Below are 138253 nucleotides of genomic sequence, written 5' to 3' on the forward strand. Positions count from 1 at the left end.
ACCCCTTGGAGGCTTGTAGGATATTGGTGATTTCCTTCTGAAAAGAGTTTATCTGAGGTGTTTTGGGGCTGGGTGTTACTGGGCTGTGTCTCATGAAAATACTCACATACTGACTGTGCCTATGGGATATTCTCATTTCATGGCAACAGACTGGTGGCATTCCCCCTCTTATTTCCCTACCAGAAACTGATTTTTTACTTTTTAAACAGTCTCTGAATCAATCCTCAGCTTTGACCACTGAGGGCATAAAACTCTGCTTTCATCCTTGACAGGACCTATGGAGCTCTGGCTATGAGCCAGGAAATTCTGCAGGTCCACATCCAAACCCATACAGTTTTGCTTGTACTTTAATTATCTGCTGCTGCAGGTTGTGCCTGCAGACATCTGGAGTTCAGATTCAGTCATTTGTGGGAAGATGCCTTAAAGGATATCTTAGAAGAGCAGAGTTGAGTTGGTGCCCTGTGGGACTTCTGTGTAAAGCAGAAAAACATCATGGATAGCTTTGGGAGGAGGAGCTAGATTGGTTTAACTTGGAAACACTTTACAAGTGAAAACTTCACTGCTCAATGCAAGAAAAAATATGCTGAAAGTATGCTGTTGAGGAGCAAAATAGATTTTAGCTATTGTGCTGAAAGTCCTTCTGTCTCAACATGGTGGGGGGGAGAAGTATGCTGGTGTTATCTTCCCAAGGCAGAGAAACTGGAGGTTCTACCCCTGCTAGACTCTGCAGAACTTCTTGGTAGAGAAAAGCATGAGCAGGAAGGTTCTACATCCCAGCCAGCAGCAAAATGGAGAGAAACTGCTGTTTAATAGTGTGCTAGAGAAAATGCCTCAGGTGCTCCCAGAGCACCACTAAACTGGAACAGAGCTTGGTTAGCAGCCTCTGGGGGGGAGAAGTTATTCAGCCTTGTCATCTGGTACAGCAATGGGTGTTCTGTTGTGAACAAAATGCCTCAAAGCACTGCAGAGCTCTCCAACACCAGCTCTTAGGGGATAGGAGTTGTCCTTGTGCCACACCCACACTTTACATGCTGGTGCTTCTATAGGGTTCTGCAGACCCTCATCTTTAACATGTAAAATGCTTGTAGCTCCTCCTCTGAGTGTTTGGCAAATTTATCGGGGGTCATGTCTTGTGTTGGGAACAAATGCAGATACCCTTATTTTGCTCTCAAAGGGTATATGTGTTTCATGCAACAGTGCACAGCAAACCCCTCCACACACACTTAGCAGCTGCTGCCATTGCCTGTGCTGAGTGTGGGGCAGTCTGGTGCAGCAGGACCATTGCCCTGGGCTCCAGAGCAGTGGAGCTGTGAGGAGGGCTGTAGGCAGCACTCTGCCTGCCCTGGCCATTGCCCTGGCCACTGCCCCATGAGGGAGCTGCTTCGGTGGTGAAGCTCCCCTGACTGTGCTCCTGCACTGTCTCACAGCACTGGGGCACCAGCAGAGCACAGAGGGACTTCTGAGGCTGCCAAGAGCAGCTGCACCTGTAGCACCTTTAACCTCAAAAGTAGCACTGGACAAGGATTTACACTGTGTCTAAAAAGTCCTTTACTCTCAATTAACCTATTTCCCACTGCTCTTCCAACAGTAATTGGTGATTTTGTACTAAAACTCTCTTGTTACTATTGTGTGGATAAACTGTGGTATTAAAATTGTGGCACTCATCAGAGTGATCATAAACTAATATTCTTGCCCAAGTTGTCCCCTGGGTAAGATGGAATAGAATTTTTCCCTGTCAAAGTCTGAATCACTGCAAGACCAACCTCAGTATTTCCTCATGCAGTAAAAGCCAGTCTTGTTTGTCTTCAGGTCAAGTTGAAGGTAATTTTCATGGTAATGACATGAAGTGATCCAAACCCAATTCAATGCAGTCAGCAGCTCAGGGACAACCTTTAGTCTAAAGCTGAGCGAGATGTCATGTCAGGCTTTAGGAAATTCACAGAATATGATCTGCAGGGTACTCTTATCAGGTTTTGATTATCTTTTTTCTTTAAGATAAATTAGTAACACATGTTTACATTCATGATAAAGTTTCTTTTCCTTCTCCATGCTTTTCTTGTTTATTTCTTAAATATAACAGACATGGTGCTGCAATTTCTCTCCTATTTCAAATAATTTCTCATTTTCTTTCACTCTCATTTAAAATTCTGATGATAAGTTTCTAGTTTTCCAACTTTTCATAATTCCAATCCTCCCAACTTAAGCTCATTTTTCCTCTTGTACCTCTATTGCTTGTATTTTAGGTTCTGCTGCTGCACATGTGGCAGTTTCAATTTGATTGCTTTTCATTTTCTCATCTGCCTAGAGCAAATTTCATATAGCAGCTATTCACCACTTTTTTGATCCTTTCTCTGCTGCAATATAATCTTAACATTACCTTCTCTCCACCCCTGCCTCTCAAACCTAAATTCAAGTCACACAATATCAAGTAGTGTGAGTCTGTAAATAAAGAATTATGTGCTTTTTCTCTTCTTCCAGCCCTCAGATCTTAAATACCCAGTAAGATGGAGTCTTATTAGTTGTCTTGATTTCACTCTGTTTTGTTGTTGAGATCTCCCTAGGACATTTCCCTTTGGCTTTCTCCTACCATCATTTCTAAGCTGGAGCCCAAAAGCTCCTTGGCCAACCTCAGGACCTCCCCCTGCAGGGAGGTGCAGGGTCCCTCGGGAAGTAGAGCTGTACACTCTGGCTCCAAAGTCCTTTAGGGTCTCTGGAAGTAGAACTGATAAAGGGTTTTGGGTTTTTTGACATACGGTATTTCCAAACAAAAAGATTGATTCACTAAAACAGACTCATCTCATCTTTTAATGGAGACTTGTTCTTTCTTAAGTTCTTGTCACTATAAAAATGCAAAAGCAGAGCAGCAAATAGATGATTAGGAGGTTTCCCCTGGAGAAAAGAGAAACAGGTGCAAAACTCTTGTCAGAACAGGACATGGTAAGGTTGTGAACTCAGCTATGTGGTGTCTCAGATAAGTTCTTGAGTCACTGAATTATTCCAGGACAGAGTTTTTATGGCTGTTCACCAAGCAGTTTCCTCTGCTTCTTCACTCTTCAGGGATTTATGTAATAAAACAGTGGAATAATGTTTCTATAAAATTCTAACCTTATGCTGAGTTTCTATTTTTGAATTGTATATTTGATTTGTCGTGTGTGGAGCTTTGCTTAGGGAGCTCTTGGTTGACGCTTGTTAAATCTGTTTGCAGATTACTAAATCCTATTGCATAAGAGCACATTCATATAGCCAGGGGCCACACAAATACCTAGATAAGTGCTCATGGGGCTAAATTGCTTCTAACAGCTTTTTTTTATGTGCACATAACAGTTGTTTTCCTGCCAAGGAAAAGTATTACAATAAACATAAAATACAAAACATGAATAATTGGAAGAACATCTATCAATTGAAAATATTTCTAAAGAGATAAGAAATGTAGAGCATTTAATAATATTTACATGTGCTGTTTGGCACTCATTCTTTAAGTGTCGATACAAGATCCCAGCTAGAACAGATAACTGTGAGGAAGGCAGTTTATTCCACTGATGCATGCTTGGCTGTCTGCTGAGGTAGTGTGCTCCAAAGTGATCCATTCTTAGCAAAGTAAGATGTTCCCAGCTGAGTATATTCTTTCCATAAACTAAATCTAAATCTATTTTTCTGTTGGTTTTACCCCATCCATCATACTGAATGAACCCTGCATAAATGAGCAGAAAAATAATGAGCGATAAGCAGATGTTCCACTTAGCATATGGTAAAAACTTGTGGAGATGAGCAAGCACAAATGAAAATGATCACAGTGGAAAGTGAGAATAAAATGGACAACTAAAAATTAGGTTTGACATAGTCCTGAAAATGAAATATTTTTCTGTATCTTCTCCTGCTGTGACTGTACCATATAACTACCTCATACTGTTTCATGCAGAAGAGTGTAAACTAAAGCAATCTAAAATGCAAGTTTTTTCAAAGTAATGAAACCTCTTTTCAGTGCTGTGATGACTCCATGTCATAGAGGGGCCGAAAGGCCCCTGCCTTTTGCTCCCTGTAAACACCTTTTTCCTGTGTGCTCTGGCAGTCAGCTGCTGTAGCAGTCCATCAGTGAATCTGACCCACACAGTCCAGGCTGCTGAATTCTCTCACCTGAGCCTGCTGCACACAACAGCCTGCACAGAGGAAAAGCACTCAGCTGGCACTGGGTGAGTCCCTCACATAAGGACTCAGCCACTGCAATGTGAATTCTTGGCTGAAGCTCTCAGCTACAAAAGTAATGTGAATAAGTAACTGCACATTATTCTAGTGATCTGTGCTTTGTTTTAGAAGTCAGCCTTTTCAGTTAGGCAACAAGGGAAGAATAAGTTCTAGATTTAAGCTTGTTCTAATGTATTTGTGCTGATGATCTCTGCTTACTGTTCTTATGTAGTTGTTTGGCCATTGCAAAAAGATGAAAGGAAAGGGCTTGTCCTTCAGTAAGGGGAGTGATTGACTTCCAGTGCACAAAGAACAGTTGCTGCAACAGTCTCAAAATAATGATCATGCAGCTACCCATAGGCAACACAGCCCTTCAAGCAAGAGACTGGATTGTGTTATCATTACACACCCTGAATTCTAGAAATCAGAGTTTACTCTGCCTTCCACCTGTGATGGTTGAATTGTAAAGGATTCCAGAAGCAAACTGCAGATTTGTGCCAGGCCCTCCATGGTGGCATGATGAAGTGCAGCAGTGCTGGCGTGTCATGGAGGGTCAGTGGCTTTGCCTGGCTCCATCTGCACTGGCTGCTCTGGCAGTGTGAGTACTCACATTGCAGGGCCATGGCCCATGCTGACAGTACGGATTCAGAGTTTCTGAGAGATAAAACTTCCCATGTGGCATCTGTAGCTATGTGAAGGAAAACAGTGCTAGAAAAAACACAGTCGCTGCTTCTCCAGTGGTGTCTTTAAAAAAAAAATTGGTGTCCTCCAATGGCACTTTTGTGCTTCATTGTGCTTTTTCATTCCAAAACTCTTCTGACTGCATCTGTTGTGACAGGTATGCAAAGTTCTTATTGAATACTTCAGAATAAATAGGTAGACCTTAAATTCATAAGCAAGTTCCAGGGTATAAAACAGAGAACAGGGGATGGGGGTGCAAGTGGGACAGCAAGGCAGAGAACTGGACCTGAAGCTCATAGCAGCTTCTTCCCTTAAATAAAGCAACCAGGACTGGCTGAAGTGGAGAATTCATTTAATACCCAACTGTAATTCTCTAAAAATATCATGGCTGTAAAATTATTCTCAAGTTCATCACAGCATTGCAGGCTTGTGCTGACACCCTGTGAAAATGAAGCAAGAAGGAAGATGCATTACAGACTTTTGTGACAGCTCATTTCATTTCTAAAACTTCCTGTTGCAAAAATTCAGGTCTACATTCTACATTGTTGCTGTTTTCATGTGGCTGTCCTTGCATCTAGGCTTTATGCCAGGAATGGTCACCAACAGAGTGACTATTTAATAAGTATTTTAGAATCTGGTTAGAAAACAAATATTAAAGCTGAAATAATGAGGTCTTTGGAAAAGATGATGCCAAGTGTTATTTGTTTGTGATAGTTGATAGTTCATCTGTTGGTAACATCTAGTACAGAATATAGCTTGTGTTGTTATATCTTCTACTTTTCAACATCATTTTTGAACCTGAGGCAAAAATAGTGAAAGGGGGTGAGAGGAGGCAATACTTCAGGCAACTTTGTAGATCAATTTACAGCAGCTCAAATGATGTCCACTTCCTCCTCTTCATCCCCCAAAGATATTGGCTGCAGAGGGAAGGGCAGTGTGCTCAAGTCCTGCTAATTTCAGAAGTTATCAGGAATGCTGCCACCTCAAAATAACAGGTTTGCTCTCCCAAGCACCAGCTGATACAGCCAAGAGTAGAAGAGCTACAGGGCATAAGCCTGTGAGCTACAGGGCATAAGCCTGAGTGAATTTCTCTGTTAGGAGAGGGAAGGTTTAAACAGGAAACTTCAGTAATGGTCACTCAAGTTTTCTTTTAGATCTGAGCTTTGCCAGCATTTTTTTTTTCCAAATCCAATTTTTTTTTCATTCTTCCACACAACCACACACTAGATGCACAAGTAAAAGTATTTTGTAAGAAGTAGAAATAGAAGCATTGGTTTATCCATTTCCAGTGTTGGTTTTCATTTGTTTAAGAATTATCATATAGTTACTGCATTTAGTTACTATTCAACCATCTACAAATATCATTGTCAGTAGAGGAATATCCAGTCTTCTGAAGACCCCTGGGGCTGAAATAAGTTCTACAGCTAGAATCACAAGATATTTCAAATTTACATCTGTAAATGGTGCATGGATGTGTGGTTTTCCTCTAATTGATGCAGTTTCTCCTATGATTGTGTCTATGAAGCATTTCCATTGAGCATCAGCACAAACCTCCTCAAAGCTGGGCTTCTAGAAACAAGCTGAGGAGTGGCTTGCAATCAGAGCTGCCTGAACTAGGAGGGGCTTTTTGATCAGAGGTTAAGCTGAAATGTTCAAGAAAAACTTAGGGTTGAAACTAAATTAAATTGGCTTGGATTTGTCTTCTCAGGAAAATAAAATATCTCCTCACCTGTCACTGTTTCACTTGACCCCAGAGCAGTGTTTGTGCTGTGGCACAGCAGTGTTTGGTGTTTTATGGAAGGGCACAGCCTTAGTCCCAGCTTGCACATCTGTGCAACCCTTAAAGCAGGGCCAGCTCACTTGCTTTGTGCTTCCTACAGGACTCTGCTTTAGAACAACAGAGATGTTTGTGTAAGCCTTGTGTAGTTCTTAGTGATGAGAGAGGTTGTTTGCTTTAATTAGTGCTAGCTTTTATTTAACAGTAAGGCTTTATAGATTTACTGGTGGCTGCCAAATTTGTAAACTGAGTGATTCAATAATAGTGCTTGTATTCTAATGATTATTGTAAGACAAGATGATATGAAAAAAAATACAGAGTTCTTTCAATGTTGGATTGTAGATGCAGAATATTTGATTTCATTCAAATACTCAATTTTTAGGCTTGCCCATTCATGAGGAAGGTTAAAATCACAACTTGGGCTGTCACAGAATTTTAGTCAAGAATAATATGAATTATATCATCACATCAGAGTATTTCAGTACTTATTAAAAAATTGCTGAAGCAGAAAAAGGTTTTTAATAGATTTTTAATAGATTTTCTGTTCTACAAAGCCCAAAAGGAAGAGCTTTGCATGCAGGTGTCCTGTTTGTTTAAATTTATCCTTTAAAGTTCTAAATGCACTCAATATTATATGAAAGGCTGCTCAGCAGTGTCTTACCATTGATGCTAAAGGGAAGGTGAATGTTAAGCTGCCATATGAGACTGTTGCAAATCAGCATGGATAGAATCAAAGGAAATAACTTCACTGCCTTGGGTAACTTAAACTGACTACATCACCAGCTGTGTCCTTAGGTCAGCTGCTCCCAGCCCTCCCAGGTGCAGGCTAAGCTGTGATCTGAAGTGTCTGGGAGTCTGTCCTGCTCCCCCAGTTTTCGTCATGCACCAAACCCAAAATACAGCTTCTTCCTTCAGTTTTGACCCCCCTCTCCTTGGCTTATTTAGGTGGAAAGCAACCAAAATGCAAGTTTGGCCAAGCACTTTGGACCCTGCTGAACTTCATCAGGTCTTTAAAAACTGGGAACTCTGAGCACGAAGCTTTAAAGCCCATAGCTTAGATTCCTAAACCCCTAGTGAAAATATTACCCCTTGCTAGACCAGCCCTTACATTCACTGCTCCCTAATTCTATGAAATAATAGTCCCTGGGCTCCCCTTGTTCAGGAGTTGTGATATAAATAATTGCCAACCAATCTATTTTCCTTTCTAATTAGCAATAGTAAAGAGCATTGAAGTTGCTTTGCCCCTTGAGTGACACAAGGGAGTTCCAAGCCTGAGGGTGACACAGGATGCATTCTCTGCTGTAGGCTACAGAAAAAAGTGCCTTTTTAGATGAAGAAGTTTTATGACCTCAAAGGAAAATAGTAGGTGCCCTGAAATTCTTAAATGTAAGGACAAGGGAAGGGTGGGTTTTTTTCAACTGTGTATTTAAGAGAAGAAAACCTGGCTACCCATTACCATAATGAACTACTTACTTTAGCAAAAGCTGTAAGAACTATAGTCCAGGTTCAGTGAGATATTATCCACTTCTCATTGTGACCACAGGGCTATCTGGTGGTATACATTTCTTCCCATGCAGGAAAATAATTATGATTATTATCATCATCAAGATCAGCCTGATAACATGACCTCAGTTTTCCCCTAGGGAGCTACAGAAGAAAGGCATGTTGAGGACAAGTTTGTAACAACATCCCATAAGAAGGTCTCCTGGACACTTGCTACCCTGCTCAGTAGGCACTTGATTCCATTGCTCTGTGAAAGAGGAGGTAGAAATTGTAAAGAAACATGCAAAATGTGTTCCCCAAACTTAACCATTAACATGCTTATGTTAAATGGAAATACCATATTATGATTGCCAGCTGACTGCATCAGGTTTTACTTAATTTGTGACCTAACCTGGTAACACAACAATAATTAAGACACATTATCCTCAGTAGAAGAAAGGAAAGGTTTGTTGCACAAAAGACTAATTAGATAACTTACACTCTCAATTTTAAGAGCTTTTGAAATCAAACCAATAGCTGTGTATAATTCCTGAGATGAGTTTGTCTTTCATGTAATGCAGGAAACCACTACTAAATGAATTGTGATTTACCTTTGAGGAGCCTGCAGCTTGTCTGCTATGGATTAAAGGAATATATTAGGCCTCAAGAATTAAAAAAAAAAAAAAAACAAAAAAAACCAAAAAAACAGTGAGACAGAAAGCCTAAATTCCCTGTGATCCTATTTGTCCTCCACAAAGTGGAAGGGCCTTTATTTTTCAGCCCTACTGATGATATGTTTGCAACTGCTCACACATTCCTGCTGTCTTCCTTTCCTCTTGGAAACCCCTGGTGATGGATGTCCTGTGTGGTGTCTACAAAACCCTCTGCAGAGATTTACTAAAAGGACGATTTCTGCCCCCTTGGGCTGTAGGCTGCCTGTTTGTCTGGAGTGTTTTGACATTCATAAATCCTTTTCCATCTAGCATGCTCCTGGCACAGTGATCAGACATAGCCTTGATGATGTTACCAGCACTCTGCAAACAGCCCACACAGTATGGGTCTACTTAGCTGGAAACCCAAACAGCAGAACCATGTAGTTGAGGTATATATTAAGAAAAACACCCAAGCCATTACCTTAGACTGTTTTCTGTTGAGACTGCAGAAGGTTTTCCTCTGGATTTTAATTGTGTGATTATAAAATTTGACTCAGCTTTTGAATTGTACAATCTGCTAAAAAATGCTCAATCTGACAAAGATAACAGAAGTACAGAGCTCATACCATGAGTTTTCAGTGATCACAAAGAAGTTAACCACTTGGAGAATATTTTCAGGCATGTAACTCTGTATCAGTTTTTGCCTCCTGGGAGTGAAATGAAGGAGTCCTAGTGATGCCAAGAGTAAGAACATTTTCTGATGACTTGAAGAAGCTCTGGGCTATATCTAATGCAGCTACAGTACTTAAAAGCAATTGATTTCTGTCAGTCTGTGTCAGTAGAGGACTTAACCCTCTGTGTTCAGATGACACCACGTTGGAAAAGCACTTCTAAGAACGTTCTAAAAGCACAAGAACGAAATGGCAATGTTAGCTGGCTTTATCCCACAACACAGCCCTGCCTCAGAATTCAAGGTGCATAATGCTGCCTCCAAACTAATCCTGTGATGCACAGGTCTTGTACTTGCCCACTCCTTAGCCTGGCTAGAGAATGTGTTCCTGTTGAAATGCTCCTGCCCTTCTGGACAGCGTTGTAACAAATGGCAATGGGGATAGGGCTGCAGCAGGGAGCTGAAAGTTTGGGAACTCTTTAACATTTCACAGCCTTGTTTTTGTCTACAAGGTAATCTCTGCAGATAGGTGCAATATGTTGTACAGCTTCCCAACTCTTTCTGAACAACCAGGCAGGCACTGGGTCTGTTGTGCAGGGAGACCAAGACTACACAGCCTGGAGGGAACTGCTAGAGTGTCCCCAGGGCCAGAGAAAGAACACTCTAGGGCACTGAGGTACATCAGTATGTTTGCCATTGCAATGGAGAAAAGATGCATCTGGGAGCTGTTAAAGACAGAATTGGCTTTATTGTTGCCTAAAACTCTTAAGGAGGAAAAAAAGTCTCCCTCTTGATTTCCTCAGTGCATGCATGTCCTAGTTATGTAGGCTGTGTGCTAGGGGGTCAGGATTTGAGCCAGTGTTTGGTGACTCCAGAAATCAAAGACTTAGCACTTCAACTCATTTGCAAGTACCGTATAATGAGCTTTGAGAATTCTTCTTTAGTCTGAGTTTGCTCTCAGAAGAAGTTCTGCAGCCTATGTATATTAGGGCAGCATAAATGACAGATGAGTCAAAGCCTTTTTCAGTCTCTTCTCTTTTGAACCTGTAGAAGAATTATCAGACTTGACTGTATGTGCTCTCCTGAAATTAATTAGAGCTTTACTACTTTTAGTCTCAGTGAAAGTTTTGTTTCCAACTTATCATGATGACAGTGAAGAGCTTCTTAATATTTATCAGCAAGTTCAGCACTTTCAAGTTCCCCAAAAAGTTAAAAGGTGAGAGCTTAGATTTTTCCCCCTGATTTCAGATTCTAAGAAGGTAACTAAAATCTTGATGCTAGGAGAAAATTCTGTACAGACTTTGGACTCAGCCTCATTGCATGAAAAGGAGACATATCCTTTAAGCTAAAAACCCCAAAACAAAGCCAGGTCATAACTGAAGTATGCTTCAAGGCTCCCTGTGAGCCTTCCAGTTTCATCAGATAGAGACACTCCTATGGGGGTTTTTTTTCATTTGCCTTAGTTTGAAAACTTTATTTTTAATTTTGAGGTGCATTTTAGACATTAGTCCTGAAAAAGATCTGTATTGGCCCAACTTCTGTTGAAGTCAGAAGAAGCTTCCACTCATGAAGTCACCATGAAGCAAGCTCATCAGAGTGACCAATTGTGATGAAAAAGAAAGGAGAATGGTCCTACCAGGGAATAAGGTGACTCCCTGGGACTTAGAAGCTATGGTAGCAGACCGTTAGTGTGATCTCAACCTGTCACTTTTCCAGTGCTACAGTTACCCTTGCTCCATAGAGAGGACAGTTCCTTACCCAGCAGGAAATGATCTGAGATACCTGGCAAATAAATGATTTATGAATAGCAAGCCTTTCAGCTGACTGAAGGCTGAGCTTCTCTCTAGTGCAACTGTGACTGCAGGTCTCTGGGGTGGTAACATTTTCTGTCCTTACCTTGAAATCAGGGCCACAACTGCCACCCTTCAAATTTTAGTAAGAAGCAACAAAGTGACTGAGAGGTTCTGGCTCTGTAGCTGAGTCATTTTGATACTCCTGCAGAGGGCAGTGGAACATATTCTGGATATGGGACATGTCCAAAAGTTATGCTGTTCCCTTTCTGGAAAATGGTGTAGTGACAGGTCTTGCTGGTGGTAAGAAATGTTTTCTTGCATTTGTGCTCTAGAGCTTGCATGGATCAGATGCCGGCCTGCCCAACATCAGCCAAATGAATCCCTTCCTTATGTCTCCTTCAAAAGAAAAAGCAGGAGCTCTGATATGGGTGAGCCTGTCTGAAAGGTGAGGAGGAGTGAGAACCAAACCTGAGCAAGATGGCTGGGCCAGTAAAATCCATTCTGTTTCTCCCTCTGTTGTTATTCAGGGTTATCTAACCCTTGGTAGTGAGGGAAGTCAAGCAAATAAGAGCTTCTTTATGTCCAATTTCTTAAACAATTGACAAAGTACAGACAAATGCAGGCTGCCCAAAGTTGTGCTTTCATAATGCTAAATGCCAGCTGTTCTCTTGTAGTATTTTTGGTCAGGACAGCTAAACAAGAGCAGAGGGGAGTGCAAGGCTGTTTTAACTATCTTTTTACATGTATATGTTTGTATATATATCTATTTTAATCATTATGTATATAATTGTGTATGTGCTGCTTTTGGGGCTACATTTGGACTTTAAATTGGACATGCCTTTTTTTAGATTTGACTTTATTCCCTGGATGGATCTTTCCAAAGTGAGCCAACACTATAGTCAAGGAGCCCACCAGTCCTGCCTGACAATCTCAGCTTTTGGCAAAAGCAGCAAGAAGTACTATTGACATCTTACCTGCTCTGTCTCTGGTTTAAAATACAATAAACAACTGACTGGAACATTGATTTATTACAACTATAAGTTAGGCTCTGGTGTCTAAAATACAGTTGCATACTGGACCACTTTTTGTGATGTACCCCTCCTAGTAATCACATTAGAATGAAATAGACAATCCAAAGCTAAAATGCTTATTGTAAGATCTATTCATGCAGAAATCTTCCTTGGCCTTTTTATTTCTCTCTTGCCAAACATCCTCTTAGGTCCACTACAAGACCTAAGGTACACTACACTACAGGTCCACTACTACTTCTTCCATGTTTCTTAAAGTGTCTCTTGTTGAAGCCAGAATCAAAAAGAGCACTTGATGCAGATTATATTTTAAACCCTGCTGCTGTACAGAGGTGAAAAACACATTGGTAAAGGAAGGATTTGAATCCTGCCTTCATATGGCTGAATGGAAACAGAAAACTGGGGGGAAACTTTCCAGAGTGGGTTTTTGAGCTAGAAATAAGTCCTCTGTACAGGAAGTATTAAAATGATAAATTATAATGGAAGAAGCCTTTTTTTTATTACTTTTGGAAGGTTATGGATTTGCATCCTGCCATCTCAAAGGAGACCCAAGTGCCAAATCTGAATGTTGTATTGTAGAATAATGGTAGACAATTATTGGTATGTGTGATAAAGCCACTAGGGAGGTAGGAAATGCAGCATGTCTCTCTGAAGTGTGTTGTCCTCTAGCAAGAAAACAAGATGAATTCTGAGCAGTTATATTTAATATCTCAAGCAAAAGAGGAGCAGGTGACCTCCAATTAGGGCATATCTGATTCCCCACAGCTACACATGATGAAGAAGTTTGCTTCATTTAGATATCAACAAAATCTCACCAGCAAAAATGTGATTCTGATCATAAGCCTCTATTAAATTGAGTTTATGCTACCATATTTGTAATTTTACAAACTGATGCTTGGTGCAAAAATAGAAATATTAATGTGTACTGATCCTTGTACTGAATCTAGCACACAAAGGAGAAGTTCGGGAGGTAGAGGCCACTGGCAAACTGCCATTTAGAGATGGGAAAACAATTCAAAAGTGATAAGAAATTTGCAAATGCTATGCTCTCACGAGCATTAAAGTTCTTGTCTGCATTCATTCCTTGTTATTTCTGGGTTACTCCAAGTCCAGAGTGTGTGTATTTTGAAAAACATACATGTTCAGTTGAATGAAAAAGCTTCACTTTTAAGCCATAGTGTAATTGCCAGAGGTAGATTAAGCTCCTTGGTGGTGGGGAGGGACTGAAACAATTTCAGCTGCTCGGGTTTCAGAATTGTTTAGATACTTTTGGGGCGCTGTGTAACTGATGCAAAACACAGATAATGGGCTGGGGCAAGGAAAGCAAAGGCTCTTAGTAGATCAGTCCTGAATGTGCATTTATTTCTGCTCTCAGAAATTGTAGCAGTCACTGCTCCTTGCTGGGGATTTTGTTGCCCTGGGAGAGGAGGCCATCAGAAAAACAACCACGTGGCAAATGGTACAGCTTGTCTGCCAAAAAGACAAAGCATGATTGTCATGGGAAAGGCTACCTCCATAACGAGCACTTAGGCTGCTCTTGGAACTTGGCACTTTGCTAGCTTGTCTCTGTACACAAACTTCCCAACCAGCTATTTTAGTGTACCTGAATAATTAGTAAGAAAAATTCTGCTGTTACTCCACATCAGGAGGAAACAAGACTGAGTATGTTTGTTAGATGATGTCTGTATTTCTTGTGCAAGAGTGCTCTATTAAACACACGGAACACTAAAGTCTTGAATTTTACCAGCATATATTGCTAGGAGCAAATTTGAGAATTAAAAATTCGTATAGAGACTGCAGCTAATTCAGAAGCAAGGAAACAATGTAATTTGCTCCTTTGAGTGATAATAGGTTTCAAAAATGGTATCAAATGTCATCTACCTACCAATCTAAGTATTCGCAAAGACATCCTCTTGGTTAAGTACTAGAGCTTAGCATCGCCTCCCTGAACTGAGCCCCTGGAGCAGTGCTGCATCCATGAGTGATGCTCCTGCACTGATGTCAGTAGCTGCAGTGAAAAATGGTGAAAGTTGTCATGGATGTGTTGCCCAGGTGAGGGTTTGTTCAGAGTGGCAGCAGAGGCTGTGTCCTGCTCTGTGCGGGCACACACGGTGTGCTACCCCCGGCACGGCCGAAGCAGCTCCTGCAGCCTCTGCTGCGGGAGAGGAGGAGGAGGAGAAAAGCAGGGGGAAGGAACTGAGCAAAGGTTATAGCTGGGAGGACAGGCAAAACAGAGGGTGGGAGGTGTGTGTAAAGCTAGGAGAGGGCTACAAGTGCTGCTGTCATTCCATCAATTATACATCCATCAGATTTCAATTTAGGGCAGAGGTGCCTTCCTTGTGCCATGCAGACCTGTCCCCTATCACCTGTGCACATGTTTCTAGGACAAAATAAACTTGTCCTCTCTTGTGGAAGGGAGGCCCATTTTGACTATTTGTCAGAAATAATTCCTTGTAAAATATGATCAAATTGTGGATTCAAAGTAAGTTGCATTAGTTTGCCCAGGGTGCTAAAATTTCTGTGTCATTCATATGATAAAGCTATTAGGAGAGAACCTCATCCATGACTTGTTTCTGCTTCATTGCAAAGCTAACACCCTCCAGCTCTGGTAACTTGTTATGACTAACAACTTGGTGGAAACACTGAAAATAGCTCATGGGGAGGGAAAAGGAAACAAAGGAGACAATTTTCCAGAGCAAACACCAAGGAGGTGTGTTCTGAAAGTTTGCTTTGATCCTGTTTATAGTGAAAAGTACTGTGTAAAACAAAAACTGTATGGCTTACAGGATAAAAACCAAAAACTTTAAAGGGATTAAATCCTCATTCACCTACTTATCTGAACAGACTTGTACCTGACTTCTTGTCTATGGAAAAAAACCTAAGAAATTAATTATATTGATGGTTTTTTGCTTCTACAGTAAGAAATGCCATTCACTGGGTAACAATTCTTTGATGCACTATATTGCTTTATTGGTACTAGGATGATGAAGCATGCATTCTCTGGTAGTTAGCTCAGTGAGGTTCAGTTGTGTTTACTGTAAGAAAAAGTAAAACTAATGTGGTAAATGAGTAAAACTAATGTGCCATTAAGATGTTTTTAATCTGTGAACAATATTTGCCTCAAGAAGTTTCTTTTATGTGTGTACATTTGCTGTGGACAGGAATAGGGAGTGCTTTTTAGGTGTTGTCAATATATTGCTTATATTGCTCTTTTCCTTCTTTGTGATTTCCTTTCTGTGGGTCTTGGAATTCCTCTTCTGGTTTTCTAAGGAAATGGGCTTATGCAATCATGTGATTTGGATGTGGTTTGCATCTGTCTGTCCTGCTGTGGCAGCTTTTTAACCCACTAGTAAATTAACCAAATTGGAGAGCAGCAGCAGTCTCCAAACAATTTACATTCTTATATATTTATGAAAATTAGGACCCCGTTACCAAGGGGAGAGAGAGGCTTTAAGAGTGCCCCTAACAAGGGAGAGTCTCTACTAAGGATTCAGCCCGTACACGACACAAGATTCCACATGAAGAACTATGTCATGAGTATCTTAAATCCAGATAAAACTTCACTTAAAATGTACACACAGTTTGCTCCCAGTGAACTAAGCTCCCAGACAAAATCTACAGCAAATCAGGCTCTGTGAGCTCTCCTCACAGAGCCCTTCATTTTGTGTGTGTGACCTTGGCCGAGGGTAAGCTAGATCCACATTCTGCCTGTACATTACTATCCTTGTTTATTTGGACAGATCTGGATTAGGCATGAAGAAAGAATCATAAAAATGCTGCATTTTATGATTAATTAAGCTTTTAGTTTGCACTTTATGACATAATAAATAGAAGTGCACGAAAAGCATTTCTAAGGCCCTTTATTAATTGCTCTATTTCTGGGAAATCTGCTTGGAAAGGGGCCTGTTAGTGCTGTCTCCTTCCCTCTCCTGCAACAGCATGCAGTTCTTTCACCTCTAATGAAGTTTAATCACCACAGAAAAAGTGGTAGGCGTTCCAGGTCACAGGCATTGTGGTGACTCAAACACTGAGTGCTTTTGACAGACCAGAAAGTACTTTGCAAACCTTCCATTGTTCTTCCTGTAAGAACAAAGGTAAAAATACAGACTCCTTGCTGCATTCTCTTTTGTCTTGATGGAGGTGATTTGTCACTCCATTTTTGCATATATGAAATAGTGAATGAAATCATCCTTTTGGCACATTACTGCTGTTTGAGTTCTCATTCTGTTGTTTGGTACTTCAACAGTTCTCAGGAAAATCAACCCTAGTCATCCACCAGTTTTGTGCAGAGCAACTGAGTTTTATTATTCTGAGATGTTAAATGTATTTTCATTACATATATCATCTTTTCTTATAAAAAGATGGTGTTTCTTCCTAAGCATTTTTAATGTCATAGGGTATTACAGAGCTGATAATTGTGAAGTTTTCCTATTATTTTCTATACTCAAAAGTTAGTGTTTCTACTATTATTTTCTTGTTGAGGAAAAAAGGGAAAACTGAGAACAGGCTCAGTTTTAGTTTCAATATTTTATACCTGAAACAAAAGTGCTGGTTTCACCTACTGCTGTAAGAAAGCTCAAACACAGAAAATGTTTCCCTTTCATGTTGTTCACCTCCCAGTTCCAGTACTGATGGGAAGGTAAGTACATTCAGCTAGGAGTCACTTGGATTTTTCTGGTTTTCTTTAGCAGGTGGTAACTCTTTAAAGATCTGTCACCTTTTTCTTTCCTAACTAAAATCCAGGCAGGGATGACAGGTGAGCTGAGACTGCTTTTTGTTCCGTGTAGTTACTTCATGTTCACAAAGGCCTGGTGGTGGTGCAGCTTGCATCCCTCTAACAATACTGCTGGTGTGCTGGGGTAAATGGAGGCAAACCAGTGAAGTGGCATGCTTTTCAGAGGTGCACTGTTAGCTTTGTTACCAGCTGCAAACAATCAGGATTTGTGGCAAGTGACAATCTGGAAGCTCCTTGACTATGTTACAATAGAATTATTTCATCAGTGTTGTACTATTTCCAGCCCCCTCCATGAGGACAGCTTTCTATTTTTTGCTGTTGGGGAAACCATACTGCCTGGAAAGATATCTATATTAAGATGACATATTATATTGTGTTGGGAAATAGATTTGCATTTGATTGGCTTATTCTTAGAAGATTAGTCTTAGATACTAACCACACACAAAAGTATTTCTTCAAATGTCATTTCTTATGTTCAATGTACAGCTTGAAAAGGAAGGCTCTGCTAAGAGCACAGATGTTTAAAAACATTCACAGGGATTGAATGCAGGCAGGGAAAAATGCTTGACCACCAAATGCTTTTAAAAAATCTAGTATTATGTGTAAAAGGATGCTCTTGGCTTCAGCAGCTACTTCCCTTCTGTTCTTTTGCAATAATATCTCCTGGCTTGGCTCAGAAGAGCTGGCTGGCAATGGGAAGCCTGTGCAACAGGAAGGAGAACAACTGGAAAGATCCAGTAAGTTCTCCTGCAACCCCAGAGGTGCTCTTTAAGCAGTGAAAGGAGCCTCCATTGTTTTGCCTTCAACAGAGTTTGCTGGGAAAGCAGTTATCCTGTGATAGACAAAATAAGTACAGCCTTCTAAGAGGAAAGGATACAAACAGGTTTGCACTGCCATCTTCAGCCCTCAGAAAAAATGGAGTCTTTTATGTAGTAGGCAGAACACATGGCTGAAGAGGGATTACAGCAGCTGGGGCAGGAACCCAGGGATGCCAGGGATCCTCATAGGAAAGGTGCTTCTGCTCCTCTTCATAGCTCACTGAGCCCACTTGCCAGTGACACAGGAAGAGATGGAGAGATTTCCTCCATGCAGCCACAGGTAGCAGGTGCTGCAAAGGGAACGTGTGTAACCCCCCCAAGGTATGGCAGAGGGATAGAGATATAAGGAGAAAGGAATTGACAGTGAGGCATGACCTGTGTTGGGGAGAGAGAAATCTGAAAAAAATGGGGCTGCTTAGAGTTCTAAAGGGGAAAATTAACCAAGAGCAGAGGGAGAGGCTGGGAAGAAAAAAGGAGATTTGGGACAACGTATCTCCAAGTCTGTATTTCAAGTTTGGAAAATTGGTTGCTGTTTTCCTCTCTCATACAAACTCCTCTCCCCTTAAGCAAAACAGCTTCACTAGTGGTCAGAAGATGTATGGTCTGGTAAGGAAGTGCTTAAACAGCACTTAAGACTTTTCCATTAGGTAGAAACACATATTCAGCAGAGAAACATATCATTATTGATTGAATTTGCTGTGATGTTTTTGGTATCTTCAAAAATTTCTTACTGATTTCTTGGAGAACATGGAACATGAAGTACTCTGCTGAGGTTAGTGGGATATTTGCATTACTGACCCCTCCTCTCAGAATATCTGGAACATGTGTTCATAGTAGTTTACAAAGGATTCTACTCAAAATCCAAAAGTGTCTTAAAAATACATCAGTACTACTTTACATAAAGCCACACATCTCTGGAAATCTAGCTGCAGAGTGAACCATCACAAAGCCAAATAGCTTTAAATACAAAATGCTGAATTTCCAAAAGCTGCTCGCAGTAGCCTCTCTGTTTTATGCACTATTAAACTGGTGTGCAACAGGCTGTCACTGAACATTTGTTCCACATTCTGCTGAATGAAGAATGAATGCAGGGCAGCTGAGGTACTTTCCCTGCAGAGAGCAAAGATGAACAAATCGGAAGCTGCTGCAGGGGTGGGAAAGGAGAGGTGTGGGCTACCAGCAGTGATTCCTATTCAGAGATTGTGAGAGAAGGAAGATGCTGCAGCTTACAGAAATTGCTGGAGCTATTATATAAGCCATTAAAACAAAAAAGGAAAAAAAAAACCTCAACCAAAAAAAAAGCCCTGAAAAACACAACCCAAAAAAAACCCCAAACCACCAACCCTCAAAAAAGAACTCTAAGCTGTTAGCTATATGGCATTTTACAGCTAAATGAAAAAAAAAGTCCTTATTTGGTACCTCACAACTGGAAAATATTTGGCAGTGGATGGATGTTCTCAGAAGACAAATAATTGCTAACAACTGCTAGGAGTTACTACTGGCCTCAAGTCTGGCTAAGCATTAGGAACACGTGAACTGCGTTACCTAATCCTGAAGCTGAGTAATTTAACTTTAATAATTTAACCTTTAATCTAGGGCTTGCATAAAATCTATTGGGTAAAGGAATGTGACCTCTTGCTAACAATTCCTCACCCTTCACACCCTTAGGAACCCTGTAGTAAAAGCTGTTGGGAAAAGATGGGTGAAATTTTCTGAAAAGAAAGATGGCATTAAAGTAGGCATGCTGTCAGCAGGATTAAACTTGGGCTGATGAAATGTGCCTAGAATCTGTTCTGAAGACAGAAGTTTTCTATCTATCAGGCAGGTTTAGCAGAGCTAATGCCAGTGTAAGTGGCTCCTGTCCCACCAGCGTGCTTCTTCCTCCAGCTCAGTGAGTGAGGCACATCTGACAATGCACAGGGACACCCCAGCTCCACTTGTCCCTCTTCAGTGGCTTTGCTGTCCAGCCAACCTCCTGAGTCCAAGTGATGATAAACAGAAGATCAGCACTTGTTTTTATAAGGGAGAAGGTGTATTTTGCATCCAAAGTCTCCCAGGTTCTCCCAGCCCCTCTTGTGGTGTGGCTGGGGTCACACTGGAGGTGTCTGTGCATCACCGAGGGGCTCGTCCATGCTGAGGGAAGAGGGACTCCATCTGATGGTTTAGGAACTCTTGTTCCAAATGAAATAAGTAACAGGGGCCTTGGGGTAGCCTTACTCAGGTTTCTGAGGCTTAAGGGACATTGAAACACTGAAGATTATCACTGCCAGGGTGTGCTCTCATTTAGACAGATAATATTTTGCTATTTGTTTCACTGTCTCACAAATACTGTGACTCATTTTTGAGCCTGGTACTTGACAACTGAAAGAATTAATCTCCAACAGAAACTAAAATTTACCTGCATCACACAGGATTTTCATTTAGAATGCCCAGCTAGTTCTATCTGGTCTTTTAAGACCCAAAGTTCAAAGTCCTGCAGTCACAGCAAAATTAAATATGCTCAGTTCTATCTGTCAAAGCAAGTCTTAAAATATTTGTAAAACTATTTGAAAGTGAAAATAGTTCACTATTTAATAGAAACACTCAAATAGCCACATTTTGACATTTACTTTTTAAAAGGTGAGGGGTTTTAATTGTTTTTGTTTTTGTATTTGCTTAGATGGAGTTGATAAAGCTTTTCTAGTGTGTCAGTTACTAAACCAGGTCTGACCAGCTCATTTTGTGTGGTGGAACAGGATTATTAAAATTATTTCATTCCAAATAGGAAATAAATTCAGTCAGGAACCAGACCTTTGCTATCTTAGACCTAATGTGTGAGGGCTTTTTAAATAAGTTTCAAGGGTATTTACTAACTTCTCTTTGATTTCAGGAAAATACCTAGATGTAACATAGTGTTTTAAAGAAGGAATGTCTTTTGTGAATGATGAGTTATACTTGACTGGTGCCACTGGTGCCCTTCCTTCTTGCCTTTCCTAAATGCATCCTTGAATCACAGCATGACAATAGAGATATGAGATTGTAAATGAGGACATCATCCCAGGTAGACAAAATCTATCCATATCTGTGTGATTCACCTGCTGGTTGTGCACCTATGTTTTTATTTGCTCTTCCACTATAATATCTATATCTAAGCAATTGTAGAATCTTCTCTTCCCCTTTGGTTGGCCTGCACAAGCCTCTAATGCATTTACTTAGTATATTTAAAATTAGTGACTTCTATCAGTAATTAAAGATATGTGGGGCTGAGCAGGTTGTAGCTGAGAAAATATAAGCTGAACACTGAGGGAGGAAGAACAAAACTGCAGTGGTTACAGTCATCCAGCCTGGTAAGCCATTAACATCATTGGCATATTTCATTCATGTTCTCTTGTGGGCAATGAGATGGGAAAAAAGTGGCATTGCTTCTTTACTTCCCCTGCAGATTTTGTGAATGAAAACCCCAGTGGGGGTGCAAAAGCCTGACACTGCCATGGTACCTGCAGTTAACCCTCTGGTGGGCAGAGCAGCTTACACACACCTGAGTGAACCCTCTTTCTATGCCTTTTATTTTTCCAGTCTGTTTCCTCATGTTCTGCTGTTCTTCCTCATTTCATCTCTTCAACTAGAAATCAGTCTTTATCAAATATTCTATACACCAGTAAAGAAGTAACACCTTAAATTCAAAATTCAAATTAACTCTATAGCAGTGCATATGGATCCTGAATTTGGCAGGAATTTAGATGAGATATTGAAAGTTTCATTACATAAAATTTGGGGGCGTAATTTTTTTTTTTAGTATCACCAATTCATCTTGTAGATTCTTCCTATTTACAGCTTTAGCTGTGTGAAAACAGATTAAATGTTAAGCTTAGATGTCCACCTGCTTCTACTTATTTGTCACTAAGGATGTCTGTAAATTTGGTTGCTTAAAACTCTTTCTCAAAACCTTGACTTTCAATTATATCCACCACTATGTTTACCATCAGCTTACAGAAAACATAGTTTGGACTTTTAACCAGTGTTATACGAAACTGTTTGGTTAGAATTAAGTTTCTGAAGTCCAGATCTAACTGGAGTTCAGCTGGGTTTTTGAAGGAAGTATGATCCATAGTCCTACAGTTTATCCATCTTCTGGCTTCCTTCCCTAATGATGGTCACCTTACTGACAAGTTCCAGCTGTATTTTGGGAGAGATACTTGGAGGAAATGAAGCTCCTGGAAAAGTACAGTGTAATTTACAGTGAGGGATTCAACCTGCCTGTTCTCTCTGTGGGTGCTGGGTATTTTTAATCAGGATCAGGGGTGGGAGATGTTTCAAACCAAATCCTCACATGTGCACCTTCCACATGGGGTGTTTTTAGGGGCTGTGTTGGGCCCTCTAAATACACGTTTATGTCCCCACATTCAGTACAAAGCCATATGTCACAAGCTTCCATTTGTACCGTAGAAGGTGAGTTGTTTGTGTTTTGGTCTTTGTTTGCTACCAGACCTGCTGGGATATAAGCAAGTGGATTTCTGCTTTCTGTTTCATCCTTCTTTGTGTTCAGCACAAGGGTTTGTCCCACTAGAGTTCTACTGCCTGACGAATTGGAACATCACGCAGGATCATTGTGTTATCATCTGTTATTCTCCCTGGCCTTAGTCATGGCTGCACATACCTAAAATAAAATCCAGAGTCAATGTGTTTTCCTCTGAGATTTGGACACCATAAAAATTGAGAAGAGAGGGGATTTTCAGTGATTTGCTTATTAAAAAACGGGCAATCTGAAGAGAGGGAGGAGCCAGAAAGGAGCCCTGTGACCAGAGCCAGCAAGAGCACAGTTGGCACATGGCCAGACACAGGAAGGGGTCACAGGCAGTCATACTCATGCATAAAATTAGCAGTATGAAACATCAAATTATAAAAGCACTATATTTCTTCTGCATGGATTTGCAGCTATAGACTTTTGATGTTTTATTAAAAAATTCTCATATTGTGGGAGAATTTTCATGCATTGGATAAACAAAAATATCTTGGTAACTGTTCTGATTAGAAGTATAAAGAACAGTCTGTCAAATTCTCCTTTCTTATCCCTTGGTTCAAAATCTTTTCTATGTTTGCCAAGAAAATATACTACTACACAAACACCTGATAAGTAAATCATTCAGGGACTCACTTTCAAAATAAATAAGTATGTATATGTATTGCCTGATGATAATTTAAGGTCTCAATAGCTGTTCAGACTGCTCACGTGTGCTTTTACAGTAGTTTTACAAATAATCCAGGATTAAAAACTGCTAGATCACTGCTGTCAGCAAGGCAGTTTATAAGGAAGATTACTGTGTTCTCAGGGATGGTACCATCAGGTACATGCAGAGGGGATAAAAAATGTATAAAATATGTTAATGCTATGGGGCAGGAAAAAACCCTGAATTTATACTGTGCTTTTTATTATGTGCTAAAAATAGAATTTTTGTAAATACATGTATGCTGTGTCATCCTAAGTATTTGAGAGTGGACAGGTTGATCTTTGAAGATCCCTATTACATAAAAACTCTTCAATCCATCAGGGCTCTATTGTGTCTTGTCTGCTTCTTTTTAAAGAAATTCAAGGAAGATCTCTGAACTGTGGAATGGATTTGTCACACAAATCTTTCTCTTCCCTCTTCTCCATGTACTGTTGCATCCCATTGTAAAGAAAAATCTCCAGTATCCATAGCTCTAGTTGTCTACATCCAGACCTCAACCACACTGCCCCAAATACATAAACCCCTTAAAAATTGTTTGTTTTCAACAACCAGAGACTAGACTGAAAAAAACCACTGTGTAAGAGGAACTTTTTTTCCCTCTCTACCTTTTGAAAATATTTGCTCGTACATTCTAGTTGACGTGCAAATAAAAACATTAAAAAAAAAAACTTTAAAACTTAAAACACCTTTAAGTACAAAGGTGTTCAGATGTCCCAGCAAGGACTGTGACAAAGTACCAGATGAAACACTTGTCACCTAAAGGACTCTGAATTCTAATTTAGAAATTGGTGTAATGCAAGAACTCAACTGAGTTATAATTTATTCTATTTGTTCAAGTTGCCAGCAAGAACTACTGCAGGTGTTTTAGTTGAAACACTAGAAACTTGGAAAAACCCTGATTTCTAGGGATCTTTAAAAAAAGAAATGTCATCCTACTTTCTTTCATTTCAACAGTGGCTCAAGTCAACATTAACAAAAGGAAATAGATTCAATTCAGGAAATATTTTCCTTTAGGATGGTCTAAAAATGCTTATATGGTAGGGTATACATAGAATCTAAATTTCGATATCTAGGTTCACCTCTTCCTCATGAGCAGCTACTTCTCTCAATTGCCTAGTGAGCTGTTTTGCACACACAGGCAGGGGTAGTGCAGAAGACTAGTCATGTCCTCATCTATAAACAAAGAGCAAAAGTCTCCCTGGAGACTTTGCTATTCCATCCTGCTTTCCTGCATTCATTCCATTTGGCAGTGTAAAAGTGATTGTCTAGTGTGTTCTCTGGGCTGTGAAAAGACACCATTCAGTAATTATGCTCTCAATTCCTTGGTAAGGGATTGTTTCCTCACTGGCAGGAGGGAGACTTTTCTGAGAAAGAGCTGCTGTGATTGCTGAGCACAGGTATCAGCCTTGTCCTGCCGTCCCTCTCAAACTGTGTTAGTGCTTAGTCTGTTAAAATCTACTCTTGCAGAACTCCCCAATGTGAAATACAGCTCATTACTCTGAGACCACCTCTCTGTGGCCTTCATTTTGGAGGAAGATTGCCCATAGTCGTTGACAGATATTTTAGCCTGCCTGTGAAATGATATCTTGTGATAGTTTCTTGCATAGTGTAATTATACCTTAGTTCATATTCCATAAAAGGATGAAAATCAAACTGGGAAACATCTTTCTCTGATATTATAACCAAAATGCTTCATAATAATACTACAATATAGAGCATGGTTGAGTTAAAATGTAGTGAAATGGAAGGAAGTAGAGAAAGTTTCTGGAATAGCATGAGTGGAGATGAGATATGACCTGCCTTAAAGCATGGGAGCAGATCTGTGGAAACTCCTGATGCCTTTGCAGGAGCAGAGAATTCCCTGCTGAGGGTCTAACCCTGTTGTTGCTGTAGCTGTGCTCCAACACAGAAGTTATTTTTCTTTTATGTATATATTTATAATGCACCAATAAATGATTAAATGTGCTGTTTACCCAAGGAGCTCAACAGCCTCTGTCATGAGGAGAAAGTAAACTCTTAGATTTTCTTGTGGTAGGCTCTCTATCAACTTTGTAAATTGGTAAATTTACTGGAATAGCTTTGTAAAGCTATTCCAGCTGACAGTAGATATCTGGCAATTCTTACTCCTGCTGGAGCTGAAGCCAGACTGAGCAGGTGTTTTACAGCTCTTCCCCTCTGCAACTGAAAGAAAACTCCCAGTCTAGTCCAAAGGCAAGAGAGCACTCTCTTCTGCTTCCTAATTCATGTCAGGGTGTTTCAGTATTTATAGAACAGAAATAAAACAATGCTTGAATTGAAAATACCTACCAAAAAGCAGAATTCACAATTTAGTCTCACTGTTGGTATAAGATACTCTGTAATTATAGCAACACTAAGCTGTGCTCAGTAAAACCCAAGAGTGCCTTTTGCTGACCAGTAAACAATTGATAACCTTGCTTAGAGAGCAAGTTAATTAGTAACACAAACAGAATGAAAAATCATAGTGTAAAATAGCATTTAAAATAGCATCATGATTCTAAATAGGGAGTTAGGAGTGATGATACCCTCTTTTCAAATGGAAGTAGTTTTAGAGTGCCCTAGTACTCTGCTAAAGTAGTCAAATTCTGGATGAAAGGGAGAGAGGAATTTATCACTCACTGGCAAGAAGTCATAAGAAAGCTGCATAATTAATGCTAGACCATTTTAAAGCCATAATTTTCAATTTCTATGTAATCTTTGGAAAAGGAAAAAATGTACCTTGGCAATATTTCTGAGAAGGTAGGGAGGGCACCCACTGAGACTTATGTATATTAGGTCAGAAATCAAGAGCCAGGGATCCTAAAAATCCCTGATATACCAAAAGGGTTGTGGCTTGCCCTTCACTGGAAATTTTGTGAGCTTATTTGACAGGCAAAATCTACTAATGAATTGAAAGTTAACCCACAACCTACATGAAGCAACTGCTGAAAACCAATTAAACAAATATAATTTTGCTTATTTATAGTTTTAGAAAATATTTCTCAACCACATATTTTACACTTGAGTACAATTTTCATGCCAGTTCTCCAAAGATGCATTAGCAGAATAGGAGTTCCAGATGTGGCTGTTGCTCTAATCGCAATTAACTGACAGCTTATAAAAGCCATCATCTTAAGGGAACATGTACATTTTACAAAGCTTGGGATCAAGAAGGAAGCCCTAGGGAGCAGTTTAAGGCTTCTCACTCTACTAGAAATAAAATAAGCAGAGGAAGTGAAAGAAAGAGAGAACTGAGTCTCGAACCAGGTAAACTATTTTCTCCTGTATGCAAAATCTACCATGAAACTGCAAAATCTGTTTACCCTGAAAATTCAGTATCGTGAAAGATATAAAATAAAAATAGAATCTACAGTTCAGGTTTTCCTACACACAAAATGAGTAGTGCCAACTCTTGTGCTTCAATTATTAGTCTCTCGCTATTTGGTGTCTCCTAGGAGCCAAGAAAACAAGTGAGAAGTTGATAAACTTTCATCTAAAGTTACAGTTACATATGTATGTACTTATATTTAAATAGATGGCCTTCTTGGCTGTGCAGAAACCCTTGAAAAGGGAAATCTCTATCTATCAATTAGGTAGACTCAGAACATTTGGTGAGAGAACTGTCAGTACTGAAGTATGCTTTGCATTGGGGGCTTTATGTGCCTTCCTTGCTCTCTTAGTAAAGAGATTTAATCTGCTCTGAGCTCTGTCCTGCCATGTCTAGACCATCACTGGTAGCTAAATTTCCACGTCGTAATAATATCTTGAATAATTTTATCTTCTGGTATGTTTTTTTGTGTGACTTTAGTGTCAGCATCAGTTGTTCCAGTAAAATCAATGAGTGCTCAAGTACTTTGATGTGCAGGAAGGAATTTGTTCTCTTTCTGACCTTTCCTTTCAGATAAAGGACTACTGTCTCTTCTCTCTGAAACTGTTTTTTCATGATTCAGAATTTCTTTTTTTTTTTTTCCCAAATAAAAACTTATAATCGAACCCTTTAAAACAAAACCCTAAAAAAGTCCCCAAAACTTTGAATGATAGGACCCAGGTCTCAGTTTTCAGTGAGCTTGATATGATTGTCTGAAGCATAGGCAGTCTAGTTTCTTTTCAGTGAAGATTCTTTTAATCTCTAAAAATACTCTACATTGTGTGACACCCATTGACTATAAACTCTATGGAGTTTATAGTTGCTCTGATAAAACCAATCTGGCTTATTATCAAAAAATGCAATTATAACCAACAGCTGACTTGACTGACAGTCAAGATCAACACTAGTCTGACAGGAAAGCCTCAGAATATATACTTACTAACAGGGTTCACTGCTGTCCAAATGAATGTGGTAGTGTGACCTGATTCAGATGATGTTAAAGCATCTTTAATTCAGATATCCTGGTAATTTGTCCCAGGAAGCGACTAAAAGGGAGAAGTTCTAAATAACCAGGCATAAGAGAACTCTTCTCTAGATTTTTAATTTTTTTTTAATGCAATACTACTTGGAAAGCATCATGGATATATTAAAATTACTCTTTCAAAACTGCGCTCCTACTTTTCATCTAAGAATGAAAGTTGAAGTCAGGAAAGCTGCTAACTTGCAGGTGGATGCTCAGCTCGAAGCTAGTAGCAGCAGCCCTGGCTGCTGGCTGACCACCCTAGTGCTTGCAAGGAAATGGTTCCAGCCAGGGCCCTTATCCCAAACTTTGTGCAAGAGGCAACATGGAACAGGTTACAGGGACTATTGATTGTTAGCAGGATGAGGAAGTTTACCATCAAATGCCAGAAAACTTGATTGAGACGCTTACTCATCTGAAAATGAGTCAGGGAAGTTCCCGTGGGGTGTACATGCATAGTGGGGATTCCTATTTCAAAGGGCTCTCATAGCTTATATTTTCCTATTACGTTTATTGTCATTTTCTGACTGTGGGATGGGAGTAAAAGGAGCATTAAGGAGCTGCTTATTTAGACATGATGAGTATATGAGTAATGTCGTACAATTGTGTTATGTTCTGATTATTTCCTTGGTTTAAAACTGTTTATTTCAATGGAATTTACCAAGGATATGAGTCGTGCCCACTCCAGCAGAAATAAATCCAGGAGAAAATACCCATTGCTGGGGTGGCCTTTTGCCTACACCGAGGGAAGAGCGCGGTGTTTCTGAGCAGTGCTGCCCACACACAGCAGCTCTCGCTGCCCGGGGCTCTTCGCTCCGCACCGACGCGTGGACACCGCGTACTGCCCAAACTTTGAAGTTTTCGGGATGGGATGCGCTAAGAGCGGGCGAAGGAGAAGGGTCTGACTGTAGATGTGCTCTTGCTCGTCCCTGGCCCCGGGATGGGGCCGCACCTGTCCGGGGAAGGGGCAGAAAAGGGCAGCGGCCGCTGCCGCTACTCGGCGGGGGCCCGTCCCTGGGGCGGAGAGAGCACATCCAGCTCCCCTCTCGGGAAACGCAGCCACGGGAGCACCGAGCGGCAGCCCCTCCTCCCGAAGCGCTACCGCTGACAGGGGCGGTGGCGCGGGGCCGCCAGAGACACCCCCCGGTTACATAACCAGCGCCTGCGGGGGCGGCTCCGCCGGTCCCGTCCCCGCCCCGCCAAGGACAACGCGGAGCGCCCCGGCCGCGCTCCCGCTGGCACCGGCCGGGCAGCGGCTCCGCGCCGGCCCCTCCGCCTCAGCGGGCACGCGCAGGACGCATGCGCGTCCCGGGCCCGCCGGCGCGCCGGGCATGCGTGGGGGCGGCGGCTGGGCAGCGTCCGAGGGCGGGCGGGCGGCGGGAGCCGGCAGAGCCCGCGGGGTACCGGTGGCCCCGAGCCCCGCAGCCCGGCGGGGGCTCCACCGGCGGCCGAGCGGCGCCGGGGGCCCCCAGGGCGGCAGCGCCCGAGCCGGGCTGTGCCCCAGTTTGTGTCCAATCAGAGAGTGCAGCGCCTGCACCGGGCGGGCGGCAATGCGTAAACAAGCCCCGGGAACTCCTCCGCCCCCCGCGCTCCCCTCCGCGCCGCTCCCCGCGCCGCCCCGCAGCCGCCCCCGCCCGCTGACAAGTCCGGCGAGGCGCGTTCCCGCCGCTCCGCCGCCCTCCCCTCCCCCGCCCGCCCGCCCAGCCGGCGCCGCCCGCGCTGCCACACGCACCCACTCCCGCACACGCCCGCGGGTGCCCGTGGCCTCTGCAGGGGAAGGTAAGGGGCCCGCCGGGGGCCGCCGGGCAGGCGGCGGCGAGGTGCGGATGCGTGCGGGGGGGATCATGTGTCATAACAAGTTGTTGAACGTGACATTGCTCTTGAACTGCGGCAGCGGCGGACGCCGGGCCGCCGCCGAGTAACTTTCTCCTCCAGTTCGGCGCTGAGGAGGGAGCCGGCGGCGGCCGGGCAGGGCGGCGGGGCTGGGAGCGCTCGGGAGAGGCTCGGCAGAGGCTGATGCCGTTCGCGATGCTGGCGGCTTCCTGGGGAGACGGCGCGCAGCGCGGCGGGGGACGAGCGAGGGCTCCGCGTCTGGCGCCTGCTGCGGGAGCCGCTGCCGCCCCGGCGAGGATTTTTCTAGCAAGGCGCCGGGGCGGGCGGTGAGCGAGGAGCGGGTGCCGGTCCGAGCATCTCCTCTCGCGGGTAGTTATCCCCGCTGATGCTCCGTGGCGGTTTGGCTCGCTTCCGGCGTGATTAGCTCGGCTTATTATGTAAGATGTCACCGGAGGAGGAGAGGCACAAGCCCTCGGTGTGGCGGAGGGGGGAACGCACCGGTCCGCCGCGCCTTGCCCGCTCCAGGTACCGGAGCAGAGCGAGCGGCCCCGGCCCGGAGCGGCCGGGAGGGGACGGGAGCTCCCCTCCGCTCGCAGTCCGCCGCTGGAATACGGCTGCTCGTTTTACACGTGGGTTGGGTGTGTTCCCCAAACCTTGCCTTTGAGCAGAAACGTAACCTGTCCTGGTTAGTCTCCCATGTTTAATTGCTTTTATTCTCTCTCAAAGAAAAAAATAAACATGCGAGCATAAAAAAGTTTAAGAACTTGATTTTTGCCTTCTTTATGTGCATGTTTAGTAGATTAATATGATCTGGAGACGATTGAATGAATCATCAGTTCCCTGAAATAAAAGCAAGTGAATCATCTCACATACACAACTGAGAGGGAGCACGGTTGGTACGGTAGATAGTGAAAGGTTGGTGTCAGTTTCTGACGCGCAATGGGATGTCAGAAGTACAGACAATGCTCAGAAACCCAGCAGTTTCCTGCGGCTGGTTTGTGAACTGTGAAAGTTTTGCACCATTCAAGTGCAGTTTTTCTGGCTCAGTGGTTAAATGGTAACCTCTTTCAGTTACCAACTTGTTACCCATTATTTTAGCCAAATAGTTAAAAGGAGAGTGTAAATGGTAAGAATTAAGTTACTGTGTTATTCAAAGTGTATTGATTTCAAGTAAAATTTAAACAATAATACCTAAAAGTAGCATCACACTATGTCCATACCCTCAAGCCAGAGACAGATCCCAGATGCTTTTAATCTGGGTTTTGTTTTGCTTAGTTTTTTTAAGCAAAAATAGTCTCTGTTGAAGTAAAAAAACCCATAAATATGTATTTTTAAAAGCTAAGCCAGTTGATTTAATGAACATGTTGGAGTTGTACCTAGATAGACTTCTGTTCTTGGTCCTCTTGCCTGTTGGTGTTTAAAATGGGATAGATCTGGATCGTATATATAGTTGTCCTTTCAACTGCAGCTTGCTTCCAAAGTGGATTTTTCATCCTCCACTGTTTTGGGACACATTCTTCTCTTCCTGTACAGAGGCAGAACTATGAATTTTACAAGATTAATTTTTCTTTTTCTTCTCAGCATACCTGCCACTGTGAAGAAACAGTCACTGCTTCTAGTGGGGAGGTAGTGCTTCACACATCCAACCACCTGGATTTCCAGTATGACTGTGTGAAAGTCTTTGCATGTCCTGCTAGTAAGCGATTCTGTTTCCTGTAGCATCAGGTGTCCCTTATCACACTGCCTGTGTTTTGTACCTCTCACCATTCTCCACGTGGGAACAGAAAGGATTGCTTTGCTGTTTGTCACTGCTGGGGCAAAAGGACATGTTTTCATTTTTGTTTGTCTAGAACTATGCACTGGCACCTCATAGTATTAATTAGAGGATTAGAGCAGTAAAGTGTGGGGAAATTGTATTACTTCAGGGTTCCTTGCGTGGATTTTAACATCTCCCTGTCAGAAATTCTGAAGTGTTAACCGAGCTTAGACTGCACGTGACAGTGAAAGCACTGTAATAGAGAATCTCTTAGGTATGCTGGGAGGTCAGGTTAAAAAACAGGAAAAATACTGGTTTAGTTGTGCATTTCATTCAACAATCAAATAGCATTCATCCTTATTTATTTAATTTCCTTACAAAGAAGATAAAAACATAGTGTGTGGGGCATTCTATGTGCCCAGAACTCAGCTGAAAGCAGTAAAGGAGATAATACTGAAAGTGGACTTACCACTCTGCTCTAGCTGGTTTTCTCTGCTCTATGAACACTCTAGGATTTAAAGTGGAAATGAAAAATTCTAGGTTTCACTTCTAAGCCTGCAGAATATGCAAAATAAAGTTAGATAAAAATGTATTGGTTTAAAGTTGCTCCTGTGCAGCTCCCTTTTTAGGACTGATAAGCAAGTTACTGTGGAATGCACAGAAGAACTTAGAGAAAAGTGGAGGGCAGTGCAGATAAAAGTGAAATGTCTGAACTTTGTGTCTTGATTTTTGCCAAGTTGGGGATACATAGGAATTGTTCTTATCATGACCTTTTGAAAGAATGGTGCCAACAGCATCTTTATATGTTCTTCCAGCTATCTGAATTAGAACATCCCAGTGAGGAAAAAAAAAATCACCCAAAAGATTAGTTCCTTTTTGTAGTTTTGGCTGTAAAGACCCTTTTTAAACAAGTATCATAGTCCCAGGCAAAGTTTTGATCATTTCCTGTAGAAAGACATACTGCTGGTGTTGAAAAGGGGAATCCTTTCTTCAACTGTTGAAAACTTTGCACCAAGTACACCTTAGCTTGGGGTTGTTTGTTCCCCAAATCCTCAGTTAAAAAAAATTGTTGCAGTTACCTGGGAAAAAGTTTTATTTCTATTATTAGACTAAATATTTGAAAGATAAAGAAACAAAGTTGATTCTGTATCAGTGTTGTAGCTATCTCTTTTGAGTGATGGTGGGTAGTGCCTTAAACATTTCTTACAATGAAGCTTATTTTCCTGATTATTGTGGTTTTATCTTTAAACTTTTCCAGTAGATGTAGGGCCATGAAAAATAACAGCTTGACAGGGTTTGAGATTGAAGCCTGTAATGAGCAGAGCAGGTGTAGCACTGGCAGCCAATTCCATCAGGCTGTGACAAGTCAGTGTCTGTCTCAATGTGTGTCCATGGGAAATATAAGTGTTGCTGTCCTTATCTGGATTACTGCTTATAAACCAGAAATTGTTCACTGTCAAGTGTGGGCCACTTCTGGAATGAAAGTGTTACTTGAGCACTATGGTCTCAATAGCTGTCACTATTAGTTCTTACTTGTGAAACAAATAATTTTGACTGGTTACCTAAACTGAAACCCTTTATTCAATTATTAATAGTGAAATTCATGCATATGTCAGTAGCTTTCCTAACAGCTAACCAAACTGTTCATTTACTGCTGTGCGTTGGGCATTTTTTTTCCTGTAATAGAATAATTTTGTTTGCCATTGGTTTATGTATGTTTTGAGATTTGAAAGGAATTAAGAAAGTAGCCTGCTGATTTGCCATAAAATTCCTATTTTCATGAAAGATCTAACCAGGAAAAGACAAGTAAACTTACTTTCTCAGAAGTGATCAAAGATGAGAATAACAGTTATTGGGAGGATCTTCACTTCCTTGAGATAGATACTGTTGTGTCAGTGACTGGTGCATCACAGAGAGCTCCAAGTTGCTGCAGTCTGTAGTGGTTCAAGAACTGCCTTCCCACACCAAGTGAAGACTGGCACTTGAGTTGGTGCTCATTGTTTTAGAGAGGGCACAGTGGAGATGGAGCAATGAGTGCTGGAGAACAGGTATCCACACTGCAAACAGGGAATGCCTTTCCTGGCTCCTTTGCTCAGCTTCAGCATAGGTTCTTCCACAAGGAGGAAAACCACTTTGTGTTCCACGGCAATTCTTATCAGAAAGAACCCTTCCCACACACAACATACCAGTGGAGATGTAGCAAGAATAGCAGTGAGACCTAAATGGTGAGCAGTGATATTTTCCTGATTCATGGCTGTGATTGTCATTACATGCATGATATTGATGGCAGTGTTACAGAATTACTTTCTGTGAGCTGAATCTGTGAGTACAATCTGATAGCAGCAGGGAGAGCCCCAGTTTGTAATTGCTGTAAAATCCCTCACATCCAGTTTGTTATTCCCATCTTTCAAACTCCACCCTACACTTGTTTTGCTCACCTGTTGTGGCAGCTTAGTTTTTGAAATACAAGCTCTTGGGGAACCTCTTGTAATTCAGTCTGACATTTTGCATTGCGTTACATCTATTAAAGTCTTTGTGTATAAACAAAGTACCTTAAAGCAAGGGAATCCACATTTTAAGTATTCTGGAGATAGATTTCAGTGCTGGTTACCACTAATCAGATCAGACAGAGAGAGATATTCTCTCTGCCACAAAAAAAGTAGTAGATCTTGAGATAAAAGTCTTGAATGATTCTTAGAGGTGTCGCCACTGATTAAAACAAATGTGATTATATTTATTTCCTTCCTTAAGAAGAAGAATGGAATATGTAAGAAACCAGACCCTTGATTAATTTCATCATGAAAACACAGTTCTTCCAGATCATCTCTTAAATAGCCAATATGTGTATTGAATGAAGTTAAAGATGTTTCTTTCTTTCATGGTTTTATAAAATTGTTGTTTACTTTTTTGAAGAATCATCAGTACTAGCGGCAGAGACAAAAGATCCTTTATATGATATAAATGATATTTTGAGTAAGTATTCTTGGTTGATTCTGGCTGTAGAATTTCCCTGCATACAAAGTGATTTTGAAGAGCTGCTTAATCAAACCAATATTTTCCAGCTTTCCATCTTAACTCTTTTGATATATCATAGATAAAGTAAATTTTAATACTTTCATCCCAAATACATATTTACTAAAAGTACAAATGGGGTTTTTTTGTGTGGATAGTGATCAGAGAATGCAAATAGATTTACTTGAAATTATGTACTCAGTGACAGTTGGTGCCTTACACAGGCTAGTGTTTAAAATCTTCTATTGATGTGTAGCTCTTATGTATTTATTGCTGAAAATTTAAAATGTAAGTTTACGTGGGATTAATCTCCAATTCAAAATTACCATTAATTTCAGAGAAGCTCTTTCAGTTTATTTATTGTGAAGCTGGCTGAAACCAGTGAGACTTGTAACAAAGAAGCTTTACTTTCACATCTGGCTTCTCCAGGTGTAGCAGCTTTAGGTACATCCACTGGTACAATAGGGAAAACCACACAAACTCTTGGGCATGCAAACTCTTCTTCAGGTTTTGAGCAATAGCAGCAAACAATAAACCAGGGCTGCAGTTCCAGAAGACATCTACAGCCACTGCTTAGAACAAGGGAAGTGCTGCTGCTATGGCTTATGCTCTCTGAGCCCTGGCAGTCATTAAACCCCCAAACAAATTAGGTTTAACTAAACCACCAAGAAACTAGAGAGATGTTTTCTGCTGCTCTAGACTATTAAATGGACTTACAGATCGATCAACAAGCTCCAAAGTGGTGCTCCCCTTCTTTTTGGTTGGTTAGATCAGCTCTGCTGTTCATCTAACCATAAGTTTAGGCCAAATTTGGAACAGTTGCTCTAAGTTTGTTTCAGTTATGGCAATGAAATAGCTCATTGGATGAAAAGTGTGGTTATCACCTATATAAAAAAGGAGACATTAGTATGGTTAGAAATTCTGAGGTAGTGCTCTGTCCTGGGCAGAAAGAAAATGGATCATTCCCACCAGAACACTGAAGGCCTTAGCTGGAGTGTCACAACACACTAAAGACAGTATCTCCAGTTAACCCTATTATTTTTGATATCCAGACGATCTGTGAACCCTCATTTCCACATTTGACTTGGTGATCAGGACTAAGAAGTGGGGGTTTCATTCTGGCACTGGAAGTCTTTGCTAATATGTGTGTAACATTGAGAGAATAGCATAAATTGAACAGCATACATGAAGAAAACAGTTCTCTAATATTTACTGAGGGTAATCTCTTGTCTTCCTTTCTTGGATGCTTGCTGGGCTCTGCACTGGCAGTGTGTTTGGGTCACATGGACAAGAGCTGCTGGAGCAAGTTTGGTGTTTCGTGGTTCTGGACTATGAGATACAAACTCTGCATCTGACTTCTTTCTTGGCAGAAGAGAACCCTCCCAACTCCTCCCATCCAGCTGTTCTACACCTAGATTTCTCAAGCATGTCTGATAAAAAAAGAACATTTGCAAACATCTGCCAAACATTGGACTTTTGGATTTATAGCTTCCATCTTTTGGAGGGGGTGGGTAATATGAGAGAACACTGACAGGTAATATGCTGACTGAAATTTCTTACAAGGGATGATAGCTACTTACCATGTAATTTCTACTGGATGTTTTCAATGGAATTGTCTTGACTCTCATGAATCAAAGGAGGAATCCATAAAAATACAAATAGTTTGAAACATTAGCTTTAGCTGATGGAAACTGCTGTAACTCTAGCTTCAGTTTATCCACTTGACTTTATGCCAGTACTGAATATGCCTGTAGACAGAGTAACCACAAGTACTCCTTGTACTTACTTTAGTTAAGTTACCATAGACCTTGCCTTGAATTGCTTATAAAATTGTCAGTTATTAAATAATTCCAAGAACAAGATTAGGGAGTAGTGGTCATTTTGCCGAGTGTAAAAATGGTTTTGGTAACCTTTTCATTAAGCCAGGACCTCAAATTTGATTTAATTATTGCCCTTGTATTATAAATGTATTTTTTCCTGTTCTTGTGAAAATAGAAGTGTTTGATCTAAGTATAAGCCTTTGAAAAAAATAATCTATGTTTATAAATGTTCTTAGGTGAGGTTGGTGGGAGTTTGCCCATGACATTTTCCAAAGACAGTACCTGTAGCCAAGTCATTGAGAAGAACTTTCCCTTTCTTTGTTCTTCCTTGAACAGCAGAGAGAACAAGCAGAGAACCTCTCTTCACTTCAGTGCTTTCTGGCATGGTATTGATTCTGTTTATTCACAAAGGTGAAGTCTGTTTGACAGGTGCAGAAGTCAAACTGCTGACAGCTTAGACTGCATGGAGCCATAGTAACTCAGCAGAGAATTCCTGTATTTTGGGAATGATTAAGTATAAAAATTAAACTGTTCTAATATAGCTAAAGGGCCAAAATGTTAGGACATTTCTTATTTTAGGTTGTTGGTGTGACTGTAATTTATCCATTGTAGTGCTTCTCACTTTGTTCTTAAAAGGCTTTCTCCTCAGCACCCCCTTATCACCTGCAAGCGAGTGTAGAATGGGCACAAGAGGAATGTTGCAGGAAGACAAAGGATAGTCAGCTCAGGGAAGTGAATACTGCCTTGGAGTATCTGCCTCTCTTGGATACTAAATTACTATTTTTTGCCGGGTAGGTAATATAGGTCAGGGGTTCACAGATGGCCTTTCATTTTTAACAGATGTGAGACACATGCAGCCAAATTTGCCCTTGTTTTGACATCACCAGTACAATCAAAATTGTGTGAAACAAAGCTATTTACTCAGTCCTGAGTGTCCTGATAAGCTGAACCTTTGAACATCAGGTGTATGGAAATAAAGAGTAAGTGAAACAGTTTGGACTTAGACTTCTCTGTCTCCCTTTTCTGTATCTGTAAATTATGGCTTACAGAGTTGTCTTGTTGAATAGGTTGTGGAGAATATTCTTTTATTGCTATTTGGGGAGCACTACTGAAATACTGGAGGAGTGAGTGAGTATAACTGTGTGTGATATCAAACACCTGGGAGTACAATACTAAAAAAGGGTGTAACTGTCTTTCATACCATTTTTTTTGGTAGTAAATATAATATTAAAACCAATGCTGTAGTTCACATATGTGCAAAGGCACAGATTTTTTTCTCTGCAATTCTTTTGAAGTCTGTAATTTTTACTGAAGTTATAATGATCTCAGCAGGGCCCATTTAGGTATGGAATTCTGTTGAGTTTGGCCTCATGGATATATATGAGAGATTGGTTTTGTCTAAAGGTTGAGTATTTAAACAAAGGAATATAATGGACAAATTGAGTTCAGGGAGAGACATTAGTCATTCAGGTATATTTTTCCATAACATGCTTGGGTGTGCTGCTTGGAAGTACAAAGGTGCTATTTTAGTTCTTAAAGGAATTATGCATTGAGGTGCATCTGTGTAATTTTTAAACATATGTAAGCTCCTGCTGCCCGAACCTGAAGAATCTGAGAAGATATCTGCTTATGTTTAGTGTAATATAAAAACAGAGTGTATTAGCTGTGGCTCAGTGCCATGGTAACACCATTAGGTTTTACCCTGAACAGAATCCTGACTAGAATATGGTTTCTAGTCAGCTTCCAACACAGACATATCTTGCTGCTAGTAGAACCATCTTGCAACTTTTCTTGTCTTTAAAACAAACAAGATTCATTAAAAATACTTCATTAAAGAAAGTGGTTTTTAGGAAGCTGTGGTAGTGATCCTGTGGAAGAGTTCTGAATGTGGAATTTGCATGAAGAAAGGCAGAGTTTAGGGAAGAACTAGTGTAAGTTTAGGACAATAGAAAGAAGCCCACAATACTTGAACCTGGACAATGCAGAGCCTTCTCTTATGCATCAGTGAGTGTGATGTTATTGCTTATTGTAGTAGGTGAAATTTATATTGTTCACTTCAATAAACCTTCACATTCCTTGAAAGTTGCAATTGACACTTAAGTGTTGATTCCTGTACTTTCCTACCAGTAAGAAAAGCATAAACATTGCTGAGCATCCTGTATTGAGTGAAGCCTCAGAAGTTTTTTTTGCAGGAGCTCTTTGTAGGTTAGAGTAGATCTGACAGCTCAGTGTGGTGTTGCTGTAAGAGTGGTAGAACATTGGCATTAATGATTGTGATCATTCATTCAGATACTGGACAGTAGTGTTGCATAAAGTGTTACATTGCATCTCACAAGATAATTGAACTGCTGAACTATAATCACTGCTTTCTGACCACCTTTTTTTCTAAGTGTTTTGTGGCCTGCACAGGTTTTAAATAGTGACTAGAAAACCTATGTTCCATTGTTGTTCATTTTATCATGGTACCGTGAGCAATGTTCCCTTGGAAGTCACCACCTCTGCAGGCTTCAGTCTCTGGACCTACACCAAATACAAGGAAAGCAGTGATCCCATTTAAGTTAAACAGGGCATGGAAATCCAACTGCTGACTGTGCAGTTGCTGCTCTTGTCCAAAATTATGTACCAAAATTAATCACTGTAATATGACCAGGAACTTCAGAACTTTTTTGAGTGATACTAACACAGGAAAAAACCTTTGAAAATAATCTCTTTTACAACTTGTGCTTTTATTTGCTCAGAATATGTGTAGGTGCAGGAGGAGATGTTTAGGCTGTATTCCTTCTCTAGAGGAAAGGCAGTAGATCAGATCTTTGCAGTACCTTCATAGTTAGGATGTCCCTGCAGGAGTGAACTGCATTGCAATTACCTGCACCAGACATTACTGGACTTATTAAGAGTCTTCTTCAGAGTTGTATTCCTGTAAGCAAGTAGATGCTGAATATTTTGATTGGAGGGGGGGAAAGGGGAGTGGGGGCTGGAGTTGCTGTCTATGTAAGCATATGCTTACATCATTTGTTTCTTGGGTCTCATGCTTGTGCTTTTCTCTGCAACACTTCTGAGTTAGCAAGGCTTCCTATTCAGAGGTGTTTTTTCATTGTCTTTTTTTCTTTTCTTTGCATGTTCCTTCTTGTTTCACAAACACAAGGAACTGATCAAAATCCAAGTAGAAGATAAATTTTGGAATAAGAAGAAACCTGTGTATGCTGAAAAGAAATCACAGAAGGATTGTTGAGAAGAATCTAGAGTTCAAGTTCTGGTATGAAATTCTAAATATTCTTCTTGGAATTCAGGTCACTATCTGCCCTGCAAGACAAACCCTGCTTAGCATAGATTATAGCATGTAAAATAGTTCATTGAGCTAGCAAAGATCACTTTTTACTAGAAAAACTATGTTTCAATGGGTTCTCACTAGCATAGCTCCTGCTCTGTTGTACATGGTATCCACTAAGATATGTTTCATCCTTTAACCAAATGAAGTATCTTCTATGTAAGAAAACTTTTTTTATATGGAAACTAGCCAAAAAGTCAGATCAACTTTCTAGTGCTAGATTTTTTGCCACTATTGAAAATGTTTTGAGTATGATTTTATTTTCTTCCTTAAGATGTAGGAAGGAAAACCATTTCTAAATACTACTTGAGATGCATTCTCCAATCTCTACAATATAAAATGAAAAGACAATTCATTTTTTTAACACTGAAAATGTTGAAATATTGCACACATTTAAAGCTGTATCATTATTCACCTAGAAAATACCTTGGTCTATTTCTGCCTCTGTTTTCACTGAAGGCACTAGCAAGCATTCCTGCTAATTTAAGGGCCCACAATTTTAATCCCTTTTACTTATTGCAGAAGTTCTAAATTTAAATCTGTGAATTTGCACAAAGCAAGAAAAAGGGTCTTTCATTTAAAATCAGATGGTTAAAACCCAATAAATTTTATTTAAATTTAGAAAACCTTAACTGCTCTTTTTTCACTTCCACTAAAATTACATAATTCTTTTACCTTTAATTATTTCCAGAATTGTGCTATGTAAAGACTCATCAGACTAAAAGTTTAGTGAGTGGAATCGGTCACCTAATCCCAGAGAAATGGCTTGATTATTTTTAATTTTATGTAGATGAACTTCCTGGTGCAATTTCAAAACGTTTGTCTTTGAAATTGCAAGACAGAAGACTGGAAGGTCTCTGTGTATGTTTTCCAGGCCTATGTCCAAGGTGTCCTTGCATAAAAACACCTGTTCAGTATCCACTGCACTGCAATTCAAGCCATGATCTCACTGTTTCTAAGTGCCAACTTCACCTGGTATAAATTGCTGCTACCAGAAGTTTGTTAGTTTTGTGTTCAATGCAGCCAGAAAAAAAGAACAGGGAGCAGGGAGAGGAGAAACTCTTGAAAAAATTAGTTTAACAAGATGACACAGACCCTTGAGTAATGAGCAGTACTTCGGTAGAATTGAAATGGAAACATAATGTGGGACTTTTCTTACAATAATGTAATCGTGATTTCTCTACAACAGACATTTGATTCAAATGTTAGAGTCAGCTTAATTATGAATCCAAAAAGCATCATAAGGGAGGTGGAAGCAAAACAATGAAAATGGGGAAGGCTAAGCTTTCATGTCCTTCCACACTTAAAACTGCAGAAATAAGTCTGCAGTGTTCAGCTGTTCATGAGGGAAACAGCAGAAAATATCACAAGGGAGTAATTCTAAAATTGATATATTCCATATAAATGTAATTAAGCTCCCTGACATCAGACGAGTTCAAATAGAAGTCTTATACACTTCCATGTGCATATTCCAGAGCTAAGATCTAAGATAATAAAATAGAAGAATAGGAAAAATAGCAAAGAGAAATCACTATGTAGAAACTATTTGTAGGTTCTGTTTCCAGAGTGCCTCATTCGTCCCTCACAAAGCACAGACTTCTAAAGGAGTTTTGAAGGGTCATGGTATAATCAGCTGCCAGTGTCAAGGGGACACAAAAGAATGAAGGTAGTCTTAGATGAATGGGCAAGGGGAATAGCAAACAGTTGTTGAATTAAATTGATTCAGTGGTTTTTAATGCTGTGATCATCACTCATTATGAACTTGATTCTGGCAATTGCACATCAAGAAGGATGCAGAAATCTTGAAAGTTCTATAGAGAAAACCTAAAAGAAAGATAGAGTTCTTGGCATACATGCTTTGTCATGGATGACTGGGGGCACAGCTTAGTAAAAGAAAAGCTAAGGTGGCACTTCCAGACAGTAATTAAGCCATCTCTTGATATTATCTTTCATGAACTAAATGGAAACATTTGAGATAAAGTAAGTCCTGTTCAAAAGCAGGTTATTCATTCTAGCTGATTAAAAGAAAATCAAATTACTGTATATTAGCAAATGAGGTAATAAAAACCAGAGTAATTCAGACTACTATTAAGTTATTTAAATTTTTTTAACATTTGAAAATAGTGACGATTTTTGTAGATCACTCTTTACAATAGAAAATTAAGAAGGATGCTTTAATCAAAATAATCTGTTGAGCTACAGGAGAAAATATTTTTAGTGCAACTCAGATTAGATAATTGGCCTTTTTTTACTTGATAATTATTACAGTAAAGGTTCTGCAGTCTTTGCTGTAACTTTTGGAAGTTTAATTGCACACAGTCCTGGCAGAGAGTTCTTCGCACAATTACCTGAAATTCTCCAGAATTCAGATTGCTATTTCAGAAAAAGCAGAACAGAGACATCTATAACAAAAAGACAGCAGGATGACATTAATCAGATGAGACATTTTCAAAGTACAACACATCTAGTGTGGTTTGTCAGCACTTTATAAAGGCATGATAGGGTCCCTTGTAAAATACCTGACTACTTAAGTTTTAAATGGTCTTTTATGTTCTTTTTCGATGAGTAGTATTGAAAAAGTATGTGGAAAGTAAAGCAACAGCTGGTCTGCAAAAGATAGCCCTGGGATACAAGAGAGAGCTGTGTACTGTATTTGCATAACATGTTGGTCTCAAAGTAGGTTAGACATCTGCTTAGCCATGAAGTTTTCTGTAAAAATACTGTTCCTTGTTTGTTCGGTATTAAATCCTTCTCCATTTATATTTTTATGCTATTTAAAAATAAACCTAGAAAAGATGTGTTGTTTTAACCATTAATAAAAACAAACCAGCTAAGGTGCAGAATGGTCCAAGATCAGCATTCCAGAATTCTTTCAGAAAGAAGAAAATCAGACTCGATTGAATGGCTCATATTTATTTTTAAAATGTTAGAGGAAATAAATATTGTGTGGAATTGTATGCCCAGCTTCCCTAAAGTAACACAGGGGTGTATGTTGTGTAAATAAAACTAGCATATGCTTAGGAGCCATAAGAAGTCAGGATTCCTATCTTTAAGGCTCCTTCTCTTCATTGTGGCAATTTTTTTCAGACCACTGACACAAAAGAAATATTTTGTTATGATCAATAAATATCCCTGTTAATAACCACATTCTTTAAGCCATCTTTTTACAATATTTCAGTGGTATGCAAGATAGAGCTTTACTTCAGAGGTGCAGTCATCTTTAAGCCCCTTTAGGAGATTCTCAGTGTGCTCCAAGAAGTAGATTAAACTAGTTCTTCACTATTCATAATGTTTTTCATATGTGACAGTAATGCAGTGTTTATTTTAAGAGTCAAAAGCCACAGGTTCAAATCCCCTAAAGTCAGTAGGGAAAATTGCTTGCAGTGACTTCTAACTTAGACTCTACATTGGATTTCTATTTTACCCATAAAATTTATGTATGAAAATTTAATGCAAAGTGTTTTTATTTTTGATGTAATACAGCATTTTAGTGCTCAGTGAGAGGACATTAAGAATATTCAGTAATACAAATGGTACCTTTCTATGAATTGCAGTAAAAGCAACAAGTATTTAGTGGGATGACACCCAAAAATGCTATCATTTGTATCTAGTATATTCCCAGTCTTAAAAATATTTAATAACTTGATATAAATATCTGAGATTATGCCATAAATCTGTATGGCTTCTTGTAAAGTATTTATTACCGTAGAAATGAAACATCTTCCTGCAATGTAAACAATGTCCCTAACATCTGTCACAATCTTTTCACACATCCTCTCCCCTGGGTGAGAAGCATGTGTAGTTCATAGCTGTGTTTTGGTAGAATTTTTGTGTTTAGTTTGGGGCAAGTCCATTGGCAGCATTTATGTTGACAACTCATAATCAATGTATAGCATTACACAAAATTATTCTCATTATGCTAATTGACCTATAGGCAAACTAGAGACTGAACTGGATGCTGCCTAGGTAAGGACTTCACCTGGCACCCAGCCCACTCCTGCATTCTTTGCATCCCTCAGAGATGTTGGTCATGTCATACCATGCCCATCTGCATCTGGCCATGGAGAAATGGGACAGCCTATATCTGCTTGTAACACAAATACAGGCTTAGTCACAAGAGTGCATAAACACCCAGTACCTACTCATACATCACCAGGCAGCACAACAGAAAGGTGGGAAATCATTCCTTTTGTTTATTATGTTGTTTTTGTGGATTAAGTGGGCAGCTGAGCACCACAAATTGCTCACTCACTCACCTCAAGCCCCTATGAGATGAGGGAAGAGAAAAAATAAGCAAATTTGGGGGTTGAGGTAAAAAAAAAGTTTTAAAGTTTATAAAGTGAAGGATAGATGAAAGACGAGAGGAAGGAAAGAAAGCAAGTGCGGCAAAAAGTTACTGTCCACATCCTGCAAGAGGACTGATGAACATTCAGTTCCAAGGAAATGACAGCTAACATCCCTAAGGCCCCTGTTATTCCTTATCATGACTGAGTGTGGTGTTACATGGCATGAAATATCTCCCTGCTCAGTTCAGATCATCTGGTTGTATCCTCTCCCACACCTTCACTGTGAGAAAGAGACAAGGGCTGTGTGCTGACCAAGCACTGCCCAGCAATCGGCTGAACCTTAGTGTGCTGTCAGCTCTGTTTTGGGCAGGTAACTAAAAGACCATATGAGCTGCCGGGAAGAAAGTTAATTCTGTCCTAGCCAGGCCCAGTACAGTTATTTAGCAGGAGGACTTAAGAAGCATTTGAGACTTAAGCTCTAAGAAGCCATAGAGACCATCTGAATAACAAAACATTTTTCAGGAAGGAGGAACACAGTATTTTATAGATAACCTTAGTGCTTTTGAACGCATTTCATAGGTCACATGGTGTGGGAGATGAATATTTCTTACTCGGACTGAGAAGGAAATCTGCACATAAAAGATATTCAAGGTACGTATTTGTGTATCCCATTGAAGTTGCTCAAGAGTTGAAAAATAAGAATTTATGTTTGTCTTGGACAAAAGTTTGTATTTAGGTCAGCAGGTACTCTGTTTCATTCCTCTCACTGGAGAAAACAGGCTACTTATACAGTTGTGTGCATTACATAATCCTCAACTTTCTCTGCTAGAGTATCAATTTTCCTGTGCAGGAGCCTTTTGGATGTTTTGACTGAATATCTTATGTTTGTGCCTACTCCTGTCTAACACAATGCATTCCTTTTTTAGAGAAATGAGATCTGAAATATCATATTTGGCATTAGTCTGGTGGAACTGAATTTTTTGCTGGAATCTACTGAGTTTTGCAGGTTTACTCTGAGCGCTGTTTTGGGAATAGAGAGAAAAAAGAGTACTGTTATTTTTGTTGACACAGAGTCCATAGGGATGTAACCAGTCTAGTCTTCCTCATGTGAGTAGTTTTCTTTACATAACAATGTTTGAATATTGTGTGAAAACTTTATTCTTTATTCTTTCTTGACCTCTGCTCACATGCTAGTGAAGTGAGTCCCTGACTCCATTGTGAAGTAGAGAGTTTGCTTGAGAGCTTATGAAGTATTGGAAGTACTTTAGACAGAATAGAAGATACTTACAGTGTCTAACTATCCTGGGTTTGGGAAGTCTGAGGAAGGGACTAGAAAAGGAACACAAATTTGGCAGTCTCAAATGAGCAATTTCTGCTTGTGCAGTGATCACAACCTAAACAAACATAACAAAACACCTCTGGGACTATAATGGCATCTTTGTGGCTTTAGGACTGAGAAGTGCAGCAGAGCAGTAGACCAGAGGACCACTTTGATTCTGAATAGTCCACAGGCTTCCAGCACACTTGTGTTAGATAATGCACTGGAATTTTCTCAGATAAGAATCACAGGAGTTAGAAGGAGTGACAGTTTGTTCTCCCAGTTATCAATGCACTGAGGGCACTGGTGGTATCCTTTATTTGATGTCTTCACCCCTGGTTATTGGGAGATTGTGGTACTCGTGTGTGTGTGGAATGGGAATAGTTTACAAGCACATTTCTAACCACACTGCAAACACTGCAATGATGGAGATATTATATTTAAACCTCACTGTAGAGTGAATTTGTAACATAGTATTCTTCTATTTCCAACGAAAAATTCTTTCAGTTAATTACAAACATAAAACGAGACAGAATTTCTGTTTCAGTGATTATTAATATTAACTGCTGCTTTGTAAATGAGCATAACTGTGCATTTTTATTTCCTTTTTAGTAAGTCATTTATAGCTGTAAAACACTATATCAGCTCTAGATGTGTATTAACAAACAACCTCTTCATCACAGCCAAGGTAAAAGTACATTTAAATACATAATAGAGACATAAAAATAACTTGTTTCAGGAAGTAATGATGGTATTGTGTGGGATTAAGCTGTGTAAACAGCAATATTCATGTTCATGAGATGTTTGTTTATATGAAAAAGATGAGTTGATGGGTCTGAATCTTAGCCATCTTAAGTGATCATTTGCTCTTGCTTAAAACCAAATTCAAAAATGCAATTAAAAAAAAAAGTTCTGTTTCACTTGCAAGCATATAAAATTTTGTATCTATAAATACACTATATAAGGCATGAAGTTCTGAAGAATCCAGCTTTTTATCTTCAAATATTGCATCTTGCAAAATGTTTTACTTGCCTCCATATGCTGAAAATTTGAGACTTTACTCTTAATTTTTTACCAATTCTGTTCTAAAACTATCTGCCAATATCTGGACTATTTTCAGGAGCTGGTATCAATAGCAGTATGAGCCAAAATGTAGGCTAAATGTTCAGTATGGCTATTTTTTTAAAATAAAATATCTCACCTCAGAGATTAGCTGTCTGGTTTAAATGCATGTCAAATTAACATTCAGATGAAGACTAATGTTGTGATTAACACATTGTATTGGAATTTGGGAGTTGGAGGTTTAATTCCTAGGCAGTCATGTCTTCCTGTGTTGCTGACATCAAAAATTATTAGGAAACAGCTAGAAATATTTTAGTCTTTATGTAAAACAGGCTCAGTAATGCATCCTTTCCTTAACACAGTTTATATTGTAGATTTTTTAGAGCAGATGGACTCTCAAAAGGGTATGTTTCCACTGCAGCTGAAGGTATTAGCTAAATGGATATATTTGGATATATTTGCCCTAAATGTAATCTAGCCAGTTTTGTTAAATACCAATAAAAATACTGTCAGGTGTTTCAGTAAATGGGACCCAGCTTGCCCTGGAGCTTGTGTGACTAGATTATGCTGATATATCTGCTCACTTCTGTTATTAATGGGGTTAGTTAGTTCAAAGAATGGATCTGCTTTTCCCTTTCAAAAAACAAATTATTTTCTTTCTTACAGCTTTTGTCTTACTCCTTTACTAAATACTGCAGTCAACCTATAGATTTTCTTCTGATTTATTTTCTTGTAGAGGCAAGAATTTTACATCCTCTGTCTTCCCTTGGCCCTCTCTGCCCCAAAATACACAGGCTCTTCCTTTGTGCACAGAAGACCAAAGGGCACACACCTCTGTGGCTGTTTTGCTCAAGAGAGCTCTTTTACTGGGCAGTGCTAGCTGGCAGTTGCCCCAGAATTCCCAAGGTGTAGGATTTCCTTGGTGCTTTTAGAAAAGCAGAAAAGAGACCTAATTAAAGCTTGAGTCCATGGAGTTGTGCCCAGATTTCCCTAGAGCTGGATTGTGATAATATATAGCCTGGACCCTAAATTTGGCTACCCTCATTCTCATCCTGAGCCACACACTACAGAGAGTCCATTTCCAGCCTGAATTACCCACTTCTGGAATGGCAGTCTCCTCTAGGACAGTTGGGTTTTAGGTGTTCTAAAGTCAAGTAGTGACCCGAATATAAAACTTAGTTGATTGGGTAGAATTCTGTACTGTGAAAGGACATCTTCTGCAATTTGAGGTTATAGAGTTTTCCTCTTCAAGAAGAATTTAGACTCCTGTTACATAAATAACATGGAACAACATCTCTACCCCAAAGCTATACTATTTTGAAAACACAATTATTTCTCAGGAAGCTACATTTGTTCATCAGATTTTGAGTTAAAATGTAGTGCCTCTAAGAAATGGAGCAACCCACAGAAGAAGGGCAATGCAGAAGGGACATGAGAAATAGAAAAAACTTGAATGAAGGGAAAAAAGGGGGAAGTTGGGCCATGCAAAGCAGCCATTCACCCAGTTTAACAGGACTGTGTATTTTGCTGTTATGCACTATTCCAGGAAGCTTACTATAAGCTTACTATAATGGTAGTTTTGTCCTTAAATTAGTAGCTTTTTCATAATTGAAATTTTTAGACATGTCATGGAGCAAATGGGAATGGACACAAAGCTGCAGTGCAATCTGATACCAATCTGTACTGATCTTTAGGAGAACCCAGTGGGTTTTGTTTAGCTGACATTATGATGCTCAGCACGGTGGATCCCAATGGGTAATGTAGACAAGGAGGTGACAGAGGCAGTGCAGGCTTGGGTGTGTCCCAGGTAACCCCAGGTCTCAGGAGAGACCAAAGTCATGGTGTGAGACCAGAGCCCAGTGCTCACCATGGCATTCACCTCTGATACAGCTCAGACTCAGCTGGGGGGACTTACACCTTATACACTTTCTGTTTGCAGGTAGCCTAAAACTGCGTGAAATGAACATATTCCTGACCTGTTGAGTAATTCTGATTAGTATTTCACAGCACCCCTGAATCACTGAGCTTGGAAAGGATCTCTGGAGCTCATCTATTCCATCTCCCCTACTGAAAGTGGGATCAACAGATGAGATTGCTCATGACCTTATCCAGTTTGGTTTTGAAAGTTTTCAGTTATGGAGGCTCCACTTACCTTTACTGTTTCCCACAGTTACAAGTTTAATTCTTTGGCCACTAAGTGCCATTTAAATTGGCTCCTGTGTACATCAGTGACGGTGGTTTGGAAAATAACACCATTGAGAGGTCATGTTCATAGCAAGGGTGTTTGCTCTAACAAACATAGTAAAATTGACTTTGTACTGAGTAAAAATTGTATGTAAAGATTTGGACAGGTGTTCCTAAAATCTAGACAAACTATAGAGTTATTTTTCCATCTTTAAAAAAGTGACTGGATGCAATCTATCTTCAACAAACCAGTACAATTTCCATTTCTCTTTGTTAAGGCTATCTTTGTTAAGTGGTTTTGTTAGCACCACATTAATTGCACCAAAAGCATTACTTTTCAGGAGTATTTTTGAGTCTCTCTACTGAAATTCATTAGCATTTCCTTATTGACTGAGGGACATTAACATAAAATAGGATTATAAGAAACCAGTTTTAGTACCTCATCTTAAGTTTTCAACTGTTCTTGAGTTTTTTGTACTATTAACTGATATATAAAGAAAAAGGCAGGGTAAAAGTACAAATGGTTCACTGGTACAAATGTTAAGAAAAACAAATGCAATGAAGAAAATTGTACAATAGATTTTAAATATATCAGGTAAAACTGTGAATTGCTATTCTATGTTTGAAATTCTGTTTTAGACATATTTTGTAACAATGGTTTCTGTCAGGAATTTGGTAAGTTGATGCATAATGGAAGACACAGCCCTCAAATACATATTTTAGTTCCTGACTGATAGAGGGTTATGATGGCACCACTGTTTCTGACAAGTTTAAAAGACACAGGATAAAACATTAGACAGAATTCCATATTTCTCAGCAGGAAAAATGTAAATCTCCTTAATTTTATTCCTACTGAGCTGTGACAACTGAGGTCTTGTATTTAAGTGTGAATTATTAAATAGACAGCATGATGATGATAGGAGCAGACTATGTGTTACATGTATCAACAAGTTCTCATAAGCCAAATTCCTTGTCAAAATTTCATATTCCCATCTATGCATTTGTGATAAAGGGAAATAATTTTAAGAGTATTATGCCTTTTCCTCTTAAAAGCTTCCCAAGGATATTAGATTAGGGAATGGAGTGAGATTTGCCATATAAATTGATAGGTAAAACCTTCTAGCTTCATGTCTCTAGAACCTAAAGTTATTACAGCACTGAAGAAAATAGTCACATCTAAAAAAACTCAGTAAAATGCATACAGATTGTAGTAATGTAGAAAGGTCAGAAATTGGATATCTTTAGCATAGTTTGTCATTTGCTTTGGAAAACCATTCTTGAAATGTATTTAACATTTATGGGAGCTCAGTTCATTACAAAATGTGAAAAATTTTGCAAGTAAAAATGTTTGGGGTATGTTTGTGCTTTTTCAAGTGTGTTGATACAGTGAAAAGTCAGCTGGTAATCTGAAGAGGAGCTGTTATATCTGTGATAAATCTCTTTGTGTTTGACAGTCACTATAGAATTTGGAACTCTTGCAACATAGATTAGAAATAGCAGTGAGGTATGAAACAGAAGTAAAGAATGATGCATTCTCTCTGCTGACTTACACACCTTTTTACAATATAAGGGGGTGACTGTTACATATATCTGTACATTCCTGCATGAATTTCCAGATTAAAGCTTGATGAAAACTGATAGTCACAATTTTAATAAGCACTGTAGGCTTGCATGGACTCTGGGCATGCATAGTGAAGCAAGATAGTAATGTTTATACAATCCAGGCCTAAAGATATAACATAGAGTTAACCTGCCATGTAAGTATAGATATCCCTGCAGGGGAGTTTAGTGATTTTAGTAAGATTGTGATTCTTTGTGAGGAGGAAATTAAGATCTGTTTCTCTGTATACAAAACAGGATTTTTAATACAATGATCCAATTTGTACATTTGTTAGATGTTTTCATTAAGTGCTATTATATATTTAAGGAACAAAACAGGTATTATTTTGTTGTATTCAAGCATCTTGATTTCTAGAAGGGCTTTTCCTGTAATGGTATGCATTTTAGACTCAAAAGCATGTAATGTCCTGAAGTATTAGCTACATTTCTCACCAACATTTTCTTCCTTCAGAATTTTATAGCCAAGTAGTTCACAATCATGCCTAGTTGATGAGACTGGGCAAGTTCAAAATGTGAGAATGAGCTACATGATCTCATTAGCACTGCACTAAATCCAGACTTCCAAGTACTACAAGAGGAAGTTCAAGATGCAGGGATGGTAAACATGGTCTCTCAGATTTTGGTTGTTTTTGTGTTCATTCTAATTAAATGCACATGAATCAAGAATATGCTGTTTACATGCAGGCAGAGTCTGAAGGCCAGGATTTTGTAATTGCAAAAACAATATCAAGCTTATTTTGCATACTTGAGAATTGTTTTATGCATCTTTTCTTTAGAAAACTCCCTTATGATAATGTCACATGCTGACACCATTTATACAAACTTCTTTAGTTTCATGCAGTCATGGAACTAAGGTTGGACAAACAACCAGTCAACTTCCTAAGCTAATGTCACTGCAGAACTGGCAGATGATGCCAAGTTATGGGTTGATTGCTCACTTGAGAATAGGTTCTGGCTAGAATCCTGAGTTTGTCTCTCCTCAAAACTAGCACATTATTCACATGAAGAATCAACTAAATGTATCAGTTTTTAATTGTTACCATTAGTATAGTGGATAAAAAGTATTAGAATTTCAAGATGATGCTTTCAGTGAAATATTACATGCAGGGACTCTCATTTGTTAATGTGAACTGTTAAAAACATCTAAAATACCTAAAGAGCCTTTATTTTTGCTTTTTCTTATGGAAGGTTTTTTATCTAACTCAGTAGACCAAATTCCACAGTGACTTTAGTCATATGATTAGATGGACAGGATCACATGGAACATGTTGCTGCACAGACCTTGACTCTCTGTATACATATATATGTTAAATTGATGTCAAAAAAGATCATAGGAGGATGTGAAGCTTGGTATCTTGGTCTGCCCCCAATTTTCTCTTTGTTTATCCAGAAGAAACATTCTCTGTTTTACAATTTTGAATGCACAGGTGTCTGTGTTAGGTTTTCTCAGGCAAAGCTGACTGTCTCAATGGGCTGACAAAGTGGCAGTTCCCATGAATAAGTCCCATGCAGTTCAAATGAAATGGAGTCCACCCAACATTGTGTTACCAATTTAAAGGTTTTATTCTTGAGAGAGCGGCAAAGAGAACTCCTGTTGAAAATCGATTGAAATAGAGTAGTTAGCTCCCTAAGACATTGTGAATATCCTTAATTTGTCTTGTAAAAGATGAGGCAATTTGGTTGCTACTTTTCTATCTCCCTTCAAGCCTGTTTGTTTTCTGGTTCTGCCATCATAACAGTCATGAGTAGATTTTGTTGAGGATTGCTTTTGCTGAGCTTATTGACGTTTTAAATTTGTTTTGACTTAAGAGCTAGTAGCAAGTCTTGTTTTTAATTTGCAGTGCAAGTTAATTGCATAATTGTGAAGCTGTTTGACATGTGTGATACAATTTGATTTGCATTCTTGCCAGTTTTCAACTGTAAGAAACAAAATCTGTTGGTAACAGTTTTAGTAGGAGTCACTGGAGGCTTCTTACAGTTTGTTTTCGTTGTTTTCATTTGTCTTTTAATTTCATGGAAATTGAGAGATGAGACTCTATAAAACTATTTGAAGACTTGAGGTTATTGTTTAGGTGAGCTGTATATGTTGATGTAAGTGGCTTTGATAATTTGAGGGGAAAAATATTATCTATAATTGGTATTTTTATATAATATATGTGTAGAATGCAGTATAGAATGGAAGAGGATATATATTATTTACAGAAACAAGGATTTTTTTTAAAGTAATAGAATAATAGCAAGTATCCATTAGGATGTCTTGTTGAAAAGCATAGACTATGTTGTGACTTCATTAGCAAACTTGAAACCTATGTTCATACTGTTATAGAAATACATTTCCCCTGGAAGGAGGCATACATCAAATTGGCCGTGTTTGCTCTGTGACCTACAGATCCTGGAAGTCTATGAAGGAGACATAGTCTTGCCCATGCAGACAACAGCTGTATCGGGCTGCTCTGTGCATGAGTACACCACTGGAATTTTTCTGATAATGTAGCTCTGAGTATCACTGATTGGTTTATTTTTTTCCATTGTGGAGTAGCAGGGAGACTTGAAGTAGCATTAATTGCAGAGCAGATTTTCTCTGGAGAAGCCTCAGAATAAGCAGGTGATACTATTGTAGAGAGCAGCGTAAAAGGAAACTGAAGTGGCAGAAGCATATAATCAGATAGCAAAAGGTAAAGTAGTTAAGAAGTATTGGAGATTATAGAATAACAGAAATGGCAACACAAGTGGGATTTCCATTAATTCAGAGACAGTCTAATAAACTCTTCCATAGAAGTGAAGTAAATGACTGGAGAACAAAAATGTAATTCTGATGATGCAAGATGTTTGTGGTGCAAGGAGAACACCTGATTAAGAACCAAGGTAATTGTTTCAAATTATGTATCTTCTTTAAGATGTTACCAAAGCACACCACCATTACCTGCTCTAATTACACAGACTTGCTAGATTCTGTACTTATACAGAACTGCTAGAAATTTATATAAAGCACAGGACTCTGAAAGACTACTTTGGTCATGCCCTGTGGGTCTCCACAATCAGGCAACTCTGAAATAATGCCTGCTCCCTTGCAGCCTACAGAACATGTTAAGAACCACAAAATATTTGTTTCCAATACCCTATAAAAAGGTGAAGGAGATGTAGCACAGCAGAGTGAAGCGCATGGAAGTCAGCATGCCATGAGATAAATCCAGGAGAGGCTGAGAATACCACCAGTATTTTAGTTGCTCAGAGATCCTAACTCCACCACAGATGACTGGTTTTTAACCAAGCACACAGACAAATGGAGGTACAGAAGCATCTTGGTTTTTTATCTTGTAAACCACCGAAACTGTATCACCCCTGCTCACCCCCTGTGAGCAGTCTCTGATGCTAACCCCACTTCACCAAAAATCAATTACCTATGGGGGGAAAAAAAGCCAAACCAATGTACCACTTGTGTTGTGGCACAATACAAAGTTTATACTATAACAAAGAGGTTTTGCCTTTAAAGCCAAAATAATGTCAATTAGGTTATTTGCACATGAAGGATCAGCTTGGCTACTGGGCTGTTTTTACCTGCAGTGTGCTTTAAAAAACCCAAACAAACCAGAAAGCAACAGCTGATCACAGTTCACACACTGGACACTGGGGTAACTGAACAGACCATTTGGTCTGTAAAATTTTCTAAGTTTTCTCACTTCCTCTGGGAAGCTTCTGAATATGTTTGTGTCTGAGATATGTAATCATGCCTATTCAAAATATTCTTCAAAATAAAAATCCAGAATAGTGACAAAATAATCAAGGAAACAGAAGGAAAATAAATACCTTTTTAAAATATGCCCATCACACTTAAATCTACAGCTGCTTTTAGCTGAAAAGTTTGGATTCTGCTGAGATAGATTGTTATTTTTATACTTGCAATACCTCTGAAGCCTATAATCACAGTTCTTGAATTTGCTGTTTCCAGGGAGGAATGTAAAACTTGTCACAAGATCTTCCCTCAATATGTTTAATGGTCAGCTAATAATATGTTCTAAACCAGATATTTTTTCCCTTCAACCTCTGCATACAAGTGACTGAAGTTAAATTGTCTTCTTCATGCTTGTGACAATTTCTAGTCAATTTTTGTTTCAGAGGTTTTTTTCCCTTGCACTGGCAGTCTCCCTCTCCCACTGCTATGACCTTGTTTGTTGTTTTCTGGTTCCCTAGCTGGCAAGAGACAGTGTGTGCTGTGGCTGACCAGTGTTTCAGTGTGCTAAGGAAATGTTTAACAATACAGATCTGCTCATCTTTCCCCTGCTGGAGTCACTTGTTTGATTCTCTCTTTTTTACTAGCAGCCAATTATTATAAAGTCTGTAGGAACTTACTTTACAATTTCTCTTACTTTTAAAAAGTTCCTGGAATTTAGTTCAACACAGTTGGAACACTGTGTGACACAATTTTACCTTTCACTTGAAGTATTTCTTGAATGCACTTTTCTTGTTTATGTATTTGTCAATGGCCTAATAATACAGATGTTGGCATTTTGCAACCTGCTTTGCTACTTTACTTTAGGCTATAAAAGAAGAGTAAGCATTAAGAAATGCTATATATATCCCAGAAGTGCTATTATGTGCTAATATATGGCTTCTTATAGAGAGCTTAGTGAGGATGAAGAAAAACCCTATTGGTAGAAATGCAAAATCTCATTGCTGATCATTTTCATCAGTAACTGATGGGGATAAGAGTAGCCTGATTCCTATTGTTTTCTATCAAATCAAAGGCAGTTTTCACTCTGAGCATACTACTAATTTTATATGATAAACAATGTTACTACTATTTGCCTAAAAAGCAAAGAAATATGTCACATCATCCCAAGATTATGGCAAAGACTTGGATAATGGCAGTAAGAGTTAAGTTTACTTGCTGCTAGTAAATTACTCATATATATGAGAAAGTGTACAAGATGGAGAAAGGAAAATTCCAACTGAACCTAAATAAATTAATTCACAATGAGGATAGTCAGGGGTTGAGACAAGTTGCCTAGAGAGTTTGTATAATTGCCATCCTTACATATACTCAGACTTTCTTTGGATGAAGCTGTGAGCAATCTGAATTAACTTTAACATTAGACCTGCTTTGAGCAAAGGCATTAGGCCAGATGATGTCCAAAGGTCCTGCCAACCCAGTTAGTGTTCTATTCTAGATAATGTTCTGCTTGATTGGGAATTTAACACTGGAAATAAGAGATCCCAGGTGGTTATATGTGAACTCTTCTTCCTACCTGAGTAAGTATGCAGTAGTTTTAACTAGGTTGCCTGCAGTTTGAGGGAGGTTGATTTTCCTGTCTGTGGTGCAGCACTGATGAAGTGACATGTGGAGTGCTGTGTCCAGTTCTTAGAACAAGAAGGACATGAAGCAAGTCTCAGAGCCCCAAAGGGCCCACAGGGCTCCAAAGGTCTTTAAGGTATTGGAGCACTGTTCATATAAGGAGAGGTGGAGAGTTCGGGGACTGCTCAGCTGTGGAAAAAAAGTCTCAGCATATGTAATTCCTTGATGGGAGAGAATAAAGATAAAGAAATCAAACTGTTCTCAGTAGTGCCCACTGACAGGAAAAGAGGTAATAGGAACAAATTGAAACACATGAAATTCTATCTGATAACAAGAAAACATTTTTTTCCACTATGAAGTTGATCAAAACTGGGACAGATTGCCCAGAGAATGTGTACAGCCCCATCTATGGACATAGTCAAAACCCAGCTAGATACAGTCCTGGACAACCTGCTTTAGCTGGCCCTGCTTGAGCAGACAGGTTGGATTAGATGATCTCAAGAGGTGTCTTCCAACCTAAGGAGTTCTGTGAACAGAAGTTTTTTAAAACTGTAAAATGGCATTTCCATCAGATGTCTAGAGAATGAGTATCCAGTGAAGGTGAATACTGTGGTTCTCTCTAAATGCCATTCAGATTGCTTCACAATTTCTATCAAGAAAACGAAGGATTTTTTGTTTTGTTAGTTTTGTAGTTCAGATGGATTTCAGTATTTCCTTCATCTACAAAATACAAGTAACTCTTAGGATAACTGGAGGGTAGTTGGAGCCTTGCCTAGAAAGACTCTAGAGTAGCTCGATAAGGATGTAACATTGTACCAATGTGGATCTTCTTGCAAAGTTAGTATTATTCACTCATTTAAAATTTTGCTGAGAATTTGGCTCTATTGATCAATGTTTATTTTGTCTCTGAAATTTACTTGGGAGCTGACAATGAGCATTGGTATATTTCAAAAAGTAGTAGAACTGCTTTAAGTTTGCAAGTTCTTGTGTGTCAGGACTGAACAGTCCTGTTCCTTTCAAAAGATACATCTTATTGATATTAAATGTAAGTTATTACTCTGTTTCACATCAGGATGATACAGTAGTTCTTCAGGGATTTCAAGGATGGTAATGCTTAGAAAGCAGCATTTATTTCTATGTGTTAGGAAAGTCATATATGTGAAAAAGGACTTGACTTTTTTAAAAAAAGTAAGCACTGTGTTAGAGAACACTGAGGACTTCTGAGTGAAAGTCAGTTGATGAGAGAGTCAAAAGTTGAAGAAACACAGAAAAATGAGAGCAGCTGTATTTTCATCACTCATTTGAGGGCTATAGTCACCAGCTCTGTCATACCATGTGTCCTAGGGTGACTTTATGATACTGTATTGTATGCCCCACCATCTGCTGATGCTGGATGTTGAGTTCTGTGCCTTACCACTAGATCCAAGAGCCAAGGGAGGGAGAAGCAGTGGTGTGCAGTTTTGTCTGCAGAAGCTTCACTTCCTCCCCAGATTCCTTTCACTTGCTGTGTTGTCTGCAGCACGGATAGAGGCAGGGCAGCTTTTCTTTGCTCTTTAAGCTGGTTTCTCATCTGTGACCTGAGTCAAGAAAGTTTTTCCTGGGACAGTGTCTTTTTTCTGGAACTGCTCAGCTTTTCCCTGGTCTGGAACACCAGGACAATTGCTCAGGGCCACCCCCCCCCAAGTGGCCCTGCAGCCTGGACAGGCCTGAGCCCTGGAGAGACTGAGAGAGAGCCAAGCCAAACCCACGGAGCACCCTCTGAACCACAGAAGGATTCTCTGAATTTGCCATCTCTTCAGAATAGCGAGAAGTTTTATTGTTTAATATTATCCATTTTTCCAGGCTTGTGACTACTTTGCTTGTTAAAGAAACAGCTTTTTTCCGTTTTCTTCAAGGAGATTTTCTCCTGAACTGGTTGGGGGAAGGGCTGCTGGAATCTGCCTTTTCAGAGGAGACACCTTTTGGGTGTTTTCTCCCAAATTTATCTCAAACCAGAAAAAATATTTTGGCACCTAATGTGGGGCTTGAGGAAGTAGAAAAAAATTTGTCCTGATTGCATTTTGGTTTTACTTACCCTGTATTGGGATAAAGCAGTCAGTAGCCATGCTGCCTGAGTTTATAACATCTCTCTGGCTTGAGGCACTGATGTCTTTCTGGTCCCTAGACTTAGGCTTGTTTTCTCACCCACAAATAGCTCCAGTACTGTTCCTAACATGTAGCTTTTACATAGGAAGGGCACTGATTAGGATTGCTGTTTTGCTGGGTATGATGATTATGATTTATAGAGGGTTAACAAAGGTACTGGGGTTTGTTCAAAATGTGTATGGTCTGTTGTTCATTCATCTTAGCTTCCGTAGCCTGTTTTGGGGATTTATTGGTAACTGCACCCAGTTTGTTAGAGGAAGAGTAGGGAATGGGTTTTCCCAGCCCTTCCTCTCCTTCTTCTCCTTTTAATCTGTTATGTCACCTTTTGAGAATATTTAGTTTCCCCTGAATGTTCAAGAGACCACTTTCCTGGTATTTTATCTGGTAAGCTTCCTCTATACAGTCTGCAGCTTGTCTAGAGTGAGGGCTGAGATGTCCAGAGGGGTTGAGGAGGCACCTGACCCAGGCATGGAAAATCCTGAGTGGTGTGAGGAATGGGAGAAAATGGGCCATGGGAGAAAATTTCCTAAAGGAATTTTCTGACCCAATAGCCTGGGACTTTCCCTGTGAACAAATTCAGAACCCAGATGAGCTGGGGAAATATTTGCAAGAGAACCAGGACACCATGTTTCCTGTCACTAATGACACATATCTACTCTGATGAGCTCAGTTCATTTCTTAATTCTGTTTCTTTCATAATATGAAATGAATGCCTTGTTTGATTCAAACACTACTCTTGTTACCTTTAAACTGCTATAAGAAGATCAAAATGCTCACATCACATATATGGACCTGTATGTTTAAATAAACCTGTTGAATGCAGTGCTAGAAGTTAACTGTCTCTGAATTTATAATTAATTCATAGGCATTTATTAACACAATTTGCTTCCTGATGATATAAATCATAAGTATTTAAGGATCCACTTTCCTCTGATAATGAAATGAGAGCTTCTTCTGTGCTGCTTCTCATTTGCTCTTTATGTTGTGGTCTGGAAAGGTGCTGAAAGCCTCAGCTTTCATCACTTCAGTCAGCATCAACTTGGTACCAGCAGGACTGAGTTCCTGCACTGTGGAGAGATGAGGCAAGAATTTGTCATCTACACTATCACTTGCCTGGCATGGGACTGCTTGTCCTTAAAAGAGGGACTTCAGCATGACTTATGGGGATCAATACCACTTGTGTAGTCTGCAAGTATCCCAACTGCTGTGTGAGCATTACTGCATGGCCTACACAGTATAATGAATGACATAACTGAGTTTTTAATGTGCTTGAATAGAATACTGTGCATCCATTACCATGTAAACATGAGCCCAGCTGATTGATTCATTTAGAAAATGTTGGGTTCTTTATTTTCTCAAATGGGATACTTGATAAACTATGCTATGAAATCTCACTTAGAATATAGTTTAGTTTAAAAAAAAGTCTTACCAAATGCAGTGGTTTGGAAACAGCCAGGAGAGCATCAGCACCTGCATGTTTTAAATGCATATATATAAGTTTAATAATACTGTATCAGACTACATTTGAGCAGGGCCACTCTTATGCACATTCTGAAATAAGTAAAATTCTACTTAACCAACTGAAGGTGACTAATGAAAATATTCCCATTGTATGTATATAGTTTTTGTTGTCTCTTTCTCTATTTAGTGTTCTTTAGCCTGTGATTTGTCAGTGTGTGTTTTGTGGTATAAAACTGCAAATAATAGTTAACAGTAGAAGGTTTAAACCATCAAAACACAACTCCATGAAGCTATACCGAATCCTGGGGTGCATCAGGCACAGCATCTCCTGCCAGTCTGGGCAGGGGGCTGACCCCTTCTCCTCTGCACTGGTGCAGCCTCACCTTGAGTGCTGGGGCACTTTGGGCCCCCTCAATGTAAGAAAAATCTAAAGCTGTTAGTGAGTGCCCAGGGGGGGCTCTGAAGATGGTGGGGGGCCTAGAGGGGAAGCCTTGTGAGGAGCAGGTGGCTCAGCTCACTTGGCTTGTTCTGCCTTCACAGAGTCTGCAGCTTCCTCGTGAGGGGGAGCAGGGGGGCAGACACTGATCTCTTCCCTTGGTGACCAGTGACAATACCCGAGGAAATGTTCTGAAGCTGAGTCAGGGGAGGGGTAGGAAAAGGTTCTTCACCCAAGAGGGTGGTTGGGCACTGCAACAGGATCACCAGGGAAGTGGTCACAGCACCTGCGTGACGGAGTTGAAGAAGCAGTTGGACAATGCTTTCTGGCACATGGTGTGACTCAGGGATGTTCCTGTGCAGGAACAGGAGTTGGACTTCAATGATTCTTGTGGGCTCCTTCCAACTCCGAATACTCTATGGTTGTGTGCTGCTTCAAAAGATTGTTAGCTATATAAACTTTTGTTCATTGTTCATGTTGTGGAGAAATAACCTCATACAAGATGAACATTTTATCACGAAAAATCATTCAGATTCTGTTGGATTGCTCTGTCTGGTTTATCATGCATTCATCATTGCACTGTAATTGTAACAGTTTTTGATGCACCTGATTCAGACTAGCCATTGAATTGATGTTAATGGAGATCTATTGCCTGGTAAATATTACAGCAGTAGGACTGGATGGCAGAAGCAGGCCAAAGTTATGAAAGCCTTCAGCTGTTGCAGCTCTTACACAAAGATGAAAGGGAAGAGTGCACTGGAGGGCCGCTACAAAATGAGCACTTATTTCAAAATGCAGACCAGAAGAGCAAAGACCTAAAACAGTTGTAGGTAGTGTGGTGGCATTGCTGCTGATACAGGAAATGTCTCCTTATGTTTCTGTCATTATTGTTAAATGCAGTATAAAAGAAATTTTCTAGAAACAGTACAATTGGAAAATTAAGGTAGCATTAGTTTTATGGGCAATTACGTGGTAATATGATGAGTTTCTGTGACTAGGAGGGGCAAAAGCAGATGCACTGAACCACGGAGACAGCTTTTACTCGTGCTAAGCCGTTGGCTAGTTGGTCCCGGTTCGAGGAAAGCACACGTATTTTCACGGCATTCGGGCTAACTTAGTGCAGTGTTTAGTGTTCGCGTTAGCGGGCTGGAGAAATGGGTTTAACTTCCACCCTTCCACGGGCAGAAGCTGAAGTTATTTTTAAGAAACGGCGCCGGTGCCCCGGCGGGTGTGTGCCGAGCGGAGGGCGCCGCCGCCGCCGCGCTCACCTGGGGCCGGCAGCGCCGCCGCCCCGCTGCCGTCCGGCCGCCGTGCGCGGGCAGCCCGCGCTGCTCCGGCCGCCGCCGCCCCGAGCGGCGCTGCGGGCTGTGGCGCAGCGGGGCTCGGCCGGGAGCAGCGCCTGCGCGCCCGTCCCGCCCGCCCCGGGACCGGCCGCGGCAGCCCGGCGGGGAGGAGGGAGCGCTCCGAGCGGGGGAGGCGCGCGGCGTTTCCCTTTCTCTTTCGCCGGGCGCCCGCCCGAGGCCGCGGGGCTGCGCCAGGTACGGCCGGGGCCGCGGCGGGGGCGGGAGGCGCCGCAGGTGCGGGAGGGGAGGGACGGGCGAGCGGGGGCAGAGCCGGGCGGCCGCCGCCCTCTCCGGCCGGGGCGCGGGGGGGCTGCTCCCCGCGGGCCCGGCGCGGCCTGCGGGCCCGGCCCGGCGGGGCGGAGCGGAGCGGGCTGGGCTGTTGTGCCGGGCGGGCTGTGGCCGCGGCCCCTGCACCTGTCACCGCGGGCCCCGGCCCGTCCCGCCCGCGGCCGGAGCCCGGCGGGGCGGGGGCACGGCCTCGGACCTCGGCTGCCGGCGCACGGCGGCTGCTGTTATGTAAATTACAGCCCTGAACGCTGCCAAGTTCATGGCGACATCGGCCCTCCGGGGCATCGCCGCTGTCCGGCCAGGTTCACGGAGCTCTCGTTTTCCACGTGTGTTACAGGTAGGAAAATGACTCGCCCGGCGCAGGAGCAGGAGTTATGAGCCATGTCTCAGTGAGACCTGCGGAATTAGGATCAAATGCCTGGAGAAGTCCAGCTGCACAGAGCAGCGCCGCAGCTCTTGTGAACTGTGGACATCAGCGCCTCTCAGACTTGCTTCTCTGGCCCCAAGCACTCTGCCAGCGTTTCCTGCTCCACGAATGGCTACTCAGAGGAAGCACTTGGTGAAAGATTTCAATCCTCATATTACCTGCTATATCTGTAAAGGCTATCTCATCAAGCCAACTACAGTAACAGAGTGCCTCCATACCTGTAAGTAATACTTTTTAAAATAGTCCCTCCTTCATAAGTTGTTGGGGGGTTTTTTTAAGTGTTAATGTGTTTAATATGACCACTGTTCTTGTTTTTGTTTACTGAATTTTTAGATTAAATATTTTCAATTAATCCAGTCTCTTCTGAAGTTTCCTAAACACTGGTCTGCAGTCTGGGTTATCTTGAACTGTGTGCAGTTCTGTGCTCCACAGTGCAAGAGAGATATGGAGCTCCTGGAGCAGGTCCAGCAGAGAGTACTAAGTTGATCAAGGATCTAGAGTACCTCTCTTACAAGGAAAGGCTGAGGGAGCTGGGCCTGTTCAGGCTCAGGAAGAGGTGGCTGAGAGGGGACCTTGTCAAGGTGTGTAACTCTCTAGGGTGGATGTCAAGAGTATGGAGCCAGGCTCTGCTTGGAAGTGCCAACAATAGAACAAGAGGCAATGGGCAGAAAGTGATGCACAGAAAGTTCCACCTGAACATGAGGAAGAACTTCTTTACTGTATGGGTGGCCAAGCACTGGAACAGATTGCCTAGAGAGGGTGTGGAGGCTCCCTCATTGGAGATATTCAAGAGCAGTCTGGATGCAATTCTGTGCCATGTGCTCTCGGATGACCCTGCTTGAGCAGAGAGGTTGGACCAGATGACCCAGTGGGCTCCCTTCCAACCTGACCCATTCTGTGAGGGTATGTCAGCTCTGCTGGACCTGACAGAGTACAGAGACCCTTTTGTTTGCCCTAGGCTAGTGGTGATAGTGCTGGCTCTAACACCTGACGTATCACTGTGGCCTATCTCAGGTGAGATCATTAGGTCAGGTGTGCTCTTTTGATGATATAACCATGCTTGAAACTTCAACTGATGTATCTGTTGGCAGTATGTGTGATGGATACACTAGTTTGTTCAGCAGTGGCCTACATCTCTCTGCAGTGTTCCATGGCACAATGCAGAGAAATATTTGAAAGTGGCAAAATATTTACCTAGGAAATAGATCTGTTTCAATGAAACTGTCTCAGGAAAAGTTGTTTAGGTTGTCTTCTGCTCCTACTACATCATCATACATTGTCATGTATGAATTATATTAAACATATGAAGGGTCCTGTCAAACTCTCTCATCTTACTTTCACAAGCTTATTTACATGCTTGCTTTTTTTACATTTATTTCTGAATAGCCAGTAGTTTCACTGGACCTCCTTTAGAATTTGACATCTTTCCAAATAACATTTGAAGTCTTCTAAAAGAAGAGTAAGAGGAAGCGTATGTCTTTTGGTAGATTTCCCATTTTTAAACCTTTAATAAATATCAGTTAAAAGTCTTGTCTTGGCATTTCCTGTAGTTGCTGTGCAGTGTTATTCTTGCAGTTGTTAATGTCTTCACTGTTAATTTTTACAATTTGGTGTTGCATCCCTACTATATGAAACACACAGAGAATTAAAACAATGGAAGCCACTGTGCAGCAGGAAAATTACAGCACAGTGGCCATCACAGAAATATGGCAGGATAACTCACACAACTGGAAGGATGCAGTGGATGGCCATAAAACTCTCCAGAAGGGATAGGCAAGGAAGGAGACCTGGTGGAGTTGCACCAGGGAATGTGTTAGGGAGTGTTAGTGGAAGGTGACCAGCCTGGCTGTACAGAAAGCCTTCTCTGGATCCTAGTAAGAAAAGTAGAGTTTCTGAGTTTGGAAGAAGGGGCAGTCAACCCAGAAGGACTGCAGGGACACCATGAAGTTATGAAGAGAGAAAATTAAAAGGACCAAAGCCCAACCAGAACTTAATCTGGCTACTGCCATAATAGAAAATTAAAAATGTTTATATAAATACATATCAAGAAAAGGAGTGCTAAGGAAGATTTTCATTCTTTATTGGATACAGGGGGAAAATAGTGACAAAGAATCAGGAAAAGACTGAGGTACTTAACAGAGGTAAATTTATTAGAGACAGATAAATATATTATTAAATTCTCTCTCCCTTTAAAGAAACTGGGAAAATTCCAGTATTAGCTATTTTTTTATGGTTGAAGTTTAATGAACATTGACAACTTTTAAAAGGTTGGGGTTAAGGGAAAATAGCTACATTGGAAAGCAGATTTAAGAAAAAAATGTTTTTATTGTGGTATCTTTTTGTTTACATAATTTATTTTTTATTTACTTTTGGTCCTATTACAAAACAATAATGGCATGAGGAGCATTCTCTTCTCAGCAGCATCTGCTTCTTTTGTTCTTTTGTAGTTTGTGAGCTCTTCACTGAGCCAGCTCTGTCACTGCCTAGTTCCCAGGTCAGAGCACATGAATTTTACTGAGCTGCCATATAGTTAAACAGGTCTTCTCACCAAAGGACTGCCACATATTTGGGTCCTTAAGTAGAAATGTAGGGAAGATGGTGGTGTTTCTTTAAAGCAAAGTCTAGTTTCAGTTACCAAGATACAAAGATTACAGTGATGGAAAGGAAAATTTAAAACTTGAAAACAGTGGTGATATGCAAATCTTATGTCTGCAAAGGAAAAGGTAATGGAAGAATTCAGGGAGGTAGTCTGCTAAGTTATCTTGTAGAAAATATTTAATATTTTTAATTTTTTTTTCAAATACAAGTATGGTACCATACCTGTATGGTACCATACCTGTATGGTACCATACCTGTATTTGAAAAAAAAATTGGTACCATACAGGTATGGTACCAATATGGTACCATACAGGTATGGTACCATACGGTATGATTCTTCAGTATTGTCCAAATAGATACACAGTATACAATGATTTTAACTGTCCTTTGGTATTTGTCTTGTACTTACTAATTGCCAAGATTGAAAGCAGTGTTGTACAAATGATCAAAATCTGCAGGTATTAATGGTTGAAGAAGCAGTGTAAATTCATTAGATTCAGGGAGTGCAATGTATGACTTTGGACAAGATGAAAAGCATGTATTGACATAGATGTTCTCCAGTGATCATAGGGGAACTAATGTGATCAGTAGTAACCACAGCAGGGAATTAGTAGTTGATTTGCATGTTCTGTATTTCTGGAAAATACTAAGTCCTGCTCTGAGAAATGAGTGTCTTTTCAAAAAGAGATGTTTCTGCTGGGGCTTTTGAAAATGTTGGACAGAAAACTCCACTATTCACTGGGTGAATAATACCTAAGTGGAACTTGGGTACCAGAACTGCAAACTTTCCTATCTCTGTTGGAAAGGAAACGGTTGTGTTAGTGCAGAATTACTTATTCTGCAAATTCAGTACTTCATTTCTTTTTTGCTACTTTCAACAGAATGGTTTTGTCTTATGGACTGAAACCTTTTTTTCTAGTCTGTTACACAGTTGTCAAGGATGTTTTAGGAACCACTGATGGAAGCAGCCTGGATGTGAGCTAAAGGGCATGTCCCATCATCTGTCTCCTGAGTCACTCCGTTGTTTAGTACAGTGTGCACTTAGAAAATTTGCAAAATAAACTTTCCTCAAGAACATTCTTTAGTATCTTAAAAAATAACAGACTGTTTACACAATCATAGAAATGTTGGTTGAAAACATCAACAAACATCTGGAGGTTGTCTAGGCTAACTTCATGCAGGAGGCACGTTAGTTGCCAGCACTCTACCAGGTCAAGCCATGCCTCTGTGTAGTTGACATTTGAATTTCTAAGCATGGAGTCTCCACAGCTTCTCTTAATAACCATTTCCAATGCTACAGTCTTTATCTAGTTTTTCTGAATGTCCTTCCAAATGTCAACATGTGACCATTGCTCCTTGTGATACTGTTTGCCACTCCCCAGAAGATGGGCTCTGTCACTCTTGTAACTGCTGTTCAAATGGTACAAGCTATTATTACATCACCTGCCAGCCTATAGCATGATTTGCTTTTGGAAAATTGCTGTTTCCACTTTCTGATTCCATTTTTGTCCCTCACATAGCTGGAAATTGACTCCAAGGGACATGATGTAATCTGCCATCTTCCTAGTGAGCTAGAGGAGGCTGTTCAGCTGTACTTCCCTGGGCCATCCTTCCCCTCTTTGTTACAGGTGCCCATAACACACCACTCTTTTTTAGTCATCAGGTACCTCTCATAATCACCCTGATTATGGTGATAAGCTTTCATCTTAGTGAATCCTACCTGGCCTGTAGATTTAAGTACATCCAGTCTTTCTCAGTAGGCTTTAACCTGCTGCTCCTTGGCTGTTGATTATCCCTCTCCTTCCCAAATCAAGCTGGTATGCAGGGAGGATCAAGCACTGCCTGTGAAGACCAAGGCAAAAAGATGCTGAGGACTTCAAACCTTTCTGTATAAGCTATTCCTGAGTTGTTTCCCTCATTCATTAACAGGCATATTTTGTCTCAGCTTCCTTCAGCTACTAGCATACTTACACAATTCCCTTATGTCTCTCATCAGTTTTAGCTATGGCTGGGCCTTGGCGTTCCTACCTTTGTCTTTAAGTGCCGGAGTAGTGATTTTATATCCTTTTGTTTCCCATTCTTGTTTCCACTTCTAATATTATCTACTTTTGCATGTTAATTAGGAACCATGTGCACTAAGCAATTCTTGTGCACTAAGCAGTTCTTCTGACATAATTCCCTATACAGTGGACTGTATAGCTCAGCCAGCTCTCTTAAGTCTCTTTCCAATGATAGTCTCCTTGGGAAATCTGATGAGCAGTTGCTTAAACAAGCTAAAGTCCTATCTCCTGAAGTTCAGAGTCCTAACTGTGCTGTTTAAATGTGTACCCTTTCTCAAGATCCTCAGCTCACCTCAAGGCAAGCTGCTTTCTGTGGCTGTATTCATCACCAACTTTTCCCTGTTTATGAACAGATCAAAAGGTGCATTACTCCTAGTTGGTCTCTCTAATATTTTTGTTAAGAAATTGCCAACCAAGGCAGATTAGGAACTTTCAGAAATGTCCTTCCCTGCAGGAAATTTACCAGAGAAATAATTTTCAATATCAAATAATCTTTCAACCAGAGTGGTTTTCAGATTTTGCTAAAAACCTATGCTGTCAACACAAGATCCCAAAAAAACTTCACTGCTGCAAAATTTCTCACCCTCAGACAAGCAAGCTGAGCTGCCTTCAGACTCCTTCTCCTGCAAAAACTTTAGTCAGTGCCATGTAGCAGGGCCTAAATGTTATTTTTAAATAGTTTTCAACACAAAAAGTCTTTCTTGGTTATCACATGCTTAAATTCTCTCTCCCTTTTAACAAAAGAAAATCTAGTGTGACAGTGTCTGGTAGAGGTAATTAAGAGAGGAGTAGTCCCACTTGTATAGTTTCTGAAAAGGGTGGTTAAGTGAAGTTTTCTGTCCTGTTTTTAAGCAAACACTTTCCCTAAAAGTAAGTGCTTTTAAAGCAGGCTTAAGGTAGATAATGAAATACTTCAGTAAATATACCAAATGCCCTGTTGCACCTCTGTGCCATCAGTGAGATGGGTTTGATGTTCCACTAGCTGTGCATATCCTGTGCCCTTCCTTTGCTCACTGGATCAGAGTGATTAACTTTGAGAGAGGAAATCTTTGGAAGAATTCACAGGATGAGTTCTGACAAAGAATTTGTACCACAATTAACTAATGAAACATTATCTTGTAGAATACTTTATTTTAAAAATGCAATATGAAGTTTTATTTAGGTCCCTCATTAATCAACATTTAAACAGTAACCTGGATGGACACATATGTATGTAGATATTCATAAGAGATACCATTTTTTTGTTTGTTTGTGACTACAGCACAGTCTTGGCACTTGTATCTATGTTTTTCATCTGATTATGAAGATCTGAAAGAATGTGTGAACCACATATCTGTGTATTGGAAAACAGCATTGTTATGCAGCCAGCCAATTAGCATATGTCACACAAGTACTTTTATCAGCCACAGAAAGTCATCTTACATGAGTTTAACTTTTATTGTGTCTCCTTTAAAGTGTCATTGTACGACTGTGAAATTCAAGTTTTCATTTCACTGGCATGTGTAGCATATACCTCAAAATTCTGCAAACTGTACATTTAGGTTAAGCAGTTTTCTTTTGCCTGTTTGCTGCCCTACCATGATCTACAGTAAAGCAAATGAAACTATGTTATTTTGTTAATCTGTACCAGAAGCATTGAAGGGTTTTGGTTTGGAGTTTGGTTTTTTCCCTAAGGTGGTGAATTAATGATATTTGTCATTTAATTGTGTTTAAGGATTCTCTTTTTGCCTACCTTTTTCACCCAATGTTTAGATTTCATCTCATTTTCTGAAACTCCAAAGAGATAGGCTTTGAAAAATGTTCAGTGTTTTACATTGAGAGTAACAGAGGATGATTATACCTATCATATAGGAAAATATTTGGTTGATGATCCCACTAGGAGTATCATGTATCAGTTCGTTATTCTTGCATGCTAGAATTTATATGTATTTTTTACCCTTATATTCTTGTTGGTAAATCACATTTAGTTGTCACCAGCAAATTCTCATAACGCCATAGTTCTACATGAGAAAAAGCAAAAGTTGGTTTAGATTACTTCAGTATTGATTTACAGTTTCAAGGGGGTTTTTATGGTATTGAGCTGGTTGTACAAACACATGATCCAGATCTGTGTGTTTATTGGCATAGAGAAACATCCATATAGGGCTGGAATAAGGTTCTTGGTTCCTTAAGATGTCTTCTCTGTATATGTTCTACTCAAAGACCTTTCCTACACTGGAAATGAATCCATTAATCATTAGGTCCTTTCTTGGACCATGCATGCCTTCCAACAGTGTTGTCTCCTTTGAGAAACAAAAAGTATAAAGAGAGCACAAAAATGCATTCAGACTGAGGAATTCAGTTCCTTTCCATAGATTGGTTTATATTATAAATATTTCTTCCAGTTACATTATTGTGGATATTAGCAAGCTTTATGTTTAGCAGTGTTTAAGTGTTTGGGAGATTTTATGGAGTCAATTATCTGACTTAAATAAGTGTATTAGTTATTGATCCCATGGCATGGAGTTCTTCTGAATAGTAATAATTCCAGATTTCTTCTGGATGTAAATGAAAGCTATAGCTCAGATAGGCCCTGTTTATCTTTAGTTTGGAAAACAAACAAAAAACCTAGGAAGCTCAAACGTAAAATATCTTTACAAGACAACTCAATGCAGTAAGAAGAGTGTCATCTCATCACAGACTTCAAGAACTTCTCTGACATGAGTGGAGCAGAAATCCTGGGAACAAGTGAAGGGAATTAAATTCTCTTAAGAATTTCAGAAAGTTTTTCTAAAATGCAAAGAAATCCTTTCAGAAGGAGGCTAATTCTATTGCTTACAGAAAAGAAATCAATTCACTCTGGTATTGAAACAAAGCCCCTTCTCCTTTTGAAGAATTTTTGTGGTAATTCTCTGAGTCTCTGTTGCAAAAAAAAAATTCATAGAATGGTTTGGGCTGGAAGAGACCCTTAATGAGTTCTGACCCTCCTCTCATGGGCAAGGAGACCCTCCACTAGTTCAAGTTTCTCAGAGCCTCATCCAGCCTGGACATTTTCCAAACAAGAGAAGGCTAGGGGTTGTGTTTATCAATTCTGAAATTAATATTGAACAGTTGTCATTACATTTTTACAAATTTTCCCACTTTGTTTATTCTTGATCATTTTAACTCGGGCTAGAAAGACTCCATAGAGATGCTGCTGTTTATACCAGACAGAAGGCTTACCAAAAACATAAAGACTTCCTTTGTTACAGGGGTTAGCAGATGAAACTCCATTGAAAAAGATTTATCTTTAAGCTCAGTTTCTATGAAGTCAAGTTAGAAGAGGTCTAGCGTAAGCCAAACTCTTCTGTTACTTACCTCAGTGACTTTTACATGAATTTCCAGATGACAGTAATTTACGTCTGTGTTAGACTCCATGATTTCGTCATCATACTTGCTCCTCAGCCCTTTTCTCCCCCACTCTTTGAACTGATGTTTCCAACTAATGGCATTTCTGAGACAGCCTGTGACTCTTAGCCTGGTCGTTCATTGGTATTGTCTTCATCCACACTCACCCATACAGCTTCTCCTGACAGAAGCAGTGAATTCAGATCCATATAGACACCAGGAATAGGAGCTGTCAGGTCATGCAGCTGAAATGCTTAACTGACAGAAGAGTTATTTTACAATTCCTTGACAATCTTGGGCTGTAAAGTTAATGTCTTTAAGTTAGTGATTTAAAGCAGTTGGAAGAAACACCTACATGGAGGTTTAATATGTGTGCATTATCAGCATCAGCTGATTTTATATAACCCTTCTGAGCATTCTAAGGCAAAGACAAATACAGGCTTTGTTTGTTAAAGAAGTTCAAGATTCCTGGAGTCTTACAATTAGGACTTACCAACTTGTTTAGAGATGTTCATACTTCAAGTAATTGATGAAAAAATTTACAGTGTTTCAGCAGAAAGCATACTGCAGTCACAGCAGTCCATTTATTTTTTCTGTCCATTTACTGATGAATTTGCAGTTCTTATTTCAGTGTAGGTGAATTAATAATAAGAAGAGGGTAGAGTTTATCTCCATCCAGAACGTTGTTGTGCAGTAATAATAGCAGGCATATTTGTTCTTGTCAGCTTGGCTTCCATAATTAATGACATTAAAATCTACAGTCTGTAATTGATCATTTGGAAGCAACAGTAGTGTAGCACCTTGTTTAGTTTACTTTCAGTTGATTGGTTTTTAAAGTCACATTGTTGTTGGTTTGGGTTTATTGATACTTGCCGTGGTCCTGATCCTGATTTTTCATTATAAGGTTCAAATATTAAATGTTGAGTGTACATTCTGTCATTGCTTTGGAAAGCACTGTGTCAAAAAGGAAACAATTTGAACCTGTGTACAGTTTCTGTGACCTTTTTTCTTACATTAAGTATTTAAACCAGTATTTTCAGCTGCAAGCAACACCATTGAACTGATGTAAGTTATTTCAGATCAGCTGAGGTGATGGTGGAAGTTCCCCAGCACCCACCTGAGAACCTGCTCTTGAAGGTGGGACAGGCTATAGGCTTCATGTGTTGTGATGCTGGGAGAATTCTAAGTAGCAGAAATATCTCATAATTTAAAGTGCTAGTCCAGCCTGTGCTGCTGACCTTGGTGTCCCAGTGGAGCAGCACTAATGATGGTTTTGGGGAACAAGAAAGGGATAAGATACATTGTAATTATTTACTTTAAGACAATACTCTTTTATTTCTGATGTGTGAGGTAGCTCCCAGGTATCATTAGGTCATACTCGAGCAATATTATTTAGATTTTGTTTAAGTGGGTTTTTTCTTTTTATTTTCTCCTTCTCTTAGTTTGTAAGACTTGTATTGTTCAACACTTTGAAGACAGCAATGACTGTCCCAGGTGTGGCAACCAAGTGCATGAGACCAATCCACTAGAAATGTTAAGGTAAGAATCTATTGCAGAGCATTTGCTGAAATGCGAGAACAACAACAACAAAAAATCTTAATGTTTTTATCCTAAAAGGGCAAGAATTGTTTTGCTTATTTGTATAATGCATATATTAACTGTTCTAAGCCATATAGGTTGTCATTTTCTCAGCTCCCACTACAGTCTAAATTGAATTTTTCAGATATAGTAAAAGGAGGAAACATAAGGGAAAGACACAGAAATAGTGCTTCTATTGTACAAGTTAAAAAAAAATATCTCTATTAAACAAATAAATGAACCAGATACCTTTTATTCTTTACATGAAATTAAATTCTAGAGGGTTTTTTGAAATTATTTAGGGCATTCCAAACCTCATGGCAACTTTTTATTTTTAGAGCAGCATATAGAAAATGAATCATGTAAAAGGCAATGTTTTTCAAGGCATAAGTCCACCAATCTGAATTGAAATCTGCTGTAAAATTAATGAAAAGACACTCATGAAAATGAGTTTTTACATTAAAAAGACCCTTTTTTGAGTTTTTAATTATGTATTAACACACCTTTTTAAAAAAAAAAATTATTAAATTCTGGATTCACTTTTAGTGGTGTTATGTTGAAACAAAGATGATAGACATCCAATAAGATAGAAAAATTTGCAAATGTCATCATAACTGGAAGAACTTCATGTTTTCTTGGAGTGATGAAGGCCCTCTGTGCCCTCACTCCCAGCACTACCTCCACCCCATCCCCCAGTATTATTGTTTTGTAATATTGTTGTGAATTTAGAAGAACTTATTCTTACATTAATGTAGAAATATAAATTTACATGTGGAATTTACTAGGCTTGGTATAATTTTCTGATGTCATTTGTTTTGTTACAATTTGTCATATATTGCTTTGATTTTTGCTGATGCATGTGTGCACAACCATTCCCAGTTATGTACCAAGGGCATAACTGAAAGAGATTCAATTCAGCAACTGTAAAGGGTGTTATTGGCCTAAGACTTTGTCATCTGAATATTTTTGGAAGGGTGGGGCTGAGCAGGTTCATGTAGATTATTTTTCTGATTTCCTGTCAGTTTCTGAGGTGCTGTGTGAGTCATAACAGAATATGCTGTAGGCTAATAATAAGCTGAAAACAGAAGCATTTAGAAATATTTCTTTTATTCTCCTAAGACCACTTCATATGAGATGAAAAATGCATTTTCTGAAACATAAAATAGATGTTTAGTAAACAAATATTGTCCTTTGAGCAGGAAGTTATAGATGGGTGAGGAAAGTTGAGAGCACAAGCCAGAAATGTGGGAAGAGCTATTTTCTCTGCAATTATTTCCTGAAATTCCTTTTAGAGTCATTTGGTCTCTTTGCCAAGAAACTGCATATAGTTAGTAGTTTCCTGGTTGTATTTTATGAACCAGCTTTAAACATTTGCTAAACTAATAATCAGAAGAGCACATGAGCCATGCAATGGAATTATCTTTCCTGGATGCTGCCTGCATAACTTAATACAAGAGTTACACTCTGACCATGGAGATCAGCCCCATCATTGCTAAAGAATGCAGTCATTTTCTGAGAAATTGTGTTGAACAACACTTAGGAGTTTTAACTAAGATCTCTCAGATAAGCTTTATAAACTTCTTCTAAACTCAGTTCTGAGTAACTTCATAACTATGTGGGCTTTTTATATGTATCTCTTAGTTGGCAGCACGTAGGGTCTCTTGTAAATACAAGACTAAGTCTGAAATTCAACATTGAGCTCTAAAATGAAAATGTAGGAAAAGTGTTAAATTTTAAGAATTCCTTTTACTAATTTAGCAGAATTCTACATCATCAGTACTCAATAGGGTCATTGTTGATAATGCCATGAGGGCAGACTTCTTTTTTCTCTTGCTGGCATGCAGGTTTTCCTGAGCAATAGTCTTAGTTTGGTTCACATTTGCTGGTAATTATCAGAGAGTGTTGATCTTGTGACTCATTCAGTATTATAGAAGAGGTGAAAAAAGGAGCTATACTAAGCTGGCAGAAATGCTTGGTTCTTCTTTTTATATGCTCTGGTTTGGAGACTTGGAAGATGGTTGGAAGATGTGGGAATGGAAAGAGGTATCTCTGAAATATCAATGTTCTTTTTTCAGGAAGTATCATAGTAAATGACTGAGACCACCTTTTTCAAGTAGTTTCATTTTGGAATGAGTTTGATGTGAGACACAAAAATACAAATCTTTATGTCAGAGTGCTTACATGTGTGGATTATGGGAACACTGAAAGATGCATCTGAAATTGAGAATCTTGTAATAATTTCATGTTTCCCTGCATTTAAAGATCAGATTGGACTTTTTTTCCCTGCTCCCTGTCAGAGTATTGATTAGTATTTATCCTCTGTAAAGAAAGAAGTTTTTTTTGTTTAGTTTTTGGAAAAAAATTAGGTATTGACTAGAGTGGGAAACCACTTCTTGCTTCTAGCATTGTAAATTTGCAAAGTATACTGGATTTTTTTTGCTATCTTAGCATTACCAGTGACTTTTGTTTTGAGCCATTGAAAGTAAATTAGAATGTGCTAAATGGGAATTTTCAAAAATAAATGAAAGAAAACCAGCATGTATTATACCATCCTCAAGAACAGAGGGATTTTTAATTAAGGTAGTAGTGTTCTCTTTTGAAGTCCTTATTTCATTTCATTTCTTTTAATGAGTAAATTATGAAGGTTGGAGCTTTCTTACAGTGTGAAAAATGAATCCCATTTCTAAGGCATGCTCCAAAGTTCCCAGTGCTCTGCTGTGGGAACCTCCCAGCAAGCAGCACCATGTAGTTCCCCCAGATACTGTCAGAGAAGGCTGCAAGTTACACCACCTGGGAAGGTAGACCTACCTTGTCATCTATCAGAAATCCAGCACTCAGACATCCTACAATTTTAATTTCCTTCTTATCTGTGAGAAAGTGCTCTCTCTTTTTTATGGGAGGGATGTTTCACTTGCTGAATTTTTGTTGTTGTTGTCCCCTTAAGAAGAAGCAATTAAAAATGGGTTGTGGTTGTAGCTGAAACGTGAATATTTCTATGGTATGACTGAATCTACTGATGGATGCCACAGGGATCTAATCTCAGAACCTGATGGTTGGGTAATGGGTCTAATTGTAAAGTACAAGTACAAATTCTGTAAGGAGAACCTTGAATACTCATGTATTTATTTTAAGATTGTTGTTATCAATTTATATTGATTGTAGGCATTCCTCAACAATAAAAACATTCATTCTTACTCCTGCTTTGCAACTGTTGGTGAACAAATGACAGAACAGCTATGTTTTTTTAACAGGTCTATAGTGTATTATTAATATCATGTACACACATGTATTTGCAAATATATATATATAAAGAAATATATTGTTATTGAGATGAAAAAATAAGGCAATTTAAACTATGCCAGATTCTGACTGAACATCAAGATACTTAATTGCTCTGAATTATTTAGTGTTTTATTTTGTCATGAGTTTTTGTTTAGGCTGTGGGCAATGGGACTTTACTTTCTGTAGACAAGATAGAACATAAAGGGCAAAGGAGAGGAAGAAAAAGGAAACAGAATGAACCAGAGGAAACTGAAGGATAAGAGACCAGGAGAGGAAGTAGAACTAGAAAGCAGATGATAAACTAAATGGATAGATTTGGTTAAATTCAGAGAAAAGGAAAGAAAAGGATTTTAGCTTCAGCAACAAGAGTGACTGCAGTGTGTACACTGGAAGGGACTGTAATAGCTAGTTTTGGCACTAATATCAGGGTATCAAAGGACATGCCTGTGCTGTGTATTCTCTTCTGGTGTACAACACATGGCAGATTTAAATAGTTCAAATTAACTGTGCTGGGTACTGAGAACTATCAAGTCAGAGCAGCATGGATGCACTGTTGGCTTCTTTATCCTGCCAAGACTGTTTTGTCTGTGGTGTGGTAAGTAGAAAATAGTCTATTCCGTTTTTATAACAAGCTTATTACCAAAGCACTTCAACACTTAGTATGATAATGGAGTTTATCATTTTCATCCTTACTACTTATGAGCTGGACCTTAAAATTGGATACTACTTTTCCAGTCTGTTCCTTCTAGTAGCACTATTGTTTGTATGTAATACAAATTCAGAAATAAAAATTTTAGAGTATAATGTTTTTATCTTTTGCTTCCTTCTCATCTTTAAATGTTAAAAAAGTAATTCCTTCATTATTTCTATGATAAATCCATTTAGGAGATGGCTGAGATAAGCTTTAATGCATGTTGTCTTAAACTAAAATTAGTTGACTTTGATGGGATAGGATTCATTATTTACCAGAAAAATGCAACTCGTTATTCAAAAGCTTTTGTTATTTAAACACTAAAAATACTCAAAATGCTAGTATCCATTTAATGTGAAATGTATTTTTTCCCTCTGAAAGGCTGGATAACACCTTAGAGGAAATTATATTTAAGTTGGTGCCTGGACTTCGAGAACGTAAGTTTCTCATTTGGTTTTGGGAACTGTTTGGGTTGGTGGGGGGAACATGGCTCTTTGTAATTCTATACCTGGTATTGATTTAAAAATTCACACGACTGTTCTTTGATGTTAACTAGAGGAACTGCAGCGAGAGATTGAATTTTGGAAGAAAAACAAACCTCAAGAAAATGGACAAGGTGATGATTTTTCCCTTTCAACTGTGTGTTAAGTAACACTGTTTATCAAGACCAGTTTCTTCACTGACACAAGTACATTTTGTTTTTCCTGAATTCAAAGATACTACAGAAACTCGTAGTGAATCTGTGCAGATATATGGGCCTTCACATACTACTGCTTATCTATCAACCAGTTGGTTAATAACAAACTGTAGCTGTTTTACCATTATTTCATTTGCATTATCCTAGGCTCTCACTCGCAACACTCTCACAATTGTCCAGCTGAATTCTTAATTTTCTTAATAGAGCAAGACAGGATTTTTTACAGAGTTTTTACAAATTACTTTCGGTTACCAAATTTCACCATCTGTTAAGTAGGAGGTTGTCAAGAATTAGTTATGACAAGCAGTAAAACAGATTTCCACACATGCCAAATAATTGTTTTCTATAGATCCCACAATGCTTTTTTGGTTGGGCTTTTTGGTTTGTTTTTTTGCTTTGTTTTGTTGCATTTTTTATAGTTGATCCATGAACTTTGAAACTCAGTACTGAGGTGCTAAGCGAGGACTAGATCTAGCTGGTTTTATGCCTCTTTAATTTGACATCAAGTTTTTAATACTATAGCCTATTTGATTTGATTTTAAAGAACTTTTGAAAGACTCTGCTAAGTTAAAAAATAGCTATTTTCACTAAAGGGTAACTGTCAAGTAAACATCTTATATTCTTCTGCACTCATTTCTTTATAATATCTTCTTTTCAACTTTTTTTCATAACATTTAATTTTTTTTCTCACAAGTTTTGTTGACTGGGATTAGGCATCCATTGTGAGGGCCAATGTTATTTTCTCTATTATATAAATAAATTGTGAACTGCAGAACAGTTTAGATGAAATTATATTAGTTTACTACAGTATACTATGTAGTGTATACCTGTTCAGTTTTAAAAAATACTCAGAAAATAATTTTTGTGAGATAGAGACATTTCTTGACTGTTTAGAAAATTAACTTCTGCTATATACATAGAAAGAATCAACAGATAATTTGCAAATTTGTATAATGTGACTTACTTTTGACCAACTTACTCTTCTGGTTCTTACCTTCCTCTACTAATTTAATGATAAACTCAATAGAGATGAGTTAGTAAGTGTAGTGAGAGCTTGGATTGTTTTTGTGAATGAGAGGAAGGCTCTAATTCACAGATTATACTTCTGAGTAGCTACAGATGTATCCAGCTCCGTTAGAGACTGTAGCCTGTGGCTATGGAACTTTGTCTCTGCAAAGTATTTGAAAGTCATGACGACTCATTGATACAAATTATGAGCACTTAAACTATTTTCTGCCACAAACAAGCGTTTAGAATCTTGCCTGGGAAGAAATTATTTGCTGAGGATAATTTCATTTAGAAGTGACTGTTTCAGTTGTCAATACCATGCCCTGCAGTCAGATTGTCCCTGTAGTTTAAGAGTCTGTCAGTTATGTCCTGTGCCACAGGTTGCAGCACAGTTCCTAACCTAAGCATCTAAGAGCTGTTAAAAAATGCCAGGACTTAAAATTTTCACGTATCAGAAGGAAAAAAACCCAAACAATAAAGCATATCTCAGCCATTGGTGACACCTGTAGGAGAGTGGTTGCCAGAAAGAATTGATGAATGATGAAATACTGTGGTACAGAGAGAAAATATTCAGTGGTACTGTCCAGCCTGAAGTGAACAAATGCTTGTGGCAGGTAGACTGCACCTGCTCAATTGATAAAGTTTGCTTCCTGGACTTTCAGAAAAAAAGAAAAAAAATCTGCAGTTTGATACTGTAAATTCTGCTCATGGAAGATGATACGAATAAAATGTGTATATAATACACATTCAACTAAATGTGTCATTAGCTAATAGGGATTTGGGGATAAATCTTGCATAATTAGTGAAAGCTTAAAAATTCTAAGAGAGAAAAGTAATGAATATAGCTTAAAACTCATCTTGAATATGGAAATTGAACAAAGGCAACTAATCACTCTGTCAAGAAACTTGGTCATGGCTTGGTGTTTATTAAAGTTTACATTCCATTTTCTCATCTGAACTCTTCTAAATTCCTTTAGAATCTGGTAAGTGTAGGAAAGTAGCAGAACTTGATCTGAAAGGTTTTTTAAAAAACATGAAAGCAGCTTTTTCAAGTTAATCGTGATAATGTTTTATTCCAATAGAGAGCAGCCTTTATTTTAAATCAAAATAAGTAAGTTGGGAATACAGAAAAAAAGCTAAATGTGTACAATAAGATTATTATATACTGTACACTAAATCTGTAAACCTTACTCCATTTTATGGTTATTATTTACATACATTGCAGCCTTATCTAAATGTACTTGCCAGTCTTAGCATTTGAGTGCTCAACTTTGCTAAACCTTTCTAAACCATACAAGATGGTACTTTTCCAAAGAGTTACAATTTTAACCAGGAACCAATAGAACATGTTAACAGCAGAGTGAAAGGGGATAACATTTTCTATGCGATTATGTAGTTTATATAAGCTCTGCTAAAAAATACACAGACCTTTCCTCTTTTCTTATATTTTTTCTTTTTAAAAGGGAGTAAGTAAATATATGGCTATTTAGTTGTAAAATTCTTCTGGAGAGACACCTGGAGTTCTTATAGTGACCTATTTAGATCTGGTCAAAAGTGGATGAAGTCTAAGGTTTAGTTTGCCTTGTGGTTACATTATAGGGACTTGTCTTCACTGGATTATTGTGACAGTTAATATGAATTGATTGGCTGTGTTACTTCAATATATAAGTGTTGGGATTAGTCATTCTATTGTTTATTTAAAAACATTATTTTTGTCACTGAACTGCCACACTATACAGTAGGTTTACATGTCTGAGTGATTGTGATGCATGCAGAGTTGCAGGGTTTTAATTATTGAACATATCAGAAGTAGACAGCCATACCCAATACAGGCCATCAACTAATTATTTTCTGTTCCATAGAAATCTGTTGTTTCCATATTGCATTCAAATTTCAGCAGTGAAAATTTGTTTCCAGAGATCTTTAAGTTGATCAGTTTAAGAATGCACTGAGTTAAAACTGTGTGAAGTTAATGAGAAGAAAAATTATTGCTCATAAAATTACTTTATTTCCTTATATATATAGTTCTTAATTACTTTATACTAAAATAATACGATCTTCATATTTTACAGATGAAAGTCCAAAAGCTGATAAACCCAAAGTAGATGAGGAGTGTGATGAAAATGAAGAAGACAAAGACTATCACAGGAGTGACCCACAGATTGCAATCTGCCTTGACTGTTTACGCAACAATGGGCAGTCAGGAGATAATGTTGTCAAAGTGAGTAGCAAACAAGCTGTGCTGTACTTATTGATGACAGAATAGCATCTTATAGGAACCAAATCATTTTAAAACCATTAAAAACAAACCTGATTGTAGTCACCTGTTCCCACTTCACGCTTTTTTAGTCCTTTCCTTTGAGGCATTTCAGTGCATCTTTGGAATTTTATGAAAAATACAGTTCTATACAGAAAGCCATCTGTGACAGTGGAATTTTTGTTTGTGTGTGGATTGTAGTTTTGTAGTCTACAGCCTTTATGGTATATAACTGCACTACACAACAGATTACAGGACACCACAGAGGTATTTATAAAGCTAGCTGAAGGTGAGCTGCCTCATACCTTGAGGATTGCTGTTTTAACATGCCAGAATGAACCTGCTTACCAAATATGTGGTGCCCTGAATGACTGGGATCCAGATCTTCTGAGCTGTAAACCTGATTCTGACCCCGATGTGTTGTCTGTGGCCTTGGGGAGATCACTTCAGTCTGCAAAATGTGTGGAGTAATACCTGCCAATTGCTGTTTTAAGAATTAGGGATGTTTGGTTTCTATTCCTGAAGGGGATTACCTAGCATACATAGTCTAGAAGAAAGTCTTTAGAAATCACCTTCGATTTTAACAATGTTTTATTAAATTACAAATAGAAGAATAAAAGGAAAAATATATTTAAGAACTTTTCTAATAAAAATACTTGTATTTTCTAAGTGTTATGTTACATGTATAACTTTGGAGGTTCTTAACACTTCTAAGAAATGCAACATTTCTTTGACCCCCAGTGCTACTAACACAAACACACTGATTATTTGAGTTCTTCTGGGAGTTTTGATGGGTTTGGTGGTAGCTGGGCTTTGGTTTTTTTCTTTCCTCCCTTCTGTATCTTTTAGAAATATCTTAAGAGCCAGAGATGGGTCAAATGAAGTTGTTTGTCATCTTTTAAATTTTGAAGACAAGTGAACAAAAATGAACCTATGGTGTCATTATGAATTAGAAGAGAATTGGTTACTGGTTGAAAAGATTATCAGTTACAGGTGCTCCTGCACTAAAGATTGCTTACATGTTTTTTAAATTTTTAATTTCTAACGTGTTTTTTCTGATTTGTTGCTGTTGCTTTAGGGCTTAATGAAGAAATTTATCCGCTGTTCTACTCGAGTGACCGTGGGAACTATCAAAAAGTTTCTCAGCTTAAAATTAAAACTTCCAAGTTCCTATGAGGTACATTTGAAAGAAGGATGTTTTTATTTTTATTTCCCTGCAACATAATATATTTCTGTGAAATTCAATCATGCTTGAACCTACTTTCCCTCTTTCCAGGGATGCTGGAATTTAGACTGAAGCACAGACTATTTCTTCAGCCTGTTCTTGTACGGGAGCCAAAGGCTCCATGCAGGGCAGGCTGTCTTTAGCACCAGCAGCAGCCTCCCAGCTTTGGTCAGGGGTAGGGCTGAGTTAGGTTTGGTGCACAGGTTATAACTAAGCACAGGATTTTGTCACCGTGTCATGACAGGCTGATCAGCCTTTTTGGTGTCATTTGGTTTTTAATCTGTCTGGTACCTTAATGGCTTGTGTTACAAAGAATCTGCTTACTTCAAAATTTTGTGGGTTTTTTTTGTCTGAAACACAGAAAATATTATAGGTCTAATAATGAAAATACTGTCAAACATTTGCAGTGGCAGGCAGCAGTAAGATGCTATAATACAGTTTAAAATAGACATTTTTCACACTGAGATCATTGGTTTTCTCCGTCTTTTGCTTTCAGTTAAGGAATATCTGTGTACTTTGAAGTGCATTTTCCTTGTAATTTCTTAGTTATTTTTAAACTAATTTTTTAAAGTTTCTTTACAATCTATTTTTAAATGAAAATTTCTGTACTTCTGGTTTATATCTTTGGGTTTGAAAGAGTACTGGCATAGCAAGGTGGCCTTCAAAATATGCACAAGACTTTCTCTTCAAATGGATAATGTGTAGTGTAGGTAAATATAGGGAATGTTTGTCTACTGGTGATTTCATACCTCGGTAGCAGACTTCCTTCTGTCCACACTTCTAATAAAAACACAAAAGTGAATACCAGGGTACAAAATAACATTGTCAGCATGCTGTATTCATCCAGCTTTGATATACATGTCTGATGGAATCGTTGTATAATGGTAGGAGTGGAAGGATTAACTCTGGAGATTCACTTAGCAATTCCTTTAGACATTAAATTTCTACCTCCCTTTGTCTTACTGTTTGTTCTGTTGTATTTTAAGCTGGATGTACTATGCAACGGAGAAATCATGGGGAAGGATCACACTATGGAATTCATCTATATGACAAGATGGAGACTAAGAGGAGAAAACGTAAATGCTGTTACATTATTGATAAATGATGTTTGGGTATATTTATTATAGATACTATACATGCTTTCACATCTTAGGCCCAAATATAATCTATGACCCTTCAAAAAACCCCTATTGAAAAATGCCTTCTGCATGTTTTCTGAATTTCTTATGTAAAACCCTATGGGTGACCCTTCAACACATATATTGTGTAGATTCTGAAACTTCAAAATAGCAGAAGTATGATGTGTACATGCAAGTTCTGCTCAGAGTTTTAAGTCAAATAACTGAAAACCCAAGCCCTTGTTCTTTTTCATCAAATTTGCTTTTGGTGACCTTTTGAGTTAGAATAGTTGGGGAATCTGCATCCAACAGTTCTTCAGTAAGAACCTGTTTTATTCAGTCAATAAACTGAAAGTGACACTGAAAAAATTACTAGTGAAATCTAATTGTTTTATTACTGTTTCTGTTAATACTACCTCTGTTCTTTTTGGATATGCTGTAGAATAACGTTCAGATAACAGCCAGATGGGTTTTCCTTGCTGCATGTGTATATTTTAGAATTGCAGTATTTAACTTTTTAAAAGACTTTTTTTTCAGAAATGATACTCAGTTTGGTTTAGTATTACCTTGTATATTTTTTTTATTAGAAGTCATATCCCCTTCTCTTTCTTTTATGCATTTGTTCATGTGTGCCTGTTGATTGGTCTTCACTCTTTATTGCTTTGTAGTACATGCAAGTTTGTCTATCATTACTAGTTGAGGCTAAATTGGAGTGCAGCTAAGGTTAAGCATTTAACATACCTTAATGTACTGATCTGAAGAAAATTCCAAACTTCTTCTATTCTTTTCTTGTTTTAAGCTTCCCAGTGCTTAGAATAATAAGTGCTGGGACACGGACAGAAAACACAGAGGATTAGCACATTGTAAAGTTAACAATTCAGAAGTCTCCTAAAGTTTTACCTTAGTCTGAAGCTGGAGAGGGAAGGATAGATTTTGATAGGAATTAGGGAGATCACTGTATATAGGCAAGTATTCGATAAATTTGAAAGTAATATTGCACTGAAATTTGGTGATTGCTGAAACCCCCAAGAGAGCTTTAACTAGAGTTTTTTCCAATACTGCCTTGAAACCAGTGGATGTCTGGTTTGCCATGTTGTATTTTTGTTAGCATGGTCTGTCCTATTAGGAAGTGTTGAGGCAACAATTTCAGTGATAATGGAATTTTTTCATGGCATTTCATCCTGCAGCTCTTGCCTACTGCATGAAATTGGAGGCAACAGTAACTGTGATCTTGCTAAAAAAATTTGCACTAAAAATTTTCAAAAATCTCAGAACTATAGTTTTTAACATTTAGTGAATGCAAGAGTTCACAACTCCTGGTTAAGTTTGTAAGGGTATTTATATACATACAGCATAGCCAGGTATGTGTGTTCATCTTCTCTTTCATGTAGCTTTAAATCACTCCCACTTAAATCACTTTAAGTCAAAGATGATTAACACCTCTAAAAAATTTAATTGTGCTGGTAATAAATCCAGTAATATCTAGACTTCTATGATTTTGTTCTCCTCAATGAAGTTGCAATGGTAATTAATTAACAATATCCTTCTGAATGAAGATCAAGTGAATCCATTATCTTCATCTCTGAGCTTTTACTGCATAGCTGTGGACCTTACATGAGATAGACAAGAAAAGGGAAAAATATCCATTTATTCACTAAACAATTCTTTCCTGTTTTAAAATGAGTAAATTGATTGTAACCTTTACATTTAAATTTTTTCTAAAAATCAATAAATGGTAAATGTGTATGTCCAGCTGTGGATGCCTCTTATCTGATCAGAAAATCATCTCCTCCGCAGTTTCGGTGTCAGAACTGCTCATCTTCGCAAGTCTGCTCACAGGATGGCACTTTCTATCAGGTAAGAGGCACTCACGACTGTACATACTACAGTCACTAAGGTCCTGTCAGCACTCCATTGTAATTCAGCTTGGGGAGCTTTTAGAATTCCTCACTACCAAGTGCTAAAACTCTGTGAGCAAGGTCTGAGCATTTTCATTCCTGCAGCACAAACTTTATTCACAGGATTTAGGAGTTTGTCTTCTGTGCCATAGGCCAGTTTTTGTTTGTGATTTTTTTGAAAGATACCATTCTATAGGTTGATATCCCTATCAGCCTCAAAGGATTATCTACCTCTTGCTATCTCATTACTCTAACTAAGCAGTATTGGGCAGTCACTGGCAAGGGATCAAAAATTAAGAGTGTGAATTAAGGGACTACACTGGTTTCATCTCTTTGTGGGAATTCATATGTCCTTTTTGATGGAGTAAAAAAATGTTAGATTTTTCTAAACTCCTTTTCATATTTTTAAAATTAGAAACCGAATAATCTCTAGAAGCAAAACCTCCAGAGCCTGCAAACTGAAGCTGATTTCTAAATTTCAGTGACCAATCTGGTTCCTTGAAAGAGTATTTCGGTTTCCTCATTGAGAATTTTGATTTGAACTTATTTCTAAAAGTTACTTTGCAACTTTGGAATACTATTTTTGTCTTGAGGAAAAATTAGAGCTAGTGGTAGAGGGTCACTCCCCACTAGTGATGGAAGTGAACTACTGCACTCATGCCTCCTTCAATAATTAGAATTGTCCCAGCATAGTGCATTTGATTTGTACAGTTTTGTGACTTTGTTTGTTAAAACACTGAGCCTCACTGGTTTACTTGGCAATTTCAGTGTGGTGATTGCTCTGTCTCTGCCTGTGTGCACTTCCAATTAGATCTGCACACTTTTAGAGACAATTTATATACTGAAAGTCAAAATGTGAAACAGCATTTAAATGAAATGGTATTCATGTCCTGTGCAAAGAAAAAATTAATCAGAGACCAAGTGATTTATGATACCACAGATACATTTTTGTTAATTGCACCATGCAGACTACATGTGGTGCTTCCTGTCTTCTCTCCTAAATACTCCTGGTACTGTTAATACCTCTGGGTTTACCTTGTGATTTCTCTGAACTCCAGTTTGTAAATCCCCTGCAAGCATTATCACATTTAGCTCTGGTGATATTTTACTATCATGGCATGGAAAGTTTATTAACCCTGTAGGTCTCTGGGGCTATATCTTTATTTCTTCATCTCTGTTGCATTTGAAGAATGAAGCAAAATGTTTCTGGTTTTAATGATAGCTTCTGTAATAATTCTTTGTATTTCCAAATTTGGAATTTAGAAAAACTTATATTAGCTTTGCCTCTTTTGTATGGTGGGGAGGTATTTAAGGCCATACAGCTGCTGAGACAATGATATTTGCCAGGGTTTTATGCTATAGAAAATATCCAGTATGCTAATGAAGTTAAGAGGAAAACTTGAGACAAATGAAATGCTGACAGACTGAAAAGTAAGAGGTTTGAGCAGCAAGTGCCCAGATATTCTACAGCCCTTTTGGGAAACCCATCCATTCTTCCCTATCATTCCACAAGTTCCATCCAATTTAGGGACCCAAGAAGCTGATTTGCTTTTTTTTTTTGTTTGGTTTGTTGTTTTTTTTCAGTAGGAATCAATAAAAACTTATCACTAGGTCTGAGGTTAAGGAGTTTGGATCTGGGGAGAAGGTCATGTCTCAGAAAACCAGCTGACAGCAATTTGACCTTTTTTTATAGTTTAGCTATGGAACCTCTGTATATAAATTTCCAAGTACATCACCTGTAAATTTACTTTGGTTTAGAAAGTATAAAATGTCAAGATTGCTTTTTATCAAACACAGCAACACAGAAAACAGACTTGTTTGAGCACTCCCAAGTATAAATATAATAAAGCATACATATTGAAATACATAAAAGCAGATACAGAAACTGTATATCAGTGACAAATAGCTAATAGATTTGAAGTACAGGGATGGATTTAACATCGTCATATACATCTGCCTTAGAGATAAGATTTGGCTATTCTTAAGGTCGTCTTTAAATGCATTTTCTTTGTATTGTTTATGAATCATGTCTTCATGCTTTCTTGTCTGTTTTTGTTGTTGTTTTTCCCTTGCTTGTTTTCAGTCTTACCCTATGGTACTTCAGTATCGACCTAGAATTGACTTCGGTTAGACCAAAGGGCCAGATCCCACTGAGATGAATCCTGCACTATTTGTTTACCCATCGACAGATTGCACAATGAATGGATGTGCCTGGATTGGGGGCTCACAGCCAGAATTTCAGCATGCAAATAAGGACATTGTCTTTCTTAAAATTGTCAGTTGCATCTCTGTTGTTTCTATTAGAGCAAGCCAAGTGCCATTCTGCTACTGAAATGTGCATAAGATATTTGTGTATCTTAAGAGTGTGCTGCAAATCATAGCCAAAATCATGAAGTGTACAGTCAAGACTCAAAACCTATGGAATATTTTTGCTTGCGTGTTAGAAAATTTTTCTGGTCCTACTATTGATTACACTAGCAAAATGGCAGAGTGCTCATTCATGTGGTGTTGCAGTTTCACACACTTACTACTTTACTGAATATTGTTGTTTAAATCATAGAGTACTGTAAAAATAACTAAGGATTATACCTTGACAATATTTTGTATAGAAAATATATTTAGAAAAGTGGTGATTAGGCCACTACCTTTTCCTTGATAAGGTTCTCATGGGTCCAGGTATAGCTCACTCATGAGTGTGCAACAGTCCTTTTGCAGTGAATGAATATTAATTACACTGAACAAGAGATGTAGAACATGGTAATTCAAAATAGTGATTTTAAGTCTTAAAATTGCTAATATTGCTTGAAAGCATTGTAGCCTTTGTGATTGCACTTTCCATGGTTTCCCTGAAGTTTGGAATTTGGGATACTAGCTATTTTTGGAAAAAATGGCTTCTGGTCAGATTACATTTCTTCTAATAAAGCCTCCATAAAATGAAGGTAAAATAATACAAATGTCTATGGAACAACTAAGTTCCTCTACAAAATTATGACCAAGGCAAAATTTTTCATAATTATTACTTTTCATACTAAATATTTCCTTTTAAGATTGAATAGAGGTCTATAATATACTAAGATAAAAAAATATAGCTTTAATTACATACTGTATCTCTTGTGACTATCTGGAGTTTAGAATTCATTACAGAAATTTTCATTAGTTAAAGTCACATCATAAAACTATTTCCATAAAATTAGAGGTAATGCAATACTGAAGATTAGCAGTCTGACCAAAATAATTCTTCAGGTCATCTTTTTTTCCTAAGACCTGGTTGTGCTGGATAAAAAGTGATTGTTGCCTTAGGTATTACAAGCATATTGGTTCTAGTATGGGATGTTCCTTGGGGTTTTTGGTAATGTTGCAGGGAGCATAGCAATGTGTATGTTTTCTGTCTTCTGTTGTCTTTGCTTAAAAGTCAGTTGAGTTTTTCTGATCAGATTCTCTGGAGATAACTTATAGTTCAGTCATGTTATGTAATTTCTACTTAGTACATGCCTGCTAGTGTTGTAGATAGCTATTTACTTTCTTTATGCCTTTTGCATACAGCAAAAAGGAACCAAATCAATTTTTCACAAGCTACTGTAGAGTGAACTGATCATTCTTAGATAGACAAAGTGAAAAATCTTTCTTGGGATCAAATACAAAAGATAGATGTAAGGCTGTAATTCCTTTGTAAGTTTATGTTCATGTACAGTAGTATGTTCTGTAGGAGAAATAAGCAGGTTGTGGATTAGGTCTGGCCCCTTTAATGTTGTTAAGCATTTTAACATTGGTGACTCGAGGAATCCCATGAAGTTGGGTTGTATCCTACCACTGCACTCCAAAGCCCATGTGACATGCAGAAATCAAGATGCTGTCAATAGCAGTCTGTTAAGGAACCCTGCCATTACAGGTCAAGGTTGCACATATTGTGGAATGCCAGTGGAACTGGGGAAGGAAAATGTCTAGGAAGAAGCTGCTGCCCCTTTCTGCAGTGTGCTGGCCAGCACAGGCACTGCTTTTCTGCCCCTTTCTGCAGTGTGCTGGCCAGCACAGGCACTGCTTTGCTGCCCCTTTCTGCAGTGTGCTGGCCAGCACAGGCACTGCTTTGCTGCCCCTTTCTGCAGTGTGCTGGCCAGCACAGGCACTGCTTTTCTGCCCCTTTCTGCAGTGTGCTGGCCAGCACAGGCACTGCTTTTCTGCCCCTTTCTGCAGTGTGCTGGCCAGCACAGGCACTGCTTTTCTGCCCCTTTCTGCAGTGTGCTGGCCAGCACAGGCACTGCTTTGCTCAGAAACAGGCAGGGGGGACGTGCTGGCTGCAGGGAGCAGACATCCTACTGCCCACCCAGCCTATGATTCACTACTTGACAGAAAGAAGATGCTCCTTGTAGGGAGGGCCCTTCTCTGAGAGTCTCTAGGGAAAAATAGATTCTACTTGTATATAGAAGTCCACCTCATGGAGCAGCTTGGAAGAGCAGAGCATGCTTTCTAGTTGAAAATCATTCTTCTCTTTAGTATATACAGTTGTTTTGTACAGTAGGAATAGGATATTATTTGTAAATATTTACATGCACATACCAATTACACCTTACAATTTTTATATATTTCATGTGTTTTTATACCAGAATTTTCACTGTAAATTTGCTTGACATAAAACACCTGTTTCAGTTTATCCCAAAACTAATGCTAGGATGCTTAAGCATAATTTCTGCTTGGCTCACAGCACAATTTTTTTCTCAACAATTACGTTTGCTGTTTTGAAAAACTTTGAACAGACTTGTTTTAAAAAGACAGGGACATACAAGTTTTAATCCATCCACCTAACAGGACCCTTGGAATAGCACTATTTTGCCTTGGCGGTGGAATGGCAACTAATAGCTTTTTTGATTGTTTGATAACTTCCTGTATTCATAATTCAGAGAATCATGAATTTTCTCAATCAGAGATGGACGTTGGTTTTGATTCCTGGTATTTTCTTGATGCAAGTTAAAGCTAGATTACAGAAGGCAAATCTTCATTTTAAGCATGGAAGATACTGACAGATCTGAACCGACGTTCCCAGCTGCGAATGGTGGCATTAAATGCATGAACTAACCACCTACACTTTCTGCATTTCTGGTTTGATGGCATGGTGCCTGAGTGCTGCTATAGTTTAATCATTTCTGTAAAAGTAAAGTGCCAGTGAAATACATATCTTAACTGGGCAGCTTGTGCAACACAGGCACTGCCTTCTTTACAGGAAATTTTCACTCATATAGTACATATGTGCCATGTCTCTACAGATACACAGATTTAATTCATTTGTGCCAATTAAGAGTGTCTGAGCACCATAGGAATATGAGAATGCATGTGCAGATTCCTGTGTGCCAAAGATGGGGTAAAGTGAATGAGTACCTAGGCATTCCCTTCAGACTGCACCATATGCCATGCTAGAACTGATGCCTGAATAAAGTCACACTTCCTGAGCATTTCCATGACAAGGTGTCACCACTGCATCCTTGTAAAACATAGGAATATAAAATAAGTGTTGCTGCCACTGTGCTTCTATGACTTTTCCATATTAGCAGTATCTAACTGCAGAGGGACCTAAAAAAGTCCACACTACTACCTAACTTCGCTGTCCCTTATTTAGCACATTTGGTGCTGCTTGGATTTTTTTTCCCTAGAAGTGAAAAGCTCATTAATGAAAATTATAAACAACTTTTTTTTGAGCATAGCTGGTTGCTGCATTTACCAAGTAACAAGCCATCAGCTAGAATTTAGAAACAAGATCCTGTAATATCTCAAACAATATGGAATTAGATGATTAATCAAGAAATGTATCTTCCATGATGCATTGCTACACTCCTGGTAGCTAAGGGCCTAGTCCTGGGAAGGAATTTTTTCATTAAATACCAAATAAGATTGCTACAATAACTGAAGTGACTCATCGCTGTAGTGGGTATTGTTCACGTGAAAGCTTTGGGGATTTGGGTCCTGGGAGTCTGCACTGCAAGAAGTACATTGTGCGTACTCAGCTAGCTTGCAGTTATGCAAAAAAAAGTTACACAAGTATTATCTTGACTTTATTATTTATTGAAAATGTTACACAAAGTGAAGTGCCTGATTACTAATACAGAATACCTTTTAAGCCCATTATTTTCATTTGACAGGGTAGTATTTGCTTCTGAATTTTATCTATGGTCTTAATATTTTCAGCAAGAATATATCATAAGCATACTGTATTGAGAAGCTTTCATGGGAAAAAAGGATAAAAAGAAATGTGTTCTTTTAGATAGTTTAATTTAAAACCAGCCTATCTCAGTAGAAATTATATTAAAATAAGTACTTTCATGTTGAAAATATTCCATTTTCTGCATGAGGAACCCTTTAATTCTGGATCTTGGTCTTTTTGTCTCCATAGGTTTCAGCAGCTTGACTTGACTTTTCTGCTCTTATCACAAACAGTTCTAGTGTATCTGCAGGAGAGAAGAGACTGATCCCATCCCATTCCATTTAGATATAAGCTAGGCTCTTCCTGCAGACAAAATAATGGTCCAGAGTTCCATCTCATCTCTCCCATGAATAACTGGTGTACATGACTTAGTAAGAGTAGTAAACAATTTTTTCTTCTCTGCTGTTAAAAAAAAATAGGCCATGGCTTAGTCCTTTAATTGAACCAATCACTGAGTTGTATTGTTTGTTGGTTTTTTACTTTTTCATATAACTGCACACAAGAGGTATTTATTCACTCCCCAGAAAAAAATGATTCTTGATTCACTGATCAAACTCATTTTTGTTCTGGAAAAGTGCAAAGGCAATGAAGACTTACATCCTTATCTAAGAGTTTGGTCCAGTTACTTCGCTTAGTCTGGCAGATTGAAAGCATCTCTTAGCTTCCTACAAAAATGCATATATCATGCTGCATATTCCCTTCTCATTTTACTTCAGGCTCTGTTGACTTACTATTTTTCTTGGTTAAAATGTCTAAACAGGCACCCTCTCTCCAGTAATTAATTCTAGGTTCTTAGACATCTTTTGGCCATTCCCATACTGCATCCCATTTCCTACCCAAAAGTCAAAACATTAAGGATTATAAAGGTGAAATTGCACATGAGGTGTCAGCTCACAGGTTTCATTTATCAGGCAGCTCTCATGGATTTCAGCAAAGTTTTCACAGCTCTGCATTTTCAATCCTTCACAGTCAATTTGAGCAAGGTCATGCTTCTATACAGGTTTCAGCTAAAAACACTTCTTTGAGGAGGGATTGTAGCCTACTGGAGTGTGTTCCAGGATGAGTTCCAAACCATGAGGGGATTGATTCACCTGAAGGAAATGTGAAAACTTCCAACTGCACATTTACCTCTAATTTTGTCACATAGGGGTTGTCTGACCTTCAGACCTCAGCTGAAACATCCCCTGCAGGAATGTCCTTCAAAAGATGATCTTGCAATATTTAATTTAATTCTTTTTTTCATAAGGAGATGTACCTATTGATCTTTTCTACCTTCTGTCTGCGCTGTCTGTAGGTCAGATTAAAACCGTAGGTTCCAGAATAGGAAATTATTTAATTAATGAATTCCTAACAGATCCTTCCATCCAAGGTATGTGCCATAAATCTTTTGCATTTGGGTAGCTTTTTTAACTTAGGTCTCTGTGGTTCTGGAGTGGGGCAGTGAAGCAGAGGAACTCTGTACATGGGTAGAAGTGTCCAGGCTATCTTTTGTATTTGCAGAAGGAGACAAAGTTTGGTAAGCTCAGGATGGCGGAGAAATTCTGGAATGAGAGATGTCTGTAGAGCAGTAGATTTTGCTATTACATTAATTTTAACCAAAGATAGGCATTGGTTTGACTTTGCTTGCTTTTCTGAACCATTAGGTCCTCTTCTTTGAAGTAACTTCTATATGTATTTTTAAGACATGCTTCTAACGTGGCTGACAGTTGACAGGATGAGGTGAACAGAAGTAGTTACTGTGCATTTTCCTTTTTCCTTATGACAGTCAGTGTAAAGCAAAGAGTTGAGAGAAGGTTACTCTACAATATACAAAATATCTGCACAGTAAAACTGTTTTGCTGCTAGTTAACATACTGAGGGTTTTCTTACAAATGAAGTTGCAATGAAGATGGTTATTGTCAAAGTGCAAGGCACATATTTTATAATGGTATTCTACTCTTAAAATTCAGTTTTGTATTATATTGAGTATGGTAGATATTGTTCCTGTTGTCTCCTGAATTTTGTTGTGATAAAATGAAACATGCTCCATTTTTACTGAAAAAATATCACATACTTATTGATTTAAAATTAGTCTTTGTTGTCAGATACTTAGTTTGTTCTTAAAAGCTAGGGTTTTTTAAAAATAAACTATTTTTATGGATAATCTGATTGCCTGATAGTTTTAAGGGACCTATTTAATACCAAAGGTAATGCCACCCAGAAATGAACTTGGAATATGACATTGACACTTTCCTGGAGTGCCTAAATGGTCAAGAGGTTCCTGGAGTTAATCAAGCAGAACTGAACCAGTGGTAGTTGTCTGTGTCACCAAGCTGAAGGGTTAGGCACACCTAGCAGTTTCCAAAACAAATTAGAAATGAAAGAAACAACAGGAATAGCATTGAGGTTTAGTCAACAGACATAGAGTAGCTCTGAGTCCCAGCTCATGTTCCTGAGGAAAAGCACAAAGGCTTGCATTTACTGATGTGTCTGCTATACCTGGCCTGTGAACTAACAAAAAACTCAGTGTGCTGTCAATCCTGTAAACCTTCCAAAGCACAAAATAGTCACCAAGCTACTTTTGGGGTTTCTAGTTGTAGTTCAGTGATATTTTGGAGGGTGGAAAGGACAGATTTGGAGGATAATGAGAAGATATTAAGTATGTTTTACAGATTTTTATAGCTATTTTTTTAGCAAATGGCATTGCTGTCCTTGATGTGAGACCATTGATTAGTAAGAAGTGATTATTTTACTTGTGAAGTATAAAACAGAGAGAATAAAAAAATCCAAATTATCTTGATTTCCCTTTCCAGGATAGTGGCTAACTAAACTGGAAAGTAATAGGTCAATATAATTATTTAGCTGGCTGAAAGATTTCATTCTAATACTTACTGATCATATTTTTTTCTCAAATAGAAGCTTCTTAGCACAAACATGAAGCAATGCATCATTTTTTCCCTTATTGCAGACTTAACTATTGAAAGGAAAGTATTTTGCATTTTTTCTAAATTAATGCAAAGCCTGAATTGTTGGATGTTCCAGGCTACTGAATAGATGATATAGAGTTACTCTCAATGGATTTTTTGGGGGTGGGGGCCTAAGTGTCCTTATATAAGCTGTGATCCAAGTTAAAAGAAAGGAGCCTACGGTGAGCAGTAATAATGTTCTAATGCTTCCTTGCATTTGATCAGTAGTTACCAGTTTGTAATAAAGCAGCCCTCACAGTACTTAGGAGCTCATAGAACATATTGTGATCTTACGTTGCTAATTTGTTTTAAAATATGAAATGTTTTAAGCTTTTTGTCAAAAGTGATAACATCCTATTACAAATAAACCTTTTTGTGGTTGTAAAATTTAGCTTATAAATCATTCAAATTGAAGTGAAAAAAAACACAGGTCATTGTTAATGACAGTCTATCCTACTCTTATGAATATATGTATTTTTGTAAAGGAAAAGCACTTGTAGATATTTAATCAGTCCAATATCTATCTATGTTAATGTTTTGGAAAAAAAGAAGAAAACAAAATGCTGCTTAGAGAATCACTTACATATTTTTTATTTTTTGTGCTCAAATGCAATTTCTGTTGATTTATGGAATGTTTATTCTGTGTGAAGCTGTGTAGTTAGTACAGCTGGGCTAAATGCATTTCTCACCTTAATCAGTTGTATCTGACTATGATAATACATTGTGTCCAATCAGAAAGCAATTGCAAAACACAGGCTTGTGGTGCTGTTTTTCATCTTTGATATTAGCTTCATCCTGCCTTATAACTTTTCTACTTCATAATAAGTATAAAAAATGCTAATCATTTTTTGTGCTGCATGTGTTTCAATGGACATTTCAGGGTATATCTGGTTGTTTAGTTGAATCTTACTATGTTACTAACATTTTTTATAAGATGAGAGAATTTTACATACAGTATTTAATAAAGAGTCCCCTGCATGAAAAAGTGTGCAAGATTAGTCAAGTTTAATACTTACCTTCCTTCCAAGGAAACTGCTGCTGGGTACATGCATGGAATGTGAGGGCATCACTAAAGATTCTGAGAATTTGGGCTAATACTATTTTTTTAAATTCAGAATAATTCACTTCTGGTAATATTTTGCAGCTATTTGAAACCTCACTTTCAACTGTGTTTTGATTCATCATAATGCATTAACACAGTTTCAGGGAAGAAAAAATACAGTAAAGAATTCTATTAAAGTATAGTAAAGAGTGGCAACAATATTTGTTTGTGTACATATTAGTGTACAATCCAAAATCTCTTTACTTATTTCAGTGGGATTCTACAGGGATCTCCTTCATGGGTCTGATGCTAAGTTCTCCAGCTTAACCTCAGTGGAGTGACTTTCTATACTTACCCTTGTAGCTGAGACTTGAAATGAGCCAGGCTTCCCACTTCCTCACTTGATTTCCTTTCATGGGTGACTAATATTGCTTAAATTTACTCTTATTATATTAACCTTCTCATGAGTAAGTTTTGCAATAATGAGTGTGTACACTAGCCGTAGAATTCATTGGTAGGAACTCAACTGAGTAAATACTTGTGTCCTTGACAAACTGGGGGGGAGTTTGACTCAGATTATAAACATTTGAAATGGCATTCTCTCATTTATGTTCATGCTTTGCAAAGATCTGCAGTTGGTCAGGATTTGATATGTTTTATTACATGAACATTGCCCATTTTTATAATTTTTGTTAAGAGCTAATTTCTATAGTAATTCATTAGGGTTAACATCTCAGGGTCCACAAAGTAGCAGTTTAAAATCCATTTGATCTGAGTGCAATACCAGTACTGCCAGCTTGTATCTTTTGAAGAACCAAATATGTTGTGTTTTGAAGTACTTTCAAAAAGCACTGTAAATTTCACCCAGTTCTACCAAAGCAATGTGAGGAGTTTTTTAATCTGGAATCTGAGTGTGGCCCTAGAAAAAGTGAGACATTTATAACTGAGTCAGCACTAGTGATCAATTTTCCATTTAGGGACAGGAAGTGCTGGTACTTGGGGTTTTTTGGCAAAACCTCGTGGTTGTGCCTCTTGATGTAGAGTGAAGCCTGTTCAAATCTGCATCAACATTTGTAAGCAAGATTTATTTTGAAACAACAGCTCATGCAAAGCCTGTGAGTGGGCCTCTAGAACTTGTGTATAAATGTTTCAGATATGTAATGATATTTCTAACAGTGAACTACCTGTATGGCTCAGTACTGGTGATGTTAAATTGCGTGTTCCATGCTAATGTCAAGAGGGTTTACAGCACCTTTATAATGGTTGATAACAAATGACAATTTGGCCTGACCTGTATGCTGCAAGATGCCTCTAGCCCAGTTGGATTAATTTTATGAAAAATCTAGATGAGCAAGAAGTATAACTAATCTGCTTACTAGCACTGAATTGCTCCTTTCTCAAAGCAATAAATATATTCATGTTGTAACATCTGTTGTGCAGCCTACAATACGAGTTGTTTTGTTGCATTGTTTCTATATAATTTATTTTGTGCAATAAAAAAATCTCTGGTTTTATCTGACTTCTTTCTCATTTGTAATAATATTTGAATTAAAACATTTGCTAGCTTTATCTCTTAATCATGCAAGCATACTGTCAACTCACAGAAGTGTGAGTAGAAAACAGAATGCACTGATATTATTCATTATAGAAAAAACAGAAGGTTTTTTCATGGCCTGATTTTACTCTAGTTAATGTCATAGAGTGCTGCCATTCATTTTCACAGGTGTGGAGTTCTGCCTAACATTAAAGTTGTCTGGAATTGGGACCCATTTGTAAAATATAACCAGGTGGGTTACAGTGTAACTGTGTGTTTGAGGCTTTTTTTATAAAAGGAAAAAAAAATGCCATCCATACAGATTCTGCAACTTTTTTTAACCTAATTTCACTGCTTTTTGTTCTCTCCCTTTTTGATGTTTTTCTGAGTTAATATGGTTTCAGTAGTATTTATTATTCTATGCACTTAGCTTTATTATGTCGTTGAGTTGTTTTAACTCTAAGGTAGTGTAAAATAAACGTGCATGCAAATTGGAAGATAGAGGATATCCTTACAGGTGAGCCCTTGGTGTGAAGTAGCATTATTCACACTATATACAGAATTACTGCAAAGAAAAACAATGGAGGGAGCCCTGTTATTCAAGGGAACTTGTACCTTTTGTCTGCAATACCACCTCTCAGTTGTGAGATGTGGCTCAGATTTGGAAAAAATAGAAAGGATTGCTGATTGAAGTGATGTGATCTGAGACAAAGTACATTCTGTATCTTCTTGTAAAATTCTTCTACTTGTTAGCAAGAAAAAAACAATTGCTTGTGAGCACAAAATGTGAAATGCAGCACATTGCAATACATGCATATGATTGAATAGGATTTGTTAATTGCAATTGGCTGTTAACAGGCTGAGAGCAGCTGTGGTACCACTGGCTGCTCTGTACCCTGTGCAGATGAAGCAGTGCAGCCTCAGTGACTTTCTTTGGACCTTTCTCACATGGGACCTCACATTTGACCTCCAGATTTGTCAAAGGTCATAAATTAATACTTTCCCTTCTTCTAAAAATGTTCCTGAGATTTAAGGTCACTCAGTGAAAAAAAACCCCAAACTTTACATAATGCTTTTATAAAATGTCATTACATTATTTATTAAAGAGAAATTGAATTGTATATAAGTGCAAAATTCTGCTCCTAAATAGGGAACTTTTCCTCATGCAAGATTTCCATTTAAAATACAGTGATTAAATTATTCTAAATAATTGCTTTGTTTCACGTAGCTAAAAAGAGAATCATTGTGGGATAAAAACCTACATGCATAAGAATAGTAACAAATGCCTGATAAGTCATAAGGCTGTATTATGTTTTATAGAGGGAGGAAGTTAGGTGGTATACAAACAGCTGTTTACAGCAAGGGTGTAGCACATGGATTTCCCTTTTGGAGCTGTGATTCACATTGCTTTCTACCTTAATTATTTTTCCCTCTTTTATTCTAGAGGAGAATATGCAATGCAATGTCATTATAGGCAAGAGTAATGTGTTTCAGAAGAAAAGTGCTTTCGTAATTTAGGTTTCATTAAAGCAACAGAAATTTGCTGGCAGTATGTAATATGAGCACCTTGTTCCAGTGGCACACTTCCAACATCTTCATTTGGAAAGAAGACTGCTGCATTCACAATTCATAAAAGCATTGGCGTCTATCCCATTAAACTCACACAGGAAAATAAAACATTCTTATATGCAAAAACACCCATCTTTTCTAAACTATTTATAGGTAATGTTCTGTCCTTTCCTGTAGTACACAAATAATGACAGTAAGTGCACTTTTAGATATGGGAAATAATTACAAAAAGGAACTTAAGAAAAGCTGTACTTAAAACCAGTTTTGGAGACATTTTAAATGCCTTGGATTTAATGTCATCCTTTTGCACGTGTATGTGTCCCATGCCCCAAAGACTTCCAGTCCTGCTGCCTATAGACTCCCTCTACAGATTTGAGTCCTAGTGCATTTCCAGAGCCAGCAGAACTTGTTACTAGCCAGTATTCCTCTTTAATTTCTCTGTCCATGTCCTTCTCAAAGTAGTGTGATTTTGTCTTGACTAGTTTCTAAAATGTGTTTTATTCCCATGTTCCTCCCTACAACCTGCTAGAAGTGATGCAGATGTGGAGAGAGTGCTCTGTGTGCTCTTCGTGTCCTTATGCTACACCCAGCCTCAGGGGTTCTAAACATCCTAAATAGTGAGCTCAGGAAAGTTCACTGCTGCTCCTGTGCTTTGCTAGTTTATGATGCTGGATTTGTTAAGCACCTTAGTACTCACAAAGAACTCATGGAATATTTGATACTATTAGCAGAGAAAGAGAAATAGGCAGGGCTACCAATGCTGTTTGCCCTTGGAAGCAAACAGCATCCAGAATAGAAACTGTACTTCCCTGGGTACTGCCCTCATCTCCAGTGTGGAGTATCCAGTGTGGATTGCTTTATAATGCTACACAGCAATTGCACCAACTGCCTCCAGAGCCTTTCTCTTTCTCCAGGAGTTCAGCTCAGATTGTCACTGTGGGCACACAGTGTCACAGCTCTGACAAACAGGTGAGCAGCATTGACAGCAATGAGCCATGGAGTGCCCAGGGGCACTGACCAACCACCAAAGGGAACAGAGGGCACACAGGTGCAGTGCATGAACATGAGGGGATAAAAGGTTGGGCTAAAGAACAAGGGCAGATGCTTGCAGCCCTCTGAAGTGGTAAGGTGTTACTCTGTATGGGATGAAGCCTTCTGAACTTGCATGATGCTACTCTGTGCATCGTGACTGTCTCAGCTGTGACATGTGCTGTGACAGTTCTTCTCTGGTAATCAAAATCCCTGGAACAAGAGAAGAAAACGGCATGGGTCTGTACTGCTGAATAGTTCTGTAACTTGCAGCAGTCAGCCTACCCCTGTTTCTGTGTTCTGCTGATTGCCAGAATCTTTCATTTTAGACTCAAAAGGTTCTTCCAGAGTACCTTATAAATAAGCAAAAAAAAATTACTATAGCACTTGAGGTAAGCAATATGCAACTTGGTTTTAATCATTATTTGGAAAAATTACTATAAAAGAGCTCTCTGGCTAATACTTTGAGTGGATGAATGCATGTTCAAAGCATAGCCCATATAATTTAACTTTTTTTTAAATTTATTCAGAGACATAAAAAAATAAAAATGCTTGCTAATTAAAATTTTTGTTCATATAAAAATAAATAGATATTTTATGCTATAGCTTATTTAAAGAAGTGATACTACAAAGGAAAAAATCTGCACTGTTGCTTTTGACCTATAGTTTAATTTTCTGTACTTGCTATAAGAACAAGGTGTTTTGTCACATCATAAGGACAGCATGAAACCAAACATGTGTTGTGTAGTGCCTGATCCTATAAAGGCTTGTGCTGAAAGAATACTCAGATGTGTAGCATGCAAGACATGTACATAGGTTTGTGTTGTTGTAGAAATACAATCTGGCCTGCTGGCAGCATGCTCTCCATTTGTTTTACAGGTTGTATTTAAATCAAGAAAATCACTTGGAAAATAGATGCCTAGCCTTTCAAAGGAACCCAAAGTGCTTTGTAGGCTATGTATTTAAAACATACACATGAGGAGTGACTTTGCCATGGCAACGTGGCCATTGGTAAAAGTAGAATAGAGGAACTCATCCCAATAAAGTAATTTAAGTGCAAGAGAAGTGTTCAAGGTAACAGCAATGTGAAATCAGAATTCACACCTAAATCTATTCAGGTCTGTTCCCTGACTTTGGAGAAAAGAGCCAGTAAACCTTTTCAGTGACTGCACAGTGAGCTGCCCACCATCTGCATTCAGCCTCAAAACACTGATTTCTGCCTGCAGCTCCTGCTCTGTGGCAAGACTATTCTGTAGCAAACAAATTCTCAGGTAAAAAAATCAGAGTAAAATGCTTTATCTCTATGAGCCTCAATATAGTCTCAATTCCTATCATGGGGAAACCACAATATTCACTGTTTAAAGAAGCTGACAAGAAGCTAAGTTCCTTGTAGTATCTTCTAGATTTTGAGAAGGAGGTGGATGTGATAGGAGAACCTACTTGTCTTCCTAAGGGAGAGGGCTGTACACTAATTTTTATCTTGATGTCATCAACTGCTAATCATGAGAGGAGACTGGCTAAAACCAGATTTGAATAGCCCTGAGAAATTCAGTCTTCAGCTCTGGTAGTTCTTCTCACTCTCAATTGCACAGCAGTAGGTGAGGACAAGAATTGCCAGAGATGTACCATCACAGAGAGCACCACGTGGAGGAAATTGCTCAGCACACCAACACAAGGGTGTGCCAGGCAGCTGGGCACAAGCTCCACAGCTGCAGTGGTGCAGGACTGTTTGAGCCATTTGCAGCTCTGTGCAAGGAAACTGGCAGCACAGAGGCAGTGGCTGTGGGCTTTGAATCCTTGTGCAGTTCAGGTCACTGCCAGCAGACTGCCTGTAGCCCACACTGTGCTGGTGACAAGGTGTCTGTCCATGGGTTATGCAGAATATACTGTAGGGGACCTTTCACCAATAAACATTTGTAATACCACCCAGATTCTTAACTGCTGCCAGGTTCAAGTACATAGCCAGCAGATAAACTGTTCTCTAAATGTCCTCATATTTTGCTGCTAGTAAGTGTAGACTTAGTTTCAGCTGCTGTTTGCAGCCTGACGTTAAGAGTTGGAAATCAGTAGGAGAGCATCCCTGAGCCTTCCTAGGACTGCAGGCAGAAGTTCTGACAGAAAACAGGAGACTTGGTGTGGCCATCAGCTTGAGACTGAGGCTGTGGATTCACAGATTTCTTGCTGCTGAACTCTTTGGGAGCATGGGTCATGGGGAAGGAAAACCACCTGTGGTGCAGCAGCTGTATCATCTACTCCGCTTTTATTTGGAACACTGGAATAAGAATAGTGGTAAGGAGTGCACATTTGTGAATAAAAATCAAAGGTTTCTGCAGGAAAGTAAGCACTAGACAGTGCTTCATACTATTAATAGCTTCTAAGAAAAGATGGAATGTCCCAAAAGCAAAAGCATCATGGGTTGTCACCTGCTTCTCAGAGAACTCATCCAAATGTGGTCCTCAGAGATGATTATTTCCATTGACTCTGTAAGTCAAATGTGTTTTCTTCCATTTCAGCAGAGGATCAATTATAATCATTTCTAAAAGCCTACAGGTACAAGCACCTCTAGTGCAGCAGACCACAAGGCACATATACATTTTTAATTTGATGACCCAAAGCTGAAATGAATCCCTCTCTCTTCGTGCATCAGTAAAATTTAGAATGATGATCAATGAATGCTGCATTAAGAATCTTTAAAACGTCACTGATGCCTTCCAAGCAACATGTTAGGAGACTCCACTTGTGTCTCTACAAAACTCACAAAGGGAGGTGGTTAGATTTTTCTGACTTCCATAAATACCCGAGCAAGACAGGAACACCCAGGTGCTGAAGCAATTCTGAGTAAGAATGGGGAGCAGCAGTCCAGCACATGGCTGATTGCCTTCAGCAAAGCCCTGTGGATGTCTGCAAGACCCAGGTTTCAGGGTGGGACACAAAGCCCTGACAGGTGTCCTTCCCAAGGAATGGGAGGAAAAGTTCCTCAGGTGCTCTTCAGAATCAGATGGATCAAGGCTTGTTTAGCTTTCACCCACACCCTGATCTCTCATCAAGGGTGGAATGCATGTAGAGTTTGTGCTTTGCATTCAAAGTAAAAGTACCTTTTTGACAATTTTCCAAAAGCCCCATTAGGCATTTTATTTTTCTAAATTTAATTATTAAAGCCTAGTACTAGAAGTACTAGAACTTTGCCAAAAGGCAAAGCTCCCCTCTTACACTGGGAGAACTTCAGTGGCGTGGAGAGACTACAAATATGACAAATACAACTACAGCAAAAGAAAGAGGGTTCTGTGAACGGAAAATGTCCTATTAAATAGAAAAAAAATTACTTTTTTATTTTAATAGCTGAAGTATATAAAAGTAAAAGCCAAGGAAATAAGGGAAAAAAGGGAAAAAAACAAAATCTTGTTAATGTTTTTATAGATATTCTCCATGTTCATTAGTATTTAGCATTTTTCCTGTTGAGCCCTAAGCAGTTGGCATCTAATATACTGCTGTTAATTATCAGTGCAGAGCATCCTTTCCCTGGGCTCAGATGTGTCCAAGTCAAGATTTTGAATTGAAAAGGTAACCACCTTTACATGGTTGGGTGAAAACTGAGCTTAAATGCATAAGACAGCTGCTGCAGATCAGATGTGATTGCTGGGGAGGAGGTGTAGAGAGTTATCTGAAGGTCTGGAAACTCCATCTGTGTGCAGTCTGTCATCAGCCCTGATCTTCAGGAGCTTGGTGTTAGTAAAACAGAGAGTCCATGCCCAGGCAGGATGACACACCAAACACTGCTCTGCAGCTGTAGTCTCTTATGTACTAAACATTTCTAGCAATATCCTTAATCTTGGTTCTTTTCAATACGTGACACAGTTGGAGCTGGGCTCTTCTGATTTTTATATATATAAATTATCTAATATTTTTATATGTATATATTTATATAATATATTATATAGCATTTATAATATGTGCTAATATTATGGCCTTTCTAGCAGGTAGTTATGTAGAAAAACAAAGGTAAATTGACCTGGTGCTTTGCTGCCCAGCAGTAAGCAGAACAGTTACTCATATTCTGGAGCTGGAGGTATGAATGTGCTGGACCTCCACATTTTAAGTTCATTATATATGATACATGTCACAGATGTCTGTTTAAATTACAGAAAGATTTTGCCCTCCATCTTTTAGTATCAATTCAGTTGAAGCAGCCCATGGGCTGCTGGAGGCAGAAGCTTTTGCCATTGATTTCCCAGCGGCAGTGAGTGCTGTGCTGGCTCTCCACACCAGCAGTCCCATGTAAGAGGCCAGCTGCACTGTGTGAAACTGCTTCCATCCTTTCAGCTTGCATCTCCCATCAAATCAGGTACTGACCTATCAGATTTTCTTAGAGAAGATTTCCCTCTGTTTGTCATTAACCTGCCTTTGTCTTTTTAACAGCAACAGCTCTGCTTGAAATTACAGTGGTTCATTTCTTTGCAAGCAGCTCTCCCAGTGCCCATTGTGCCAGCAGGATGGAAATTGCTGCTAAACCAGCAGCCACAGGTATGTGCAGTTGCTAAGGTGTGAATGCAAAGTTCTCTTAGTACTCAACCCCTTCCTTATTAACACAACATCAAAGCATGGGACATCCTGCCCCAGTAGCCCATACTCTGGAAAATCGCCATCCCATCTGTACAATCTCACAGCAAAGTTCCTGGGACATCTGCAGCATCCCCACCCAGCCCTACACTGGATCATGGGGCAAGTTGATTTGCCTTCCTCCCTTCCTGGGAGATAAACTCTGGCTGATGGGCTAATTTTGTCTCTTAACTGGTGCCACCTGTAACATAAACAGTGCCATGCTGGGCCCATGGTAGTGAGACCCCTGATGCTGCAGGGACAGGAGGATTGTTCTAGGTATGTGAGCAGACCTGTTCTGTAAGTGCCCTGAGGGGCAGTACTCAGTTAAGGATGCACTATATTAATATAAAATCCTGCTAAACAGTAGGAAGTTAAATCAGTTTCTCCTTTTATTCTCTCTCCAATAATTATTCACAGTGTTTCTTTCTTGGTCTTAGTTCACATCATAGACTTAGACTTGATGGTCCCAGTTCCTTCCCACCTTTCATCCATTACGATTTGCATACTGCAAGGAGAAATGCTCCACACTGATTGCATTTCTGACCAATTTCTGATGCATGTTTCTCCATGAAATCCTCTTCTCCTTAACTGGGTGTTCTGGTTTTTGCCTCCCTGAGCCTTCTGCCTCTGTGGAGACTGCTTCAGCTGTTAATAAATTGGTTTGATATTATTCCTGAGAACACCTGTATTTTTTGGGTTTTTTCTTAAACATTAAATTGAAGCCCTAATCTTTCTATTTTCTTCCAAACTTTATGTAAGACCAGCTAATGCACTCACTACATCTGTGCCCCTTCTACCCAAGTGTGATTCACAGAAATTTAAACTGGGTCCAACTTCTGCACTGCCTTTGCCAACATGTTCAAATCAGGCAGATTGCGCATCCTGGTGTACAAGAATCTAATTCTGAACTTTCTCAGTTGAAGTCTGGACTTTCTGTGAACATCAAGTTCATGTAAAGCAGAGGAGATTCAATCCCAAGGTCCCCTTTTTAGTATGTACAATGCTGAATTTAATTTTTCTTATTCAAAACAGAAGAGAAGCAGAGCAGGTGTTTTGTGTGTTTCATTCCTGTGATCAATGCTATTATTACTTCCCACAGGCTTGCAAAAACAGACCCTACTCAAGTGGCTTTGAGGGTGTCCCCAGGAGTATCCACAAGCTCAGGGTCTCCTCAGGCTCTCCAGGTGAGTCTGTTTCCAGTGCAGAATTCCTCCTGGCATGAAAGCAGGCATGGGACTGGTTCCTTCTGTCCCACTGGGGCAGTTTTAGAATGGTGGTGATCTGTGCTGTGCCTCGTTGGGCTTTATCATTAATTGAACTTCATGTCAACTTTGCATTTGTTTCAACATGAAAACAGTATTTATTATGGAAATGGGTTGAGTCTAAACATAGTGAGAATGGACCAGAGCTCATCACTGCTCTTTATTAATCTTTCAGCCAGCTAACTGAAGAAGCAGAACACGTTCTTGCTCTTTGCAGTTCTTCCTAGTATAGACAAAGGATTAATTTCAACCTTAGCTGCAGGAGGATATTGGCAAGAGATGTTTGGATCTGAGTAGGTTTCCAGTTTTGTTTTAGTCTGTTTCTTAACATCTGCTGAGGTGGGTGGCTGCTTCAGGGGGGAGGGAAAATTAAGTTTATTGATTGAGTAATTTCCTTTATGAAGGCTCTGAAGGGGATGGCTGCCTGTAGAAATAATATTTGTTAAATGGCCATATTTGGAAAATGAGTCAGTGAGAAAATAGCATGCAAATCCACCAGCTTATCTCCAGCAGGGAAAGAACAGAAATGTGCTAAGAAAGGAAGATAGATGGTGACTTGGAGATGACAAGATAAAATGACCTTAATAGGAATTTTTGTTGTTGTTGTTAACTAAAAAAATACATTAAGAAAGAGTTGGAACTGGCCATTCCAAATGCTAAAACTTTTTAAATGAGAAAATTTGCACAGAAATAATTTCCCACCTGCAAAATGTGTTAAGTTCACATTAATGCTGCATGTGCAGGGTTTTGCTGCTCTATCCTTTTACCTATCTTCACCTGCTTTTCCCCCAAAAAAAAAAATCTGAAAGAGGACACAATGATGTATTCAAGACATTAACAAGAAAAGAAAGGGAAACATCTTTTTGTTGTATGAACTCCTTCAGCTTACTAAGGAAGGATGGCAAGACCCTGAAAAGTTAAAACACCTCCCAGACAAATCCTTAGGTTTCAGAGACCCAGGCAGCAGCCATCTAACTAGCTACAATTACTGTCTCTTTAGCAGCTTTGTCACTGCTGACCTCTCTCATTTACTGGGAGTCTTTATGAGAGAACATTTCCCACAGTCTTTTGTCCTGGCAGCTTACTCTTTAAACCCAGGAGCAGGCTGAAATAGTTTCTACTTTCTGCCAGTCCGTGGGTGTCTTGGGTCTCATTTCCTCTTGAGTTACCGAAGAGATGCCGTGGCCTCACTTGGATTTTAGGATGCTGTGGGCTTGGAGTGCCTGCTAGGGAAATGGTAATGCTTGTTATTTGGAAATCTTGGGGAAGGGGAAAGGGGACCAGCAGCAAATTGATGTAAAGTGAAATTATTGCCTTTGTCTTTAGCCTTGCGACTGGGGTGGGAGGCGGTAGATGAAACAACATGAAATCTAATACTTACTAAGTAAGCTTTTAAAACTCACACATTAGCCTGGGAGGCTGCCTGTGGAACAGAATAACTCTGCACTGATGCAACTGAAATGCTCCCTGCCAGAGCTGAGCCCAAAGCAGCTCAGCCCCAGAGGTGTGTGCAGGGAAACGCTGGGGCTGAGCAGCCCTGGGGGAGCCACTGGGCTCAGGCTGACACATCCCTGCAGCCACCGAGGGCACCCAGCAGCTTTGAGGAAATGCTTTGAGGGCCTTTTGGAAGGTATAAAAGGTTTACAGCAGTGGGACTTGTTCTCACTGCAAATCCCTCCCCAGCACTTTTGTAACACAGGTAATGAAGCATGCAGCAAGGAAAGCCAGCACTGTGAGTGTCTGGGGCTTTGCAAAGCAGATCCACAGCACCAGCAGGGACTGACTGCAGGGTCTGGCCATGCCTGATGGCAGCACCTGCCCTGCCCTTCCCTCTTGATGGCCACTGCCTCGTGCCTGTGCTCCTTTCCTTGAAATTCCCAAGTCTCATCAGTGACAATGAGTGTTTCCTAGCTCACCTGAAAGTTCTTCTCTCTGGAGTAGTTTTGCTGTATGATTTTTCAGAGACATAAGTTCCTGTACTCAGCACTGGTGAGTCTGCACCTCAAATCAGTTTTGGGTCCCTCACTGTAAGAAAGGCTTTGAGGTGCTGGAACCTGTCCAAAGAATTGCAAGAAGGCTGGTGAAGGGTCTGGAGCAGCTGAGAGAGCTGGGTGTGTTTAGCCTGGAGAAAAGAAGGCTCAGGGGAAACCTTACTGCTCTCTACAGCTGCTTGAAAGGAGATTATGGCAAGGTATATAGATCAGCCTCTTCTCCCAGGCAGCTAGTGATAGGATTCAAGTTACACAGGGGATGTTTAGGTTGGATATAAGGAAACTTTTCTCCATGGAAAGTGTTGGCAAGCATTGGAACAGACTGACCAGGGAAGCATTTGAGTCACTATCCCTGGAGGTATTTGAGAAGTGTAGATGTGGCACTTGGGGACATAGTTTAGTGGTAGACTTGGCAGTGTTAGGGTAACTCTGGATTGGATGATCTTAAAGGTCTTTTCCTACCAAAACAATTCCATGATTCTGATTCCAAATGTTCTTATAGGGAATTAGTTGATCAGAGCAGTATTGAAGTACAGTGCTGTAAATACAACCAACAAAGGGAAGAGTACTCAGTGTGAAACAAGCACAGAATGAGGTGTGTGATGGCCCTTCCCAAGGTTATCACAAAGACAAAACATTCTAAAAAAATACAATTTCCTACAAGTCAGAAGGCACCAGCTCTGGCCAATGAACATTTCAGCAATTCTTTAAAAGATAATCCTTCTAAGAATAATAATTAAACCCTCTGTTTACAGTGAGGGTTGTTTTCCTGCCCTGGATTGCGGAGTGGTTTTATCCTTATTCTTTTTGCTTTAATAAAGATGGATGCATCATTCTCATGTCCCAGAGAAATATGAATTAGGTTATTTGCCTCTAACTGAAGTGTCCTCTATATCTTAATTGGATGTACTCTAATTTGCCCTGTGAGGTTGGGGAAGTGGAACATTCTATGCAGAAAATCCTGCCCAGCCCAGGTGATACAGGAGGTCTAATGAATGGGCTGCTGAGGTTGTTCCATCAGCTCCCCTGACCTGCCCCAGAGCCTCCATCAGCTTGCAGAAGAGAAAATAATTAAGCATTGCAATAAAAGTTTTCATAGTATTTCCAGGCAGGTGAAGATCTGCTCTACTGAATGTAGTGTAACTCAATTGTTTAAATGGGGCAACAGCTCCTAGGCTTGCACTTTTCCCAGAGGCTGTGCATTCAGAATGGAAAGAAGTGCTGCTAGTGCCCCTTTTGATGCCAGCCACGTTACCTTGAGCTGCACCCTTTCCATAGACTCCAGTTATACGTCAGGAGACTCTCCCACTGGGAGTGTCTCAGGGAAGCCCAACAAGTGTCAGTTCTGATCTCCATACCAAAATGGCAAACACTGATCTGCTTCATGTTGGATTTGGTGTAAAGGATGGGGTCAGTTATACCTGTTTGGGGTACAACATAAACAGTGCTGGAATGGCTGCATTTTCTGCAGGATTTACTCAGCTCTGTCTGGTCTTCAAAAGGGGCACAAATGACCCTTGTAGAGTGGACTACAACTGATTCCATGGGAAAGATGCAAAATCCCATCTTTTTTGAAAAAAACACAAGGTTTAATGTCTTTCATCTGCATTCTGATGTATTTGAGCTTACTCCCAGTAGGAAGACTATTAATATATATTTCTACTTAATCAAGTGCTGTTATTGAAAACAATATTAATTCAATGGCAATCCATTAAAATGGGGGTCTGAGAAGGAGGGTGAGCATATGACAGAGGAGAAGAGAGGCAAAGAAGGGGTGGGTTTGTTTGTCCTGAGACAGAAGGGATTGAGAGGATCCAGCTGCATTCTCCTGCTATCAAAAGGGATGTTAGAGAATTAAAAGGTAATTTCAGTAAACAGAAACTTTGTTAAATAGTAAAATGCTTTGTAGGTAGAAGAACAGGGACTGCCCCTGAGGTTACACAGTACTGAGAATTAGGATATAGCTCTGTACTGGTACTACCTGTTCACTGCTAGAAGCAAGCCAGATTAAGCAATGTTCCTCATATATTCACTCCTCAGAATTTAGGGGGGTTTAAATGTTTTTGTGATTTCTGAACATGTACTGTGCCCTTGGAGCTGCTGTCCTGACAGTGGTGGGGAGAAATAAAAAGCCTCAAGTTAGAAGCCTGAGTTTCATGGGAATTGTAAATGTCTCAATAAATTTTAGTGGTTCTTTAAGCAAGCAAAATGAGAGACTGCTCCAATGCCTCTGTGTAATCAATTTCAACATTTATGACTCAGACTATGAAACATGCAGTGCTGAAGTATTCACTCTGGGCCAAGAAGAAAAATAAGACAACATCTCTTACTACACTGTGAAATATTATTACAGGACAGCAATGGTATGTTGAACTACTAAAAATCCTCTTAGTGTAAACTAACTGAAAGTAGCAAAACATAACAGTCTTGGCTTTTGGATATATACAGTTTAATTTCATAGTCTTTTGGGGTTTGTTTTTAAAACTGCACTTTTCTCAAAGCTCAAGAAAAGCTGAAGTGAAAAGACACACATTTGTTTATTGGAACAGCACCATGTAACATGATAGTTGTTATTTCTGTTGCCTTTGATCCTGGGCACACAAGACAGTATGGCTTAAAGGTCGGGCAGGGTACAGTCTCTCTGGCTCCTGGGCCTTTGCTATGGATGCCTGAAGTAGTCTTCATTTGACACCTTCACAGTAGCCTAAAACACTCAGCAAGTGATCTGTGTCCAACTTGTGACTGTCTTGCCATTTTTTCAAAGAGATCATCCCCTGAAACAACCTTTTTGCACTTTCACTAGCTGAAAGTAACCCAGACCTAATGTTAACATTGCTTGAAAAGCTATGGGGGAAAGAACTTTTCAGGAAAAAAACCAAAAACAACAAACCAACCAAATCAGACATGAGACTATTTTACTTGTACTTATACCTACTGGCTCAATCCAGAAACCCTCTTTATTACCATACCAATTTTTAGGCAAAATCACTGGGTTTTTTCTTTCCTCCGTGACATATTCTATAAGCAGTCAGAAAGCCTGAGGAAAGAATCATGCTCTATGCTCAGCAAGAAGTTGCTTGGATGATTACATGAGTAAAATGTTCTACTACAGCTTCAGGGAAAAGCCTTCCTGCAGGGGCCTGGTCCTGGCTCTGTCCTGAGGACACTTCCATGGTCCATTTCTGTATCTGGCTGTAAGTCTCAGGTGTGCACCTTTCCCATGGCAGTGGGTGGTTTCTGCCCTTGCAGATAAAGCAGGGGCTTTACATTTGGCTCTCTTCTCTACTAGAGAGAACTCAAATCCACATGTCCTATTTCCAAGGCAACGACTTATCCTGGAAGAAAACCCTTCTCTCCTGTTGAATGTGTTCTTCCAAACCAAATTAATCAAATGGAGAGAAAGTATGGATACAAAGAAACAAAAAGGCTGCAGGGCTGTGGGCTACAGCTTAGGGCGCTCCTGGGGAAGAGGAGGGTTCTGAGCTGTGGTTCCTGTCCCCCAGGATAAGCTGTGGTTGGCCCTTAACAGTAATGCCAGCACTTGTGGCAGCAGGGAGAGTAACCAGAGCCCCCTGATGCATGGTGAGTGCCTCCCTGAACAGGGCATGGCTTCAGCTGGTGAGATGAGGAGTGCTGCCCCATGGAGGATGAAGATGTCACCCAGAGGCAGAGGCATCCTGCTCAGAATCACAGCTTGCTTGCCCACAGGCAGAAGCAGCCAAGCATCAGATGAAGTAATTGAGAGCACCCCAGCTCATTCTCTCTTCCTCAGGAAGCCAGGAGGTGCCATGACATCCATCTGCATCTCTGAGGCTTGGGAACCCACTGCCCGATGGCTGTGTTTGCTGTCACTGGGCTGAACTAGTGCCCTGCTTCTGGGTGTGGAGAGGGTTAAAGCAGAGCAGGATGCTGAGCATCTCTGCTAACCCTCAGCTGAGGCAGTTCTGGCCGTATGAAGTGGTGCACCAGGATGGGGAAGTGCAAAGAGTAGGTACCTGTAAAACTGAGTTTTCTCTAGTGCTAGGAGGCAATCAGACAAAGGGAGTCTGGGATGGAATATTTGAGTCCTGCATAACTCTTTTTTGATGCCCTTGTATGCCTTTTTTTTCTCCCCCTCTCTCTTTTTTTTTTTTTTTTAATTATCCCAGGTCTCTTGGTCTGAATTCCCTCATTTCTAGGACCCTAACAGATCTCTGAAAGGATAAGAATCTAGAGGGATTAGGTACTTCTAGTTCAACTAAACATAAGAAGTGTCCTCTAGTATATGGAAAAGATAGTTTAGAACCTGTTTCCAGTTCTTCCATTTCATCTAAAGGTTGTCTGTTCAAGAAGCTTGTGAGGAGTCCTGTTCATACCAGTACTTAGTGCTACAATGCAATACTGCTTTTGGGTATGTGCAAATTTGGCAGTAATGATGTTTTAGCCTGGACATGCTCAGCCAGGACATGTTACAGGAAGAGGGATCAGCACTGGCTCCCTCCTGCTGCCCTGGCAGGCATTCCCTGTCACTGATGTCTCTGTGCTGCTGGAGCCAGAGAGAGGAGGCTGAAAGGAAAGTTAGGATAGGCAAGGAAAGAGTGACATGTAAAATCATGAATCTCAGCATTCTAATCACAACCATGGTTATAATTAGTGATATGGCAAAGATAAAATATGCAACATGCCTGAGGGGCCTATATATCTGCTGCTCCTGGACTGCTATCTGACAAGCTTATTAACCACAGCAGTGTTGAAATACATACTCAGAATTGTTGCTTGGGACTGGGCTGACTATTCTTTCATTATAGTGACATGGAGAGAGCAAAGTGAAACTTAAGAGTAAAGGAAGTAGTGAAATGGAAGATCTATTTTCTCAATCAGAATGAAGGAGTTCAGGCTAGCAAACCTGCATGACAACTGATGTGAGAGATGAATGATCTCCCTCCCTTGGAGAGACTGCTTTTCTTGTGCTTACATTTTGGAGTGTCTTCCATTTTCTTTTGCCCAAGTGTGGGCACTTCTGAGCCACCAGGCTTTCTGTGGAGGCAGAACAAGAGCATTTGGATGTGGGTGTGGATATTGGAGCATTTCTTCAGGGTAGGCAGAATGAGGCTCCAAATTTGGCTTACTAAATGAACAGCTTTCTCAGCTGTAAGCACTTGGGTGCATAGTGCTGAGTAACTACACTTAAATACGTCACTATTGTTTGGTGTGTGCTGACAGGTTCTGGTGCAGAAGGAAGAAATCCTTTATGTAAAGGAGAAAAATGCAGAGGTGGTCATAAACTACAATTTCTCTCTCCTGTACTGCTGATGTGTCAGCATGTGTCCTTGTCCTGCCTGCTTGGGACAGAGAGGTGAGATAATGAACATTTTTTTGGTTTTGACCTGTAGAAGATGTCAGTCATGTGGAAAGTGTTCTCTGGAAAATTTCAGATGGGTTTCTATACTGACAACACCTACAGTGTCTTGGTAGGGCACCCTGACAATTCTTTTGTGGCACTGCCTCACACTTCTGGTCTTTTTGCTGGGTGTACTTCAATCCCCTTCTCTGTTGCCCCAACAGAATGGACTGGTCCAAGGTCTGTGAATTCAATCACTTGTTCTGTCCCCTTAGTCACGTGTGGCAATTTGAAGTGGAAGCCGTAGCTCGTGCAGGGAAGTTGCACACTGTTGAAACCATATGTCTAGAAACTTGGAACTATTAAAGAATTGCAAGTGAAATAGGAACCTTGTGAGTGAATTCTAGATCTGAGACCCAGTTTCACTCCTGCCACAGGTGGAGTCTGACAGGGCAGAGAACAGACGTGTCTGTAGGAGATGGCATGTCACAGGAGTCTGTCACCATTTTCATTGGTGATGTGTATGTTCATGAGTTAGAAGGGCTTTTGGGAGTGCCTTTCAAACTTTTGACTTCTTTTCTGCATTATTAGTAGAAAATGATACAAGTGTATTTATGCTTGGTCTGATGCACCCCTTGAGTACCTTATGCTTTTGCAGAAGCTGACTATTAAAGGAGCTGCTTACAGTGACCAGGAGGTTTGTGATGGAAGCTCCTCTCTGTATGGGAATGTTAGGGTTACCTTCATTTCCTGAGTAACTGATAAGCAAGGAGAGCACCTCCTTCAAACTGAAAATTAATTGTAGTTGAAGTTCAGGGAGCCTCAATGATGATTAAACAAACCCAAACTATCTCATAAATTGAGAGTTGAGTAAGTTCATACTTTGTTCTGCTCAAACATCTGTGTTTAAACAAAATCTTTTCAATTGCATTGTTTATTCACCCAAGAGCACCTCAGCCCATTCTCTGTCCCTCACCACAATTTCTCACTCTCTTTTTAGCCACTAATACCCCATTGTAGTACAAAGCCTGGAAGGAGGGTGTGGAGGAAGATTAAGAGGCCAGTAGAGCCATACTTGATTATTGTAAGTGGTAAGAAAAGATCACCACTCGCTTTAATTTTCCTGCTTCGCAAAAGTATGAAACATCAACATGCCACCATATTTTGGGTCAATATTTAAAATTATTGAAAGAAAAGAGTAAGATGTAATGGTGGCAGCTGAGTGTTGATTTTCATTTTAATGCATTGGATATTTGTGACTGAATGACAAAGGTCCACAACGCCACTAGACCAAAAGGAGATTTGGCCCAAAAGGCACACCTTGCAGCACTGAATCAAGTGAATACCCTAAAAATTCAGATGGAAATCTTGCTGCAGAATAATTTTTTGGCTATGAAGTATAAGAACAGCAACTACATTAATAATTTTTAACACAATATACTTACTCTCTTCTTTGTAAATGACTTGTTTCTTATTTGTTCTTACAATGCTAAATCTCCTTCTTCCTGCACAGCCACAGAGCTTGCTTTAAAGCCCAGAAATTGTTATTGGCCTGTTTTCAGCTGATTCTCTTGACATCAGTAGGGAGATCTGCCTCTCCCTGGAATGCATTAGTGAATATGAATGTTATAAATGCATCAAGAAAAAAAGGCATTTCTTCAAAATAAGTGAGCAGCAGCTCCTACCTCAGCAAACACCTTGCCACCTCCACTCAGCAGCAGGCAAAAACATGGCTGTTTGCACAGATGCCCATCTTCTGAGCTGTTGCCTTCCATTTTAAATCCAGTATTTCTAAAGGATTCAGTCATATTAAGTCTAAACAAAGGAAGGTCTTGACAAGTCAAGCAAAGAAGCAGTATCATTTTACTACAGAGTCAAAAAAAAAAAAACTTGCTATAATTTTATATCCCCTGGGCATAAAAAAATGCTTGCTAGTCAGTCGTGATGTCTGTTTTCTTTTCCCTGGGCTTTCATGCTGGAGGAGGTGCAGAGGGTAACCTGGGACATTGGTAAGTGGCTTTTCTTGTAACACGAGATTTTCCTGCAGCACACAAGCAAGCCCAGCATTTGTGTGCAACTCAGCTCAAGTAATCCTGCAGAGGTGATCACACTCAGTTATTGATGGAAGGATGACAGGGCCCCTGAGCCATGCAGAAGTGGCTCCTCCATGGCTTGCACTAGTTCATAGAGAAGGCATCCAGACTATGTCCCTGCCAGACAGCTCTGCCTTATTAGGATGAGGCAGCTTTCTTCTGAGCCTGCGCCTGCCTGCCTTGCTCAGAGCCTGATGAATGGGTGGATACCAATCTGACTCTCACATTTTTCATGCCAAGCTGGTTATCCTGTTTTAACATAAACTAGAGCCCTTTTCTTTAAGCTGTATGTTGGCATTTCTTTGAGCCTAAATCTGTGATCTTCTATCTTGGGAAGGCACAGACTGTATTCATTGCTGTCTGTGGGTGAAAGCTAAATTCCTCACATGTTTAGGTTCACAGCAAATCCTGTAGTGCTGGTGCAGAAGGAAGAATTTCTACCTGAACCTCTTCCCTTCTCAATCTGTCAGCAGTGGTTTTTTTCATGTGGGAACTTCCTGAGAAACTACTTTAGTATTAACAAGCAATCATTATTAAGATTACTTGGACCAGGGCTTGAATGGTGCTGTGGAGTAAACACAGATATAAAACATGGGCACTGGCATTTGGCATTATTTGGCAATTAAGAACGTGACTGGTTTTTTACACCAGTAAATTCTTTACTTTAAAAAGCTGCTGCAGCAGAACAGCAGGAAAAAAAAAAAAAAAAAAAAGAGTTTCAAGGAGGTTAATTCTATTCACCCATTTCCCTAAAGAATCACAGCATGCTAAACATGCATTTTTTCAACACTGAGCAGAGCCTGTGCATTATGCAAGTGAGGGCATTGGTCTCCATTTGCAGACACTGAAGCTACAATTTAACACGTGTATCTGTAGGCCTGTGGGTGAAAGTGCTGCAGTCTGGCAGTGGGACAGCTCAGCAAGGAGTTAGTTTGTTACTGGGAATGGGCAAGATACCATTGCTGAACTTGACTCCATTTGATGTAGTCTGGCCCACAATGTTCAGCCAATAAGGTATCCTGATATTTGCCTCCAGCTTCAAATAGATGGTTTTGCTGAAGCTGACAACTTACTCTTGTTTGTTCTCTGCTCTAATTCTGAAAACAAAACAGGACTTTCTGAATACTCAGAAAACAACTGACAGTATTGTTCCAAAATAGACTTAATGAGGGTAACTTCTGCTTTTAGGAGTCTCATGACTCCTTCAAACATTTTCTGAGACCTCCATTAGTCAGTAATGGCTTTTTCCAGTAGTAAGTGTAGGCTTCTACAGCACCACCACCTCAGAGCAGCTCTGAGCTCAGTGGTGAAGAGGACAAGATTTGGAGTCCCACTGCACTGAGTCCCACTTATTTTGTATGAATCACAAAATGTTAACAAGTTCCCCAAGTGGTTTGGAATCCTTTTCTGTTGTCTAAATTCCTGTTACAGCCATAACTAACAAAATAGCAGAATAAAAAAAGAAAATTCCTCTCATTTCTTCTCCAAGTGAGAAGTTCCAGTGACCACCCTGGGGGAATGTCTTTTTGCTATAGCATTTCATTCATTTTTCTGCAATAAACTGTGAATTGCAGGAGGAAGATATTACTCTTCTAGACTCTCAGTCCAATAGGAGATTCATTTGTCCTAAGGATTTCTACCAGTTCCCTTATCTAAATTTCCCAGTTACTTTAGAGCTGTTGTTTCTGTAAGTTTTGCCAGGGCCATCCCACAACACTTCCTGCTCTAGACTTTCACCAAAGCCAAAGAGCGCAGCAGCTACACCCATAACTTCCTTAGACAGATTCCTGAGAGAATGCATCATCTCCCTTTTCTTGGCTTGCTGTAACATGCTTAACTTTTGTAGGCACTAGACCTTTTAACACTTTCTAAATTTATGCTAGCAAAGGCATGAGCGGTGTAGAACCCTGAACTGCATCCATCACATTGCTCTGTGTTAAATATACCTGAGAGTGCAATGCCTCTGGCCTCTCAGAGATTCTACTTTGTATCAAAGACACATACTCTTAATTAATAAAAGCTGAAAGAAGGCCTCAAGCCGAGGTGTTCTGTAAATCATTAAATTCTCAGGTCTCAATCTGCAGAAAAAAAGCGACGTGTTTAGACTATTACACTTGTGCAGAGCATGATTGCCTCCTCTTCAAGGATTATCGTTTTTGGTGAGGAAGAATCATGCAGGGGGTATGAAAAAAAGGAAATCAGAGGTGAAATATTATGCTGACCATTTCTTTAAATATATATGTTTTTATTAGCCACAAAAAGCTTATTTCTCCATTGTAGAATATTTGCAGTAGCAGCTTTATTACCATAACAAAATTCTACTTCTAGTTACACTTGTAACACCAACAAAAGCTCTTAATTGCTGCTTTTACAATGATACCTGCTTAGGATAAGCTTGAAAACTCTCTAATATTTCATCCTTCTTAAAGACCATTCCTTGGCAATTCATTATACTTGCTTCCCCACTCCTGTTTTCTTGGAAATTCTGTATAAAAGCAACATATTGGCTTCCAGTAGCTTGTTGTGAGCTTTCCCTTAACTCTGTAGGGGAGAAAGAGCTTTGAGGTTTTTTAAAATCCTTTTCAATGTTGATTAGAAAAACATTTTAAACATTTTGACTTGAGAATTCTCATGTTTGCTCTGTAAAGAACAGACTATAGTCAGAGAACCAGAAGATCTCTCAAACAGCTGCTGAAGTTTGAATGACTTAGAGCAGATCCACTATAAAGAGTTTCCATCTGATACTTGCCTTCTTTGGCCTCACAGAGGAATTAATATACTCCCTTGTGGTTCCCATAGAGCTGGGCATGAGTGTGCTTTATAAGTTACAAGTTTTGAGGTTTGTTTGGGTTAGTGGACTTTGCTGTAAATGGGTTTGCATCTAATCTTGTTTCCATTGGGTTTATCCAAAGTAATGGCTGCTAGCTGATCAAATTACAGTAGTATAATTCCTGCCAGAATGGGAGTCAAGATTAGAAAATATAAAAATTAAAATCTAAGGGTGCCTGAATAATATTACAGCATAAGATAGATTTATGATCCATTTTTGTACTAAATATCCAAACTCTAGATTTTATTTTAGGTAACCTTATTGTCACCTGAAAACTTTGCTGTTTTCACTAAACAATCACTTTAAAAGCACCTCCAGAATGGCAGTCAAAACAGTTTTGGTGGTTGTTCATCCCTGATGTGATTTCCACATTATCAAACACCTGGCTTCATAGCTTTGCAGATTTTATGTCTTAGAGAAAGGGACAGATTTGCTGGTGATAATAACTTTCTTACTGTATGAAGCACAGACTTAATACCTTCTAGGTAGTGAGATAAATGTTTCTGTCCTTCCATTGCTGTAGCTCTTGGGATGGGCATTGCTGCGATGGAGGGTCTGTCTCAGGAGCAGCTCCCCAGGACTCCATCACTGACTTGTAACACTTTGGTTACTGTCTGGTCCCATCTGGACTGTGCAGCACATGGGGACTCGATCCAGCTGCCAAAGCCCCTCGAAGTCCCCATGGCTGCACAGTGACAGATGGCTGCTCTGCAAGGCCTGGGTCTGCAAATGCTGATCTCTGATCTCTGCTGGGACCATGGGACACCATGCTTCAGCTCCCATGTGCCAGAGCCGCTGCCTGGGCTTGCCCTGAAACCTTAGTCCAGGGCTGTCCACCTAATCCTCTGCAGGTGGCTGGTAAAGCCCTGAGCTGGCTTGTGGCTTAGCTTGGCATGCAGCAAAGATGGGAACACGAAAGCAAAGACAGCCAGGTCAGCCCTTTGGGGCTGCAAGGCTGATGGATCTCTGCTCCAGCACAGGTCCTGGGCAGGAATACAGGCATGGCAGCAATAGTGCTACTGCAGGAATAAAGGCATGGCAGCAATAGTGCTACTGCAGGAATAAAGGCATGGCAGCAATTGTGCTACTGCAGGAATACAGGCATGGCAGCAATAGTGCTACTGCAGGAATAAAGGCATGGCAGCAATAGTGCTACTGCAGGAATACAGGCATGGCAGCAATAGTTCTACTGCAGGAATAAAGGCATGGCAGCAATAGTGCTACTGCAGGAATAAAGGCATGGCAGCAATAGTGCTAGTGCAGGAATAAAGGCATGGCAGCAATAGTGCTAGTGCAGGAATAAAGGCATGGCAGCAATAGTGCTAGTGCAGGAATAAAGGCATGGCAGCAATAGTGCTAGTGCAGGAATACAGGCATGGCAGCAATAGTTCTACTGCAGGAATAAAGGCATGGCAGCAATAGTGCTAGTGCAGGAATAAAGGCATGGCAGCAATAGTGCTAGTGCAGGAATAAAGGCATGGCAGCAATAGTGCTACTGCAGGAATACAGGCATGGCAGCAATAGTGCTAGTGCAGGAATACAGGCATGGCAGCAATAGTGCTACTGCAGGAATAAAGGCATGGCAGCAATAGTGCTACTGCAGGAATACAGGCATGGCAGCAATAGTGCTACTGCTGGCTGCCAGCACCAGGAACCCACTGACTGAGGCTCTGCTCATCTCTGACTGCCTCCAACACGGGAGCTGGGCTGGGAATGGAAGAAAATTTACAAGGCAGTAATTTCTAATTGCTGTCACCAGTTAGGGGCCACAAACACAGAGGCAGAGCAGAAATGCTTCTATCATTATTTTAAAAAAATAAATGCCTCATCCATTTATTTGGCCTTACAGTAAAAAAAAAAAAAAAAAAAGAACCCGTTAAAAGGATTTATCTGAAATTTTCTGCTTCTCTGAACAGGTAGCTCGTATAAAAAGATCAATGCTGTCTAACAAAACAGGGCAGGGCTGGCTTTCATTTTATAATTTCAAGAAAACAATCTTTGGCCTTGTAGAATGAAATGAAACACTAAGAGAGATGGGAATGCCAGCTTTGCTGAAGATCCCTCCTTAACTGATTGTTTTGCTATTTAGTGTGGTCATTTTGGTGCGGGTAGGACTAGAGGACTAATTGGATGGTATCTTTCTCCCCCTACTGCATTTTGAAGACCCTTTGGAGAGTTTTCAGAAACTGAAAATACTTTGAGTTCAGTACTTTCATTTCATGTAATTCAAACAGAATTTTTTCCTAATAAGATTTATGAAGTTCATAGTTTTAACTACCTTTTTGCATGGTTTTTAAAAGTGACATTAGAATCAGCACCAAACCCAAAAATAATCTGAGGTTTTCTGTAACATAGGATAGGGATAAAAGGTTTCCCATGTTACTGGCCTTCTTAAGGCAGCTGAAGATTTGTGTGACATTCTGATGTAATCTTATCCCAGGCTTTGTTTGAAAAATGAGATCTTGCAACACCCTCAATGAAGCCTGAAGTGCAGTACATGAAGTTAACCCATCACCTGGCCATCTTTGTCTCTGATGTGCTGGAAGGGGGACAGGGCTGACATAGCTCCCTCACTGGGGGAATCCTTCATACTGTAAAGGTGCAAAGTTTTGGTTGAAGTAAATAAAGTTTGAACTGTGGCACTTCTGTACCAGGGGAGTTGTCTGAGAATCTTAGCTGTCTGAGAATCTTAGCTGAGGCCAGGGTTCCTTTATCTTCTACACTTGACATTTCAAGTTCACATCTTTCTAAGTCATATTACTGTGAGCTACCAATACTAGAGTCAATTAGATAAGGAGATTACTTTTGCTGTTGTTCATATCTGTTGCAATACTTCATGGGTTTTCTAGGCTGCATGACAGGAAGGAGAGGTTAGGCCTGTCTTTTTCAGGCTTATGTGTTATCTATGCCAGGATGGGACTAATAGCACCCAAGTCTAATAATGTCTGCAAAATACTTTGTCATCATTTCTTGGACATGTTGGAAATTATAATGGGCTTGAAGCAAAGATTTTGGGCCTGGGTTTCCTCTTCTTTTCCCCACAGCTGTTGCACAGAGCTCTTGTATTGTGAGAGTGAAGATTCATCTCTAATCTCTGCAGACATGTTCCTACTTGCTGTGTATGTTCTTCTTAGGTCAGAGCCCAGCATTGGATTAGTGCCAGGGATAACATTAACATGCATTTCCTTAACATGGAGAAGTGGGACAGCACATGAATATTACCATTGAAATGTCCCTGCCAGCATCTGTCCAAACTGTGCAACATTTAGACTGAGTATGGTGCTCTGGTAAGATCTGTATCACTTTCCATGTGATCTAACTTGCCCCTCTCCACTGTAACCAGTGCATCCCAGCACAGAGCTCTCTCAAAACATGTGCAGTGCTTAAATCATGTTTTGTGGTGTGTCAGAGAAGTCTCTCACTCTGAGAGATTTGCTACAGAATGGGCAGCAGCCCAGTGCTCAGGGCTTAATGCACCAGCCAGGCAGCAGAGCAGGGCAAAACAAGGACTCTACCTGATAGGGAACAAGGACTTGGCCTGGACATGCCATGAGTGCCTTGAATGCCAGGCTGCTGTTATTCAAGAGGTTTCTATCTTTATTTTTATCAAACAGAGAAGCTTTTTCTTTCAAAGCTACAAAAAAAAAAAAAAAAAACAAAAAAAAAAAAACAACCAAACAAAAAAACCACCACAACCTAAAAAACAACAAAAAATATCTACCTTTCTTTGGCAACTACTACCTAAGAGTCTAGCAGCTTAAGTCCCCCTAATAATGTCTATATGAAGTAGAGAAGGTCTGTTTTGCCACATTTTACAAATTAGGCAACCATCCTGCAATGTAAAATAACCCCAACAAAACAGAGCACTGACACAGTTGTTCTCCTAGTTGTTGAACCAGGCAATGCCTCTCTTGGTCTCATACCCTGAGTGACACAGGCTACAGGCAAACACAGCAGCCACTGAAATATTTACCCTTAGTCCCCCTCTGTGGTGTGTCCCAGCTGGCTGGAAGACCTTTCTTACTTCCACCTCAGCCCATGTAACTGAGAAATCTGGATCTGCCCTCTCATGTCTGAGCATGGATTCAGAAATCAGGCTGGTATATGCATTTTGAAAAGATACTTCTCAAAATGTTCTAGTAAGGCAAGCTAAAAAAGCTACAATTTCCACAGGAAAAAACACATTATGTATGTCTTTCAAAGGCATAACTATAGTGAAGTGTGATAATTGCCAACATGTGTATCTTATTTTCAAAATGTAATCCAGCCAATCTCAGTTAATAAACTGTATCGTGTATTTGTTTACAGTGTTCTTTGTTGAAAAGAGAAGTCCCATTTATAATAATCTCATACACATGGAAGTAATTTTATTCATGTCTTATCAGTTGGTCATGCTTTTAGAATAGTCTTTATTCCAGTTGCACTAAAGCAAGGAACATTTTAATTACAAATCTGATTAAAGAAAAATTAGTGAAACTTGTTTGCTAAGCACTGCAGACAAAATGAGAATTATTTCTGCGTTGTCTGTTGTTGTACAATATACTCTGAGCCTGCAACTCTATATATGTTGTTGTATACTCTCAGCCTGCCCAAAACCTCTGCCACATGCCAGCTTAGGCCAATATCACCTTATTTTCCTCTTTTATTCCAGTCTTTCCTACACTGAACACACATTTTAGGCATTTGCCAGATGGAAATGCTGCTGTCACCAGCACAACTTTGCAAACAATGTCTTTCAAATGCTGCTCTCCATATTGTCCAGATTGCATAATACCCAGGCAAACTAAGCCAAGTTAATGACTTCTTTAATTCCCCACTCCAAAAGAGTAGAAAGCTTGTACATAGGAGTTTAAAGGAGCAAGGACTTCCTGAAAAAAACTGTGGTGAACTTAACATCACAATTCATTTGTTTTTAACAGTTGCAGAACCAACTATTCACATTCCCAGTTCAGTTTTACATCAGATCTGACTAAGCTATGATTGTTTTAATAGAGAGAAGTAAATAGTGATGGAGTTTTTGATGGAATATATACTTTTTCATCATTGTGCTTCAGCTTTTATGTGCAGAACCTTTTTCATTGCTCTAGTTTTTGTTGGATTAAAATATTTATGTTCTCTATTTTCCTGTATTTTGCAATCCCGAAACAAGTATTAAACCATACAAAAGGGCTTTTTAATATTTCTGCCTGGTTTTGCTCCCCTTACCTTCTTATTGCTAGCAAACAGATCAACTGTGAGATACCCATATTCCCTCTGAGCAGTCTTGCTTCCCAAATAGCTTCCTGGACATCAGTGGATGTCCTTGTTTTGTCTGGCAGCAGCTACAAAACTGTGATTTACCAGCCCAGTGAGATTCTGGCAGTTCCAACACGGCGACTAGCCTGACAGAAATACAATTGTTCCTTTAATTTATATGCTTACAAGCCCAACAGAAGCAGGATCAAATGAAGGAAAATTTGGGAAGGGAATCTAGGGTAAAAGCTAAATAGCTGTGAACACAAATATCACAATCTGGCTCTTGATCATAAACAGTGTTGTTGAATGCTGTAGGACTGTTGCAGATGTTTTGTGATGCAAAAGAGAGAGGAAATCCTTGGCATTTGAAGATCACCTGTGCATGCCAGGATGCTTCATGCATAAAAACATTAACTTTGCACCCCAATCACCATCTGCAGATACCATTTCAGCTCTATTGCAGAAATTGTGCCAGTAGCTTGTCTGGACAAATGGAAATTATTATGCCTTGGCTTAATTCAGCTACAATGTCATGAAGGATTTTTCTTTATAAGACTTCATCCTACTTACACCATGTGTCCCCAAATCATCTTACTTATTTGGCTGTTTCAAAGGAACACTTTACAAACTTATCCTTTTGGTTGCTAAATTATACAATAAAAGTGCAATTCAAATGCAGAGCTAATTCCACAACATTTCATTTCATCTAGTTTATTGTTTCATGACGTTTATTAAATGTTTAAGAGGCCAAAGTCTTGTAATACCCAAAGAATGGAAGATAGTTAAGACCCACATCTAAAATGAATGAACTTGTCAAACCCTGTAGGATCTGACAATAAACATCAGGTTCTTTTATGCTAATAACTCCTTTACAGAAATCTGCACTTCATAAAACTGGAATTGCTTTGTTAGATTCATGCATCTGATTACTGTGAACGAGGATGCTGGGTACTCAGGGGACTGGCAGTGGGAATGGGTAAGGGCATGCAAAGCCACCCAGCCCTCCATCAGAAAACTTAGTATGGCTGACAAAAGGCCATATGGAGGTGTTGAGGGAAAAGCTGCCCAGAGTATTTAGAGCAGTGAAGTGCCACACTTGTGAATACCAATTTTAGAAAGTCAAATTTTATAGGTCACTCAGTTCGGAAGTTGGAGGATGAGAAGTGGAAGTCTGAGACTTCGGTTCTTTCCTCCTTTGGGCTGCTCAAAGACACAGAGTAGGCTGGAGAAATTATTGCCACTTGCTCAAAAATATTCACTCTTTTTGGCTGCAATGGTCTTGCTTTCTGTTCCTCTGGCATCACAGAGCAGCTCTCAGTGCCCTCACCTGGGAGATTTCACCAGCGAGGGGCCGGCAGAAGCCAACCATGAGCCCCCGTGCTGATCTCTTGTAGTCCATTCCCATGGCTTTTGTTATTTCAGCTCCAGTGTGAAGGTCCACCTGGATGCTCAGCCAGACTTCAAGAGTCAGGCGAAAACCAGAACAGAGAGACCACCATTGCAAATTGCACCTTATGAGAGATGGGCTGCTGAAGGTTGAGTATGAGTTAAAGAACAGGAGGGAACTTCAAAGGGTGAAGAGCCTGGACTTGCAGGTTGTTTTCCTTAGTGTGGATGTTGCATGAAAGAACTGCAGTAAGAGCCTCTGAAAGTACATCTGAAATGCTGACACCCCAGGCAACAGGTTGTACACAGACTTGTCCTGACCTTGGCTAAGGTACATGGAAAAGATTCCCAGCCTTGTACTGCATGTCCTCCCATTTGATCTCATGACATGTTTGTGGTTTTGGAGGTTATTTTGTTTCGTTTTTGTCCATCAGAATGTCAAAGGAATGCAGATAGAAGGTTGATTTATTCTGGGTTTTGGTTTTGGGGTTTTTTTCCCACAAGAGGAGTGAGGTCTAGTGGAAACTACTTACTCCAAAGTGGAAATTTCCTTGGCTCCAAACATGCAGGTGCCTAAGGAGACCTTGCTTCCTTGCTCAGGCAATGGATACTATATCAAACTGGCCTGGAGGATTAAACAGTACTTTGTTTAGGGGTACTGCTATGAGAATTTCCAGTATGGAAATGAAAGGTGGCTTTAGCTTGAAGAGAAAGAAAAACTAAGGATTAAGTGCTAGCAGTCTTGCATCTTTTTACTAATGAGGGCATAATTGGTTGACTGCAGGGTTAACCCCATGACACTTCAAACTGTGTCACTTTCTGTGGGAGACACTAAAAAGTAAAAATGAGGAAATACAGGAATGAGAACTTTAACTGTCAAGTGAAGATAGTTTTATGGTGTTAATGCAGACAATATAGAAAAGTGGCCTTTGCCTTTCGTATAGGTCCTGTTGAAGTAATTAGCACTAAAGAAATGAAGCATTGGGAAGTCCTGTAATGTCATTAAATATTCATTTCTAGTAAGTCATTTAAATTAGAAGCATTGAAGAGAGAAATCATTCCGAGACTTCTCACAATCTGTTGAACTGTTAGTTGGGAATAAGGAGCGGGAGTGGGGAAGGAAAAGTGGTTTTGGTTTTGTTTTCTTTTTCAACTCAAAGCCTGAGCTGTAGTTCACCACTATTATTGATGAATCCCTTGCTATTTCACTCATGTAGTCACATGATGCTGACCAAAACTAGGAAGGAAATGTTTGAAATGTGTACCTAAGGCCCTTCTCCTGCTTCAGCAATTTGTAATGAGGGATCTAGAGTAGTATCAACCAGAAAAGCTGCCCAAGGTGTTGGTTAACACTTTGTTGAAGATTTATTACTATCCAAAACATGAAAAATTCTTCTCAGTTGGCTGGCATTATAGTAGGGAGATCTCAATAGAAAAGAAAGCATATACTGAGGCAATGTTTGAAAAAATTCCCATTGTACTACTCAGTTGCCAGCCAATGTCATCCACATTTGCTTGGTAGCAAAAAGATTTCCAGCATTTCTTCTTACTAAAATGAAACATTATATATATGTATCATTTTAAATTAAATCACATACATTTAGTTCTACTTTGAAAAGGAAAACAAGGTTCACACCACTTACAGTTTGGCTTCACTTCCTACCACTCAGTTCTCTCTTTTTTCAATCATCTTTAGGCAGAAATTCCACTGCCAACCAGTTTTAAGCACGATGCCTTTGATTGAATGGGCCCAAGCTTATGCAGCAGAGAATAAAGGGCACAGTGCTACAGCTTTAAAGGAAATGCCATCAAAGGAACTCCACCCACAGACTGGGAGTCTGGAGTCTGACTTACCATGTGAGCTGAGCTCACATGAACCCCGAGTGCATCACAGTTAGTGCTTTGCCCACGAGACTACAGCTAGCCAGGAGAGCAGTCAGGTGGCCACCTTGCATCATAAGCAAATGGAAAACTACTGAGGCAGGGACGTCTTCTGTCCTTGACCTGTGTTTCCAGCTGTCTGTTACCATTAATAATTCTTGTTTGGGTTGGGACTGTGTTATCCTTGGTGCAGTACAAAGAGTCAAGTGATTTTTTTTCCGCTTGAAATGTGTTTGCCATGACATGTGGACACTGACAGCATCCTGGTCTCCATTTTATTCTCTTGATAAAGCTACACAAGAGCCAGAGGTGCTGGATTTCTGTCTGCAGAGCATCACTGAAATGCTGAACTCTGGTGGGACCACTTTCGACCATAGGACAGATTGCCTAAGGTTAAGGGGACTCTCCTTAACCCAGAGATCACAACTTTGTAGCCATCCAACAGGGTTCCACAATCATTCATCAAAACCACTAAAAGTTTAAGAGGAAATACTTCAAACTCACTATATACCCATCAATGTTAAGATGAATCTTCAAATAGACTGGAAAAAGACACTGAGCAGTCCTTCTATTTGGAAATAATATTTTTTTTTCTAGAAAACAGTGAATTTTTACCCTCTCTCACCTTCCCTGTATACCAATTCTTCAAAAGGCTGAGCAGCCTGTAACAGAGGTATTTCCCTATTTCCATCTATTAGCACTCATTGATCTGCTGTATCACACATAGATTGCCAGCTGTCTTTGGGCCTGTCTTTCTATTCCAGTTCTGAGCAGCACTGAGCATGACAGATTCAGGGCCTTCAGAAACAAGGATGAATAATGCCTGTACAGAGCTCCACTAGCTTCTGAAGTGTAGCTCTTGAAAGTGTGGACAAAAATACAAATTCATATTATTTTACCTCTGTTTTCCGCATTCACGGGGGCAGTGGAGTGAGATCTGTCCCTCCAGAGTTGTCACAGTGCTGAGCCAGTTGCCCTCCCAGTAGTGCTCCTGAGAAGAATGGGCACAGGGAGCCTCTTGCAGTGTCACTTCTCATGGGCAGAATAAAAAACTGCCAACAGATGCCTAAATGTACCATTGCTCAGGAAGGAGATGTTAGCAACAGCTCCTTGCAAAAGGCTGCCAACTTCTTTTTGCAGACTAAGTATTGTACACGTGCATATTAAACATCATGATTCTCCTGAATAGCCTTAAGTACTTTCTGAATAACATAAAAGAACAAACAATGCTTTTAAAGCAATCTTGGTGCTCTATCTCCCCTTTTTTCCTCATAGTATACAGTCATTATAAACATTAAAATGTGACAAAGTAAAAAGTATTTTAAAACCCGTAACCTAGATGTTATTAAAATTGGTACTTATAACATAAGAAAATGAAGAACAACTTTTTCAAATAAATTATAAAGGTGATGAAACCTTTACCTTCAAACAGGTTTTGGATTGTTAATTTTGGTAGTGCACCTTTTAGATGCAATTATAGGGCACATCTGTTTTTATAGAGAATAAATGATTACTGTGTGCAAATCTAGCCTCAGTGGTGTTTGCATGGTGTTATGTTCCGCTGGACAGGCAGTTCTGTGCACTCAGTGGCCCTCTTGCACATATCAGATGTTGTCAACATTTTGGCATGGAATTCACTTAGTGCCACTTTCTGGCTCCATGCTCATGGCCCTGAGGTGCCACATTGCTCCTGTGGGCAGAGGGAGCAGACAGTTGCATCATCCTGCTCTTGCACCTGTTCTGGAGGTTTTTATTTTCCTCTGCCTCTTCTGTAGCTATATGGATGCTCCGACACAAAAGGGAGATGGAGTGGTTTAACAGTAATGCAAGAGTGTTTGACAACATTTGAGTATAAAAGCACCAGTTTTAATGAGTACTTCTGGAATTATTAAAATGCATAGCAGCGGAGAAACAAAAGAACAAGTTATTTGTTTTTATTATAACTGGCAATTTACTAAGAAGCAGACTGATGCTAATGAAACTATTCATATGGGCAAAATGGGCAGGACTTGTCTCTACAGCTCTCTAAGGCTGAAATTCAATCACTTTGGTTAATTTGTTATTATCTTCTTGTCCTTCACAAGTAAATTAGTGTATCAATTTCTCTCCTCCCCACCTTTCTGATTCTCTGGTTCTAGAACCTGAAGGTATCAATTTAAATAATTCAGCAGATGCTGCTGTCTGTAACCATAATTTCAGACAGGATCTTGGACACTTTTTTTGAAAAGATTGTCAGAACAAGTCTTCTCTCCTGGATGCTCTCTTAAACCACAGTCATGGTGTGCCACCCAGAGTTGGGATAGTAAAGCCTGGGCACAAAATGGCTCTGGGGAGAGTATGAGGTCCTTTCCTGTCAAGTATCCCCCTCCATGTTTCCCTAGAGATGAGTGACTTTAAATACAACTTAAAAATAAATGTATCTTCCCATGAAAAAACACAGGGAAGAAAACAACGTCTCCAGTAGCTACATAGATACAATGTGTGATGGAAAATTGATGCCTAATATGGTGCAAATGATTACCTATGCTGGTTTTATTTAGCTATGACTCACTTCTAAACAGATCATTCCTCATCCTGCAAGGGACAGAGTGGAGAGAGAGATAAAGAATATCAACCCAGCCCCAGCTTATTTTGCTGGCAACACATGAAGGCTTCCTTAAAATGTCCATTTTCCCTCTTCTGTGGTGACTTCTACTGGGATCGACATTCCATGTCCCACTCTGCACGAGATAACAGTCTGCATTTCCATGTGCCAAACAGTATTTTTAGCACATATTACAATTCCCTAGATGGAAAGCAAAACCACAATGTTGTATCTCAGTCCAATGGTATCACTTCAGGCTACAGCTGGTGCTTAAGTCATACATCCTTAATTATATCAGATACAGAGTGGGATCACATTCTGTGCCCTGGAAGGTTACTGTGGCATGTCATGTGTCAAATCACACCACAAGCAAAAAATATTCACTGTACCTTTTTTGGGCAGTTCTTGCAAAATATAACCTGCATGCACCTTCCCCTTCTGTGCATGTGTAGGCAGACAGGCACCAGAAGTGAGCTTGGGCTCTGAATCCCAGGGGTGCCCTGTTTGAGTCTCTCCCAGGGTTTGATTTAGCCACCCTTTCCTGCACAGCACCTACATCAGTGTGGTGAGTTCCAGCCTTGGAGCTGGTGCCTGACCTTCAGGTACTGCACTGAGCCACGGCTGAGTCCAGCCCCTGCTCCTGGCCCTCACCATCTTTTCAAGGATGATGTACCAACCTTTCTGAGTTTTTCCCTGGCTTAAGCACAACCAGAGCTCCACATGACCACACAAAATGTTCCTGCAAACACAGCGGAAGGGAGGATGATAGCACATAGCTGTAGGGTGGGAGAGGGTGGACAGATTCTTTCTTACAAAAAGAGAACTGAACACACCAGAACTGAAAGCATTCATAAAACTACAGGCACTGCTCACTATCAACAGCATGAGCAACCTACCAAAAATATCCACCTTGTACTTGTCTTGCTTGAAGACAGGTACAGATGAAACTCTTGGGAGATAGAAATCTCTGGCATAAACCATGATGTTTCCTGAGGGGAAACGTTGCAATGAGACCTGGTGTTCATGGAGGCTTAAGAGACACAAAAAGCATCTAGACAAGGTGTATTCCATGTATATTTCTGGGCTGTCTCATTTTTATACTCACTAGGGAAAATACAATCTTTGAACTTTTATATATATTTTTTCAAAACCAAAGGATTGAGAAAGAAGAATCCCTTGTGGGTTTGGGGATTTTTATTTTTTCATCTGTAAAATTATTGTAACATCTTGAAATTATTTTACAAATTCAGAATTGTACCACACTGAGAGTTATAGGATTTTTAACAAACAAGATTTGGTTCGACCTCCATGTTTTTAAAGTTAAGAAAATGAACCCTGACTTTTCTGTAAATAACCTTTTAGAGAAATGATTCACAGAGCACACAATGACGAGAAAACATATTTGCTACTTCACAGGGACAGTTGTAGCAGGAAGGGAAGAGGCTTCTGACCAGGTACCCATCAAATGATGACATGAGATATGTGACCCTCCTTATAAAATTCTGGGACATCTGTTTAACAGTAAGCTCCTGCTGGCATGATTTCAAATCCTGACCAGAAATTAATTCTCATCCACAGCTGTCCAAAGCCCAAATAAATTAGCTCAGGTGTTTCCCATTGCTTCATTCTGATAGGAAAGACTAAAATGTTTGCATGCCATGAGCATTGTAGATGTGCAAATCTTGGCCACTAAATAGAGCTTGATATGGTCTCATCTATCGTTTTGATACAGCTGAACATTTTGTGGAGTAGATTATAGAAGAGAAATTACTGCTAAAGACCCCAAAAAGAGGTATAGCCAGTGAGTGTTGAAATTCTACCATTCCTCAGAGAATATAAAATTATTGAGCATTGAATATGTATTATATGTGAGCAATGCTTCAAGTTTATAATCTTGTTATTGATCTTTATTTGTATTTGGATCTAGTTTGGTACAGTAGAATGAAAGGGTCTTAACTTAAAAATAATTTTCTGCTACCATTGTGACAACTTCTCTTTGTTTCTTAAACAGATGGGGAATGCCTCCCCAAAAAGAGTACAATAAAGAAGTCATGCACGCTGACTTGTACTGGCACAAGTGCTTTTATAAGGAGTCAATTTCTCACTGGAAAAAATTACAGCTATGAATTTAAAGATTGTGTTAAATGACTGAGTTCAGTTGAAACCTGATCCCAGTCCTTGCAACCTGTAAGTATTCTTAAAACTGACAAAATTAACAAAACCCTACATATTTATTTATATATCAACATTATTGCAAATAATTGGATATTGCCTCCACTTCTTCCAGATGGGAACTCAAGCTGCAGACAGATCTCTGACTAGGCAGGCCCTCCCTGGCTTTACCTTCCTCCTCCTGTCTTTCAGGGTTCTTAGAAAGGAAAGAGGACAGGGTGTATGTCACGTTTACATTGACCGCCCTCTCCTGCAGCTGTTGGCAGGACACTCTGCAATGAAGCTCATGTCTTTTACATTCTCCTAGTTTTGTTTTCTAATCTATCAGAGCTTAGGTTATGGCAGAGAGCATTTCTTTGGCTGCACAAAATAGAGCAAAGGAACCCACTTGTGGTTATATATATATTTAGGTTGATTTATTCTATGAGGGGCTGTTTGTTACCCTCAAACTGTGCTGTAGATCACTGAACATAAGTGATCCATACTACAACAAATTTTCTGAGTAATTTTGCCTTAGACCTTAATACACACACTCAATAAATACCATGGTGGAGGTGGAGCTGTACCCAGCAATGATTCCTGGAGGAGGAGGTTTCAGTGATCCCTGAAAGAAGGTCCTTCCTTGTCTAAATGGGAGTGTTAGGAAACCTTCACAGTGCTGGGGATTTTGCCTGTCCTTTCACTGTGCCATCAAGCAGTATGTCAGCATTTTGGGCAGCATTTCAGATGTTTTCTCAGTTACTTTTGTTTATGGTGACTCTGTGAAGGTAGTTCTGTTTCACCAAAGATTACCATTATTTGCACCTGTTTCCAGGGCATGCCATCCTTGGATTATCCTTCTAGTGTGATCACTTATTCCTCACTGCTCAGGACTGTAATGCTGGAGAATGCAGTAATGCTGGAGGAAGGTTACAGAGTAAGCTTCTCTATAGTTGAAAGAGACAGAAAACTAAAGGATCTGCAACCACTGCATAAATAAGCCACTTGACACCTTTAAAAGCTTCAACTTACTCTATTTTTGGAATAAAACTAGCATCTGTGCTGACAGCTTACATGCCAAGTTTCAGCTTGATGCAAATTTGAGAAATCCTGAATAAAAACTGCTAAATCTCAAGAGCACATAAACACTACCTGATCCTAACTGACGTTCAAAACAGACAGTAGCTAAGCTGCAGTATTTATATAGTAGACTGCTTCATACTCTGAAAGATAGAAACTAATCTTCTTTAGACATGCTTTACCAAGTGTACAATTGGGTCACCTGAAAGGTTATTATAAATAGAACTACTTGGATAAATACAAATGACATTATAATTTGGTATCACTGTCTTGGGAAGGAGCCTGTACTCCTGCAATGCTCTCCAGCAAATCAGGCACCTTTATACTCAGTAACAGTAAATCCTGCAATATCAGCTGAAAATGTGGGACACTGTGTGTATTGAATTGAACCTGGCTGGATGCCAGACACCCACCAAAGCCTCTCTATCACTCCCCTCCACAGCTGGACAGGGGACAGAAAATATAAGAAAGGGTTCATGGCTTGAGGATAAGGACAGAGAGAGATCACTCATCAGATGCCATCATGGGCAAAACAGATGCAAATTAGAGATATTAACTGAATTTATTACTAACAGAATAATGAGCAGGATAATGAGAAATAAAATAAGACCTTCCAAACAACCCCCCCCAACCCCTCCCTCCTTCCCAGCTCCACCCCCTCCCGAGCAGTGAAGCAGGGGAGTCAGGGTATGGGAGTTATGGTCAGTTCATCACACATTGCTTCTGCTGCTTCTCAGAGAGAGGAGTCCTTCTCCTGCTCCAGTGTATTTTCAACAAGTATTATAATTTATATAGGGAACTGGTACAGCTGTTAATTATCTCTTGTTTATATATTTTATTTTGTAATTCCAGGGTTCTCTACTGCCTTTCTGTTTGTGCTCAGGAACTCCACTGAAGGTGAAGGCTTTTGCAAGAAATATCAAAATATTTATGTTTTAAGGAGAATAAGTTCAGGAAAATTTTTAAGGGAAAAGATTTCTTGAAAGATTCAAGGAGAAAGATATATTAACCCCATTATCTAGACCAATTCTTTGCTTTTATAATGTTTCTGCCCCTACAGTTAAGCACTGTGGTGGAGTTTTCTTAATACAGGGATACTTTGTGGGGCAAGGACAGAGGATGGATTATGAACCACTTGGTGCACATTTCCTCTAAAGGTGAGAGAAGCAAATTAGCATTAGCATTTGTTCATTCATTAGGTAAATTTAGTCACCATTACATTAGTAGTGTTTGCATTGCTCCTTTTATCCCACACAAACCATGGAGATTTTTTGTGCTTTTTGGCAGACAAGGAGGTTTTACTAGAATAGATGCTGTTTAAGAAGGAACAAGTTTTGAGTGAGTAGAGGTGTTTATATAAAATAAGCTATAAAACACATCTTGATCTTATTTACTTACATTTGTGGGGGTTTTTTAAAGGCCCTTGGTGAATGCACTCATGCAACATGCACTGAGCACTGCCTGTAGCCATGTGCCAGTGGAGCAGGGTGTTTGAGTGGCATCCACATCGCACAGCACAGGGATGCCCTTGGCACCCACCTGTGAGCACTTCTGGTGCTTCTGGAAAATCATGAGTTGTGTCACTTGCTGCCTCTTGCTGGCACACAGGGAGCTTCTGGTGTCTGAGCCCACACTGCCTGAAGAAATGTCCTAAAGCTGCAGCTTCTGCCCAAACCTGCTGTGAAACCTCAGGTGTGCTCGTCAGAGGTATGAACATTTCAGTTTGTATGTGTGATGGGCCTGTAGTGACACTACAGAACAGTCAGGGGTCTTGTTGGGAGTTTTTCTCTCCCTTCTGTGATTTTGGTCTGTGGCTGTGGCAAAGCACTGCAGGGTGTTCCTTGTCTCTACTCTCTAGTCCAGGCAAATTTCTGGAAAGCAGCCACTGCGTCTATGGCGGTGCCTAATGGGAAATTTGCAACTAATAGCAGTGGGGGAAAGTTAAGAAAATCTTGGGAAGGTGAAGAAGTAGGGTTTGAAACTGATGGTGTTTACAGGAGACAGAGGAGAAAGCCCTCTTACACTTAGAAGAAAACTGGCTTTCTCAAGCAACTTGCCCTGAGCAGGGAAGATGGGAAAGTGAAGCAGTCCTGGAAGAGGAAAGGCTGAGCCTAGGAAAGCCAGGCTGGCACAGCACCCAACAGGCTCTGCTTGGCCAGGTCCTGAGCTGGGGCACATCAGTACCTGTGCTACAGTTCTGCAGCTGGATCCAAACCAGATTCCTGCTGCACATGAGGAACCAGATTTTGGGACAGCTGTCCTCAGGGCTTGCTCTGCTGCAGGAACAGCACCGCTAACACTTGTAGAGGCTCACCCTCTGCTTTGGATTCCCATGAGGCTGTAGCCACAGATGAAAAGCAGAGGTGATTTCTCTTACAGACCAGCCTGAGAAGTGTGGCAGGAAGGTTGTAGATTCATCAGCAAGGACTGCACCATTCAGTGGTAGGGCAGCATCTTCCCCAGCCCTCTGATTCCAGCCCTCTGATTCCAGCCACCATCATCATATGTATGCCAGAGGCCTTTCTTCCTTGGGAGACTCAAGACTTCCACAAATTCAGACATCCTTCCTATTTGTAGAAGTTAGCCATTAATAGGAAAGGCAATTAGAGTTAGCTAACCAAGACACTGGAAGAAGCAGGCACTGTACCCATCCCATTTAGAGATTGCAAAGGAAATACCACAGGTTGCATTAAAAATGTGAAAGTCTTGACAGTCTGCAAGCATGCAGCTCTCAATCCTGCCCAAACCAACATATGGGGTTAACACTGTCTATGCCATCTGCCCTAACAATTTCAAGGACACTCACGCAAATCACTGTATGCATGATCTTATCCCATATTTATTACCTTTAAAGCTCGAAATCTAGGTACTTCCATCCTGTCAGACATGTCTGCGAGCTAATAAGTAATTTCCAAACACCAGGAACCCCGAGTGCGATGCTCTCAGCGAGGCCCCTGCCCCGGAGAAGCCGCTGAGCGGGCGCTGGAGGGAGCTGCAGCCCCGGCTACCGCCGCCTCTGCCGGCAGCCTCCGCTCGCTCCCCAGCACCCTCTGTTCCTACGGCTCCTCCCAGGCTTTGAGGACGAGCAAATTGGAATTATTTAAATTGTATCTATCGCTGTCACTTCAGTTCAAGAACGCTGTCTGTTTAAAGAAATCAGACTCGTTTGTTAACCACTAAGTAAGAGGAGATTTACAAAGCCATGCTAAACAAACGTTAATTCTAACAGTGGTTTACAATTTTATAGGTCACATGACAAAAGTACAGAAGCTACTTTGTGAATTAAACATTATTACTGCCACCTCATTTGAACCTTCTTTAGCATGGCATATTTGTTTCTTATTTCCAGTTTGAATAGAAATTGGATAAAATTCTGTGCCTAGCATCTGCCTCTATCTCATTTAGAAATAAATTCCAGATCAGATGTGACAAAAGTAGTGGGCTACCTCCCAGCCTTAACAGCTGTCCCTTGCTATACCTTGGAGAGGACCATGCTACTGCTACATTCTGTACAAGTGAAATTAACTGAAATTTAGATTGAATAACCAACACCAGCTTTCTGGAGAGAAGAAATGGAAACCTTAGTAAAGCTGAGAGGTCGCTAAATGAATGCTCTTCACTTGGTGAGTTTTTCTCTTGCCATATCTTTCTTCCAATGTTTGCATAAACTGAATTATCACAGATAAGCTCCCTCTGAAAAAGCCATTGCATTTCTAAAAGGGAGGCTAATGATTTCTTTCAACCCAAAGGCCCTGTCCCATGGCAAGAGGTAATGTAATATTCACCTTATTCAGGCAGACAAAAGTGAGTTAATCACTTACATAGAATATATAGCTTAGGCACCAGAGTCCATAAGCCTTTTTCATTTGGCTGGAACAGCTGTTATACTCCACCAGTCAGTGATGACAAGGAACTCAAAGTGAAAATGTAATGATGCCAATAAGACAGAATTTCTGATTACCTCTTCCTTCACTGTACTAGGAATGCCCAAGCTGGATGCATCCCAGCTGGTGGTGTACCTTCAATCAAACGTTTACCATTTGCCAAAGAGATATAATTGTCTGCCAAGACAACCCCACTTGCATATAAGTGCTTCAGATGATTATCCAAGTTCTTTGCACCATTTTTTTAATAAACATTTATAAATAACATTTTATTTTTTTAAATGAGACCTTTCAAGTACTGGGGAATAGCCAAAGGGTAAGTGAGAGCCATAGATTCATCTAATGTTAGTCATAAGGAAAATAACATGGGCTTAGTTTAGGAGGGTTTGAGTGCACCTTGCATATGTGCTTCTGGAATAAAAGGAGCTTTTCTCTCTTGCAAATGAAGACATGTGATACAGGGACTAAAACAGTAAGCCAAGCTCAAGGTTGACATATTTTCAAATTTGCAGCAAGAATAGCAAATATAAATGGACTAGCTTGTTAGCAATGGCAGGTGGATTCACAATCATTTGGACTCTTTTGGGCAAATTTCTTAAATTTCTTCAAATTCTTCAAATTTCTCTAGAAGTCCAACTTCAAGAGAAACAAGTGGCTGCAAAAAGGGGAGGCTGGACAAGACTGGGGCCAACCCTTACAAGCTCTGAGGTTGTGCAGTCTCAGAACAGTCATGATTTGTGAGCAGACGTGCACTTCCATCTCCCCTAAAGGATGATATGGACACATGGCACAGGAGGGTACCACAGCTTGGGAGTTAGCAGGCCAGGGAGTCCAGAAGCTACAGTGTCTCTAATTTTTGTGATTCACATGGCAAGTGTGGTGAGCTCTCTAACTGTAGTTGGCAGAGTAACAGGTGGATTTCAGTGGCATCTTGCCTGAGTTCTGCCAACAGGTCACTGAGAAAGATGCTTCTTTGTAAAACATTTCCATTTCAATGAATCAGATCTTTCTGTTGAAACAGAATGTTTTGCTGAAAACCTGTTGTGTTGGAAAACTCCCAGCCATGTCTTTCTCTCCTACTCCCATGGAGAGGAAATGTGCTGTCTCCAGCCTTTGCTTCCTCTTTTGATGTTTCAGCCATCCTGTGCTTCCTCTTGTGCCCACTCAGGGTCCATCTCACAAAGGACACATCTCTTAAATAGCCTAAATATTTTGTACTGGGAAGTGTATGAGATCTTCAAAAGGTATAAAGAGAAGGAAACAGTATTACTCCAGAAGAGAGACACAGTACAGATGTGTGATGGGAATACATCAGCAACTGAATAGGAAAATCCAGCCTTTTCTGAAGGACACGTGTCATTTCAATTCCTGAAATACCAGTTTGCAAAGAGATGTTTGACACCATTTGATGGCAAACACTAGTAAACCATTTGAGGAACAGGGAAAATCCTGTAACAGCCCAAACCTATCCCCTAATACTCCTGAATTAAACCAGGGGTGATTTTGGCTATAGCTGAATTTGACTTCTGACTGCAGAGAAAAATATGAGATCCCATCAGTATTTGTCATGACGATACTAGGCAATTTAGGGAATTTAGCCCTTTTTATTTTTTATATTTGTGTCTCACTCCCAAATGCCAGTCTCTGTGAGTGTATCTATTACTTGTAAGCATTTAGTAATCATTTGTGAACAAATGTTAGCATTTGGTCTGGTTCCATCTGTCATTCCTAGTGGCGGTCTGCCTGGCCACGTCATTGCACAGAGATGTGCCAGTGGCTTTTCCCCCCTCCTGACAACTCAAATTCATTGGATAGAAGAGATATATTTGTGAAGTATTTTAAAATAAGTTGTCAAGAAGGTATTATTCCAGTTTAAAAGGTCAACACCCTGCTAAGGCAGGACTGTTCTTCCCTAAGTACAAGAAAATCTGTTCAGGGTCACACGCTGTCGGTGTCCCCCCACAGTTACTCAGGGGTGATACTGCAGTGTGCATGTGTTTATCTGAGCCAGCAGCATGGTGTGCCAGCATGGGGTCGAGTGAGGCTGCAAACTCCTCCAGGAACAGAAAGAACTGTAGACACAGCCAACATGTACTTGGGCATGAGCAACAGTTTTCAGTTGAACTTACCCTTGGCCCCTTTCACCAAAAATTCAGTGAAGTAGCTGACACCATGTGATTTAAGATTTTTAAGCAGCTTACAAGAGATGTAAAAAATCAAGGAAAGTGTCCTTTGAAATATAGGCATTGAGTGTGTTTGGCCCTTTGTCAAGGCTCCCAGGCCACTTGGCCAACAAATTCATGGAGTCTGTAGAATGGCAGTTGCATACTTCTGTTTAGTTTTGAAAATTGTGTATGTGGTATATCCCACAAATCTTACTGCTAGAATGTCTTTATCATGTTTTCTTACTGATCCATTGCCCACTACCCCAGTTCATCACTTTGCCAACAAATTACTGCAGGGTCTACATGCATCACCTCATTACATGCAGCACTGCTGCTCCCAGCCAGCATCCATTCATGCTAGAAAACTGAAAGCCTATATATAGATATGTCTTTCCCAGCTGTGGTTATATCTTTGACTCCCTTGTGGATCTATGAATGATATTGAAATACTTTTAGTTTCAAACTCTGGGCACCAGATGTATGCTACATTAGTTAAAAGTAAGAAAATGTTTTTGCTAGTTCAGTATATGGTCATTTTGCTCTCTTACAAAAATAGGAAAAATTTTTGTGCCTATTTTCATAATTGTCATGAGTCAAAATATTCATCTGAATTAGTTGAGTTCAATAGAGCACTTGAGCTTCAAATAGCACAGGAGAGCATGGACAACAGAAGTTGATGTCTTTGATGTTGCATTAGCTTTTTTGTGAGATAATCTTGGTAGAAAACTATTTCAGTGGTTTTGACACTGTCAAAAATCAGGCCTTTATAGCTCAATGGAACTGAAAAAATATTAATTTGTTTCTATACTTGCCTTTCTACATATTTTTTTTCTTTATTTCACTCTCTTTGTAGGCTCAATGGAGCAAATCCTTCCATGTTTCAAGCTGGCACAGCTCCACAAAACAGTTGTGCCATTTATTTCTAGCTGGGGACTGCCACTGGGTGCAAAGCTGCTTATACTGAAGCTGCTGAAATTACTATCATTATGTTGTTTCCTGGCACGGACAGGAAAAAGATGAGTGAGTGTTTGGGGCCTTTGTTTTAAGTGCAAGAGGCCACTTATTCACGCAAACTGCTGAAAGCCACTGGGAAGTAAACACAGTGAGGAGAGCGAAATTCTTGGAAAACTAGATCTCATATTTAACTTGGTAAGGAGACAAAGCCATTTCTTAATGAAACCTAAAAAAAACCTCCAGGTCTGCCAGTTCCTTCAGAAAGGAAAAGCCTTTTTCAATGTGTTAAATTAACACTGCAGTACCTATTGTGCCATTGCTTTTATGACTCTCACAGAAATATTTCCCACAGCTCCTGCAGGAGCTGCTTATGTAGTGCCAATGCTCAGAAAACCCATCACGTGGTTTGCCTCCACCTGAAAAACAATTTTGAAGATTTGTTTCACGTGGTCTGTAATGCTTTTCACACTGTTCCTGAAGCTGGGAGAATAACTCTTCTTCAGACACAAAATTAGAGTGATCTGAAGGAAACTTGTTTCGTCTGGCAGCTAGTAGTTTGAAGAGCTTAAACTGGATGCAGGTTGGTGTACAAAACATTGTCCACCTCTCACGCAGCAGGGCTCCTGCAGCTTCACAGACCAAGCCAAGTGGCAGGTCAGTACCAAGCCAGTGCGTGTGACATCTGGTCTAGAGGTTGTCTTGCAACCAGTTCAACATAGCACCTCTTCTGAAGATGGCATTTCTTCACACACTTACAGCAAGGCTCCAGCACAGCCAGGGAGCTGCCCTGGGGCTCTGACAGCGGTACCGCCTCCAGCTGCCCGGGTCCTGCCCAGGACCCAGCACTGCACAGCCCTGGCGCCGCTCTGGCTTTGCCAGCAGGGATAGGATCGGTTACACGTTCATTCCTCATGATACGGTGCAGTCCTTTGCAATAAGGCTTCGACTCCACGATACGGCATAGTGGGCACGGTGTTATTTGGTCGAAGGTTGGACTTGATCATCTCAAAGGGCTTTTTCAACTTTAATGATTGGACGATTTGTGCATTTTCTCGCTGGAGCGTGACCCGAAGCGGCGAGGAACGTGCCGTGGGGCGACAGCGCCGTGTGAGAGCTGGCACGGCCAGCACGGCCCCAGCACGGTGTGAGAGGTGCCACTGCCAGCACGGCCCCAGCACGGTGTGAGAGGTGCCACTGCCAGCACGGCACCAGGGGGGTTGTGAGAGGTGCCACTGCCAGCACGGCCTCAGGGGGGTGTGAGAGGTACCACTGCCAGCACGGCCTCAGGGGGGTGTGAGAGGTGCCACTGCCAGCACGGCCTCAGGAGGGTGTGAGAGGTACCACTGCCAGCACGGCCCCAGCACGGTGTGAGAGGTGCCACTGCCAGCACGGCACCAGGGGGGTTGTGAGAGGTGCCACTGCCAGCACGGCCTCAGGGGGGTGTGAGAGGTGCCACTGCCAGCACGGCCTCAGGGGGGTGTGAGAGGTACCACTGCCAGCACGGCCTCAGGGGGGTGTGAGAGGTGGCACTGCCAGCACGGCCCCAAGGGGGTTGTGAGAGGTGGCACTGCCAGCACGGCCCCGGCACGGTGTGAGAGGTGCCACTGCCAGTACGGCCTCAGGGGGGTGTGAGAGGTGCCACTGCCAGCACGGCCCCAGCACGGTGTGAGAGGCGCCACTGCCAGCACGGCCTCAGGGGGGTGTGAGAGGTGCCACTGCCAGTACGGC

The 138253-nt window shown here is 39.9% G+C and overlaps 1 protein-coding gene across 2 annotated transcripts; it reads left to right on the forward strand.

The window, feature by feature from the left end:
• The first annotated feature begins 38992 nt into the window (after window positions 1-38992).
• Window positions 38993-85399, forward strand: PCGF5 (polycomb group ring finger 5). Of its 2 annotated transcripts, XM_066554813.1 has the most exons (10): window positions 38993-39088; window positions 44026-44097; window positions 60934-61243; window positions 70490-70586; window positions 74980-75035; window positions 75155-75214; window positions 78376-78524; window positions 79639-79737; window positions 80772-80861; window positions 84885-85399. In XM_066554813.1, exons 3-10 carry the CDS (start codon window positions 61132-61134, stop codon window positions 84930-84932), a joined length of 711 nt encoding a protein of 236 aa, XP_066410910.1. In that variant the 5' UTR covers window positions 38993-39088; window positions 44026-44097; window positions 60934-61131; the 3' UTR covers window positions 84933-85399. The 2 variants fall into 2 exon arrangements, with proteins under 2 accessions (XP_066410910.1, XP_066410909.1); XM_066554812.1 differs by lacking the exons at window positions 38993-39088; window positions 44026-44097 and adding an exon at window positions 60400-60503.
• The last annotated feature ends 52854 nt before the right edge of the window (window positions 85400-138253 follow it).

The sequence above is a fragment of the Molothrus aeneus genome, chromosome 8, assembly GCF_037042795.1.
Source record: "Molothrus aeneus isolate 106 chromosome 8, BPBGC_Maene_1.0, whole genome shotgun sequence".
In the NCBI taxonomy this organism is placed as follows: domain Eukaryota; kingdom Metazoa; phylum Chordata; class Aves; order Passeriformes; family Icteridae; genus Molothrus; species Molothrus aeneus.

Bases quoted from the DNA above. Each gene is read 5' to 3' on its own strand.
- PCGF5 (XM_066554813.1), top strand. From the start codon at position 61,132: ATGGCTACTCAGAGGAAGCACTTGGTGAAAGATTTCAATCCTCATATT. The intron at 70,587-74,979 runs GTAAGAATCTAT...TCCCTCTGAAAG, and splicing joins AATCCACTAGAAATGTTAAG to GCTGGATAACACCTTAGAGG. The intron at 75,036-75,154 runs GTAAGTTTCTCA...GATGTTAACTAG, and splicing joins GGTGCCTGGACTTCGAGAAC to AGGAACTGCAGCGAGAGATT.